Below are 144,179 nucleotides of genomic sequence, written 5' to 3'. Positions count from 1 at the left end.
CTGAGTGGGAAGTTGATGTTGAGGATTCTGATGGTGATGTGGTTTGTTTAAATCAAGCACCGGGGGAGACACTTGTTGTCCGTGGGATGAAGAAGCCCATTGTGATGCCTGGGCAAAATACCAAAAAAGCCACCTCTTCGGTGTGGAATTATTTCTCCACAAATCTGGACAACAGGTGTCAAGCCGTGTGTTGCCTCTGTCAATCTGTAATAAGTAGGGGTAAGGACGTTAACCACCTAGGAACATCCTCCCTTACATATTACCTGCTGCGCATTCATCAGAAGTCAGTGTCAAGCTGTGAAACTTTGGGTAAGGGCGTAAGCAGTCCACCGACACCTAAATCCCTTCTTCCTCTTGTACCCAAGCCCCTGCAAGCCACACCACCAACTCCCTCAATGTCAACTTCCTCCTCAGTCAGGAACGTCAGTAGTCCTGCAGGCCATGTCACTGGCAAGACTGAGGAGTTCTCTACTAACCAGGATTCCTCCGGAGGATCCCTGAGTGGTACGCCTACTGCTGCTGCTGTTGCTGCCGCTGTTGTTGTTGCTGCTGGGAGTCGATCGTCATCCCAGAGGGGAAGTCAGAAGACCACTTGTACTACTTCCAGTAAGCAATTGAGTGTCCAACAGTCCTTTGCGAAGAAGATGAAATATGACAGCAGTCATCCTGTTGCAAAGTGGATAATTGGGGCATTGACAGCTATGTTGGTGTTAGACGTGCGTCCGGTATTCACCATTAGTTCAGTGGGACTTAGAGAATTGATGGAGGTAGTGTCCCCCCGGTACCAAATACCATCTAGGTTCCACTTCACTAGGCAGGCAATACCGAGAATGTACAGAGAAAAAAATGCAGTTGTACCCACTGTCCACTTAACCACGGACATGTGGACAAGTGGAACAGGGCATCCTAAGGACTATATGACTGTGACAGCCCACTGGGTAGATGTATTGCTTCCCACAGCAACAACAGCAGCGGCACCAGTAGCAGCATCTTGCAAACGCCAACTCATTCCTAGGCAGGCTACGCTATGTATCATGACTTTCCGTAAGAGCACTGACATCATCTTACGGAAACTGAGGGACATCATCGCACAATGGCTTACCCCAATTAGACTCTCCTGGGGTTTTGTGATATTGGACAATGCCACCAATATTGTGCATGCCTTACATCTGGGTAAATTCCAGCATGTCCCATGTTTTGCACACATAATTAATTTTGTGGTGCAGAATTTTTTTTTAAATGACAGGGGTGTGCAGGAGATGCTGTCGGTGGTCCGAAAAATTGCAGCCCACTTTCGACATTCAGTCACCGCGTGCTGAAGACTGAAGCGCCAAGTGGAATTCAACACTCTATATGCTTCAGAGGATGGAGGAGCAGCAAAAGGCCATTCAAGTCTATACATCCACCTATGATATAGGCAAAGGAGGGGGAATGCACCTGACTCAAGCACAGTGGAGAATAATTTCCATCTTGTGCAAGGTTCTCCAACCCTTCGAACTTGCCATACGTGAAGTCAGTTCAGACACTGCCAGCTTGAGTCAGGTCATTCCCCTCATCAGGCTTTTGCAGAAGCAGCTGGAGAAATTGAAGGAGGAGCTAAGATGGAGCAATTCCACAAAGTATGTGGGACTTGTGGATGGAGCCTGTAAATGCCAAATTGCTTTCTAGCAAATATTTAAAATGCCCACTCTAATATATATTGTAAACGCCTGCACCTCTAATTACCATGTGCCATGAACGTGCGCTATACATAGCAAAACACTGCATCCCATAAGAGATAACAATACACCCACACATTATCTGAGTTCCAAAGCTCATTGATGTATATATTTGTTATTAAAAGGATATGTATTCAATATATCACAATGTACAGTATACACATAATTACATGATTACAATTTATACAGTAAGCAGTTAATACATACAGTTACAGTTACAGGCCAGCATACAATACCATTATCTTTCTCATATAAATTCGTCTCTCCATATCACTCTCTCTCTCTCTCTCTCTCTCTCTCTCTGTAAAATCATGCAGGAACTGGTCTAGAAGCAACTCCATCATCGTCTGGTACAAAACAACAGCAACTACCTCCTGTGTGATCAGCAATGTGTTATCTAGTTTTCGGGGGAGGGGACTTTCCCATTCATGATGAGTCACTGGTTTGTTCATGTGCTGAACAGGTTCAGCCTTGGGGACGTCTGAGGGGGCTGGCCTGAGTTTCCTGTCCATTGTACTAATAAGAGTGATTTTAGCTTTCATACATTTAATCATAACTATTTGTTGCAATGTCCTACAAATTAATAACAAGTATCAAATGAATCTACACATTAATCTGGTTGCTTAAATACCAAATATGACAAGTGTATCTTGCTTCGTTCAAATAATACACATACATGACATTACTTCATTATATCATTTTAAATCATCATGATGTCTGGCGCTTGATATTATTATAATTAAGTACTGTATGAAATAAGTGTCGAATCCATCTTTGTGGCATGTCCGTGTAAATGCGTGTGTTACCATATATTGCTGTGCTTGCTGCGCGTATTTGCAAGTATAGCGACTTATAATGTGTGTAGTTTGTATGTTCTTTTTATGTAATATTTTTGACTTTGACAAGCCCTTCATTCACTTTGCCAGGATTCAAGGGTGGTCAACCTGTTGAAATCAGAGCACTACATTTTGGCCACCGTGCTCGATCCTAGGTTTAAAGCCTACGTTGTATCTCTCTTTCCGGCAGACACAAGTCTGCAGAGGTTCAAAGACCTGCTGGTGTGAAAATTGTCAACTCAAGCGGAACATGACCCATCAACAGCTCCTCCTTCATTTTCTCCCGCAACTGGGGCTGCAATAAAAAGGATAAGATTTCCAAACCCACCCGCTGGCGGTGATGCAGGGCAGTCAGGAACAAGTGCTGACATATGGTCCATACTGAAGGACCTGCCAACGATTACTGATATGTCTGCTGTCACTGCATATGATTCTGTCACCATTGAAAGAATGGTGGAGGATTATATGAGTGACAGCATCCAAGCAGGCATGTCAGACAGTCCATATGTATACTGGGAGGAAAAAGAGGCAATATGGATACCCTTGCACAAACTGGTTTTATTTTACCTAAGTTGCAACCCCTCCAGTGTGTACTCCGAAAGACTATTTAGTGCAGCCGGTAACTTTGTCAGCAATCGGTGTAGAAGGTTACTTCCACAAAATGTGGAGAAGATGATGTTCATGAAAATGAATTATAACTTCCTCCGGGGAGACCTTTACCAGCAATTGCCTCCAGAAAGTACACAGGGACCTGTGATGGTGGATTCCAGTGGGGACAAATTAATACTCTGTGAGGAAGAGGATGTACACACTGAAAGGGGTGAGGAATCAGAGGATGAGGTCGACATCTTGCCTCTGTAGAGCCAGTTTGTGCAAGGAGAGAATGATTGCTTCTTTTTTGAGGGGGCCCAAACAAACCAGTAATTTCAGCCACAGTTGTGTGGCAGACCCTGTCGCTGAAATTATTGGTTTGTTAAAGTGTGCATGTTCTGTTTATACAACATAAGGGTAGGTGGGAGGGCCCAAGGACAATTCCATCTTGCACCTCTTTTTCTTCTTTGCATCATGTGCTGTTTGGGGAATAGTTTTTTAAAGTGCCATCCTGTCTGACAATGTCGTACAACTCCAGGGGTACTGTCGTATAAGTCCAGGGGTTCTGCCGTATAAGTCCTGTCCAGTGGTGCTGTCTTGTGCTGCATCAGTCCAGTGGTGGTGTCTTGTGCTGCCATAAGTCCAATGGTGGTGTCCTGTGCTGTATATTATTTACTCCAAATAAAAGGGTTATATACATTACTTATATTATTATCCAAATAATTTTTACAGGGTTTGCCCTGTATGGTGTAGGGGTACATTCGCCTGTGCTGCATATTATTATAATAGCTCCAAATAAAAGGGTTGTTTGTGCCCCACACTTGTGTCACTTAGCTTAGTCATACAGCTACCTCATTGCACCTCTTTTACTTCTTTGCATGATGTGCTGTTTGGGGCCCTAATTTTTTTAAGTGCCATCTTGTCTGCAACTACAGTGCCACTCCTAGATAGGCCAGGTGTTGGTGCCGCACACTTGTGTCACTTAGCTTAGCCATCCAGCTACCTAATTGCACCTCTTTTTCTTCTTTGCATCATGTGCTGTTTGGAGCCTATTTTTTAAATCTGCCCTCCTGTCTGCCACTGCAGTGCCACTCCTATATGGCCCAGGAGATTGTGCCACACACTTGTGTTGCTTAGGTTAGTCATCCAGCCACCTCGGTGCAACCTTTTGGCCTAAAAACAATATTGTGAGGTGTGAAGTGTTCAGAATGCACTGGAAATGAGTGGAAATGAATGTTATTGAGGTTAATAATACCGTAGAATCAAAATTAGCCCCAAATTATGTGATTTTAGCTGTTTTAATGTTTTTTTCAACACGAAAGGGTGGTTTTGGCAAAACCAATCCAGATCCAAAACACGAGCATGGAACCAGAACCAAAACCAAAATACAAATATATATATTTTATTGATTTATTTTATTGACAAACAGCAAAATCATCCTACCTGGTCAAAAGCTTCTAGAAAAGAGGCTGACCTAACGGTCAACTCCCTAACACAAATCAGGGACAACCCCTACCCTCTGCACCCATAGGTCACTAAAACATTGGTGTTTTCCCAGGTCCGCACTCAGCCTGAGGGGTTCAACCCTCTCGTGTCCTATTCTGTTCTTTCGCTCTATGAACTCTGCCCCTGTAACCCTTCCGCTGTCAGAATTCTGCATTCAGGGGGGCTAGGCTGCCCATCAGATAGCGCCCCATTCAGCAATTTAAGAGGGTAGACTCCCCGTCAGTCAGCGCCCCTGTGCAGCCGTTTAGGGGGCTAGTTCCCCACTGGGCAGCCATTATCACAATTAGAAGGTAAAAAAGTAGTCAGAGTGTGGTGCTTAGCTAGTAAGTATATTCTGGGGTAGTTGCCCCTATTCACCAGAGCTAGTCAGCGGTATCACGTCTGGAACAGGTTACCTGATGTTCTCCTCCCTTGTTAGTATTCCTGTAAGCCCCCACTGTGGGATGCTAAATGTGTTATTGCAAATGTTTTGAGTTCTATGCTAAAAATGAGTGTCATGTTGACAAGTGTTTGGGAAGGAGGTGCTAGTGTAATGTATGTTACCCAATGTTAATGGGGTGGAACTTAAGTGAACCTCAGTTATGGAGGCTTATCTGTGCTATGCAATGGTAATGTGGTAATGCTGAATTGAATTGTTTAATGTTGATTAGGTCTAGTGCAAAAAGGTATGTCTGACGCTAGTAATATTAGCCAATGTAATTACAAGGCTGACAGGTTTACGCAGTAGTTCACTTAGGTGCAGACTGTAACTACCACTCTGCTAATTGCTGGTTCATTATTGACTGTAAATGCAAGTTACAGCCAGCCATGTACCTGCTTGAGTTAATGCAACTGTTTGCTTTTCTGCTACTGCTGGTTCTTTATTAACTGTTTATGCAACTTTCAGTAAGCCGTGTACCTGCTTGAATTAATTCACTTGTCTGCTACTTTGCAACTGCTGGTTCACATTGTATGAGTTTACCAGGCTATGAGCCAGCCGTGAAGCTGTTCTGGAAATATCACCTGTCGGCTATCATTCTACTGCAGGCTGGTACCAACCCCTCATTAAAGCCATCAATCAGCTGATACTTGCTTTGGAGATTACACTTGTTTCTACCGCTGGCTAGGAGTGACTAAGACTGCAAAACAGAAGGAAACCAGTCAATGTACTGTCATTGGTTGATTGTCTAGGTACTACATATCCTCTGCCGCTAACTAGTAGAAAAGGCAATTGCAGGTTCAGCCTGTTCACATACCGGATGCACCTAATCAATTGAATACTGTGTTTAGAAGTTATTATCCTGAATACTGCAAACAACTGTTCTATCTTAAATGATACCTGTATACACCCAATTGTTGGTATTTTGTTTGGTGGACCTGTGTGCTGGTAGCTTTTATAGCTTTTGCTATCAAACAAATCCCTGTCCTTAATAAAAATTGAGTTGTACCGTTATAAAGCATGGTTCTGTGTCTGTGTAACAAGGGGAATCAAAACACTTTCCTCTCTGTCACGGTGTGTGTAAAGTAGTGGTGCCTTAAATAGAACATCGGCAGCTATAGGACTAGAAGCACATCATGTACCTGGGCATTACATTAGCATGGCTCCTGGGACAGAGCTGATTAACTCTTTAGCAGTGGCAGCAGCAGTGGTCACTCTTTGATCCCGCTGTGAACCACACAGGTGCTGCTGTACATGCAGGTGTCCCTCCAGGGCTTGGAGCCCAGAGGCAGGCATCTCCTTTGCCTCTGGCAGTTCCACCCCTATTTTAAATATATTTTAGAAAATCCAAAAGGCCTTGAGCAGTACCGTAACAGGGTATTACGGCACCCGGTGCTAACCACGCCCGCAACTGGCAAAATGTCATGCTGAGGGGGCAGAGCAACTAGCGCAGGGAAGACAGCACCACCTTGGGAGCATCCTTAGGATACTCTGGGTGCTGTATAGGCTTCTAATAGGTTGTATGGATATAATTGGTCCTGTCTTTGCAAAAATTGTTCATTGCTCTTTGCAGACAGGCATATTTCCTGGACCCCTAAAGGAAGCAATTGTTAGACTTCTTCTTAAAAACCCTAATTTAGATCCCGACTGCAACCAACTATAGACCGGTATCAAACCTTCCTTTTCTAGGAAAGGTTATTGAGAAAGGGGTTGCAAATCAACTGGAAACCCGCCTGATAACCCATGATATCTATGATCCATTCCAATCAGGATTCAGGAGAAGACATAGCACTGAAACAGGCCTGGTGTGCGTGTTAAATGATCTTCTGATGGCAAGAGACAGAGGTGACTGTTCAGTACTAATCCTTCTGGATCTCTCTGCAGCATTTGATACCGTGGACCATGGGCTTCTGATTGAGCGACTGATACATTTTTGTGGACTGGGTGGCACAGTCCTAAGCTGGTTCAAATCATTTCTCACAGGCAGGTCAAAGAAAGTATTGTCTGGATTATAATCATCACCACTACTGCCATTGCCATGTGGTGTCACAAGGTTATATACTATCCCCCATGCTTTTTGCAGTATACATGCTCCCGCCGGGTGAAATAATCAGGCGCCATGGGCAGAGGCGAATCTAGGGTAGGGCGAGTGGGGCACGTGCCCTGGGCGCCTTGGCAGGCCCAGGAGAGGGGGGCGCCGCCGGCGCCAGGGCATCATGCCCCACTCGACCCCGTCAGCCTGAAATGTGAGGGGAGGAGAGCGCACCGTCTCTCCCTCCCCTCACCGCCGCTGAAAGCCCTAGCAGCGCTGCCAGCAGCGCTGCTGTGTCCGGTCTCCGGCGTTAGCCAATCAGAGCTTGCGGACCAGCTCCTGATTGGCTGCCGGTCCGCGAGCTCTGATTGGCTAGCGAACCGGCGTTAGACAGCCGCCAGAGACCTGGAGCGGTGAGGGGAAGGAGAGGCGCTGCGCTCTCCTCCCCTCACATATCATCAAAAAGCGGTGAGTGACCGGGGGGGGGGGGGGGCGGCACAGTGGGGCATGTATCTGGCACTAAATGGGGCATGTAACTGGCACTGAGTGGGGCATGTAACTGGCACTGAGTGGGGCATGTAACTGGCACTGAGTGGGGCATGTATCTGGCACTAAATGGGGCATGTAACTGGCACTGAGTGGGGCATGTAACTGGCACTGAGTGGGGCATGTAACTGGCACTGAGTGGGGCATGTATCTGGCACTAAATGGGGCATGTAACTGGCACTGAGTGGGGCATGTAACTGGCACTGAGTAGGGCATGTATCTGGCACAGTGGGGCATGTATCTGGCACTGAGTGGGGGCATGTATCTGGCACTGTGGGGCATGTACCTGGCACTGTGGGGCATGTAACTGGCACTGTGGGGTAATGTAACTGGCACTGTGGGGCATGTATCTGGCACTGTGGGGCAATGTAACTGGCACTGTGGGGCATGTATCTGGCACTGTGGGGAATGTAACTGGCACTGTGGGGCAATGTAACTGGCACTGTGGGGCATGTATCTGGCACTGTGGGGCAATGTGACTGGCACTGTGAAGCAATGTATCTGGCACTGTGGGGCAATGTATCTGGCACTGTGGGGCATGTATCCGGCACTGTGGGGCATTGTATCTGGCACTGTGGGGCAATGTATCTGGCACTGTGGGGCAATGTAACTGGCACTGTGGGGCATGTATCTGGCACTGTGGGGCATGTAACTGGCACTCTGGGGCAATGTAACTGGCACTGTGGGCCAATTTTAGTTGCCACACCCCTTCTGGAGCGTGGCCACACCCCTTCTAGTGTGTGGCCATGCCCATTTTTGGCACTGAGTGGGGCATGTAACTGGCACTGAGTGGGGCATGTATCTGGCACTGTGGGGTAATGTAACTGGCACTGTGGGGCATGTATCTGGCACTGTGGGGCGTGTAACTGGCACTGTGGGGCAATGTAACTGGCACTGTGGGGCATGTATCTGGCACTGTGGGGCAATGTAACTGGCACTGTGGGGCAATGTAACTGGCACTGTGGGGCAATATATCTGGCACTGTGGGGCAATGTATCTGGCACTGTGGGGCAATGTACCTGGCACTAGGTGGGGCATGTATCTGGCACTGTGGGGCATGTAACTGGCACTGTGGGGCAATGTATCTGGCACTGTGGGGCAATGTATCTGGCACTGAGTGGGGCATGTATCTGGCACTGTGGGGCATTGTATCTGGCACTGTGGAGCAATGTATCTGGCACTGAGTGGGGCATGTATCTGGCACTGTGGGGCATGTATCTGGCACTGTGGGGCATTGTATTCTGGAGTGTGGCCACACCCCTTCTGTTGTGTGGCCATGCCCATTTTTTCGGCGCGCGCGCACATGCTTTTTTTTTTTTTTTTTGGGGGGGGGCGACATTTTCTATCTTGCCCTGGGCTCCGAAAACCCTAGCTACGCCTCTGGCCATGGGCTAGTCTACCACTGCTATGCAGATGATACAATACTGTACTTGTCCTTTGCTCCGGGCACTGATAACCCAATAGCAACCCTAAATGGCTGTCTAGCTGAACTCCAGGAGTGGATGATTGCCAGTTGGCTGCGACTGAACCCAGATAAAACAGAGGTCCTTATGATAGGACCGCAACATCAAAGTACAAGACTGCAGCATAGCCAACCAACTGGACTTACACTCGGGGATTCAGAATTACAAACCAGTGATCATGTGCGGAATCTTGGCGTTTTCCTGGATGGTGGCTTGACACTTAAACATCAGATATCAGCCACAATCAAATCCTCATTCTTTCACCTGAGGATCATAGCCAGAATCAAGCACTTAATTCCCTCAGATGATCTGCCAAAAGTCATACATGCATTTGTATCATCTCGATTAGACTACTGTAATGCCCTCTACCTTGGTCTCCCAGCAAAAGAATTGCACCGCTAACAGCAGGTGCAAAACACAGCTGCCAGGCTGTTAACCGACCAGCCCCGTTCTAGCCACATAACACCCATACTCTACTCCCTTCACTGGCTGCCTGTAAGATGGCGAATCATCTTCAAGATTGGCTTACTGAGTTTCAAAGCACTACATGACCAGGGCACAAGGTACCTGAAGCAGCTACTGACCCCATACTGCCCCACTCGATTACTGCGATCTGTAGATGAAGGACTTTTAGCAGTACCTCGAATCTCCCGTAATTCATCTGGGGGTCGAGCTTTTAGTCATGCGGCTTCGACTCTATGGAACTAACTTCCCCGCACAGTGTGAGAGGCCCCAGCTATAGAATCCTTCAGAAGTAGACTCAAGACTTTCCTTTTTACTCAAGCATTCCCATAAATGTCCCTTTAGTATCTCCATGCTTCAGTATTTTATGAAAAGCTGTTCTGTACTTCATTATTTTCTGTACTATTATGCTATGTATCTGTTAAGCGCCTTGAGTCCTATTGGAGAAAGAGCGCTATATAAATAAAATTATTATTATTTTTAATTATTATTACTATTATGTCAGGAGCGTCTGGAGAAAACTCATATGGCGCTGCAGTAGTGACATTGGCTGCAGGGTACCATTCCAGGCACCCTGCTAGCCAGATGCAGGGACCATTGGGCAGTGACTTTTCAGCTCACAAGGCCCTGTGCTGTGTGCGGCGGCACCACTCGCACACCTCTAGTTACAGCCCTGGCCCTAAGCATTTATTTAAATGTGAAGTCTTGATCATTTTCACAGCTTCCTCTTTTAAAGTTGAGGCGTTATTCCTTTAGACAGTTTTCTTTTAGTTAGGTGTTTCAGCCTTAACTTTAAAAAAATCCATGGTATTAAATCATACCGTTCATTGAAAATTGTTTTGAAATATTTTACGTGGTAGAAAGATTAATTAGATGGTTTAGAACTATGACAAGTTCTTTGGATAATGCGGAGAAAGCATGACCCAGGTACAAAATGAATTTGCTATGTGTGTGTGTTTTATTTCCATTGGGACCATACAGAAATGGAATTCTAGACTTTGTTATCTTGGTTTTTAGCATTTTCGCTAGTGCAGGACTCGCTCTATATCCAAATGCATACTTTCATTTAAGCTTACTGAGAGCATATTCTTATTTATAGAGGTTTAAATGCCATAGTAAAAGTTTCAACTTTGAGACCTCTTTCATTGCATGAGCAGTTAGATTTAGTTTATTTTAGATTTCTAATTTTCATGTGGCTTTGTTTTGTTCTCATGAATGTTTTAGAAGTACACAGCAAAGAGCTTTGATTCCTCAGCTAAATGACTGCCTTAGAATACCTACTGTATCTAACAGCTTTTTAACCTATGTCTAAACTGGAAAGAACTGATTGAGTAATAATTTAGAATAAAAGAAAATGCTGGTGCACACTCTAAGCTCTAAGAATACTGATAATCAAAACAATTATGATAAATGCACCAATTTTCATGGATTATAAATATTGTTCTTAGTATATGATTGGCCAAAAATTATTGCCCTCCTACCACATCAATGTGAACCAAATCAGATGGGTCCCTTATTATACTGACACATTATACCAATTTATCCAGGGCTTACCTATAATAAAGCCAAGTCTAATATGTAGACAGCAATGCAAGGACATATGTACATAGCAATGCAAGGACCTGTACTAATTAAAAATACCTAAGGGCAAATGGGAGGGGTGCTAGTACTAGGCAGAAGTAGTAGCGGAAGGGGGGATGGGTGGGTGGGACTACACACTCTAATTTTAAACATAATAAGATGTGCTTACATGATGAGACTTGTAGTGCCATTCATAGGAAAAGAAACTGCAGGCAGGTAGATAATTCTAAGCACTAAGGATACTCATAAAAAATGTATGTGTATGTAAAGTATTCCTGAAGGGCTAGCACTCCTCCCACCTGTCCTTTGGGGATTTTATGCTGTCTACATATTAGAATGGGCACTATTATAAGCAAATCCTGGACAAATTTCTATACTGTGTTAGTATTAGGGATGTTAGGGACCCATCTAATGAAGGTAACCTTGATGTGATGAATGGGCATGCATTTTTGGCAAAACATGTACTAAGAACCTCATTTAATTTTATACGCCATGAAAATTGTAGTTTATCATAACTTGTTTACATTTTTAATTATAATATTCTTAGTGCCTAGAGTGTACACTTGCCTTTTCTTTATTTCTGCATGGCACTACAAGTCTCAGCATGGTAGAACCTTTTATTGTGTTACCTACCGCAGCCGCAAACCTCCATCTGCCACCAACCGCCTGCCGCTTGCTGAGTGACATCATCAGCAACAGCCTATTACGACATACACCATCAGAGCATGTGCAGCAGGAGCTGAGCCAATAGACAAACACGTGTTTTTTCTGTCAGGCCCGTTATGGACTTTGTGTATGCAGGGGAGGGGCCCTGGGGTGCACACCGGTAATGAGAGGTGCGACCCTGTGGAAACCTTTCAATACTGCATACAAAGACAAGGTTGCAGGTGCACAATTCAAACACTACCAATTTATTAATAATAATCATTGCAATAAAAATTTGCATTTTGAGCGAGGTTCTTTGCATAGTTATGGCCTTGTCTTTGTATGCCATTATGGACTTTGCCCAGAACCTTGCTTGGTTCAGCCCAGGATTGAAATAAAGGAGTAGAAGAAAGAGCATAATCAGGACTCACAAGGTAGGGTCAGATAGGGATATTCATTTCCACCGCATCAAATATTTTCACAGATGAGCTATGGGCCTAATTCAGACCTGATCGCAACAGCAAATTTGTTCTCTAATGGGTAAAACCATGTGCATTGCGGGGGGGGGGGGGGGGGGGGGGGAAGCTGTAATATGTGCAGAAAGAGTTAGATTTGGGTAGGGTATTTTGTTTCTGTGCAGAGTAAATACCGTCTGCTTTATTTGTACACTGCAATTTAGATTTCAGTTTGAACACACCCCACCCAAATCTAACTCTCTCTGCACATGTTATGTCTGCTCCCCCCCCCCCCCTGCAGTGCACATGGTTTTGCCCATTAACCACTTAACTGACGATTTATTTAGCAAATTGTTGGGGGTTTTTATGAGTGAATTAGGTGAAGAACATGAATTTAACCGTATCCCAAATGATTTTAGTTAAAAAAAAGGAAAAAAAATGTTTTGCATTTTTTTACATTTTTCCCCAAACATCAAAACATTGATCGGGAACATCGCGACCATTGGAACATCGGGAACATCGCGACCATCGCGGCTTTCATTTTGAAAGCCGAGACAGCCTCGAGGTATGCAGGGGGGGTCTGGGGGCAGCTAGGGAGGGTTTATTTACACTCCCCAGCGGCTGCCATTGTCTGCAGCCGCTGGAGGGGACAGATCCTGCCGTGCTGACCGATCAGTAGTGATCGGCAGCACGGCAGACACAGGGGGAGAGTGCAGGGAGGCAGAGGGACCTTCCGGTCCCTCTGACAGCACCAGCAGCAGAGGGAAGTTTATCTTCCCTGTCGCTGCTAACACTCTCTATCTGACTGGTCGCATCCCGTGCGTCCAGGTCAGATAGAGCACTTGCAGGCATGGTCGCATCTGATGCGACCATGCCAGGAAAGTGGTTAAACAACAATTTTTTGGCTGCGATCAGGTCTGAATTAGGCCCTATGAGCATTAATAATTATTAACGCTGTTAATATTTTATTATTTCTTTTATCTACAGGTTCCACCAACTTTACATTAGTTTAATGCTCATATACACCTTTATTATGACCATTTTTAATTGAGCTGCTGTTACAATTATCATGTTTAAAATTAGGATGTGCAGTCCAGCCCCCCACTCCCCTGACCCCCACCCCTTTCCAAAGTAATTCAGTTGTCCACAGAAATGGGATTTAGTACAAGTAAACTCATTCATTTAAAGGGAGTGACCTTTTATTAATCCAATGCTAGAGATTATGATTCTTTTGTAAAAATCCATTCATTTATAAGTGATAATTCTGTTCTTGATTATGATTAGTATGTTGTTAGCAATAATCACATTCACCAAGATGCTAAACTCGGTCCTCAAAGCAGCCTACAGCTAGCCACACATCTAAAGATTATCATTACAACCAGCCAACTACAGTAGTTGGTTGAAACGAAAATCTGTTAATGTATTGGGGAAAGAACAATCATCCGTTAACTCCCAAATGCCAGAAAAAGGATGAAAATTGTTGTTCAGACAAGTTGGTTAAATCAAACAGATTTGACCATCTTTTCTGAATGACTGTTTTCAGTAATTTTCTGGCATTGGGAATAAATAGCCAATTTTAATTTGCTCACATACTTTACCAGATTTTCGTTCAGCCAGCCAACTGGTTGGTTGGTTGGTTGGTTGGTTGGTTGGTTGGTTGGTTGGTTGGTTGGTTGGTTGGTTGGTTGGAATGATAACACTGATAAACACTAATTTTATTGTCAATGATATTACAGTGATTTTGGGGTAACTTTGTGGTGCTGATTCTAAATATGGCATCATTTTTGTTAGATGGGATCTACATGTTTTAGATACATGGAAGAGAAACAAGAAAACAGCTGCCAGCTGTCAACTGACTGCTGGTTTGGTAGCCGATCACTTTATATTTTAGAATTACTGCAACTTGGAACCTAGAATAGTTGTGTGTCTCAACATCTAGAATGTTCCGGTCGACTTCCATATGTATGTGTCATGGCTAAGTTTACTATTTATTAAGGTATCCATTATCTCAAGAACTAGAGCTAATTGAAAAAAAAAAACTACTTTAATTGTGGATTCACTACCCTAAAATAACCTAAACTCATTCAAATATCCTTGCCACCTGAACAAAAAAAAACATTATTGTTGGGCTGTGTAATCTTTAGATGTGTGGCCAGCTTAGGTGCTCTGAGGCACTGAGTTTGGGAAAATAGGATTTTAATTACCTACCGGTAAATCCTTTTCTCGTAGTCCGTAGAGGATGCTGGGGTCCCTTTTAGTACCATGGGGTATAGATGGTTCCGCAGGAGCCTTCGGCACTTTAAGACTTTTCAACAGTGTGAACTGGCTCCTCCCTCTATGCCCCTCCTCCAGACCTCAGTATAGGAACTGTGCCCGAGGAGACGGACATCTTCGAGAGAAGAATTTACATTAAACTAGTGGCGAGATTCATACCAGCTCACACCACACAAAACATGCCACCTAACATGGCCTTTAACATAACCCATGCTAACGTGCATGCATAACGCCACAGCAACTGCTGTGAACAACTTAAAACAGGAGAACCTGTGTAAAAAGACAAAACGTAATTTGCAGGAAAAATGAGCACTGAGCGGGCACCCAGCATCCTCTATGGGCTACGAGAAAAGAATTTACCAGTAGGTAATTAAAATCCTATTTTCTGTTATGTCCTAGAGGATGCTGGGGACCCTTTTAGTACCATGGGGATGTACCAAAGCTCCCAGTACAGGCGGGAAAGTGCTAATGTTCCTGCAGAACTGACTGGCCAAACTGAAGGTCGTCAGCAGCCAAGGTGTCAAACCTGTAAAACTTAGCAAACGTGTTTGCCCCTGACCAAGTAGCTGCTCTGAAAATTTGCAACGCCGAGACACCCCGGGCAGCCGTCCAGGAAGAACCCACTGGTACCTCTGATCCAGAGCGCAATAGTCTGCTTAGAACCAGGACCCCCAATCTTGTTGGGGGTCATAGAGGACAAACAAAGATTCTGCTTTTATGAGGAGATCGTCCAAGTATGGGATTACTTTGATTCCTTTCTTGCGAAGAAGAATCATCATCTCCGCGATCACCTTGGTGAATATTCTCAGAGCCGTGGAGAGCCCGAAAGGCAATTTTTGGACCTGGTAGTGTTAGTCCTGCACTGCAAACCTCAGGCATGCCTGATGCGGCGGGTAGATGGGAACATGTAAATAAGCATCTTTGATGTCCATCGATACCAGAAATTCTTTTTTCTCCAAGCTGGAGATCACCGCTCTCAGGGATTCCATCTTGAATTTGAACCTTATCAAATAAAGGTTCAGAGTCTTTAGGTTTAAAATCGTTCTGACCAAGCCATCCGGTTTCGGCACTACAAACAGGCTTGAATAAAACCCTTTTTTTTGTTGTGACACAGGAACTAAGGAAATTACGTTGTCTTGACATAATTTCTGTATTGCGTTCAGCACTGTTGCTCTGTCCTGAACAGAAGCTGGTAAGGCTGATTTGAAAAATCAGCATGGGGGAAGGTCCTGAAATTCCAATTTGTACCCTTGGGATACTATCTGCAATACCCAAGGATCCAGATCTGAGTGAACCCAGACCTGGCTGAAAGACAGTAGACGTGCCCCCACCAGATCGTACTCCCACATGGGAGCCCCAGCGTCATGCTGAGGTTTTAGCAGAAGTAGCTGTTGACTTCTGCTCCTGCGAGCCTGATGGTGTTGTAGATTATTTATTTATTTTTATTATTATTTTTACCTCTTCCTCGCCCTCTTCCTGCGAAGAAGGGGAAACCCTTTGCCTTTTTGGACTTGTTGGGCTGAAAGGATTGCATCGTATGAGAATGAAATCCTTTCCTAGGTAGAGCAGCTGCGGAAGGCAGAAATGCTGACTTGCCTGATGTAGTTGTTGAAATCATGGCATCCAGCTTTTTTCCAAAGAGGGCTTCTCCATTGTAAGGGAGCGCCTCAATATTCTTTTTAGAGATGAGCGGGTTCGGTTTCTCTGAATCCGAACCCGCCAGAACTTCATGTTTTTTTTCACGGGTCCGAGCGACTCGGATCTTCCCGCCTTGCTCGGTTAACCCGAGCGCGCCCGAACGTCATCATGACGCTGTCGGATTCTCGCGAGGCTCGGATTCTATCGCGAGACTCGGATTCTATATAAGGAGCCGCGCGTCGCCGCCATTTTCACACGTGCATTGAGATTGATAGGGAGAGGACGTGGCTGGCGTCCTCTCCATTTAGATTATAAGAGACTGAGAGAGATTTACTGGAGCTGACTAGGAGGAGTACTGTTACTGTAGAAGTGTAGAGACTGAGTGGAGAGAGTTTACTAGTGAGGACAGTGCAGTTTACTTTATAATCCGTTCTCTGCCTGAAAAAAGCGATACACAGCACACAGTGACTCAGTCACATACCATATCTGTGTGCACTGCTCAGGCTCAGGCCAGTGTGCTGCATCATCTATTATCTATATATAATATTATATATATCTGTCTGACTGCTCAGCTCACACAGCTTATAATTGTGGGGGAGACTGGGGAGCACTACTGCAGTGCCAGTTATAGGTTATAGCAGGAGCCAGGAGTACATAATATATTATATAGTGAGTGACCACCAGACACACAGTGCAGTTTATTTAATATATCCGTTCTCTGCCTGAAAAAAGCGATACACACAGTGACTCAGTCAGTCACATACCATATCTGTGTGCACTGCTCAGGCTCAGGCCAGTGTGCTGCATCATCTATATATATTATATATCTGTCTGACTGCTCAGCTCACACAGCTTATAATTGTGGGGGAGACTGGGGAGCACTACTGCAGTGCCAGTTATAGGTTATAGCAGGAGCCAGGAGTACATAATATTATATTAAAATTAAACAGTGCACACTTTTGCTGCAGGAGTGCCACTGCCAGTGTGACTAGTGACCAGTGACCTGACCACCAGTATATATAATATTAGTAGTATACTATCTCTTTATCAACAACCAGTCTATATTAGCAGCAGACACAGTACAGTGCGGTAGTTCACGGCTGTGGCTACCTCTGTGTCGGCACTCGGCAGCCCGTCCATAATTGTATATACCACCTAACCGTGGTTTTTTTTTCTTTCTTTATACATACATACTAGTTACGAGTATACTATCTCTTTATCAACCAGTCTATATATTAGCAGCAGACACAGTACAGTGCGGTAGTTCACGGCTGTGGCTACCTCTGTGTCGGCACTCGGCAGCCCGTCCATAATTGTATACTAGTATCCAATCCATCCATCTCCATTGTTTACCTGAGGTGCCTTTTAGTTGTGCCTATTAAAATATGGAGAACAAAAATGTTGAGGTTCCAAAATTAGGGAAAGATCAAGATCCACTTCCACCTCGTGCTGAAGCTGCTGCCACTAGTCATGGCCGAGACGATGAAATGCCAGCAACGTCGTCTGCCAAGGCCGATGCCCAATGTCATAGTACAGAGCATGTCAAATCCAAAACACCAAATATCAGTAAAAAAAGGACTCCAAAACCTAAAATAAAATTGTCGGAGGAGAAGCGTAAACTTGCCAATATGCCATTTACCACACGGAGTGGCAAGGAACGGCTGAGGCCCTGGCCTATGTTCATGGCTAGTGGTTCAGCTTCACATGAGGATGGAAGCACTCAGCCTCTCGCTAGAAAAATGAAAAGACTCAAGCTGGCAAAAGCAGCACAGCAAAGAACTGTGCATTCTTCGAAATCCCAAATCCACAAGGAGAGTCCAATTGTGTCGGTTGCGATGCCTGACCTTCCCAACACTGGACGTGAAGAGCATGCGCCTTCCACCATTTGCACGCCCCCTGCAAGTGCTGGAAGGAGCACCCGCAGTCCAGTTCCTGATAGTCAGATTGAAGATGTCAGTGTTGAAGTACACCAGGATGAGGAGGATATGGGTGTTGCTGGCGCTGGGGAGGAAATTGACCAGGAGGATTCTGATGGTGAGGTGGTTTGTTTAAGTCAGGCACCCGGGGAGACACCTGTTGTCCGTGGGAGGAATATGGCCGTTGACATGCCAGGTGAAAATACCAAAAAAATCAGCTCTTCGGTGTGGAGGTATTTCACCAGAAATGCGGACAACAGGTGTCAAGCCGTGTGTTCCCTTTGTCAAGCTGTAATAAGTAGGGGTAAGGACGTTAACCACCTCGGAACATCCTCCCTTATACGTCACCTGCAGCGCATTCATAATAAGTCAGTGACAAGTTCAAAAACTTTGGGTGACAGCGGAAGCAGTCCACTGACCAGTAAATCCCTTCCTCTTGTAACCAAGCTCACGCAAACCACCCCACCAACTCCCTCAGTGTCAATTTCCTCCTTCCCCAGGAATGCCAATAGTCCTGCAGGCCATGTCACTGGCAATTCTGACGAGTCCTCTCCTGCCTGGGATTCCTCCGATGCATCCTTGCGTGTAACGCCTACTGCTGCTGGCGCTGCTGTTGTTGCCGCTGGGAGTCGATGGTCATCCCAGAGGGGAAGTCGTAAGCCCACTTGTACTACTTCCAGTAAGCAATTGACTGTTCAACAGTCCTTTGCGAGGAAGATGAAATATCACAGCAGTCATCCTACTGCAAAGCGGATAACTGAGTCCTTGACAACTATGTTGGTGTTAGACGTGCGTCCGGTATCCGCCGTTAGTTCACAGGGAACTAGACAATTTATTGAGGCAGTGTGCCCCCGTTACCAAATACCATCTAGGTTCCACTTCTCTAGGCAGGCGATACCGAGAATGTACACGGACGTCAGAAAAAGACTCACCAGTCTCCTAAAAAATGCAGTTGTACCCAATGTCCACTTAACCACGGACATGTGGAGAAGTGGAGCAGGGCAGGGTCAGGACTATATGACTGTGACAGCCCACTGGGTAGATGTATGGACTCCCGCCGCAAGAACAGCAGCGGCGGCACCAGTAGCAGCATCTCGCAAACGCCAACTCTTTCCTAGGCAGGCTACGCTTTGTATCACCGCTTTCCAGAATACGCACACAGCTGAAAACCTCTTACGGCAACTGAGGAAGATCATCGCGGAATGGCTTACCCCAATTGGACTCTCCTGTGGATTTGTGGCATCGGACAACGCCAGCAATATTGTGTGTGCATTAAATATGGGCAAATTCCAGCACGTCCCATGTTTTGCACATACCTTGAATTTGGTGGTGCAGAATTTTTTAAAAAACGACAGGGGCGTGCAAGAGATGCTGTCGGTGGCCAGAAAAATTGCGGGACACTTTCGGCGTACAGGCACCACGTACAGAAGACTGGAGCACCACCAAAAACTACTGAACCTGCCCTGCCATCATCTGAAGCAAGAAGTGGTAACGAGGTGGAATTCAACCCTCTATATGCTTCAGAGGTTGGAGGAGCAGCAAAAGGCCATTCAAGCCTATACAATTGAGCACGATATAGGAGGTGGAATGCACCTGTCTCAAGTGCAGTGGAGAATGATTTCAACGTTGTGCAAGGTTCTGATGCCCTTTGAACTTGCCACACGTGAAGTCAGTTCAGACACTGCCAGCCTGAGTCAGGTCATTCCCCTCATCAGGCTTTTGCAGAAGAAGCTGGAGGCATTGAAGAAGGAGCTAAAAGGGAGCGATTCCGCTAGGCATGTGGGACTTGTGGATGCAGCCCTTAATTCGCTTAACAAGGATTCACGGGTGGTCAATCTGTTGAAATCAGAGCACTACATTTTGGCCACCGTGCTCGATCCTAGATTTAAAGCCTACCTTGGATCTCTCTTTCCGGCAGACACAGGTCTGCTGGGGTTGAAAGACCTGCTGGTGACAAAATTGTCAAGTCAAGCGGAACGCGACCTGTCAACATCTCCTCCTTCACATTCTCCCGCAACTGGGGGTGCGAGGAAAAGGCTCAGAATTCCGAGCCCACCCGCTGGCGGTGATGCAGGGCAGTCTGGAGCGACTGCTGATGCTGACATCTGGTCCGGACTGAAGGACCTGACAACGATTACGGACATGTCGTCTACTGTCACTGCATATGATTCTCTAAACATTGATAGAATGGTGGAGGATTATATGAGTGACCGCATCCAAGTAGGCACGTCACACAGTCCGTACTTATACTGGCAGGAAAAAGAGGCAATTTGGAGGCCCTTGCACAAACTGGCTTTATTCTACCTAAGTTGCCCTCCCACAAGTGTGTACTCCGAAAGAGTGTTTAGTGCCGCCGCTCACCTTGTCAGCAATCGGCGTACGAGGTTACATCCAGAAAATGTGGAGAAGATGATGTTCATTAAAATGAATTATAATCAATTCCTCCGCGGAGACATTGACCAGCAGCAATTGCCTCCACAAAGTACACAGGGAGCTGAGATGGTGGATTCCAGTGGGGACGAATTGATAATCTGTGAGGAGGGGGATGTACACGGTGATATATCGGAGGGTGAAGATGAGGTGGACATCTTGCCTCTGTAGAGCCAGTTTGTGCAAGGAGAGATTAATTGCTTCTTTTTTGGGGGGGGTCCAAACCAACCCGTCATATCAGTCACAGTCGTGTGGCAGACCCTGTCACTGAAATGATGGGTTGGTTAAAGTGTGCATGTCCTGTTTTGTTTATACAACATAAGGGTGGGTGGGAGGGCCCAAGGACAATTCCATCTTGCACCTCTTTTTTCTTTTCTTTTTCTTTGCATCATGTGCTGATTGGGGAGGGTTTTTTGGAAGGGACATCCTGCGTGACACTGCAGTGCCACTCCTAGATGGGCCCGGTGTTTGTGTCGGCCACTAGGGTCGCTAATCTTACTCACACAGCTACCTCATTGCGCCTCTTTTTTTCTTTGCGTCATGTGCTGTTTGGGGAGGGTTTTTTGGAAGGGACATCCTGCGTGACACTGCAGTGCCACTCCTAGATGGGCCCGGTGTTTGTGTCGGCCACTAGGGTCGCTAATCTTACTCACACAGCTACCTCATTGCGCCTCTTTTTTTCTTTGCGTCATGTGCTGTTTGGGGAGGGTTTTTTGGAAGGGCCATCCTGCGTGACACTGCAGTGCCACTCCTAGATGGGCCCGGTGTTTGTGTCGGCCACTAGGGTCGCTAATCTTACTCACACAGCTACCTCATTGCGCCTCTTTTTTTCTTTGCGTCATGTGCTGTTTGGGGAGGGTTTTTTGGAAGGGACATCCTGCGTGACACTGCAGTGCCACTCCTAGATGGGCCCGGTGTTTGTGTCGGCCACTAGGGTCGCTTATCTTACTCACACAGCGACCTCGGTGCAAATTTTAGGACTAAAAATAATATTGTGAGGTGTGAGGTATTCAGAATAGACTGAAAATGAGTGTAAATTATGGTTTTTGAGGTTAATAATACTTTGGGATCAAAATGACCCCCAAATTCTATGATTTAAGCTGTTTTTTAGTGTTTTTTGAAAAAAACACCCGAATCCAAAACACACCCGAATCCGACAAAAAAAATTCGGTGAGGTTTTGCCAAAACGCGTTCGAACCCAAAACACGGCCGCGGAACCGAACCCAAAACCAAAACACAAAACCCGAAAAATTTCAGGCGCTCATCTCTAATTCTTTTATGATTCTGCATCAGCATTCCATTGGCGGATCCACAGCGCCCTGCGGGCTGAAATCGCCATAGCGGAGGATCTTGAACTCAGCAACCCAATATCCTCCATAGCTTCCACTAAGTAACCTGCAGCATCTTTGATATGGCCGAGAGTTAGGACTATTTCATCCCTGTCAACTGTGTCTATGTTAACAAGCAAATTGTCAGACCATTTTTTCCACAGCATTACCTACCCACGCACAAGCAATGGTGGGCCTGAGCACCGTTCCGTTGGCCGTATATATGGATTTTAGGGTTGTTTCTAATTTACGGTCAGCTGGATCTTTTAGAGAGGCTGAACCAGGGGCAGGCAAAACTATTTTCTTAGACAGCAGAGAAACTGAGGGGTCTATCATTGGGGGTGTCTCCCATTTGTGCCTGTCTTCCTCAGGGAAAGTGTACGCTACACGTATCCTTCTGGGAAGGGTAAATTATTTCTCAGGGTTAGCCCAGGATTCTTCAAAGAACGCATTCAAATCCTTTGAAGGAGGAAAAATCACAACCTGTTTTTTACTTAATTTAAAATAATCCTTTTCCTCTGGGACCAGTGTTGTTTCAGGAAACTCCAACACTTCCTTTATAGCAACTATCATACATTGTATGCTTTTGGCTAATTTGGGGTCTACCCTCTCAAATCCCCAGTGTCGACGTCAGAGTCGGAATTTGTGTCTGTGTCCCCTTGCTTTCCAGCAAAGCTCTGCAGAGCTCCACTAGTGTGCATCCAGTCTCCTGGGCACATTTTCTAAACTGAGGTTTGGAGGAGGGGCATAGAGGGAGGAGCCAGTTCACACTGTTGAAAAGTCTTAAAGTGCTGAAGGCTTCAGCGAAACCGTCTGTACCCCATGGTACTAAAAGGGACCCCAGCATCCTCTAGGACGTAAGAGAAACATTATATAAATTAAAATAAAAGGCATTAAAGGGGTCTATTCGTGAAGCAGTGCAAAGTGTGGAGAAGTGAGCCTGTGGAGAAGTTGCCCATGGCAACCAATCAGCATTAAAGTAACATTTATAATTTGCATACTATAAAATTATACAGAGCAGCTGATTGGTTGCCGTGGGCAACTTCTCTACTGGCTCACTTCTCCACTCTTTTCACTGCTTCATGAATAGACCCCTAACATTCCGAGAACTTATTACAGTAAAAGTGTAGTAAGAATTCTATTAAAAAGTTGATGTAGGTCCTTTTCATTGTATTCTCAAGTTGAGAAATTACTACATTTTGCGCTGGTGGGTCCTTACTGTCCTGTGATTTATTTATGGACAGTTATTGATATAGTGTAGCTTATTACAGAGAATAGTTATTTGTTTACATCAGGCAATGCCCAAACGGAGCTATCAATTTAAATTATTTTCTACAATTACGCACACGCACACCACCGCGCGCGCGCGCACACACACACACACACACAATGTTATCAGCCAAATAACATATCAAAATGTCTTTGCAGTATTGGAGGAAACAGAGCATCAATAGGAAATCCGTACAAACACGAGGAGAACATTGAGGCTAAGGGGTCTATTCATCATCACTAATGGAGACATGAGTACATGGTAGTTTCCGCATGTTTTATGTAATGGGCACATTCAGTATTAGGAGCTGTCAAAGTCGAAAAATATTGCAGAACACACAGCACGTATAAAATATATAAAATACACACACATGCCCACTGCGCGTGCACTTGTTCCGCCGTGCGTGCACATATCCGCAATTTGCGTATGGTCGCTCCCGCGGTCCTGCGCGTGGTATGGGTATTTATGGTGGAGTTTGTGAATGCATGAAGGGCTATCAAAACATTACATATTTAATCCAAATAGTGCACAATGTACACATAGCCTCCCTGCACCACATCAGAAAATTATAGCTGTTTAAATGGTAACAGAACAAAGGGATTCACCTTTACAGGATAGGAGGGGACAGAACAAGGTTACAAGGTGGTGTTTGGTATCCCGCTGTAGGGTATTTTAAGGGAAACATTCCGGTGTTGGTTTGAGGAAGATCGCATGTTCCTGTAGATAGTTATGTGCAGGAGAGAATATAGATTTAAACTGTATTTACTGTACATTATGTATGCGGCGGGAATACAGAGGAGACCACCCACAAGAGTAGTGAAAATAGACATCGCCCACCTATTCAAACAGACCTATGACCTCTCCTGTACTGTAAATGACCATCCCTGTGTCCAATGGACAAAGAGATTACAGTATCCATTGTGTTATGTTTTGGATGGAGTGAATAAAGAGAGCCTGCAGCAGGCTTAGTCAGACAGAAGGCTCGCAACGCTATCTATCAGATGGCGGAGGACCGGACCGGGTAGCGCAAGCGAATCCACTCACGTATGTACATTGACTGTAGCCATTATTCTGTTATATTGCCTTGTATTGTAGTGTATAATTTGTATTGTAAACCCCCTTTCAGAAATAATCCACTGTGGTGTCGGAACCCAGCGGTAAAATCACAATTGGTGTCGTGTCCTCATTGCCCTGCTAAGGTTTAAAGTGTAATAGCATCACACTGCATTGCGGCATAAGGTTTAAAGTGTAATAGCATCACACTGCATTGCTGCATAAGGTTTAAAGTGTAATATCATTGCATTGCATTACTGTAAAGGTTTAAAGTGTATTTAAGGTGTATTTAAGGTATAGCTTTCATTCCTGTAAAGATAATCAGCTTTATCAATTGGGGGCTCGTCCGGGTTATCACGTCCTTAATGATGCACTGTACATTACAAACGCGGCTGTAATTGACCAGCTCCAATGGACGCATTGAGAAGCTGATGAAAATAACATCCACGTTAATGTAATTTTGTGATATCAGTAAGCCGCTGGTATGAAATTCAAGGGACAATGCGTTTCTCATAATATTTAAGATGCTAAAATGTATTTTTATTGTTGCAAAACAAGGTTCAAATAAGTCATATTGTGTTTGATTCAGATTGGATTGTTTATCTGTTTAAGTAGGTTTAAAAGTATATTTAAAAGTTGTTGCATAACCTTGATATAGTGTTTTTTTTTAACTCAGGCCTAAAATAACTTCAGGTGCTTGTATGATGTGTGATTTCTTTGTGACAAAGGAAGCCGCATGGTCTGTCCTCCATTTTGGACTAACCACATGGCCTGTCCACCATTTTGTGTAACCCTCATGGATGTGGAAGGGGGAGGAGCAGCGGCCATTTTGGGAAGGTCATTTTTTCTAAATGGCTGATTTTCAGTCTGCTCAAGAATAATCAGCTCTCCCTGGTCACATCAATCATCATTTATGAGTTACCAATGCATTTATTTAACCCATGACATAGTCAATTACAAATAGTTTCAGCTGGGCCTAGTGAAAGTTAATAGTAAGATGAATACTTGATGTAAGAACGACACACAGATATAAACAAAGTTTTTTTTTTCCTTTACCTCTAGGATTTAGTTAGAATCTGCTTGCTATAAGATAGCTATTGAAATGCAAATTAACCTGTGTAACTGCTTTTTCTTAGCAGTGGAAAAAAAAAAACACTTTTACAGACAGCCAAAAGCACATAGCATTCATATGCAAATTAGAAGCACTGAATGGTTAAAAGAGTCTCAGGAGACCAGTGAATGGTATATATATATATATATATATATATATATATATATAATTATTATAATTATGTGTATATTTATATCAGTGTATGTTCTGCAAGATAGCTATCCAATCTGAATCATATCATTTAAATTATTGATTATTGCTAGAGTCATTATAGATCTGGGTGAAATAGGATACATTTCTTGCTATACAGTATAGGTAAATATATAGGTAAATTTGAAATAACAGTATTTTAAGGAAGTAAATGTAAAACACAAACACAGTCTGGCCTAGTTAAAAAGGTTTATACAGAAAGAAACTGTGTTGTGTTAAGTGAGCGATTATAGGTAATATCGCTTACATTTATAGAAGTGTGGGATTTGTACTATTGCGGACGTACGGTTTTTGAACACGTGTCTCAGGCAAAGTACGGGACTGCGTACGCAACGTAAAGACATACGCACGGTCGCGTGTTTACGCAACGTGCATAAGGGTACGACCGCTAAGTACAAATTACACAATAGCATTGTTTAGTTTAGGGGCGGGACAGTAGCCATGCTACATTAGCACAAATTGCTCAGTTTCCAAGATTTAGTTTAAATAAAACCTTTTTTACTGTATTACCTCTGGTACTAAGGCTGTTTATCTGAATGAAAGATAATTTTCTGTACAGAAAAACCAAAGTGTATTTGAGTGAACAAACGTGAGTGAGCAAACATAATAAAGGTTTTGTGGACCCAGGGAATTCGGGATCCCGTCGAGTGGTACACCAAGTGAGTGGAGTCTTGGTGGCATGAGATAGCTGACTCACGTTAATATAGATTGAAGTGCAAAGGAGCAAGGTAGCAGAGTACCGGGGCCCAGGAGGTCAGCGAGGTTTAGAGTACCGCAGCCCAGGGGGTTAGTGAAGGTTTACCCATTTAGTTTTTTTTTATACGCTCCGGCTGAGGTTTCGCAGCCTAAAAACCGATTCCAGTGGTCGTACGGCGGATAAGTAACAAGTACCTATACGCTGTGCGATTGGACCATGCATTCATGGGGGCAATATTTAGCGCAACGTGATACCCTTTTTACGAGCTTTGTGTAAAATCGCAGTATCATTAGCGCTATATGTAGCATACGCAAGCGTGATTTGTGTATAATAAAGGTTTAGGGAGTTGTCGCTGGTCTCTCTCAGGAAATCTCCAACAACTTATATTTGCTGGAAAGGCTAAGTTATTTCCAGATACTTCCAGTAAATAGAGGTTACATAGGGCCCTAAGTTGGGTACATTGCCTTTGCTATCGACAGTGTATGGTAGTACTGGCCAACGTGGGCGGTGAGTGGGTGAAGAGCGCTCATAGAACTTTCACTGTTGCCTTATATTGAGTATTTTGGTTTTTTGTGGGATTAGCCGAAAGGACAATACCTGCAAAATATGGGGGCCAGTTGCTCAAGTAAGGGACGTTCAACCAGGGTTCAGGTTGACATGCCACGGCCCAGGGGGTCAGCGAGGTACACAGAAGTTTTGTGCAATGAATGGGAACGTATGACTGCGGGAGCTAGGGAACCATTCCCTAAGGTAGCCAGTTTTGAACCAGAGGTATTGCAGAATTTAAGGAGTAGAATATGTCTAATAAAATCCAGAAAACAAAGGATTAGACATGCAGATTGTTTAAACTTATGGCAGCAAGAAGGAGATATGCAAGGGAAATTAACATATGCAGCAGGTTCCAAACCTAGCGGGGATGAGAACACAAACACACCATTGTCGACACAGGTCGAAGGGGAACAGAAGGCTACAGTCAATGATACATCCGTAAATGATAGTAATATGAAAGAGCAATGTATTAACCCTAACTTTTGCAAAATGTATCCTGTTTTGAAGTCTCTCCAAGGTTTTAGGTCACAGGGAGATGAAGGATTCAGCCAAATCGCAGCTCTTCTCCAAGCAGTCATTTTGCAGGAAATTCAGGTGGGACCTATCCAACCAGGTAGAGCAGTAACAGTATTTCCCAATGAAAGAACTGGTGAGGTCACAGCTACCGGTAAGTATGAGACAGTTCATTGCACAGAAACAACAACACCACACAGTAAACACATTAGGAGCGGAACGGTAGGATTACACTCTGCCTTGGAAATAGTAACTCCCAATGGGGGAACCGATAGTCAGGAAGTAGTCCTCACCAGGAATAATGCAATGTATTGCCCATGGCCCAGAGATGAGCTGCGGTCAATCATTTCAGAATTCCCCAACCCTCGGAAGCTTTTAGCCAGATGTCAGAAATTTATCAGAGATCTGGGTAATGCGTATGAACCGACAAACCAACATTGGCGGACATTTTTGAAAGCGTGCCTACCCCCTAATATTGACACCCAAAAATTAATCACTGATTGTAGATTAGAGTCGGATAGTCTTATGACTGACAAACACAATCAGGAAAATATAGAATGAATTAATAGGCAACTAGAGTTGTGTTTCCCCACTGAGTGGAGAAGAATTTTCTCCATAAAACAGGAGGAAAATGAAATGACATCTGAATATTTCCATCGGGCCCTGCAAATAATGGATAGATACATGGGGGTATCAGATACAGGGAACGATACGAATTACAGGAAGGTAGCTGTGTCAGTGCTAATGGACGGACTCAATAAGACAGTAAGGGACAGGGTACAAACATCTTTGCCTAATTGGAGAGGGGTCACAGTAGCTTGCCTTAGAGAGTGCGCAATTAAACACCATAGAAATATTGCTAGGCGTAGGAAACTGCAAGAGGAGAGGCTGAGGATAGAAATTATGCAGGCTCTTACACCAAAGTCTCATCAACCCAAGCCCCAAAACCCTAGTAGTAAAAAAAGACTGAGAATATGTTACATTTGTAAAAATAAAGGACATTTTGCTAGAGATTGTAAGAGTAGTACAGCACATAGCCAATATAGACCCCTAGACAGAATAAACAAGCCACATTATTAAACACATAGACGGGATCAAGGGACATATAGTAAGGAATCACGATATATATAGAAAAACACAGATTTGGTTAATGGGAAGAACAGAATAAATGCAACTTTACCCTTTTGACAGATTTTACTGGGATTAGGAGGAGGCCTCTAAACTTCTGCTTCTCTCTCTAGCATAAGTGACCTCTAAGTAACTTACCAGGAGTTTTGTTAGAGATGGTATACATATAGAGTGCTCCCACCCAGGAAGCACAAAATATGTTAGATACCCACGAAGACTAATGTTGCATTTCACTGTTTTAGATGCATGTCCATCACAGGTAGAGGAAATTATCTCAAGGATACCGGGTTCCCTATGAACTTAGAATGGACATGACACTGGATTGATGGCTGGGATAGTCCCAGTAGAGATATAACACACATAAAAAAAATTTTTAAGGGGAACAGACTGATTAGGGAATCATTCCCCGTAGTGCCCAATCCAGATGTCAAACTTTGTAAAATCTTCTTTGCCTTTACAAACTTACCTGTTACTAAACCCTGTGATTTGTCTTCAAAGTTTCCTCTTCATTTCTTACGTACTCTGACAGGATTATAGTTCAAACGCCACATGCCTACTCGGTCTTTTCAGAGTTCTGCCCAAACCCAGTATATCTCACCAGCATAGGGACACCAGTATCAGTGTGCCTGGTCATGCACTAAGGGTGGAGAATGGGAATACTGGTGAAGGTAGACTGTGCATAGATACCGATATACATGATGGTGTGACAGCCTGATGGTGAACACAAATCTGACAAATTTTCTTTTTATTATTTCCCCTCTCTTTTCACTTTCCAAAGATGGTTTTACTTCACACAACTGATAATACACAACAGTTAAACAGATTTATGTTCCCTACAGAAAGGTCGCTGACCCGGAGAGAACATCGTATCACTGGAGTGTTTGTTCCGGGAAGGTTGAGAGGCAGTACTGTTGAGACGGCACCTGAGCGCAGAGAACAACAAGACCAGAGGCGGTTGTCGCACCAGTTTTTCTTTTTTTAATTATTTTCTCCATCTCCCACTACCCTCCTTCTCTCCTTCCCTTTCTCCCCCTTCTTGTTTCCTTTCTCTTCCCTTACCAAGATGGACTTACCCCAAGAGACTGCGTTCCGGGTTTTCCTGTTAATCTGTTGTTGACCAGAACAGTCTGTTTCGGTGAGGGTCCCAGAGAGGTCGAGAAAGGATCTGGAATGGGTTCTGATGGCGAGGATGGATTTGTAGAATTCCAAGAGCAACATATCACTCGAGCAAAGGCGAGTATCAGAAAACTATCTGGTAGTCAGGGAGCTCGGAGGCACTGTGAAGGGTTATTGGCTGAGGAAAATTGCATTTGTAGGAATTGTGAGAACATAGTTGAGGATGGGTGCATCCAGAGATGTCAGTCCAGCCTTAATATCAACATGGACCGTCATCCATTGAGTGATTACCACTCACTAGTGGGTAAGGTCTTAAACCAGACAGAATGCTGGGTGTGTTCACAAGTACCTCAAGGTCAGAGCAAGTCAGGATTAGTACCGTACCCTTTAGCAATAGATGAGGTACTCGAATTATGGGGTGGGAGACCGGTGGACAAGAAATTCAATATTTCTAGGCCCCCTAGATTGAAGCTCCACCAGTATCATGTAGATAGATCCTTATTATGCTTCAATATTTCCAATTTCCGAAAACCAGGAAATTGGGAGGTGACATGGAATAACCAGACCATGGCCTTTTCGCACAGAGCTGATAGGATACCCATAGACTCTGAACTTGTACGCCAAATAGCCAACAGTGGAAGGTATTTCCGGGATAGGTATACTCGAGGAAGCAAGACCATGTGGGTTGGAGAAGTATCACCAGGGTACTGTGCTCATATCATCCAGCCTGATACTTGTACTGAGCAGATGGGAGAACTAGGGATTGGGTTTTTCACTTGGAAAGTTTGTAATATGGTAATGTCATATTCTGTCCCATATGTTCTCCCCGATGATGCCTATTTCATATGTGGGAGGAAGGCGTATAAGTGGCTTGCCCCGAACTAAGAGGGATTGTGTTATGTTGGAAGAGTGTTGCCAGAGGTCATGACCATAACCCATGATAAGATGAAAGACGTTCACCGCAGTGCTCAGGCTCCTTATACTCATACTCACTATGAACACATCGTCAAGAGACACCTCATAGATAGGACAGAGCATGTAGCCTCCGATTTGATCCACGAATCCACCGGGATTCAATTCCTTCTCGCATTAGACATCACCCGTACTGCCAGAGGAATTATAAATTATAGGTATATCCATGCGCTAGCGAACTTGATAGATAATATCACTGAGATGTATGACGACACCTTCAGGTATACGGGTAGGGAGTTGCAAGCTTACAAGACAGAACTGATCCAGCATAGGATGGTCCTCAATTATATCACAGCCGTGACGGGTGGGTACTGTGTCACTTTGGCAACTCAATATGGTGTGAAGTGCTGCACGTATATTACAAACAGCACTGACGACCCCACAGAGATTATCGATCAAAAGATGTATGATATATTGCAGTTGAAGTGGGAGTTCCGGAAGAGGCACAATCTTACCCTGACCGCTGTGGGTAATGAGCTGACTGGCTGGGTCTCATGGTTGAACCCACGAAATTGGTTCTCAGGATTAGGAGAGTGGGCTCAAAATGTTATTATGAGTGTGGGAAAGTTTCTCCTTTGTATCCTGGGAGTCGTCATAATTATTGGCTTGATATTTAGGTGTGTTCGAATTCTAACGCGGCGCAAGCACGGCACAAATTTGATGAGTTTAAGGAGCGGGAGCATTGTTACAGCAGCAGATTTAATTTACGACCCATCCATAGAGACAGTTTTATGATAAGGATTGCAAATGAATTCCATGGCCTGTTTCTTTCACCTGTTTTTCCTTTGTCTCCCCCTCTGCCCAGATACACCGATCCGGAAAAGACATCAACCATACCCAAGAATGATTACGAAAATGTTATGTGAATGTATTTTAGATAAGTGTCTTATCTTCATCTCTACAACCTTCAGTTAGTGACACACATAGTCGACAGGTGACATCCACATATACTAGCACTCACATATGTTCCCCCTCCAGGTATCATCAACTAAATGTGCACCCCATTTGTTGGAACAGGAAGCCGAAAAGAGCTCGGTAGTGTTTGTTGGCCCACTTACAGACCCTTAATACGGGATAAGAAGGATTTAATGTATACTTCGCAATACCTCGAAGCTTATCTAGAACATATACGGCACGATGATACATGCCCCTCAGACATGGATTCATACATACATGCTTTTTACTATCCCACTAGATCATACATTTCCCGCCTACAACTCTCCTCCTACCTGTAGATATTGTATTGATATTTTTCTGTTTAGTGATTAGATAGTGGCAGTTATTGGTGACTGCCAAAGGGTGGACTGTCAAAGTCGAAAAATATTGCAAAACACACAGCACATATAAAATACACACACATGCCCACTGCGCATGCACTTGTTCCGCCTGTTACGATTCACCTGCCTCTAATGTTTGGCAGGTGAATTACAAGGAGAGAATTACTACTGGAGGTGCAGGCATATGCAGTGTGACATAGAAATGGTTAACCAGACTTGACTGGGGAATACTGTAATAACTTGAGCACGTTGTAGCAGAATTAAAGATTAGCAGACTATGGACTCTCCCTTTAATACTGGAATGTGCAGCACCACACTTTACACTGATTATGGACAGCAGGTGAGTAATATAACAGCTAAGAGCCAGGACTTGAATACAGGACTAGAATGTATCACAATCACTGTTGCAGGTAATGAATGTCCACAGAAGTGCAGGAATACTAAGTACTTTATTATAGCAATGGTATAATGAGGTATGGCAGAGGAATCACAGTAACAATCCAGGGTACAATATGAGCAAAGAGTAAATGGTTTTTCAGACTGAGAATTGCAGCAGAGTAATGAGACAGTTGAATAAGGAACCAGAGTAATATAATCCACGGAACTCAGATTGCAGGATTTGTATAATAAAGCATAACAGCATGCAGGCATAGAGGAAGTCCATAGTAACATGTAACACAAGTAATGAATACTAGAGAATCCACAGAGCACAGTGAAAGTCCATAATACTTAACTAAATAGTCCTGGCATGAACATGAACTGGCTAGAATGGTTGTGGCAGGATAACATGAACTGGCAAACCAGGCTTCTCGGCATGAACAGGAGCTAGGACGAAGACACCAGGCAATGCAGGTAGTTCAGGCAGGAAAGTAGTATAATATCACCGGCGTCGGAGAACTCAGCTAGCTGGCCTTTAACAGCCACACTAACCAATGAACAAGGCCAGGCTGGGAGTGTTAACTCTAATTACAAACCCTGTGCACCTGCTGAGCTGCATGTACACAGAGCCAAAGGAACAGAACACATATGGATCAGCTGACGCCAGATACATACTGAACAGAATCCTAACATAACCCCCCCCCTTCAGGGTGGACTCCGGACACCCGAACAGGACTAAGGGAAACAAAAAGTCTTAGAGATAAATCATAAATTCAAGATCTCCGACGATGCTTCTTCTTACGGGACCGTTTTGGTTTTACCACTGGAAGCATAAAGACATTGTCATAGCTTACAGGTGAATCCAGTAACAGAGTTTCTTCAGCTACTGAGTCATATTCCGAATTGGAGTCAACGTCACAAGGCAAAACCACAGCTTTCTTAGCAGGAGATAAAAACTTGACAGACTGAGCAGATGAGTTCAAATGACAGGAATTTTCAGAAGACCTATTGTATGGGGAGGAGAATGACATACAGCCAGAAATGATGTACTTGGTTTGTTGTTTTGGAGAAGATTTTGGAAGCCTGCAGTCTTTGTGAGATGAAGAGTCATTCGTGTGCTGGTTCCTCAAAGGTGATCCGACTTCAGAAATAGAAGGTTCTTTCGTGGACAAGGCAGGACTCCCAGAACATTCAGAAAAATCTATTTCAGGACCACTAAATCTTTTAGTAACAGCATTACAGAAGGCTTTCAAGTCTTGAAGAACAGGATCGTTGGAAGAGATGAGTGGTTTAAGCCATTCCAGAGCCTCCCCCTTGAAGGCCATGCCCAAGAATAGAATTACCTCAGCATCAGAGGAAAGGCATGGACCCAATTCCCGAACTTGAAGTAACAGATCTCGAAATTGCTCCAACCTCCCATTAAAGATAATAGAGTCTGGGTCTTGGTCAGGATCAAAAGAATGAGAGTCTTTAGCAGGACCAACAGACTGGACTTTCATTTCAGGCTTGACAGAAGGAAGAACTTTCTCAGGACCAACAGAACATGAAGCCCCTACTTGAGACTTACGAAACTTAAGGTTCTTCCCGGGAACCGGTAGAGCAGGAAATTTCTCTTTAGGATCAGCAAGACATGGAGACTCATTAGCAGAAGCAGTTAACATAACTTTACTGACCGGAACAGGTAGACTTTGACTGGAAATAGATACGACAGAATCTGAATCTATGGACAACTTTGAACAGTCTGATTTTGGGGTGAATCTTTGTTGTACCGCTTTAATGAAGGCAGGAAGATCAGTGAGCAATGGATTTTTGGACTTGATGAAGGGTTTGGCCCAGTCCAAAGCTTCCCCTCTGAAGGATCTGAGGAAATAATTAACTGCATTGGCAGGAGTGATGCTGATTGACGAGTCTGATTCGATGTATACGAGATACTGACGAGCCAGGGCACGGAATTGGGCAAGATCTCCTTCAAAGACAATATTCCCTGGAGTATTACAATGGAGATCTCTCTTGGAACTAAAGCTAACAGATGCGACATGATAGTGTTTGGAGGCATTTTGGATACAGTCTGAGAAAGCTGTGTTCACACTGGAAATCAACTCTGAGGCACAATGTTTAACACTAGAACTTGAATCAGATGCCCTTTCTAGGGCTTCAGAACTGGACACAAAAACTGGAACCCATCCTGGGACTTCAGGGTTTGATGACCCTTTTGGTGAGAGGCCATCAACTACCCTTTCTGGAATCTGGACAGGCAGAGCCCCCTCCTGGGGCTGGACAGGCAGAACCCCCTCCTGGGGCTTGACAGGCAGAACCCCCTCCTGGGGCTGGACAGGCAGAACCCCCTCCTGGGGCTGGACAGGCCTTGGCATGACCTCTGGCAAGGTGGGCACCTCTCGGGCCTCTGGCAAGGCGGACACCTCTCGGACCTCTGGCAAGGCGGACACCTCTCGGACCTCTGGCAAGGCGGACACCTCTCGGACCTCTGGCAAGGCGGACACCTCTCGGACCTCTGGCAAGGCGGACACCTCTCGGAGCTCTGGCAAGGCGGACACCTCTCGGACCTCTGGCAAGGCGGACACCTCTCGGACCTCTGGAAAGGCAGGCACCTCACGGACCTCTGGAAAGGTAGGCACCTCACGGACCTCTGGAAAGGCAGGCACCTCACGGACCTCTGGAAAGGCAGGCACTTCACGGACCTCTGGAAAGGCAGACTTGGATGACTGAGTGACCCTGAAAGACAAGACAACATTTGGACTGACCGTTAACACGGCAGTCCTCGCTTGCCCGATGGAAGGGAAAACAGCGTCCTCATGCCGTGAGGCAAGGGCAGACGGGTCCTCATGCCGTGAGGCAAGGGCAGACGGGTCCTCATACCGTGAGGCAAGGGCAGACGGGTCCTCATGCCGTGAGGCAAGGGCAGACGGGTCCTCATGCCGTGAGGCAAGGGCAGACGGGTCCTCATGCCGTGAGGCAAGGGCAGATGGGTCTTCATGCCATGAGGCAAGGGCAGACGGGTCCTCATGCCGTGAGGCAAGGGCAGTGGGGACCCCACCTGGGGCTTTGGCACATGAGTCCCCTCCTGGGGATTTGGCACACGAGTCCCCTCCTGGGGCACAGCCACTCGAGACCCCTCCTGGGGCACAGGCGGTGAACACCTCACTGCTGATAAGAGACTTAATCGTCTCCTGCTGGTTCACAAATTTAAGTTCTGAGCCCCTCGTCACAGGACTCCAATTGTAAATAAGAGTTTTCTTTTGGGCAACCTTTTTGGGAGTAATAGGGTCTGGAAGAACATTGAGTGATTTTTCAGCTTGAACCCTGGAAGGCTGAAGTTTATCACTATTTCTGAACCTGCATAATGAACAATCTTTAATCAGGTGTTCAGCACTCCCACAATAGAGACAGAGAACATTCTCCATACGCCGCTGGCGTTCAGCTTCAGAAAGCCTGGGTCGCAGGTAACTCCGAAATCTCCCTTCACTCCAACCTGACGAGGAAATTTCAGTAGTGGGGGAGCAAGAGTCTGTAGTCACATTGGTCTCAGAAACCTGAGAGTAAGCTTTGAAAATGTCCAGAAAACTCCCAAAAATTTCTGGTATCAATTGAGTTATACCAGCAAAAAACGTTTGTAACTGCTCAATTTTCACGAACAAAATACTCAGTCGCTCAGGATTCACTCCACCATGGGACTGAGAGGACCTGGAACAGTTGCAAGAAAATGTACCAACAAAATTGTCCTCACCAGGCTGATTATGGCAAGGATTAACTGCCTCCAGGACACTTTGAGAGGTTGGAATACTCTGCTGCTGCAGCAGATCCACACGAGAAGACATTCCTAAAAAAGGCTTGTAACAGCACTGTCTGTATACTCTCAAAGTTCTGCAGCTTGCTCAGAAGACCCGGAACTGGATCTGCAACATGAGTCTGGACTGGACTTGAAACGACTGGGTCCATTCTGAGCATACTACTCCAGTAGTGTGTTTTGTGGCCGGTGATAATGTTACGATTCACCTGCCTCTAATGTTTGGCAGGTGAATTACAAGGAGAGAATTACTACTGGAGGTGCAGGCATATGCAGTGTGACATAGAAATGGTTAACCAGACTTGACTGGGGAATACTGTAATAACTTGAGCACGTTGTAGCAGAATTAAAGATTAGCAGACTATGGACTCTCCCTTTAATACTGGAATGTGCAGCACCACACTTCACACTGATTATGGACAGCAGGTGAGTAATATAACAGCTAAGAGCCAGGACTTGAATACAGGACTAGAATGTATCACAATCACTGTTGCAGGTAATGAATGTCCACAGAAGTGCAGGAATACTAAGTACTTTATTATAGCAGTGGTATAATGAGGTATGGCAGAGGAATCACAGTAACAATCCAGGGTATAATATGAGCAAAGAGTAAATGGTTTTTCAGACTGAGAATTGCAGCAGAGTAATGAGACAGTTGAATAAGGAACCAGAGTAATATAATCCACGGAACTCAGATTGCAGGATTTGTATAATAAAGCATAACAGCATGCAGGCATAGAGGAAGTCCATAGTAACATGTAACACAAGTAATGAATACTAGAGAATCCACAGAGCACAGTGAAAGTCCATAATACTTAACTAAATAGTCCTGGCATGAACATGAACTGGCAAGAATGGTTGTGGCAGGATAACATGAACTGGCAAACCAGGCTTCTCGGCATGAACAGGAGCTAGGACGAAGACACCAGGCAATGCAGGTAGTTCAGGCAGGAAAGTAGTATAATATCACCGGCGACGGAGAACTCAGCTAGCTGGCCTTTAACAGCCACACTAACCAATGAACAAGGCCAGGCTAGGAGTGTTAACTCTAATTACAAACCCTGTGCACCTGCTGAGCTGCATGTACACAGAGCCAAAGGAACAGAACACATATGGATCAGCTGACACCAGATACATACTGAACAGAATCCTAACACCGCCGTGCGTGCACATATCCGCAATTTGCGTATGGTCACTCCCGCGGTCCTGCGCGTGGTATGGGTATTTACGGCGGAGTTTGTGAACGCATGAAGTCCTATCAAAACATTACATATTTAATCCAAATAGTGCACAATGTACACATAGCCTCCCTGCACCACATCAGAAAATTATAGCTGTTTAAATGGTAACAGAACAAAGGGATTCACCTTTACAGGATAGGAGGGGACAGAACAAGGTTACAAGGTGGTGTTTGGTATCCCGCTGTAGGGTATTTTAAGGGAAACATTCCAGTGTTGGTTTGAGGAAGATTGCATGTTCCTGTGGATAGTTATGTGCAGGAGCAGAATATAGATATAAACTGTATTTACTGTACATTATGTATGCGGTGGGAATCCAGAGGATACCACCCACAAGAGTAGTGAAAATAGACATCGCCCACCTATTCAAACAGACCTATGACCTCTCCTGTACTGTAAATGACCATCCCTGTGTCCAATGGACAAAGAGATTACAGTATCCATTGTGTTATGTTTTGGATGAAGTGAATAAAGAGAGCCTGCAGCAGGCTTAGTCAGACAGAAGGCTCACAACGCTATCTATCAGATGGCGGAGGACCGGACCGGGTAGCGCAAGCGAATCCACTCACGTATGTACATTGACTGTAGCCATTATTCTGTTATATTGATTTGTATTGTAGTGTATAATTTGTATTGTAAACCCCCTTTCAGAAATAATCCACTGTGGTGTCGGAACCCAGCGGTAAAATCACAATTGGTGTCGTGTCCTCATTGCCCTGCTAAGGTTTAAAGTGTAATAGCATCACACTGCATTGCTGCATAAGGTTTAAAGTGTAATATCATTGCATTGCATTACTGTAAAGGTTTAAAGTGTATTTAAGGTGTGTTTAAGGTATAGCTTTCATTCCTGTAAAGATAATCAGCTTTATCAGAGCCCTATAAAACAGACTAGTATTCAGCAAAATTCGAAAACTAAAAATTTTCAGAGCCTACTTGCGAGAATCAATGCCTTCAGATGCTAAGGAGGACTTGGATTGCGAAGAGGGATCTGAGCGAATCCCTTGGCTGCCTCCAGACTGTGTGACCTTTGACTGTTTGCGTGCATGATCTGAGGTCATGCTTGTGCAGTCTGCCTGGACGTCTCAAGCAAGTGTCACCCTTACTTCAGTAGCAGTGTTAGAGGATTGCAGGGGCAACACCTTGAAATTTAAAGGCCACTGTCCTCAAACCGCAGCAATACTGAATTGCTTCTGGAATTAAGTACCACCCCCCAAATAACAAGTCCTTTGCAAGCAATAAACTAAAGGGCCCTACTCACTGGCCGACCCGCCGCCGAGCTGCCCGACGGCGGATACGGCCGACGAGCGACCCGGCGGCGGGGGGGGGGCAGTGACGGGGGGAGTGAAGTTTCTTCACTCCCCCCGTCACGCGGCTGCATTGAAGTGCAGGCAAATATGGACGAGATCGTCCATATTGGCCTGCATGCACAGCCGACGGGAGACCAGCGATGAACGAGCGCGGGGCCGCGCATCGTTCATCGCAGGAGTCTCCACACTGAAAGATATGAACGAGTTCTCGTTCATTTATGAACGAGATCGTTCATATCTTTCAAAAAATCGGCCAGTGTGTAGGGCCCTTTAGAGTTAAAATCAATGAAAATGGAGATAGTAGGAAGGGCATTAGATAGAGGGCATAGGAACTTGAACTTTAGTTCTTGAGCAACCCAAGATTTTTGCTGCAGTATAACACATCTTTTTTAAGTAACCACATGCAGAACAATGGACTTGTTGTTGTTTTGATTTTTTTTTTATTAAAGTTGATATTCACTTAGAACTTAAATGCATGAGTGTGGTATGCAATAAGGATGATGTGACATCTGCAAAACATTGTGCACAGGTGGATGTCCTGTTATCAAGTTGCTTTGAACAAGAATATTTCCTTCAAATGGAAATAAAATGATGACTGGTATATTACATATGTTTATTGATCGTAATAAGTGTTTGGAGACCTCTTGTAGAATAAGGCAACTTGTTATACATGCTGTATGAATTTGAAATAAAAGTCTGCCCCTGTTTTTCCCTGTTGGCAGTTCCTCTGTTCAGTATGTGTGCAATAACCTGCAAAGTGTGAATCATTTTCAGCAAGGAGTTACAATGAGTGAGAAAGCTTTTAGCACATTATCCACTAGCAACTGAACTATAATCTAATTGTCAACTTTCAGGTCCTAATAGAGCCTTTCTCCTTCTCTTCACTGAACGTGATTCTAAATCAAGCTCTAATAGGCTTAAGTGTCTATGCATTTGGGTCCTCTCGGTGTAGGTGACATTGAGGCGCTCTGCTAAGGAATTTGATGCAGATGGCAAATTTAATACAAGCTGGACAGGTTTCAACAGTAACTTGGTGGGTCACTGCATTAATCTGCTCATCTCAAAAAACTATTGGATAGGTATTAACCCTTTCTGACACCGAGCTGGCACCCATAACGCAATAATGCTGAGTTGGATACATATGCATTAAAAAAAAAAAAAAACACTCAAATGAGAGGCACTGATTATAGTGTATCTACACCCATGGGGTGATTATCCACACAAACAACATATTCGACAGCTTTACATGAGGTGTAATTGCACTGAACCAGGTGCAAAAGAAAAACATTTGTTTGATAGTGTAAACCATAAATACTGTACTGTTAGGATTGCTATAATTTAAATACCCTCTGAAATACAGAATGGACCAGCTTTTTTTGTGAATACAGTGGCAAAATAGAAATTATTTCTAAAGTTGCTCTACAAAATCATATAACAAAGGCATCTGAAGTCTTTCCGCAGTCAGAAGCAGACAGCTAATGCTGGCAGCATACACTTTTATTAGTAATATATGCAGTACAGACTGCATATTTTACCTAACTTGCTTAGGTAAATAAGGTAACTTACCTGGGCGTATACCTAACTCAGCATGAAGCCCATAGAATAGGTATATATATATATATATAGAGAGAGAGAGAGAGAGTCTCATGTGCCGCTGATCACATGACATTGGTGTGCCTAAAAACCACCAACTCTGATGTGCATTTGGGGAAATAAAGAGGTGGTCATTAAGCATAATACCTCTAACTGCAATACAGTAAAAACAGAAGGAAGCAAGATTCCCTCGCTTTTGTTGTCTAATGCAGTGGTTCTCAAACTCGGTCCTCAGGACCCCACACAGTGCATGTTTTGCAGGTAACCTCACAGAATCGCAAGTGAGATAATTAGTTCCACCTGCGGATCTTTTAAAATGTGTCAGTGAGTAATTAATTCACATGTGCACCTGCTGGGTTACCTGCAAAACATGTACTGTGTGGGGTCCCGAGGACCGAGTTTGAGAACCTATGGTCTAATGCAGGCATGTCCAAACTGCGGCCCTCCAGCTGTTGTGAAACTACATATCCCAGCATGCCCTGACACAGTTTTGCTGTCAGAGAATGCTAAAGCTGTATCAGGGCATGCTGGGATATGTAGTTTCTCAACAACTGGAGGGCCACAGTTTGGACATGCCTGGTCTAATGTCTTTCAAACAGGACAAGCCTCAATGGACAATGTCTTTGTGTCAGTGATCCCCAAACATGTGTATGTGTAGTGACAGACCTGCACACACACGGATACTGCATTTTTGTGTCATACTAATGTTAGAATATCATAACTAAAATCATTATTTCTTAGAAAATAATTAGAATGGTTTTATAATTATTAGACATCACAAATAATTTCATCAATTATTATTTCCATTTACAGATAAAATATAGTTCCCAAATGATCGGCTTAATTTTGAAAGACTCCCCAGTTGTAGCATTTAGTTTGACATGTCTTTAAAACTAAATAAAAGTGAATTGTAAAATACTCAAAAGTGAGAAATTAAACACTGTGATCTGCGAACATGAACTTGATAACTGATTTTAACACAATGAACAATGTATATTTTGTTTCACATCATTAGATATGATCTAGTCAGTACTCTCAGGTATACTTCCTAGCTCATGGGCATTCTTGACAGTGTTTCCAAATTAAACAATCACCCCCTACTTACAGTGTCAGTGGGTAGAGCAGTCCCCTAGCAAGCTAGAGCATTTCAGTATATTCAAAGGTCACAGTTCAACCTGTAGCTCAAGCGGATGTATGACTGTACCGTGTGGAACGCTGCACTATCCTGCCTGGCTATGTGTTGCCCTCGCCAAGGCCAAAACTAGGATTTTTGTCACCCGGGACAAGGCAGTCATCTGAATAGGGGTGCTCTCTTTTGTGTCTCTGTAGAGGCCTGTGCCCCATCCCACCCTGGTGTCTCTACAGCAGTCTGTGTGTCCCCCCCCCCCCTCTCCTTCCTGTATCACTGAGCATGTGTCAATCCCCCCTATATCACTGCAGCAGCATGTGTCACTACCCCCTATATCTCTGTAACAGCATGTGTCACTCCCCCTTACATCTCTGCAGCAGTAGTCTATATTTGTGCTACCCCTTCTCCCACCACCACTTACCTGGATCTTCTCCTTGCTACTCCTTAAGGCAGTGGGGGCAGCAGGCTCCATACACACTGTTCTTCAGTGCACGTGACAGGGGGAAAAAACACTTTATTGTGCTACTCCTTAAGGCAGTGGGGGCAGTAGGCTCCATACACACTGTTCTTCAGTGCACGTGACAGGGGGAAAAAACACTTTATTGTGCTACTCCTTAAGGCAGTGGGGGGCAGCAGGCTCCAAACACTGTTCTTCAGTGCACGTGACAGGGGGAAAAAACACTTTATTGTGCTACTCCTTAAGGCAGTGGGGGGCAGCAGGCTCCAAACACTGTTCTTCAGTGCATGTGACAGGGGGAAAAAACACTTTATTGTGCTACTCCTTAAGGCAGTGGGGGCAGCAGGCTCCAAACACTGTTCTTCAGTGCACGTGACAGGGGGAAAAAACACTTTATTGTGCTACTCCTTAAGGCAGTGGGGGGCAGCAGGCTCCAAACACTGTTCTTCAGTGCACGTGACAGGGGGAAAAAACACTTTATTGTGCTACTCCTTAAGGCAGTGGGGGCAGCAGGCTCCATACACACTGTTCTTCAGTGCACGTGACAGGGGGAAAAAACACTTTATTGTGCTACTCCTTAAGGCAGTGGGGGCAGCAGGCTCCAAACACTGTTCTTCAGTGCACGTGACAGGGGGAAAAAACACTTTATTGTGCTACTCCTTAAGGCAGTGGGGGCAGCAGGCTCCATACACACTGTTCTTCAGTGCACGTGACAGGGGGAAAAAACACTTTATTGTGCTACTCCTTAAGGCAGTGGGGGGCAGCAGGCTCCAAACACTGTTCTTCAGTGCATGTGACGGGGGGGGGGGGGGGGACACTTTATTGTGCTAGGTCATCCCAGTCCCTCTATGGCTGCACCCTGCTGATTAATCCAGAGGTGCATGCACAGAGCCTGGTCACAAGCCTACCCCAACCATGGCATTCTTCCGACTCATCATGGGTTTCCCGCTTGTTTTCTCCAACTGCCCCTCAAATCCCCCCCCCCCCCCCTTCCCCATCACAATTGTCATAAGTATCCAGTCTTCAGAGCTTAATTACAGCCAAGTGAGGGAGAGGAGAATTATCCCATCACCCTGTGGCCACCTGTCAGCACATGAGACATACAGTACTGATATCTGGAGCCTACAGAATTTCAAGCCAAAATCATTGGCAGAGAACAAAATATTGTGCCAAATAGGTTTTCTTTCTAATGCACATCCAAGTTACATGTTGCATACCTTTAGAAAGGTGCTCAATATAACAGGTGTAGACATCCACATAACCAGGTAAATAGCTAATAATACAACAAATAAAGGGCCATGGAAATTGATGAATTTACTGGTTTTTAGCTGAATATAATTTTCTAACTTGTCATTTGCCCAATCCATGTTGATAGATATTTTTCAGATATATTAAGGGTTGAATTAATCCTCAAAACAACTAGCAGCTATTCAACTAATTATACATGTTGGACCATTTAAAGAGATTTAGTGCAAATTTCATATCAGTTCCAGGTATGTAAAATAGCTTTTAATAACTATTGTGTCTAGTCCTTTCCGAATGATCACAGTGCTTGCACCCACTCAGGTATAATGAGTGAGGCCATTTATAAAGGGAATAGGGACAAAAAGTAAATGACAGGGGATAGTAACAGAGATTATAAAGGCTGGTTACTAGTACCATAAACAATAAACATTGCGTCCAATAAGAAATGCTATGTAGCAAGAGATCGGCGTAATGTCCCAGGGATTTCCTTGCAGGGTGGACCTGGCCACTCATACAAAACATTACTAATAGATCCATGCTGCAAAGTGATATAATAATAATTATGATCAAGATCAATCTGTGTTAGACCAATTAGTGCTGAAAATAACTTATTGTATACCCAAGTGACTCCTCAATGGCTAACCTGGCTGGGGAAAAATAGTAGAATAAATAACATAATAATAGATAGATAGATAGATAGATAGATAGATAGATAGATAGATAGATAGATAGATAGATAGATAGATAGATAGATAGATAGATAGATAGATAGATAGATAAATTGCTCCTTGTTTTATAAACACTTTAAATCCTGCAAACAGTTCACTGTTATCCTCATAAATCATGAGGGCTAGGGGTATAATGTCTGGGTACGATCTAGGATTGCAATGATAGTTTACCTTACACATACTGTAGTTTGAAAATTGCAAATATATGTTATTTACATAGTACTGACATATTATTTAGCACCATTTTTCAGATAATTAAAACAATAAACATATTACCATGCAAATTCAAACGGGTACTGTCATCATAAGTAAGCAACTTTTCTCACGTGAATCATTTCTTACAGGAACATATGATACCAACGCTATACTTAAAACATTGTACTGTGCGTGAAAATAAACTTCAGCCAACAAGTGAAAACAGTGGACGGCGAGATAATAAACAATCGTCCCCTGGACAGACGTAAACTTGCGCTTTCTCAGTCATTCATTTCAGAATCCTGCGCCTGTGAGCCTTTGTCGTGGTCTCGGTTATGGGAGAAAAGAAGTCGCCAGTTTGTAATAAAATAAATATAGAGATTGGTTTACATGGAGGATACAGAGAGGCTACAATGGATTCTCATAGCACAATGAGGGAAATGTGATTAGGAAAGGGAGCAGGTGCACTAAAACACTGATTCATTTGCCCACTCACAGAAAGGTTAGGTGAAAGCTGAGCAACTTGTCTCTATAATATGTGTGAAAGAAAATCAGAAGGTGGCAGCATTTTCTTCTACTATTATTATTATTATTATTATTATTATTATTATTATTATTATTTAGAATTTTCCTTGACAAGTAAATTAGTATTTCCATACAAAAATGTTCTTTTTGACTTTAGCTTTGGAATTTTTAACACATATGTAGAATTGCAACATATTTATAAATAAATATCCTTTTAATATGCAGCATTAGTTTTGATTGATTTCAGATCTCTTATTAGATTGAGGTCAATAATGCAATCAAAATCTGATATCTGATACTTCCATCGCAAAGGGAGTTTCCATGACATCGCTTGGAAAAAAAAGTGATATATTTAATTCTAGCTGAGACAAAATGCTACTTCTTTTGGCAAAACATTTCTAGAAAATGAATTATCAAATGCTGTCAAATTCCACACAGTTGTCAAACAGTGAGACCGTAAAGTGTCTAATAAAACAGGTTTTATTACACTCAATGAAAATAGTTACAGGATAAACCATGTTTGGCAGATTCTTCCAGAGTGTCCAACTTAATTGCACCTGGGGTATCTCTACAAGTAATTAGACACCATCATATCTGTGCATACTCTTTCTAATTAGATGCTGATATCCGTTGCCCTCATATACTGTAGTCGTTCTCACAAAACTCAGAGCCTGCATACAGTATATCTATACAGCACAATAACAGTGACGACGGTACACTTTCCAGGCTGTCCCCATTTCTGAGAAAAAGGAAATCTGAATACATCAAAAGCACTTTTGAGTCACTGGGATGTCGGTCTGGGTGCCAACGTGAGAAATTGGTTGCTTGAGTTGAAATAAATGAATTATACCCACAAGAGAGGGAACTGTATGTGAGAGGGCTGTGTGCGTCTAGACAGGAGTCATTTCGTTATCAAGGTCTGGGGTATAATAGAAACACTCTCCTGCGGGGATACAACTCAACCCAACATGATTTCACTAGGAAAATACAGACACCAAAGAGCTTTACGATTTTTGGGGATTATTCGAAGACATTGAACATTGTCTAGGAATTGTTTGGAATGTCGCAAAATAAATACAGAAATGAAAAGTTATTATGTTATTGCTATGATTCAAAAAAGATGTTAATATATGAATAAACTCTGCTAAATAATATGACGACATCGTTTATAATAAGTGACCTCTGATGTCATCCCATATAATAATAATTATTATATTATTATTATTATTATTATTATTATTATTATTATTATATCAGAACTTTTCCCTGCTTTATGTTATCCTTATAATTATTAGTAGAATTTGCACAATGCATTGTGCCATATATAATATTTTGTAGTTTAGAACATTAAGCCTATGAAATGCTTACAATAAATTCACACATAACATATGTTAATATGCTAATGTTTTCTTTTCCGTTATGTGGGTCAAGTTATTTGAAATCCATACAAAGGAAAAATTGCCCATAAAAATATACATCTTAGAATACCTACTATTTACTATTACGTCAACACTTTATACACGCACACACGTATATATGACATGCTAGTTTGCAGATTATTAACAAAATATTAAATCAGACTATTACATACTATTTCTGATACGTTTCAAGCGTCACGTAATTGAGCTCGTATTTCAATGAGCTGTTAGTCTTTACTTTTGAAATTGCAAAGTGCATTTTTGATTCCTATTTAATCGAAGTTTGTCTTTGTAGTAACTGTTACATACATACAGTTAATATTTAAATGTAACATTTGCAGTTAAAAGTATTGTCTAGGGTCCTATCAAGTATTTATTTTGGTATGCAACATATAAAGTTTTATTAAATCAGCTTATTTTAGCTGTTACTACTAATTAAATAAACTACCAAAATTAACCTTTTTTATTGCTTTTTTTTGTTTGTTTATTTTTATTTTTTTACTGCATACTAATAAGGTGGCTGTGGTGTTGTGCCTGCCCAATCTCCCAGCAGCGGTATCAGCAGCACAGATGTGGAGTGACTGCAGTAAAGAGGTGTAGATATGTTGTGTTGATTTAAGGAAAAGGCCAAGACATTAATAAACACGTACCAGAGATATGTCATTGTAAGAAAACACGTTTATCAATGTACCTGCAGTAAAGGGTTTTCTACTAACTGTTTTCCCATAGTCTGGTGAAGGAGTCCTGTACAGATTAGGGGGAAAATGGTGTGCTGTGAAGTGGATCAACCGATGGAGAGAGGGGTCTGGGGGTCTGGGGGAGATAGCTGGAGGATGCAGACTATACAAATGTTGCCACGGAGTCTCGGCAAACAGCCTGAGTACAAGTGACACCTTGATCTCTAGTGCGATCTAGGCACAAACCACTCCGGAACATCGCTCGCAATCTGCCCCAGTAGGCGCAACATCCTACAGGAAGCAACAGGCAACATTGGAAAATATACACGCATAATATGTATATGTACTGTGCATATATATATATATATATATATATATATATACACTATATATATATATATATATATATATATATATATATATATATATAGTGAAAGCATATTTTACTAGATGTATAACACAGTTATAGTTATAAACACTTCAGCAATCCTTTCAGGATATCTGATGTCCTATGACGCATGATGTAACGAATATGTGCGAATGTTGATCTCAACAGTGTAATACCATGTAAAGTATATGTTTGTGTAGCGTGTTTTACATTGTTTACCGATCATTAAATATATACAAATAAACAATTGTTTTCATAGGAGAAATGATTGCTACAATGTGAGCAGATACCTCCCTTCCCCGTGGACAACATTTCTCTTTATATTGGTACCAAAGTGAGATGAACGAGTGTTTGCGTCCCGCCCTGGTGATTATTTTGATTTTCTGTGCCAAATAATTTGTCTTGGCGCATAACATTGTGGACAAGCCATTAATTGCTAGTTATCACAACAGGGTTTAGCCTGCAGGATCCCTTGCTGGAGCGTAGGTAATTGGAGGCCGCCCTATGGCTCACTAATACACCATAGACGTCTGTGATTAATTGGCAGTGCACGCCTCTGTCATTTACAGACAATGATGCCAATATTTCCTATCATCATCCACTTGCCAGAGGAGGGTGTAACCTACATGTCTGTGATCTGAGAAGTACCCTAACATATATGTGATGTGCCCTTATATGAAGTGACAATCATGGCTAGGATGAACAGGTTTAGGGTTATAAGAATATTGGTTCCATTTACAACCCGCCAAACATTTAGAAAATATAGTTAGAATATATTCCAAAAAATATCACAAAGGTAGAGTCTGAATGATATATGATACGTACGCCTGGATTTACATATACAGTAGCTACGTAATAGGCAGGCAAGCCATGTTCGCTTAAACCTGTGTCTATCTCTGATAAGAGAACTGTGCCCATCTGAACATCTTGAAACAAGAGTAATATATCAATAATATACAGTACTGTATCAATTTCTGCTACATCCTTATGGCTTTCTTTCTACTCCACTTTCTGATTAAGACCATGTTTAATGTTCTGTTTTAGCTAATGACAGCGTTTTTTTGTTTTGGTTTTTAAAGAAAAAAGGAACAGTGTCATAAATAGGTAGCTGTACGCATCGCACACCCCAATCCCTGTGCGGTTCCCCAGCCCTTGTCTGTCCTGTGCTCCTTCCACCCACCACCTCCCAGGCATTATCAGTATTATCAGGCAGATGTGACGCTGGAAGGCTGCAATTGGCCAGGAGGAAGATATCATTTGTGTGGCCATCAAATTAAGGAAGGGGTGTCTGAGCCTCAACACTGTGTGCAACATCCACTCCCTACAGAGGCAGCCAGTCTGCTCCATCCCATCTACTGGACCCTCCCTGGCTCCTCCTGACCTGATGTCCAGACTCTGCTGCACTCAGCACCAGGAATCCCAAGGAGAACAGCAGCCCCAGGGGGACATATAGAGAATCCTCCTTGTCGTCCTAACACTTCCCTGCAGGCTGCAGGCATTGCCCGGGACTGCTCTCCTGACTCTCTCAGCTACTTGTTGCTGCCTCCGGGAGACTCAGCATGGAGTACACTGCTTCTCCCAAACCCCAGCTCTCCTCCAGGGCCAACGCTTTCTCCATCGCCGCTCTGATGTCCAGCGGGACCGGCAAAGACAAGGAAACCCCAGAGAGCACCATAAAACCATTGGGTAAGTGGTCTGGAGATACACACCGAAGATACAGCCTGGGCCCAGAGCGCTCTCTAATGCAAGCGCTATATGCACAACAAGGGAAAAAGTTAAACAGACTGAGTATGTGTGTATGTTATATTACACACAGTATGTGTGTTTGTTGTGTGTGTGTGTGTGTGTGTGTGTGTGTGTGTGTGTGTGTGTGTGTGTGTGTGTATATATATGTATATATATATATATATATATACATACATACACACACATACATACACGTCACGCACACACAAAACGAAGCTATAGAATATATAGCGCAGTTTTCAATGGAAGATTATCGCCCTTAATATTTTTGCTATTACGCTAATATACGTTCAATGTTATTAAGCAGTGGCAACGGACCTTACATATATTGCTAAGCACTTGACGTCTTATTTACGTGTTATTTGACCTTGTTCATTCGTTTTCTCTGTTACATTTTATAGCTACACCTGTACTGGTTTGGCGCAAATACGCAGAATTATAGATACAGTGCAGGATAGAACGTGGAGTTTACAAGTACAAGCAGCCCCAAACGATTTAACTGAGAATGTATTCCGCGCATTAATAACAGTCAAGGAGACCTCTAGTTTCTTTATAATAGGAACACAAACAATTACACGGTATTCAAATTCGTATGTGTTCTAAAAAATTATATATATATATATATATATATATATATATATATATATATATATATATAGCGCTTCACATACTCTAAATAATACGTTTGAACCTAGAATAAAATATTCGCAACCATAAAAGTCAGACTACATATACTGTACTGCAGCTACATGCTACTGTGTGTATTACGGAAAATTTCAGTTGACAATACATTCCAAGAAGTTTTGATGTACTTAAATGATGTTTTAATAAGTGTAAAATGAATACAACACCATTGAAATACATCAACTAAACGTAAATGTTTTAATTTACTCTTTTGATGATCATTTTATATTTCTTATTACCTAGTTTATTATTAGTATTACATTGTTTTTTACAAACATATAATATGGCAATAAGTGAAAGGTTACATTTTAAAATCTATAAATGTCGCAAATAAAATAAATCTAAAATAGTCGTCACCGTTGAAATACTATACTATATTTCGTTTATTTGCATCTCAGTAAATCGTGTGAAAAACATATTAGCCAGTATGATTTTTTCACGTCTCTGGATTGAACACATTTGATTGCCAGACGCTAATGCATATCTGACAAGGGTAAATTATGTCGTTTTTAAAAGGTTACCCCTACATATAGGAATCATACCATCCTCGGCCAAACTGTCAGGTATTTGCTATTACATTATTATGCGATGACTTCATATTTTTATGAAACCTGTAAGCAGGCACACGGGTGCTGTAAAGTACTCATGTACTATTACATATAACCGTAAGGTGCTCATTTAACATATTATACATAGGATTATCAGTCAGGTAATATTACATTTAGTATAATAGGTGATCATGTAATATTACACATAAGTATAACAATCAATATTACATATTAGTGTAACAGTCGATATATTACGCATAAGTATAGCAGTCATGAAACATTACATACAAGTATACTAGTAAGGTGGTGGTCATGTAATAGTACACATACGTATAATACGCAATATTACACGTAAGTATACCAGTTATGTAATATTACATATAAGTATAATAGTAAGATGGCCATGCAGTATTACACAAATGTAAAACAGTAAAACGGGATGCATTCAATATTACACATACAGTAGGTATTTTAGTCAGTGGACCACACATGACAGCTGACAGCAGCTACCTGCATACACGTAAAACCATTTCCAGCTGGTTGTTCAGTGGCGTTAAGCTGCAGCACAATAAAAAAAAAAAAAAAAAAAACGATAAGGCTTTACTGTTTTACATTAATGTTACAGGTTGGTTAATTTGGTAAGGACCCGTCACATTCAGACGTCCTGCTCCCAAAAGTTAAAATTTGGTAACCTAATGTTTCATTGAAAACGGTTTAATTAAAAACACGGATCTGCTAAAATGAACGATCCTAGCTTTTCTCAGAAAACTGCTAATCGTCTACTACACTATACTGCATACTAATATATATTTGTCAGTAGATAATAAATTAATCTACTGATAATTTAACAAAAGGAAAACATTAAAATATATCTACTTTATATATTGTATCCACTTACATATTTGAACATGTGACCTGTTTGTTATGTGTTGCATGTTTGCTCTTTTATTGTAATATATTGTAATTACCTTGATATATTTATTTTTACACGTTTAGAGAAATTTGTGTCTATAGTGAAATACAAATACTGTATTACTCAAATTCTTTGATGTTAAATATTTCACGAAAACACTATAACATATTTGTTGCTATTTATATTTCATATTTATGTTACCATATTATTTTTATTTCTCTGTTGATTTAGACCATTACATGTTGGTACTTTTTAGCAATGAATACTTTATCGAGATATATGTATATATGTATGTATATATATATATATATATATATATATATCTTACTTCATGCAATTTTATCCTTCTAATTTCCAATTATTGCTTATTTGTTAGGTGGCTATGACCATGTGTTTTTATTATACCATACTGTACCCTGATTTGGGATTGATTCACCATCTCAATAATTGGTGTTCAATGATACTTAAATAAATAAAATATCCTGTGTTAGAGTAACATACATAGTGAAGATCAATTGCTAAGTTCTGGATATTCCCCATCTTGGCAGACCTGTATTTAATTTCATCACCAAATGACATTGGTATTTTTCTGAAGCTTTGTGGGCTTAAAAGCGAACAGATTTATGTCAGGTTGGAGTTTATGACTTTTTTTAAAATCATCTCTTGTGTTTTTGTGGTGGGTCCCCCGGAAATGATGCTGTGTTGCAGTGATGCTTAATTGCTATTAATACTTATATTCTGTACAGTGAATGTGCTGCTATACATAATTTCAAAGACAAGCAGATGATATCTGAGAGATTAAATGGGGTATCTGTGAAATCTTGGAGAGAAATAAAATTGTGAGAGATAAAGTACCAACCAATCAGCTCCTGACATTTTTCACATATAACCTATAAAATGTAAAGCAGAAGCTTATTGGCTAGTACTTTATCATAATTTTATCTCTTTCCAAGTTTTAATAAATACCTCTTCCCCTCCCATTATGGATTTGACATGTGTCGTGATCAGATCCTACTCTATGAGACTGTTTACTATAGTGTTGGAGACATATATAGCATTTAAGAAAATGGGGAAAAAATATGAATAACCAGCAAATGATAAAATATCCTTTATGTATGAATAGCAAGAATGAGGAATACCTTGCCATCTACTTTTATACTTGTCTCTCATTGACTTGACTAACATGGACACTAATGCACAGTTTTTATCTTTCTCATCACCAGCCTAGCACATTCAATAGCTTTGAAATGAGAGAGACTTTCCAGGCCTGCTCTTTGGTGTTGTGGCTAATTCGGTCATTTATATATTTTCTCTTCCTCTGTGTTAGAACAATTTGTTGAGAAGTCATCATGTGGGCAGACTCTGAGTGACATCTCCAGTGTTGATGCTCATGGGGAGTTTAGCAGCAGCCCTACTTCTCTGTGCACGGAGCCCCTAATCCCCACAACTCCCATCATCCCCAGCGAAGAGATGGCCAAGATTTCATGCAGCCTGGAGACCAAGGAGCTCTGGGATAAATTCCATGATCTAGGGACAGAAATGATCATTACCAAGTCTGGCAGGTAAGCTTTACCAACGTTTACACTCATCACATTCAAACAGCTGGCAATCTATGCATTGGGTTCTTATGAGTATAGCTTGTGCATCCAATTGTGGCTGGGCATAGCTAGCTCTTTGCTCTCCATACTGACATATACATTTGCATTTGTTGATTTGACTTCATGACGCACATTATCACATATTGTAATATGTACTGAAATACAGTGGAATGCATTTAATGGTTTTCCACAACATGTGTGTACTTTCTTTGGGGCCCACAGCATGCATGAGGAAAATATAGCAATAAAAATGACAATGTATACATTACACGTAATTTGTTCTGCTGAAATGAGGTTCAGAGAGCACATAATAACCCCAATGCAAAACTGCAATCACATTTTCCTGGAAGCACTGCCCAATCTATTTTACAAAGCATACTGCCTAATCCTTACCTCCAACAGAGCTGAAATCATCAAGCACATTTACAGCAGTTCACCTCCTAAAATGAAGGGAACTTGAAAAATGAGTACAAATTCTTGTCTTAATATGACTATGGAGCATAACACTGCCAATGGCACTAAAATGTCCTGGCATCTCTGTAATCAGGATATACATTTAGGACAGTCTATGGATGGTTGCATTCAAAATCTGAAAGCTTTTTAGGTTGCAGTTTTCTGCAGTTTGTTTAAATGTCCATTGCTAACTAACAAACATCTTGAAAATGAATTGTCTTATATTATTTAAATAATCTGTACATACTAAGATGATGCATATTTGTCCCCAAATCCCATATACAGTGACAGGTTTTCAATATTTGATACAAATAATGTCTATTGTTCTTTTATATTGAGTAATGGCTGAATATGATTTCCCTTCTTCTGTGTATTAAGCTCACATTTTATAATAATAAACCAGTCATTCTCAACTTCGGACCTCAAGGCACACTAATAGTCCAGGTTTTAGTGATATTCATGCTTAAGCACAAGTGATTTATTTAGTTCCTCAGTTATTTTGATTTAACCATCTGAGCTGAAGCCTGGATATCACTAAAACCTGCATTGTTAGTGTGTGAGTGTGTGAGGACAGAGATTAGGAATGCCTTGAATAGACATTTACAATTGTATTATGATCATGTCATTATGTTATATCTAGTGCGATTTAACTACATGGAGTGATTTACATTCTTTTGCATCACTGCAAAGCATGCCAGACTGTTTTCCAATGTGATCAATTACTAATTGCTAGTTGTTATCTATGTATTGAAAGGTTATGCTCCAACCATAGTAAAAAATTGTATACCAGAACTCTATCATCTGACACTTATATTATTGTGTGTAGATTTTAGCTTTGTGTACACAAGCATCATTTCAGGTCTAGAATTGTCATTAAGGACCACTTACGGAGCAGACTTGCAGATAATTCCCCACTTTGTCATTTCTGTTGTCACCCTGCACCGAGTTAAAACTTTGGTGAATTCCCAGCTGATTGCTGCTCCAGGAACTTTCATGTTCTTAAACAAAAGTTTTGGAACTCATCATTTTCATGTCCATCCAAAAGCCTCCATAGAGATTAAGCAAGTATTTAAAAATGTTGAGGAAATTCACCCAAGTCTTTTGCAGTTTTAAAGATTTTGTAAAGATGAGAATTAGAAAGAGTTAATGTTTCTTTGCCCCGTTATAAAAACCTAATCATTTTATGTCTGCTGTAAAAGGTGTGTAAAAGCATTTCTCTAGAATAGTGGTTCTCAACACCAACCTTAAGTATCTCTAAAAGATCATATTTTGAGGATTTCTCCCTGGGGAAGTAGTCAGGATAATTACTGATCCAGCAATATTGATAATTTTATCTGTACGTGATTAAAGAAATCCAGAAAACATGACAAACTGGTGGTACTTGAGCACTTGAGCTGAGAACCACTGCTCTAGAACATCAGATTACGTTTATGGTGATCTTGTAATGAAGTAAAGATTTGCCAGCTTTGTTGCAGAATGTGAAGAACTAACAGAATCTGCAGTCAGACATGTATAACCAAAATCATGTGAAGTAGAAAAATTGCTGCTTGCTGAGCTTTTATTATCTCAGAGAAGAACCATTTGTATGTCTCCAAAGCTGGCAATAATGCATTTATGTGCTTTAGACACATTCATGTATCTCCAGAATAAAATGATACAGTTAGATGTCTTGTTTACCTTTGATGGGGCAGATATACTACATTTATCAAACTGTTTCATTTATTTCCTAGTGACATTACTTGCTGAGTATACTGCCTTCAGCAAAAGAACTGACATCACTATCTCTTTGATGTTGCGTTGATCTGATGATGTCAGCGGGATCGGCTAATAGGCTGTTAGATTACAGGCTCTGGCATGGATGGAGAGTAAAACACTGCCCCAATGAGTTTTATCTTGGAAACGCAATTCTGAAGATTTCCAAAACAGCTGGGAGACAGCACATTTTATACTCTGTTCTCCTTGCTAACTGCATGCAGTAATGCAGCTATGTGACATATCCTGATAAGAATGTTACGTTTTATGAAAGCTCATTTACTTGGGAGCATAGTCTGTTCACATATGAGGCCATATGTGAACCTACATTATACTATCTCTGCATATTCTTCTAGCTATTCTCCCATTTAGGTAACACTATCTTGTATTGTCTCATCATTGTCTAATTCATTTAGATTGTAAACTAGGATTGTCTATACCCTCTGCCTCATGTCTGCACATCCAATGTCAACCTCATACAGTATGTACTTATTCTGCTTCAAAGTATGATTTGCACTTTGTATGATACATACGATGATTCTGACTGGTGCTGCAGAGTTTTGTGGCACCTTACAAACAAACATTGATATAATGATACATTTCTTTTGAATCTAAAATGAGATTTAGGGTGTATTTTATGGCCTGATCAAACTCACAATCACTTGGGTACACGGAATATTTACTTTAACATAAGAGATCCATAAATATAACTTTTACATAAACAGCGTCTGAAAGTAGTGTGTGATAATGCCCTGCTACTATTAGTTAATAAATGTTAATGTTGCACAGATTACCCTCCGTTCTGGTTATTGGAAGATATCTGTGAATATCCAGAAAATTAGATAACCAATTATTTAATTAATTATTATGTAAGCAAGATGAATATTTTAATTGTAACTCAAAAGATGATCTTTGCTTTTCTTAACATCATGTAATATATAATGCATGTACAGTATAAATGTATACCTTTTTATTATTTCATATTTGTATCTGCTTTGTCATCATAATACTGTTCTTTCTAGGAGAATGTTTCCTACAATCAGGGTCTCATTTTCTGGAGTTGATCCGGATGCCAAGTACATTGTATTAATGGACATAGTGCCAGTCGACAATAAGAGATACAGATATGCTTACCATAGGTCGTCTTGGCTGGTAGCTGGAAAAGCTGACCCCCCTCTGCCTGCTCGGTAAGTTGTATAACTAATAGTAATCTTATAACTACTGAATGAGTCCCTTTGTTTTCTGATTTTAGCTTTATTCATGCCTTGTTGGGAAATAGGAAATACTTAGAGATGAGCGGGTTTAGTTCCCTGAGAACCGAACCCTACCGGACTTCACTACCTGAGCCCGGATCCGAGCCCGGCTTGGGTTTGCCTGCCTGACTCGGAAACCAGAACAAGGCAAAACGTGATCATCCCGCTGTCAGATTCTCGCGGGGTTTAGATTCCATATAAGGAGCTGCATGTCGCCGCAATTTTTACTCCGGCATTGGAGAGTGTAGCGAGAGGACGTGTCTCCGTCCTCAGTGTCTGTGGAGGGAAAGTGGGGTGGCGATTCCAGTGCTGTCTTGTGCTGCTCAGTCCAGTGTAGTGTCTTATGCTGCATCCGTCCAGTCACAGTGGTGGTGTCCTCTGCTGCCATATGTCCAGTGTAGCTGTATAAGTCCAGTGCAGTGGTGCTGTGTTGTCCTGCATCAGTACAGTGGTGGTGTCTTGTGCTGCATCAGTCCAGTCACAGTGGTGGTGTCCTCTGCTGCCATATGTCCAGTGCTGCTGTAAAAATCCAGTGCACTGGTGCTGTGTTTTGCTGCATCAGTCCAATGGTGGTGTCCCTGTGCTGATGTATAAGTCCAGTGGTACTGCCGTATAAGTCCAGTGATACAGTCGTATATGTCCAGTGATACTGGCGTATATGTCCAGCAGTACTGCCGTATAAATCCAGTGGTACTGCCCTATATGTCCAGTGGTACTGCCATATAATTCCAGTGATACTGCTGTATATGTCCAGTGGTACTGCCGTATAAATCCAGTAGAACTGCCGTATAAATCCAGTCCAGTGGTACTGCTGTATAAATCCAGTGATACTGCCGTATATGTCCAGTGGTACTGCCGTACAAATCCAGTCCAGTGATACTGCTGTATATGTCCAGTGGTACTGCCATATAATTCCAGTGATACTGCCGTATATGTCCAGTGGCACTGGCATATAAATCCAGTCCAGTGATACTGCCGTATAAGTCCAGTGATACAGCCGTATAAATCCAGTGGTACTGCCGTATATGTCCAGTGGTACTGCCGTATAAATCCAGTGGTACTACCGTATAAGTCCAGTGGTACTGCCATATAATTCCAGTTGTACTGCCATATAATTCCAGTGGTACTGGCGTATAAATCCAGTGATACTGCCGAATAAATCCAGTACAGTGGTACTGCCATATAAGTCCTGTGGTACTTCCGTATAAGTCCAGTGATACAGCCATATATGTCCAGTGATACTGCCGTATATGTCCAGCGGTACTGCCGTATAAGTCCAGTGGTACTGCCGTATATGTCCAGAGGTACTGTCATATAATTCCAGTGATACTGCCGTTTATGTACAGTGGTACTGCCGTATAAATCCAGTCCAGTGGTACTGCCATATAAATCCAGTGGTACTGCCATATAAATCCAGTCCAGTGATACTGCCATATAATTCCAGTGGTACTGCCATATAATTCCAGTGGTACTGGCGTATAAATCCAGTCCAGTGGTACTGCAATATATAAATCCAGTGGTACTGTCAGCATCCGGGGTCTTACTGGAACGCTGGGGCCGCGGGGTGGGCTTCACGGGTGGCTGGGCAGCGGCGGTGGAGGGCTGCGGCGCTGGGTTCAAGGGTACAGGCAGCGGTAATGGTGCTGAGGGGGTCCGCTCGTGGCGGCGGGACGCCGCTGCAGCGGCTCGCTCTCGCTAGACCGTTGCCTAGGAGACATGGGGCAGTGAGCAGCATGTTGTCAGAAAAGGTCTGCATTACTGGACGCCGCCATGTTGGAGACCAAGTTTCTGACATAATTCCTGTTCCTAGTTTTCCAGCCAATCCAGGGAGACTTCTTCCTATAAAAGGGGGCTGGTGTAGGACAGGGACGCCAGTGCTTCAAGTTACAACCCTGTTGTAGGTGCTTTAGCCTGTGCTCCCAGGATTCCTGCTGTATTCTGGTACTTCTTACCCTGCTTTGCCAGTTCTCAGTTGCTGCTGCAGTTTTCCCGTTCCTAACCTGCTGCTGCCCGTGGAGACGCTCTTGGAAAACCCGGTTCAGTAAGACCCTTTGGGCACGGACGACCCCGGGTCTCTTGCCTCGTTCTCCAAGCCACAGTCCGCAGATTCTTGCTTCCAGCCAAGTCCTCGAACCACCATTCACAGTCCTCAGCTCGTTATCTCCAGCTTCATCTTTCAAGCCACAGTCTACAGTTCTCAGTCTCCAGTCATGACCCAAACTACCGTCCACAGTTCTCAGCTCCTCTACCGCAGTCTCATCTTATAAGTCACAGTCCACGGTTCTTGTCTTCAGCCTCGTTTTTACTCTCACTCACAGTTCCACAGTTCTTTGTCTACGACCACGTTCTCAAGTCACCGTGCATCAACCTCAGTTTTCTACCTCAGCTCTGTACATAATAAATACTTTCCATTGACTCTTAAACTCCGCCTACATCCTTGATTGCTCTGTGTCCCATGCAAAGGAACTATATCCAACCACCTCATTTTGTTCTTCCCCAGCCTGCCACCTCCTTGGGCAAGTCTCAGCTGCCGGATCCCCAAACTTTGCTAGACGTGACAGGTACTGCTGTATAAGTCCAATGGTACTGCCATATAATTCCAGTGGTACTGCCATATAATTCCAGTGGTACTGGCGTATAAATCCAGTGATACTGTCGTATAAATCCAGTCCAGTGGTTCTGCCATATAAGTCCTGTGGTACTTCCGTATAAGTCCAGTGATACAGCCGTATATGTCCAGTGATATTGCCGTATATGTCCAGTGGTATTGCCGTATAAGTCCAGTGGTACTGCCATATAATTCCAGTGATACTGCCGTATATGTCCAGTGGTACAGCCGTATAAATCCAGTTTAGTGGTACTGCCGTATAAATCCAGTGTTACTGCCATATATGTCCAGTGGTACTGCCGTATAAATCCAGTCCAGTGATACTGCCGTATATGTCCAGTGGTACTGCTGTATATGTCCAGTGATACTGCCATATATGTCCAGTGGTACTGCCGTACAAATCCAGTCCAGTGATACTGCTGAATATGTCCAGTGGTACTGCCATATAATTCCAGTGAAACTGCCGTATATGTCCAGTGGTACTACCGTACAAATCCAGTCCAGTGATACGGCTGTATATGTCCAGTGGTACTGCCATATAATTCCAGTGATACTGCCGTATATGTCCAGTGGTATTGGTATATAAATCCAGTCCAGTGATACTGCCGTATAAATCCAGTGATACTGCTGTATAAGTCCAGTGGTACTGCCATATATGTCCTATGGTACTGCCGTATAAATCCAGTGGTACTGTTGTATAAATCCAGTCGAGTGGTACTGCAATATATAAATTCAGTGGTACTGCCGTATAAATCCAGTGGTACTGCTATATAATTCCAGTGGCACTGCCATATAATTCCAGTGGTACTGGCGTATAAATCCAGTGATACTGCCATATAAATCCAGTCCAGTGGTACTGCCATATAAGTTCAGTGGTACTTCCGTATAAGTACAGTGATACTGTCATATAATTCCAGTAGTACTGCCGTATATGTCCAGTGGTACTGCCATATAATTCCAGTGATACTGCCGTATATGTCCAGTGGTACTGTTGTATATATCCAGTAATACTGCCGTATATGTTCAGTGGTACTGGCATATAAATCCAGTCCAGTGATCCTGCCGTGTATGTCCAGTGGTACTGCCATATAATTCCAGTGATACTGCCGTATATATATGTCCAGTGGTACTGCCGTATAAATAAAGTGGTGCTGGTGTGTAAATCCAGTCCAGTGATACTGCCATATAAATCCAGTGATACTGCAGTATATGTCCAGTGATACTGCCGTATAAGTCCAGTCCAGTGGTGCTGCCATATAAGTTCAGTGGTGCTGTCCTGTGCTGTATATTATTTACTCCAAATAATGGGGTTATTAATATTTAATCCAAATAATTTTTACAGGGTTTTCCCTGTGTTGTGTAGATATATGCTTTTCTTTGCTGTATTTTGTTATATAACTCCAGAAAAATAATAGGATTTTAATACCTACCGGTAAATCCTTTTCTCTTAGTCCGTAGAGGATGCTGGGGTCACTTGAAGAACCATGGGGTATAGAGGGGATCTGCAGGAGACATGGGCACTTTAAGACTATCAAAGGATGTGACCTGGCTCCTCCCTCTATGCCCCTCCTCTAGACTCCAGTTTAAGGAAACTGTGCCCAGGGAGACGGACATTTCGAGGAAAAGGATTTATTGTTAAACCACGGTGAGCATCTTACCAGCTCACACCTCAAGCATGCCGCAGAACGTGGCATTCAATAGAACACAAGCCAACGTCATGAATAATTTTCAGCACTATGATGACAAAACCGTAACACAACCTGTGTGAAACCACAACCAATAACTGCAGATACAGTACGCACTGGGACAGGCGCCCAGCATCCTCTACGGACTAAGAGAAAAGGATTTACCAGTAAGTATTAAAATCCTATTTTCTCATACGTCCTAGAGGATGCTGGGGTCACTTCCAGAACCATGGGGTTTATACCAAAGCTCTAGGACGGGCGGGAGAGTGCGGATGACTCTGCAGCACCGACTGACCAAACTTAAGGTCTTCATTGGCCAAGGTGTCAAACTTGTAGAACTTTGCAAATGTGTTTGACCCCGACCAAGTAGCAGCTCAGCAAAGTTGCAACCCCCGGACAGCCGCCCAGGATGAGCCCACCTTTCTAGTAGAATGGGCTTTCACCGATACTGGTAACGGCAATCCAGCCGTGGAATGAGCGTGCTGAATGGTGTTCCAGATCCAGCATGTAATGATCTGCTTGGAAGCAGGATACCCAAACTTGTTGGGAGCATACAGGACAAACAGAGCCTCTGTTTTCCTAATCTGATCCGTTCTGGCGACATAAATCTTCAAAGCTCTGACTACATCCAGAGATTGTGACTGAGCGAAGGCGTCAGTAGCCACAGGCACCACAATAGGTTGGTTGATGTGGAAAGAGGAAACCACCTTCGGTAGAAATTGCTGACGTGTCCTCAATTCAGCTCTATCTTCCTGGAAGATCAAATAAGGGGTCTTGTGAGACAATTCCGCTAACTCAGATACCCGCCTTGCAGATGCCAAGGCCAATAGGATGACCACTTTGCAAGAGAGGAATTTCAACTCCACCTTCCGGAAAGGTTCAAACCAATGTGATTGAAGGAACTGCAACACCACATTACAATCCCAAGGTGCCCCAGGAGGCACAAATGGAGGTTGGACGCGCAACACGTCTTTCACGCAATACTGAACTTCCGGAAGGGAAGCTAATGGTTTCAGAAAGAAAATTGTCAATGCTGAAAACTGGACCATAATGGAGTCCAACTGCAGTCTGCAATTCCCCCAGCATGTACGAAATGGAGAAAACGCCCTAACTGAAACACTTCCGTTGAAACTTTCTTGGATTCACACCAAGACACATATTTTCTCCAAAACGGTGGTAATGTTTAGACGTTACTCCTTTCCTGGCCTGAATAAGAGTGGGGATGACTTCCTTGGGAATACCCTTTCGGGGTAGGATTCGGCGCTCAACAGTCATGCCATCAAATGTAGCCGCGGCAAGTCTAGGTACACGCACGATACCTACCGTAGTAGGTCCTCGCGAAGAGGAAAAGGCCCAGGATCTTTTAATGAGCAACTCCTGAAGATCTGGGCACCAAGCCCTCCTTGGCCAGTCTGGGGCAGTGAAAATTGCCCGAACCCTTGTTCTTCTTATTATCCCGAGAACTTTTGGGATCAGTGGAAGTGGAAGGAATACACTGACCGGAATAGCCACTGGGTCATAGCATCTACTGCTATTGCTGAGGGTCTCTCGACCTGGAACTATTTTTCCGAAGCTTCTCATTGAGACGAGAAGTCATCCTGACTACTGAAGGAACTCCCCAAAGACTTGTCACCTCTGCGAAGACTTCTTGGTGGAGGTCCCACTCTCCCGGACGGAGATCGTCTCTGCTGAGGAAGCATGATTCCCAGTTGTCCACCGGAATGAAAATTGCCGACAGAGCCCTTACAAATTTTTCTGCCCAGAGGAGGATCTTCGTCACCTCTGCCATTTCCGCTCTGCTTTTTTGTTCCGCCTTGCTGTTACCTTATCCAACTGGATCTGCACGGGGTGATCTTGAAGAAGATGTACCGCCTGTTGAAGGCCGTTGTAAATGGCTCTCAATTCCAGCATATTCATGTGAAGGCAGGCTTCCCGACTTTAGCATTTTTCTTGGAAGCTATTCCCTTGAGTGACAGCTCCTCAGCCTCGGAGACTTGCATCCGTGGTTACCAGGACCCAGTCCTGAATTCCGAACCTGCGTCCCTCTAGTAAGTGCGAGGTGTGGAACCACCACAGGAGCGAAATCCTGGCTTTTGACAACAGGATTATCTTCCAGTGCATGTGTAGGTGGGAACTTGACCCCTCGTCCAACAGGACCCACTAGAACACCTTGGCAAGGAACCTGCCAACTGAATGGCCTTGTAGGCCGCAATCATCTTTTCTAATGTATTGATGGATTGACACTCCAGCCTTTTCCACTGGAAGAAAAAACTCTCTGTAGTATCTATTTTTATTCCCAAAACCGAAAACCGCGTCGATGGGCCATCAGTGATTCTGGCAAGTTCAGGAGCCAACCCTGTTCTTGAAAAACTGTCAGGGAGAGTGCAATGTTTTGTACCAACTGGTTTCTTGATCTCGCCGTTATCAGGAGACCGTCCCAGTACGGGATAAATGTGACTCCGTACAAGAGAAGGAGACCCATCATTACTGCCATCACCCTGGTGAAATTGGTAATGACCATCCTGAATAGCAAACCTCAGGTAAATCTAATACGGAGGAAAATGTAATTAGACCTCCTTTATTCTTTTTTCAGATTGGATCTCACTGCCCTGAGAGATTCCATCTGGGATTTGAATTTCTTTAAATAGAAATTAAGGGATGTCAGATTTAGGATTGGTCTGACCTAGCCGTCTGGCTTCGGGAGCACGAAGAGGCTTGAATAACAGCCTCCTCCCTATTGTGACCGGGTACACCAGGACCATGACCTGATTCTGTCACAACTCTTGTGTTGCGTCGCATACTACCTCCTCGTCCGGAGGAGAATCGGTAATAATGAAGAATTGGTGAGGGAAAACGCCTGGAAACTCCAGTATGCACCCCTGGGACACTATTCGTAAAACCCACGAGTCCAAGTCCGTTCCAGGACTCGTGGGTTTTAGACGTGGCCCCACCGGTGTGGGCTCCCGCAAGAGTGTCCCAGCGTCATGCGGTGGATCTGGCAGAAACAGAGGATTTCTGCTCCTGTGACCTTGAAGAGGCTGCTGACCTCTTCCCTTTTTTCCTTTCTCTACCTGCAAAGAAAAAAGGGGAATCCGTATCTATTGGGCCGACATGACTTCATCCGACAATTATGCGTCATCATCCGTTGTGAGGGAACATAGGCCAAGAAGGTAGACTTACCAGCGGCATCTGCCGAGATCAAATTAACTAGGCCGTCACGACACCAGGCTTCACCTTCATCGGGAAGAGACTCCATATCTTCTCGGAGTCAGCCTCAGCATTCCATTGGTGAATCCACAACGCCCTCCTAGCCGAGATCGCCATGGAATCGGCTCGCAAACTCAAGAGTCCTCTATCCCTTGCAGTCACATGAAAGCATGCAGCAGCGTCCTTAATATGACCCAACGTAAGGAGTATCCCATCTCTCCTCAGGGTATCTATAACGGATGACCAGGCAGCCGACCATTTTTGAATACTACTACTCCCCCATGCGCATGTAATGGCAGGTCTAACTGACGTACGCGTGGACACATAACTAGAACATAACGTAGTTTCCTACATATGATCCACTGGCTTTGTGACAGGGCCCCGTGCAGAACAGGGGGTGACACCCACTTTATCTGCGGCGGGAAAAGGATAAACAATCAGAATCCTCTTGAGGATTTGAAATCATCTTGTCAGGGCTGACCCAGACCTTCTCAAACAGAGCATTCAGCACATGAGAATAAAGAATGTTACTTGAGCAGTATTATAAATTTATATATATATATATATATATATATATAAATACATATACATATATATACATATATATACACACACGTATAGACCCCTTTGTTCGGAACAGCAGGGACCACAGTGACGTTAATACGTCCTTATTATGCACTAATCATGTACTAATTTCTCCTTTTTTTTCGGATCTCATCAGGAAACATTATGGTCGACACAGGAATTAGCATCTGTGTCAGTATAAGGGAGTAGTAACTGGGCAAAATAACCTGTTTGTGACTCCGAGGGGTCTGAGGGAAATATAGCTATGAACAAGACATCCATAGATATTTCTGTGTCTATTACACCGATTTATTCAACCTTGCTATATATATATATATATATATATATATATATATATACTGTATATATATATATATATATTTATATATATACAGTATGTATATATATATATATATATATATATACATAGCCCTTTCTGATATGCATCACATTAACATGCAATTTTTTACCCAGAACATATATTGGTGGTGCCGACAGGGCCATCCACCCGCGTCTGTGTCCCTAATATTGTTTTAACTTGGGAAAAACCTTCATCCACCTACATGTTGACACACATGTACCAAGTACCATCAAGAGTCGGCGGTGCCTACAGGGTCACTCCCACAGCCGTTTGCGGGAAGCACTCCGCCTCAGACATGTCGGCACACATTTACCAAACATGTCAGCGAGACACAGATAGAGTTTGCCAGCTCATAACCCAGCACTTAATCAACAGTTCTGAACATTATAGAATGCCCCCAAACCTGCAGCGCTTTTATATTAAATATATATTGCAGCAATTTTACTGTGCCCCCCCCCCCTCCCGTTTTGCACCCTGATACTTTCAGCAGTGTGAGGAAGGACCAGTGTCTCTGCAAGAGAAAATGGCGCTGGCTGTGTGAGCTGTGAGGGCTAAGCCCCGCCCCCGTAATGGCGCACTTCAGTCCCTCTATTTTTGTTAACATTTTTATACTGGCGGGGGTTAGGACAGTGCCCCAGCACCTATGTCCCCTGTTGCCAGTCTTATACTGAGGTATATATAGAAACATAGAAACATAGAATTTGATGGCAGATAAGAACCACTTGGCCCATCTAGTCTGCCCCTTTCTTATCCTTTAGGTAATCTCAACCCTTTTTGAACCTTAATTCTTTGTAAGGATATTTATATGCCTATCCCAAACATGTTTAAATTGCTCTACAGTCTTAGCCTCTACCACCTCTGATGGGATGCTGCCCAGGGCGCCCCCTTCCCCCGCGCCCTGCACCCTGTAGTGCCTCTGTGTGTGGTAGCATGGCACGCAGCGTGCGATCGCTGTGCGGTACCTCAGAAGCCGTCACTGAAGTCTTCTTTGCTTCTTCTACTCACCTGTCTTCTGACTTCTGGCTCTGTAAGGGGGGTGACGGTCGGCTCTGGGAATGAGCCCCTAGGCATACCTAGTGATCAAACCGTCAGGAGCTAATGGTGTCCTGTAGCCAAAGAAGCAGAGCCTTGAAACTCACAGAAGTAGGTCTGACTTCTCTCCCCTAAGTCCCACGAAGCAGGGAGACTGTTGCCAGCAGTTCTCCCTGAAAATAAAAAACCTAACATAAGTCTTTTCAGAGAAACTTAGTAGAGCTCCTCAGTGTGCATCCAGTCTGCCTGGGCACAGATTCTAACCTGGAGTCTGGAGGTGGGGCATAGAGGGAGGGGCCACGTCACACCCTTTGAAAGTCTTAAAGTGCCCATGTCTCCTGCGGATCCCGTCTATACCCCATGGTTCTTGAAGTGACCCCAGCATCCTCTAGGACGTATGAGAAAATGGAGAACAAAAATTTGGAGGATAAAATAGGGAAAGATCAAGAACCACTTCCTCCTACTGCTGCTGCTGCTGTTGTTGCTGCTGGGAGTCGATCGTCATCCCAGAGGTGAAGTCGGAAGACCACTTGTAAGACTTCAACTAATCAAATGACTGTCCAACAGTCCTTTGCAGGGAAGATGAAATATGACAGCAGTCATCCTGTTGCAAAGCGGATAACTGAGTCCTTGACAGCTATGTTGGTGTTAGACGTGCATCTGGTATCCGCCATTAGTGCAGTGGGACTGTAGTGCCAACCCTTTATGGCCCCGGTGTTTGTGCCGCACACTTGTGTCGCTTAGCTTAGCCATACAGCTACCTCATTGCACCTCTTTTACTTCTTTGCATGATGTGCTGTTTGGGGACTATTTATTTTAAAGTGCCATACTGTCTGCCATTGCAGTGCCACTCCTAGATGGGCCCGGTGTTTGTGCTGTACACTTGTGTCGCTTAGCTTAGTCATACAGCTACCTCTTTGCACCTCTTTTACTTCTTTGCATGATGCGCTGTTTGGGGACTATTTATTTTTAAGTGCCATCCTCTCTGCCATTGCAGTGCCACTCCTAGATGGGCCCAGTGTTTGTGCTGTACACTTGTGTCGCTTAGCTTAATCATACAGCTACCTCATTGCACCTCTTTTACTTCTTTGCATGATGCGTTGTTTGGGGACTATTTATTTTTAAGTGCCATCCTCTCTGCCATCGCAATGCCACTCCTAGATGGGCCCGGTGTTTGTGCTGTACACTTGTGTCGCTTAGCTTAGTCATACAGCTACCTCATTGCACCTCTTATACTTCTTTGCATGATGCGCTGTTTGGGGACTAGTTTTTTTTAAGTGCCATCCTGTCTGCCACAGCAGTGCCACTCCTAGATGGGCCTGGTGTTTGTGCCGCACACTTGTGTTGCTTAGCTTAGTCATACAGCTACCTCATTGCACCTCTTTTACTTCTTTGCATGATGTGCTGTTTGGGTGCTAGTTTTTTTAAGTGCCATCCTGTCTTCCACTGCAGTGCCACTCCTAGATGGGCCAGGTGTTTGTGCAGCACACTTGTGTTGCTTATCTTAGCCATCCAGCTACCTCATTGCACCTCTTTTTCTTCTTTGCATTATGTGCTGCTTGGGGCCTATTTTTTAAATCTGCCATCCTGTTTGCCACTGCAGTGCCACTCTTAGATAGGCCAGGTATTTGTGCCGCTCACTTGTGTCGCTTAGCTTAGTCATACAGCCAACTCGGTGCAAGCTTTTGGCCTAAAAACAATATTGTGAGGTGTGAGGTGTTCAGAATAGACTGGAAGTGAGTGGAAATGAATGTTATTGAGGTTAATTATACCGTAGGATCAAAATTACCCCCAAATTCTGTGATTTTAGCTGTTTTTACGTCTGTGTTTTTTAAATCATTCAGATCCAAAAACCAAAATACAAAAGCGTGGCTTTGGCAAAACCAATCCAGATCCAAAACGCGAGCATGGAACCAGAACCAAAACCAAAACACAAAACACGAAAAGTGCCCGCAGTACATCTCTAGAAATAGTGTACCCCACAGACTTAGCACAAGATTCTTGTAGTGTACTTTCATGTTAACACGTACACCAATTAAACCTCTCAAAACCTGATGACACTGATTACAATCACATCGGAACATCATTGCCAGTGCAATAGTTAATGATGTCATGATCTGAATATCTTCTCTGTAGATGGGCATTTGGTATACCAGATAAATACCAGAACAGCACATTTGATATTATTCGTGGAATGTTCACTGCAGAAAGATTATTGTTAAGAAGGACTATTTAGTATTCCCATTGCTAATTCCATGTTTCAGTTATGGTTTACGTGGCTGTTCTAATGTTTTCAGAGAGGCTATAAAAGCAGAATTAGGACATTATAATGGCCCTACATTAATGTAGTAAATTTGTAATCGAAACCAATCCAGGTACTACAAAAGATATATTGCAGAGATAAAGGCCATAAGGATTGGAATAATGTTATCAAAATAGCAAAATTGTGCAGTAAATCCTGGAGAGATCTGCATTAACATAAACAGATGCTAGTTTAATGGTAATGATTCTTTAAAAGCATTTATGATCCATTCATAATATTCTGTACTACGCTTATTCAGGAAAACTTTGTTCCATAAAATATAAAGGGATCAGGCTGCCACACTGTTTCTAGATAAATACATTCAATATAAACAGAACATGTGCTGTAACATTTCTGCATCACACATAGATTAATAAATGCATCAAATGTTAAACTGTGTCACAAATACTACTGCTTAATGCCATATGACCTGCTGTTGTGCCCTTCTACAGTGTTTGCACAGTTTTTTTATTTCATCTTCTCTGATTTAATATCGTGCCCTATGCTGTGACTGGGCACTGCTGTGTCACAGGGCATGATATGAATTACCCCCATAAACTTATGGAGGTAATTCATAGTTCCATCCAAAAAATGTCCGCTTATGTCTGCAATCTTATGTTCCTATCTGCAGTTGAGACACAGGTTTCTTGAGATATATACAACCTTAAATCTAGTGTATATAGTCATCTAAAACAAACTTATGACAGTTGTCATCATCATCTTATAAGCAGCACCCATCTTATTATTTTATGATCAGTAAGGAACGTGTTTCAAACATAAATATAACCCAAAATAAGAGGCATCTCCATGGGGCAAACAAAATTAGCCTCTACATACCCACAATACGTTCTGGACATGCACATGAATGCCCCTGAGTCACCTCTACAAATACAAGTGTCCACAGATGTAACACAGTGTTACACAGATCTAAGATATATGCAGCTTAAAATACAGTGTTTGATTTATAAATCAACCCTGATATAAGCTTTAAATGGCACTATTTTTTCTAAAATGTTTAAGTATAACCATCCAGTGAGTATTTTTGCTTTATTCAGCAGTAAAAGCAATAACAAATAGGGAAGGGCTGTGGGAGGGGAGTATAGGATTAAGAACTAAGGGGAGGGTTAGGGGTTTGGATTAGCTATACACTCACCACCAGAAGTGCTGCTGGATCCATCAGAAAACATCATCACCTGACTGCTGGACCCCAAAGACACCGCTGGAGCCTCCAGATCCTGCCGGACCAGGTAAGTCACCTCTAGACCACCAGGGACGTTTTGTTAACATTCTAATCATGTTGACATTTTATCAGCGTAGTCATGGAGAATGTCAAAGTGGTCAATGTCAACATGTAAAGCATTATAAATTCTGAATGTTGACATGACAAATGTTGACAAAATCTACCCCACACATAGAGCATAATAAACCTAGCTGTTACAAGGGGTTGGGTATGGAATCTCGACAGTCAGAAAACCGAAAAGCAGAGTCCCAACACATCTCGTTAAGTATTTTTACCCTACCCCAATCCTAACACGCACCTCCCACATTCTAACTCTAGCCTACCCCTTCCAGAGCCTAACCCTAACCCCCCCCCCCCCCCATCCTCACACAGCCTAACCCTTACTTCCCTAACCCCCACAGCTACCCCTAACCCTCCCTCTAATGCCTAACCCTATCCCTAACTCCAGTGCTTACCAATAGGATATGCCAGGATTCTGTCCTTCAGAATCCTGCTGTCAGTCTTCTGATTCTGACTGCATCCCATCACAAGGTGCAGTGCTTGTATATGCAGTACTGTATGTTTAATTGCCTGCATGTGTTTTGTCTACCGTTATAATTTTCCCTCTGAGTCTGGTGTTATATATTTCCTTTGGACTTTCTAGGCTATATGTACATCCAGATTCCCCGTTCACTGGAGAACAACTGCTGAAACAAATGGTTTCTTTTGAGAAAGTCAAGCTGACAAACAATGAACTGGACCAGCATGGACATGTAAGTGTGTAGATTTCTAAGCACGACGCCTGGAAGGTCACATACAGTGCAGGCACCAAAATAACACCAGCACCATCCCAGAAGATTGCATTACTCACCGAGCCACAAGTGCTGGGACAGATAAAATATTGGAGAGGATAGTGGTATTCACATGTGTGATATGATTAGAGGAAGAAGCATGGACAGCTTTTCAAGCAACTGAGATAGTGTCATGTCATTGTTAATGGTCAAACATTCAGCACATACGTCTTTAGAATTTGGAGCTGAAACATTTGTAAGTACGTATATCGCTTTGCTTGTAAATATAAATATCTGAATGCCTGATCTGATTTCCGTATTTATTGGAATTAAGGCTGTAGGGTGCAAATTTCATCTCTTCCCGTTTCCTAACATTACACACCTCTTTTTCTGCTTTTGTGCCTATTTGATTTGGGTGGATCTGAGAAATTGCAGCCAAATTCAAAAAAGGGATTTTGTGATACAGGATGAGGTATTTAAATCAGTTTTCAGAGTGGAGATTGCACATTAAGGGGAATAATTGGAGTACGTATAACGGATACCCAGAGAGCAGTGGTTCCCAATTTTTTTTGAATCACAGCGTCCTAGAGTATCAAAAATTCTTTCATAGCACCCCTAGGCCAAAAGTTTCTTATTGAGAAATGTAGATTTATTTTTAAAAATAATTAAATTCTGTTTATATGTCACCCTTAGGGTAAATGATGTGGTAAGGAACAAGATTTGTTTCTGTTTGTCCACATATTTTATGATTGGCAGCCACAAGTACTAGTTTTGCCTATTACCTTGACATTAAATAGTTTGAATTGGTCCTGGACCCCGAACCTGAAGCACCCCTGCCAGTGTTCCGTGGCACCCTGAGTTTGAGAACCAATGCCATAGAGCCTTTTCAGTCCTCCAAAGGGGTTCACTATGGTATGCCGACGGTCGGGCTCCCGGCGACCAGCATACCAGCGCCGGGAGCCCGACCGCCGGCTTACCGACAGTGTGGCGAGCGCAAATGAGCTCCTTGCGGGCTCGCTGCGCTCGCCACGCTACGGGCACGGTGGCGCGCTACGCGCGCCACACTATTTTATTCTCCCTCCAGGGGGATCGTGGACCCCCACGAGGGAGAATAAGTGTCGGTATGCTGGCTGTCGGGATCCCGGCGCCGGTATACTGTGCGCCGGGATCCCGTCAGTCGGCATACTGAAGCCCACCCCTCCAAAGCTGCGTCATTTTTACACATCTTCAAAGGTGTCAAAGATCATCTTTTAGCTGATACTGTTTTGGATCATACAGGTAGACGTTATATAGCAAGGGCCTGTAACACATGAAATAAAGACAGACTGCACATTCATGACTAATATAAGTCAGGCTCCAAATGGGTATTTTGTAATCAGGGTTGGACTGGCCCACAGGGGCAAGCCCTGGTGGTCCCCACTACCTGGGAACCCACCCCCTGCTCTAGAGAATCAGGTTCCTGACTGTGCATTTGAATTATACATTATATATGTGTTCCTTACACTGCACAGGACTATAGTGTATTCTCTACAGTGCATTGCTGTTATTAATCTGGTACATTATCATGAGTGCACTAGCAGTGTTTACTGTATATATTTATTAAGGGACCCAGACCATGCACGCTCTAATGGTTAGCCTAGCCTCTGTGGTGACTGGCCACACCCCCTCTGGAGGTTGGCCACACCCTTAAACATGAGCCCCTACTACTACTACTACTACTACGACATTCCCATTGACACTTTTGGCCTCCTATGCTGGGAGATGCATGAGGGGGTACAGTAAAGGCGTGTATACGCAGATGTGGGTAAATGCAGACTGGGACACAAACACATAGATGCCTCAAAAAGCCATATTATTTTGAGTGGTCAGGGGCAGGTGCCAACACTGGATGATGAGGCAAGCACACTCATACCGCCTATTGTTTGCAATGTACTGCTGATGCCTATAGATGCTTTCTATGTTGCTTGGGCATGTATTATGCTTGTTATTTGAAAATTCTTTTGTCATACACAAGACCGATACTTGTTTGAGGTGTATTAGAGCAAAACAAATATTTTAAAAATGGCCATACATGTATGTGTATTGACATCTTCCTGGTATAAACTGGGCCCATATGTTACTGGTCTGTCCCGCACACATCTTATTCCCGGGCTCTGTCTGGATCTGGGTACAGCTCGGCACATTGTACTAGGCGGTTGTGCCGCTTTCACAGTATTTAGAAAGATATAAAATGAACAAAAGCAGTTTTGAATGCATTCAAAATATTACCAACAATAGTATTTGCTTTGTCATTCATTATCTGCATTTTCTACAGCCGTGCAGAATTGCTTTATTGGCAGTAAGTATGCAATATAAAACATTATGTGTTGTTTCAATTTAGATAATCCTGAATTCCATGCACAAGTATCAGCCAAGGGTGCATATTATCAAGAAGAAGGACCACACGGCGTCTCTACTCAATCTCAAATCTGAAGAATTCAGGACATTTATCTTTCAGGAAACAGTTTTTACCGCTGTCACAGCCTATCAGAACCAACTGGTAAGCTGCCCCCCCCCCCCCCACACACACACACACACACACACCCACACACCCATCCCCTCGCCACACACACACACACACACACACACACACACACACACACACACACACACACACACACACACACACACACACATACACCAAAAGGGCACTACTTAACACACACAAGGGAGGCTTGACTACATATAAACAGATACAAAATAATTATGCTTTGTTTGCAGATCAAAGAGATTTTAGGGATATAACTAAAGAGTTGCAAATTGTAAGAACCGGCCCAATAAATTAGATTTGTCTTATTGCTCCTCTCTCTGTAATGAAGTCATGTCAAGGCATATTATAAATGTACAACATGTAATTTATGAGTGTTGGTAGATAAGCACACAAATTCCCCTAGATAAAATACACCATTATTCATAAATCATTAGAATAAGTACATTTTCTGCCCTTTTCACTGTTGTTGCCAAGGATTTGATTCAATTTATATATTCTGAATTATATAAAGGATAAACACATTAGACTTTCAACAAACTATCTCATAATTTAGGATTTAAAGGTCAGGTCTCAATCTGAGTAGTGAAACCACTGTGACAGAGTTGAAGTGCAGGTCAAATGACATACTGAAAGATGTTTTTGATATATATTGTTGTCCGCTGGTATTGATATACTGAAGGAAACTGTCAACTAGAGCAGTGCTTCTCAAATCCAGACCTCGGGACACGCTAACAGTACATGTTTTCCAGGGCTCCTCACAGGGGTGTAGTATGGTATGCCGGCGGCCGGGCTCCCGGCGACCAGCATAACGGCGCCGGAATCCCAACCGCCGGCATACCGACAGTGTGGCGAGCGCAAATGAGCCCCGCTGCGGGCACGGTGGCACGCTACATGCGCCACGCTATTTATTCTCCCTCCAGGGGGGTCGTGGACCCCCAAGAGGGAGAAAAAGTGTTGGTATGCCGGCTGTTGGGATTCCGGCGCCGGTATACTGTGCGCCGGGATCCCGACAGCAGGCAAACTGAAGACCACCCCCTCACAGAATCACAAGTGGAATAATTATAACTTCATGTGTCTCTTTTTAAATATTTCTATCAGTAATGAAAATGCCTGTGCTCCTGCAAGAAGATATAGAAAATATGCACTGTTAGTGTGTCCCAACGACTGGATTTGAGAAGTTCTGAACTAGAGATAAGCAAAACTTTCAGAACTGCTATTCACCTCATTCCAAAAAATGTATCACGTTTCACCAGCTAAATTTTAGGGGGAGATTTATATAATGTTGGAGAGAGATAAAGTGGAGAGAGATAAATTACCAGTCAGTTTATAACTATAATTTTACAGGGTGTGCTAGAAATAAAACTATTAGAAGCTGATTGGTTGGTAGTTTATCGCTCTCCAAGATTTGATAAATCTCCTACTTAGCGTTTATAGTCCTTCCCCATGCATACCCCTCATCATAATAAAGTAACAATCGCTGCTTCAGCTTTATAATACAGTGCAGAATGGTGAACTAGACTTTGTGATCCCCAAAACATCTGCAAAATGGCCTGTTCTAGCATTTAAACAAATTACAAGTTTAATATTATCAGAAACATACATGATGCTGTAATCCAAAGTTGTTGTTTTTTTTAACCATTAGTCGTCTACATTTAATTTGAAGTCAGAGATAGTTTGTATGTATTTGATGTCTTTGGAAATAAACTATTTTTATTTATTATAATATAGTCACTCATTACGCAAATGTTTATAATGACAGTTTGCCCACCATTAGCATTAAAACATTGAAAATTCACTTTGGAGTCAATGTACTAATCCTTGGAGAGAGATAAAGTGGACAGAGATAAAGTACCAGCCAACCAGCTCCTAACTGCCATGTTACAGGCTGTGTTTGAAAACTGACAACTAGTAGTTGGTTGGTCTGTACTTTATCTCTCTCCAAGGCTTAGTAAGTAGACCCCTTTATCTCTGACAATTTTGAAAGCTGGAGTGATAATTAAAATGTATTATACAGAGAGATAACAAAATAAAGACTGACACAGACAATGGTGGGAGTTTGTGACATTTTGAGGGTTAATGGTTTGTAAGATGGTAGGGAGTGATGCCAGTGTGCCAAACCTGAAGCCATTGTATGACCTTGTCGTTACAGATAACCAAGCTGAAAATTGACAGCAACCCCTTTGCCAAAGGATTCCGGGACTCATCCAGACTCACTGATATTGAGAGGTAATGGGAATTTGTGTTTACGCATATGATAAGATAAAGAATTACAGTCTGTGGGATCACTTCATTGCTTTAAGTGTAATCCGCAAGTGGTATTCACCACATTTTGCATTGTGGATAAACTCTAAAGGCTAGAGACATACTGTAGTACCTTACCAATAAATAGTAATTAACTACATAATATGAAGATCATATAGAGTTACTTACCTTGCTGTGACAATCCAGGAACTATGCAAACTTTCCTTTACTGAACATGCTGACCTTTTCTTTTTGCATACAAACATATTTCCACATCATCCTTCCACATATTATAGTTGTTCTCACTGACTTAATACTTGTTCAGACAGCCTGGTAATGGTTCAATCGATCTATAGTCAGAAGGTCTACCATCATTAGGTCGACACTATATGGTCAACAGTGAAAAGGTCAACATGAACAAAAGGTCAACATGGACATTAGGTCGACCTATGAAAAGTTGACACTGGAAAAGTTTGACAGTTACAAAAGGTCATTACATGAAAAGATTGACATGAACAATAGTCGACACCGAAAAAGGTCGACACACCATTTTTTTATTTATTTGTGTCCTTTTCGCTGTCTCAGCATGTGGACCTCCAATTGAAAAATGTAAAATTTAAAAATAAAATAAAAAAACTCATGTCAACCATATGTGTGTCAACCATTGTCATGTCGGACATTTGAACCTGTCGACCTTTTGTAACTGTCGACCATAAGCATTGTCGACCTTTCATAGGTCGACCTAATGACCATGTCAACCTTTTGTCCAAGTCAATTTAATGCATGTGGACCACATGGTGTCAACCTATTGACTGTCTAACTCGACACTGTAGATCTATTAACCACATACTAGTGACCCAACATGGGGAAGAATCCAACAGACAATAAATGGCAGGCTATGTATGAGCAGGCATACAGTTCTACTACTGACAGTCTTGTTCAAAGGTGCATGCAGAATTAATTCAAGCAGCTTGTAAAAATGGATGGAGGTAAAACGCAGGGTAGATTATTAAGGACACGTCAATGCTATGAATTTGCAAGATACAGTAGATTGACTTTGATAGCATGAATGGGACAACTATTTTGTACCAAATACATGCTGGATTACAAAATACAAAATTAATCATTTGTCATCAAAGGTCAAGATTTTTATTCTATTAAAAAAGGTCAGTAACTAAAATGTTCAAATAATTGAGATTAAATAAAGGTCATAGCAAGATACCATGCCAAACAAACAGAAACATCCTGCACATTTAGATAAATATGCTACTTCATTTGTGCCTGGACACAACACAATCAGGTTTGTCTGCCAAGCACAGGGAACATACATTTATTTCCAGCTACCATGATTTACCTCAGATAAAATCATTGAGCATGCTTATCAGTTTACACTTATAATATCACTGGGCGGCTGCAATCATATACAAAAACATAAAATGCAATGGTATAGCGACCATCCATGTGGCAGGTTAGACAAGTGCAAAAATGCAACTCTTAAACAAGTACACCATCTAAATACAGAGATGGGGGTGGGTACAAGGAGGCATATCCACATCCCCAATATGTAGCCAGGTTACCTCAGGCAGCATAGCTCCTCTGTTGGTGCACTATATCCAAGTCAGGGCCATGCCCCAGATTGCTCACTCCTGCCCCCAAAAATGTACTGGGTCCAACTCTGTGTTAATTAATACATTTTCCAAAAACATGTCTGCATCCTGCTAGAGATGTATTGCTGCTCTGGGTATTATTTTGAACATTTGGTGGTCGGGATGCCAGCAGTCACATGACCAACACCGGCATCCTGACAATTAGAGTGTCCCCAACTTTAACCTTAACTTACCTAGGGTGGCGGCTAGGGCTAATATAGTGGGGGGGGGTGGAAAGGGCTAAGTCACCGGGGGTGGCGGCTAGGGCTAAAACTGGGGGAGGGGGGGGGGGTATAGCTAGTGTCCCCTCTAGTGCCTAAACCTAAACCCCAGGTCCTAACCCTAACAGTGGGCCAGATACCTTCGGGATGTCAGCATTCGGTGTTCCGGAGCTGAATTTCTGAGTGGTTTCGGGATTCCGGAGTCGGTCACATGACCACCAGCATCCCAACTGCCGGGATGCGGTGGGGGTGTCAGTAGGTTTCCTTTGTTTGGAAAATATCATAAAACACCTTGTAGCGCATTAAATCATTTTATAGGATTACGTTATATTTACAGGTTTAATTTAGCAAATTATTATACAGATTGACAGATACAGCAGAATTCCACATCTCTAATAACTCATTGTAACTCATATGCAAAATCACAGAAGCAGTTTATTATTTGGTAAATCATTCACCAAAATCCATAGGCTGGATTTGCGATACAGTAGCCCATATGGAGGCTGCTTTGAAGTATCACTTCATTCGCTCCAAGTTAAATGCTGGGGATCCTTAATATTTGCAGGTACCCCATCAAAACAGCTGTGTTGGGTGATATTGAAGTGAAATTTTTATGCAGTGTGACATAAATAGTTTAATGTAAAACTCAAATTAGAAAGCCAGTTCATTTGTAATTTGTGTATCATATCATTAAAGGGAAGATGGGTGTAACTCAGATAAGCTGATGTGATTGCTACAGCTACACAATGTATTAGATCTTTATATAGAATAGTGTGACTGAGGCGGAAATCTAGATATTTGCCCCTCAAGAGTAATTTTACTTGATTCAGTATTTTGGTTGGCTACAGTAAAAAAGAAAATGAAACCATCTGAGATTGGCATGAATAAGTTTACACATGAGCAGTAGTAATCTTTCATGTAGACCCTCATTATCCATCAGTGACATGCGGTGAGGTGAGGCAGGTGAGGCAGAACCTTTCCTGTCATACTAACGTATATGCAAAAGGTTTGATTATATAAATTAGATGAAAAATACAAAGACTATATTAGAAATATCTTCTTTGCATTATCATACCTCCCAACATCAGGAGGAGGGACCTTTGCGCGGTGAAGCCACACACATTTCCATCACTGAGGGGGCATGCCCAGCGCTCTGTGAGCTGCTGGTCATGCCCCCTGTCCCCATGCCTCCAGTGAATATGTAAAAGGTAGGTACATGGAGTGTTGAGGCAGGTGCAGGTGTAGATGTCGGTCAACGCACCTGGATCCCTTGCCCGGAATCACCTCTGGAACCGGATCTCACTACTGGAACCCTCGGCAGAGGAACGAGGAATTCCAATCCCATAGGACCCAACACAATAGTCACCACACATTAGGACGGTGACATAAGGATTTATTATACGGGAACAAACTGGTCACCACTGTGGAATGAATCAGTTAAGATGCAAATACAATTTACGGTATGAGGAAAACAACGCATACACTAAAAACACAATAATATTGCAAGCAACAATGTGGAATTACTCTGAGATGATGGAATCATGTAGCATACAGTTTACATTGGCCTTTTACCACCTTTCACCACCTTTCAACTAATGGAACTCAAACGTCTAGCAAATGGTAGCCTAACTCCACTGAGACTTGTACTAAGCAGGAGGTCTAACCTCAGTCGCAAGGCGTATACATTTATATTTCAATAGCACAGATATATTACTAGTTGCAGTCTTAGAGTAGCAAGTAAAGCTGAGTACTATCGGTCAGTACGGATGCACCATCCAAAGAATGCAGTTCAGACACAAAGGGGAGAATGGCATGCACTATTTGATTTGCAACAAGCAGCTGGATGCGGTAAAAGCAAGAGGGACAGAGTTAGTAATTAATATGTATATCACAAGGCAAAACACTGTCCTCCTATAGCTATGCCCACATACAATTAGGGTGTCTAGCAAAGTAACTCAGTTCCTTTTAGAACAGCGGTTAGTGAGCATAGGTGGCAGAGTTAAATCGGTGGCTCCAACAAGAATATGTCCACTGAAGCAGTACAAGCAGCGGTGAATTAGCAGGACACAGTTCCCCTTTATAAACACGCCTCCTGTGCTACAGCGAGTCATTGAAATGGATCTCTGTGCTAAGTGTCTCTCTCTCTCTCTCTCTCTCTCTCAAGTATTGCTTTATGATAGACTCCTTAACCCCTGTTAGATTAGGTATCCTGCTCTATCTTCAGAATAGAGTCACATTGAGGAGCAGCGGGAATTAGTGACAATTAAAGTCTCTCTCTCTCTCTCTCTCTCTCTCTCTGCTGTCCCCGAATAGCTATGGGACTTGCCACTAACTGAGGGCTCTGGTGTCAGTGTGGCTGTGAGATGTACCTGTTGGCAGCAGCCAGCTGGAGCATGGATGCACTCCCCTCAGCGTGCAGCATCAGCAGCTCCATCTCTCCTAAGCGCGTCCCCTCAGCATGGCGCAGACTGGCGGCGGTATTACAGTCCCGGCTCCTCTCACTATGGTGCGGGCTGGTGGCGGTGCTCAGCGGTGACTGGCGGCTCTCCTCAGCGGCGGCTGGTGGCTCTCCACAGCGGCGGCTGGTGGCTCTCCACAGCGTGTCTCCTCAGCATCACCTCAGCGCAGCATCACTCTCCATGCTGTTACCTGAGAGCACCACTCCTCACAGCATCTCTCTCCCTGTCACCTCAGGAGACTCCTCAGCAATCACCTCAGGAGGTCACCCCACCTCCTACTCTTCCCGCTCTGCACCGCCCAATCAGCAGCTTTGATTCCTCCTGCTCTGCAGGTTTGCACCTGGGTCCTAGCGCTTCACATGTTGCTGTCCTTTGGTTGCTGGTGTTGCCTAGCAACCTAAGCAAGGGGAAGCTGTTAACCATTTCAGCTGCACTGGGCCGGCTAGTGAGAAGTGAGGGTTCCTTTTAGGGAAAATGTAGGTGTCTCACCCAGGTTGTCTCCAGTATATGGGTGATGGTACCTATATAGCCACATATATCCCCATAAATCCAAGTTAATAGGATATCCATGTCAGAGTGTCACATATTCTCCGACTAAAAACATGTGTGTGCTCACGCAAGATTTTCAAAGGCAAGAATTCTGAGAAACCGTTCGTCAAATACACACTCAAGTCTTGAATGTGGCAGAGCAATATTGAGCATAAACAATATACTCAAGGTAAGTACATACTTATTACATTATATACATATATACAGAACAACGGTTGAGGAAACATACTGTATCAAAACTTTCAATCGCGGTACCCTAGAGGTAATGTACCTCTTGTACTGCTTTCTGGCCTCTTAGGAACTGGGGAAAGCACCCCTTCGGCCTGATCGGATATATTACAAAGCGTATCATCACATTTAGTGGGTACCTCTACCCTGGGTCTTGGGGGCTATTGATTTTATGGAGCTCGGAGTTGCGCTACCCATAAATAATAAGAACTCTATGGGGTCATGAAATGGAATACCCCCTGGGGTCACCCGCCCCTCTGCCAGAGGTGAGTCTTTCTCTACTGCCGGTATTTCAACGGTGCAGAGCTTCACTTGGTCATGAGGAACAGTACTCAAATGTCCATCGGGTCTTTGGATTTGGTAGGTATATTGGGGGTCATTCTGACCCGATTGCACGCTACACTTCTTCGCAGCTGTGCGATCGGGTTGTAACTGCGCATGCGCGGCGGCCACATTGCGTAGGTGCGTCGTTGCCCGGTGATGCCTGTTGCCGGGCAGTGATGCCACAAATGAAGAAAGTGGTCGCAGCGGCGACCGCAGGTAGATTGACAGGAGGAAGGCATTCCGGGGCGTCAACTGACCGTTTTCCAGGAGGGGTTCGGTGAATGCAGGTGTGTCCAGGCGTTTGGAGGGCGGATGTCTGACATCAATTCCGGGACCTGCATCGCTGGATCGATCGCACAGGGTTAGTAACTCATACCCTGGTCTTCTTTTACAGGAAACTTTTTTTGCATAACAGGGCTGCACAAGCGTTCGCAGCCTTGCTATGCAAAATTCCACTCCCCATAGGTGGCGTCTAGTTGAGCTGCTCCCCATAGGTGGCGTCTAGATGGGCAGCAAAACGTTGCTACGTGCGATCAACTCGGAATGACCCCCATAGTCAATCAGATGGAACTCGGACAATCATGTAAGGAATATCTTCCCACATAGCATCTAATTTACTGGACTGGTGATTTTTCCTTTTCCAAACATTATCTCCGATCTTGAGAGGCATTGGCCGGGCATCAGAGTTATAGTTTTTTTCCTGATGGTGATGCACCATTTCCATCCATTGTTCAATCAGTTGCTGAGCAGTTTCTATCCGGTACTGATGTTCTTGCACCCAGTCAGTCCGCCCGGTGTCAGGCTCATCCACCACTGGTGCCAGCTCTAAGTCTTTTGGGAGTTTGCCCTGTCTCCCGAAGATTAGGTAGAATAGAGTGAATCCCGTGGAGCAGTGCTCCATATTGTTATAGAGGTAAGTAAGTTCCGGAAGAAGGTTAGGCCACTGGTTACGTTTCTCTGCTGACAGAATTCGGAGCATTCCAATTACAGTCTGGTTGGATCTCTCACATAGGCCAGTCCGCAACTTTTTACAACCATAGAGGGAACAGAGTTCTTGAAATAACTGGGACTCAAATGCGGGGCCTTGGTTAGTGAGAACTTTGTCAGGGTAACCGTAGGGGTGGACGAAATGCTTGAGGAACAGTTCAGCCATTGTTTTTGCTGTCAAGTCACGTGCTGGTACCACCACTAAGAATTTGCAGTATGATCGGGGATAGTCAGGGCATACTGGAACCCAATGTAGCTATGCTCAAGTTCCACATGATCTAAAGCAACAAGTTCAAGTGGGCGAGAGCTCGATATCAGATGTAGAGGATCTTTCTGGAAACCGTCAGCTGGTCTTTTCAAATTACATATCCTGCAATCACGACCCCACTTGTCGATATCAGATCTCAGTCCGACCCAAAAGAATCTCTGTTGGAATACTGCCTCCATTTTCTGGGTCCTGAAGTTCCCCGACTGGCTGTGATAGGTGTTAAGCAACATGTCAGCTTGCTGTCTTGGATCTTGGTTGGTGCGGATGACAAGGCCCTGTCGTAGGCTGATTCGGTCTCGGTGGCATAACAGTTTGATCAGTTTCGGGTTGGCAACGGCTCTCTGGGACTTAGTTAGACAACTTTTGCTGTGGATGAGGCCCATTAGGTCTTGTAACACAGGACTCGCTTCCTGTACTTGTTGCCAGTCGAACACAAGACTATTTGGTGTAGCATTTTTGGAGGCGAGGTCGGTAGTAGCGGTCACAGTATCGGAGTTCACTATCAGCTTTCTTTTCCTGGGAGGTTTGAACACAGGGGTCGCAATATCTTCAGACCAATCCCTTTCCTCTTCTGTGACATCGGTGGTTAGGAGGCGAGACAAGACATCGTCAATTCCATTGGACTTGCCACTCCAGTACTACACTGTATATCTGAACTTGGCAAGTCGTGCCATCCATTGCTGCTCCATCACTCCAAGACGAGCAGAGGACAAGTGCGCCAGTGGATTATTGTCTGTGACGATCACAGAGGTTGTGGCTCTTAAGTCATTTTTGAATTTTTTGGTGATGGCCCAGATGAGGGCAAGGAGCTCCAGCTTAAAGGTGCTGTAGTTTTCACTGTTTCTTTCGGTCTTCCTTAGACCTCAGCTGGCATACGCTATGGCTCACTCATGTCCGTCTTGTATTTGAGAGGGGACAGCTACCAGTCCCCGGTGGCTGCCATCCGTATAGAACTGGAAAGGTTTCTCATAGTCCAGATATGCAAGAAGTGGGGCCTCCGTTAGTGCCAACTTCAACCATTCAAAAGCATTCTGCTGCTCCTCTACCCATGCGACCAGGGCTGTACTCCGCCTCTCTTGACCTGACTTGCCTCATAGTAACTCATGAAGAGGTGCTGTCACATTGGCGAAATGTTGGATAAAGCATCGATAATATCCCATGAAGCCAAGAAAGCTGCGGACGTCTTTCACTGTCCTGGGTACAGGCCAGTCCCACATCACCCGTATCTTTTCGGGATCAGACTTCACCCCGTCAGAGCTAGCTATGTGGCCCAGATATTGTACACTTGGTTTCAGAAGATAGCACTTGGACGTCTTTAACTTTAGACCACATTTGGTCAACTGGATGAAGACTTCCTCTAGATGTTTCAAGTGCTCGTTGTAGGACTTTGAGAATATGATGATGTTGTCAAGATACAACAGGACCATCTCGAAGTTCCTGTGCCCCAATGTTCCATAACTTGGAAGGTGGCAGGAGCATTGCAGAGCCCGAATGGCATGCGGTCAAACTCAAACGGACCCATGGGGGTCGTGAACGCGATCTTTTCCTTGTCTTCTGGGTCCATTGGAATCTGCCAGTATCCGCTTGACAGGTCAAGAGTTGAGAAGTACTGAGCTGTCTTTAGTGCTGTTAAAGATTCCTCTATCCGGGGCATTGTGCATCTTTGTGCGTCACCGCATTCAGTTTTCGGTAGTCGACGCAGAATCTGAGGCCACCATCTTTTTTCCGCACAATCACTAAAGGTGCTGCCCATGGACTATGGCTCTCATGTATCACACCAGCTTTTTTCTTCTCATGTATCGTATTTCTCACCGGCTGGTACATGGCCGGTGGTAGAGGCTCTTTAACTGGATGATTAGTTCCAGTAGGGATGTGGTGTTAGACTCCCTCAGCCTTCCCGAAGTCTGATGGGTGCTGACTAAAGGCTTCAGCATTCCTGCGCACAACCTAAAGTACGCCCTCATGCTGACTCTCTGATATATCTGAGCCGCCGATCTGTACTTCACTCCACCATGGAGCCTCACCAGTGGTCATACCGTTCCCTTGGGAAACTTGGGTAGAGCCTCACCAAGGATGTCTTGAAAGTCTACCAGAATTACTCTAGCCACTGGACAGTGTCGAAACAATTAGACCGGATAGCTATGTGGGTTTAATATCCGGACAGGTACTTTCACACGTGTCACTTTAGCCAGCGATCGTGCCACCGCGAACGGTTGCTGTCCATCAAAGTCACAGGGCTCCAGGATTGCCTCATAATCTTGCCCCCCCCCCCCCCCCCCCGAGTTTTGCACCACACTACGTCTGAAGAGTCTTCCGCTCCATCAGGGCCGCAGACCACATTTCCTGTTTAAGAGCCTCCACCAATGCATCTGGACAGTTCATTAACACGTTCATCCCTAAGATGACTGGAGGTAAATATTCGTTGTATGTAGTGGTGACCAGACACCCTTGCCGCTCCATGTTAGCCTTGCTAATAATAAGGTCAGCCTCAGTGATGTGCGGTGAGGTCAATGGCTAGGGAGGCACTGGCTTGCATCAGGGACAAATTTAAGAATCACTATTCTCCCTGCATACCTGCAGCTGCATCCCTGACTCTCTGCACCTGTACTGCCTGGCTGCTTACATGCCAGGTCTCACTTCAAGAGGCTGGAGAGCAATGAACCCCTGGCCAAGTGCCCTCAGTGAGTCTCTCTGAAAAGCGGGCTGCTGACCACCCTGGCTCCCCACTCAGCACTTCTCCCCAGCATCTACATGCTGGCTGCTGCCCGCTCCCCTCTTCTCCCAGGTGCAAACACAGGAATTATAAAGGGGGTTTCCCATTAAAAAAAGAAATAAAATTTTATATATATATATATATATATATATATATAAAAAAATAAAACCATTTGAGTGACCTGTATAACGTACCTTTATTATGTGAGGGCACCCAGCTTAAGTAATGTTTTTAAGTGGTAGTTAAAGACCTATTGCAGGTGTGATAACTATGACTACACCAATAACTGTTACACAATTTCTGCTTTCTGATAATACAGCCCATACCAGTTGTTAGTTTGTATTATTAAATACAAGATATACAGATAGATAGAAGATAGATAGATAGATAGATAGATAGATAGATAGATAGATAGATAGATAGATAGATAGATAGATAGTAGAAAGACAGTGGCACTCGATGCAGACTTGATGAAGTTTTAAATTACAACTTTATTAGTCCCATCGTGAACGCCTGTCTCTGATGACGGGGGTATCCCCGAAACTCCATTGGACTAATAAAGTTGTCATTTAAAACTTCACCAAGTCTGCATCGAGTGCCGCTGTCTTTCTACATGTCTATTTTGGCCCACGCAGTTGGCACTATGGAGGGCACCGCAGCAACAAGCAATTATATCCATTACTGAGTGCCGGGCTATTGTTCGATAGATAGATAGATAGATAGATAGATAGATAGATAGATAGATAGATAGATAGATAGATAAACTCATTAGAGAGAGAGAGAGAAAGAAAGATACTCATCCTTCTTAGTGGGATCTCTGGAATTTTCCTGAGTCAGGTCCTGCCTTTGAGCTGCATGCCATCCCTGTGCTCAGCGACTGTGATCAGCAGTCCCAGGGTTGACTGTGGCACAAATGGAGATGGGGGCACCCGTAAGTACTGCACTCAGCAGTTACACTGACGGCAGGTGGCCATACATATCATTGAGGGGGCGTGCCTTGAGCCCATGTCAAGGCACGCATGTCAGAGCTGCCTCCACTGGCACTTTTTTCAACGCAGTGAAATTGCATGAGGTGTGGCCACGCCCCAGCTCCAAGCAGATTCTGGTGCCGGAGGGAGGTGGAGATTTCACTGCCTCTCCTCTGTCTCTCTCTATGGGGGTAATTCCAAGTTGATCGCAGCAGGAAATTTTTTAGCAGTTGGGCAAAACCATGTGCACTGCAGGGGGGACAGATATACCATATGCAGAGAGAGTTAGATTTGGTTGGGTTATTTTGTTTCTTTGCAGAGTAAATACTGGCTGCTTTATTTTTACACTGCAATTTAGACTGCAGATTGAACTCACCACACCTAAATCTAACTCTCTCTGCACATGTTATATCTGCCTCCCCTGCAGTGCACATGGTTTTACCCAACTGCTAAAAAATTTCCTGCTGCGATCAACTTGGAATTACCCCCTATGTGCGGGGGAGTGCTACTAATTCATACCCCAATGAAAATAGCAGATATTTCCACTGATCTGTGTTATATCACAGATAAGTGGAAAAACAGCTATTTTCATTGGAGAATGACAGCGGAGGCTCTGCCTCCCCTGACTGCACGTCCCTGGTCAGCCTCCCAATAGCCGCGAAACTTGATTTTCTGTCCATTACTGGCCAATAGGTGTAACCAAGTATTCGGTGTGCTTACTATCTCGGATTCATCCCAGTGTCTCTGAATCTCTGCAAGTTGGATCATCGTCACCTGTGAGCCTGTGTCCAGAAGAGCAGCTACCTTTACTCTGTTAACTTGAATATTGAGGTGGGGACACTCTCTGACATATCGAGGCCACCACCCCGGCTTTGATGGACCTACTGATGCATCTCCCTTGCTTAGGGGTCGGGTCATTTAAAGCATCGTTGGAACACTGTCTCTCAATGTGCCCACTCTGCTTACACCATCTGCATATGGGTCTTCCTTGGGCATCAAATTGGTCCATGGGGCGTCGCCTTGATTCACGTGGCATATTGTCATCCTTTTCCGCCTTGATCGTGGCACCATCCCTTGCGTTTAGCTTCAGCCTGTTCCAGCCATATTTCTTTTAGCTCTTTCATAAACTCGTGTACAACACTGGTGAGTACCCCCACTTGGTCTTGACCAACTTGTAACTGTTGCACAGCAGTTCCTCTTGAGACAAAAGGTTCGGCCATCAGACTTAGTTGTGAGTCTCTGTGCATTCCACTCTCGAGTGGCCCCGACACAGTACCATACTCGACATCTGTATTTTGATTAAGGCCTAAGATGTCCATCATCGCCTCCTTGAACTCTGAAAAAGTGCAGACAGGGTTCTGACGCCTCCACATCCGCAACTGAGCTCTTGTTGCTTCCCCCTAGCTCCTTCTATAAGCAAGTTTATCATGGTCTCATCCACTTACTCAGTCTCTTTTGGATCTCTGGCCTGTATCGCCCGCATGGCTTCTTGTAGCCCCAGTGCGAACTCTGGTAAGGACTCATGTGGTTGTTGCTTCCAGGCATACAGATGACCTTTAACTCTGCAATTGTCTGTAAGTTGAAGATACCGGCCAACTTATTCAAGATGCTGTCAGCTGACTTTCGCTCTTCATCAGACCAGGATCTTACTTCCCGTAATGCTGCACCTTTTAGTTGCCCAATGACGACCTCCGCTTTTTGTTCCTCGTTAAGGGGGTACAGCCTGAACATAGATCTTAATTTTTCTTTAAATTCTTTAAAAGAACTTGAGCCAGCCAATTTAGTATCTCCCGAGTATATGGGAAGCCATGGGGCCCCAAAATAGTAAGGTATCGTGATTGGTGCAGGCTGTGATGTTGCAGCTGGTGATGACTGGCCGGGTGAAGCGGGTAGCCTCCTTCTGCCTATGGTCGATGCGGGCGTCTGAGGTTCCTCTCATTCCAACATCCTGAATCCTGTTCGTGGACGCCAAGTTGTAACAGGTAGGTACGATGGAGTGTTGATGCAGGTGCAGGTGTAGTTGTCGGTCAACATACCTGGATCCCCTGCCCGGAATCACCTCTGGAACCGGATCTCACTACTGGAACCATCGGCAGAGGAATGAGGAATCCCAACCCCAGAGCAATAAAGTGAAATTGGCCTTAGTGTCCTATAATATTCCTAGCATGCCAGCTAGCATGTATACATAAAGAATGTGACTTTGTTTACAATATACTTTATCACTTTAAAAATCCCTGAATGTTATCTTCCAGGAGGTGGTGGAGAGGTTTTTTGCAGGTTATGGGGCACTAGGCTGAAGCTTTGCCTAGGGCAATGGTTCCCAAACTGTGTGCCTAGGCACCCTAGGGTGCCTTGGAACACTTGCAGGCGTGCCTTGGATTGGTGGTCCAGGACCAATTCAAATTATTTATGATTAATGTAATAGGAGGCAAAACCAGTGCTGGTGGCTGTCAGTCATAGAATATGTGGACAAACAAACAAATCCTGTCCCTCACCACACTAAGGATGACATATAAACACAATTTACTCAATTTAATATTTCTTTCTATAGTTATCAATAAGAAACTTTTGGCTTAGGGGTGCCGCAAAAAAAATTCTGATACTCTAGGGTACCGTGATTCAAAGTTTGGGAACCACTACACCCTAGTACAGAGACCTTGCACCGCCCTACACACACACACACACACACACACACACACACACACATGCGCGCACACGCACACACACACACACACACACACACTCACTAGGGTACATTTTTGCCATAATCCAAGTAACCCACCACATTGAGTGTGGAAAGAAACCGGGGCAGCAGGTGGAAACACAGGCTAACACATGGACAACATAAAAGCTCCCATATTAAAATTTCTGAAAATGTGGTGCTTGTAGAACATTTTAAACCTGAATTTAATTCAGGTTGAAATTGTAAAATAACTTAGTATGAGAGCAGAATATTGTGCCATGAGAAATGGGTTATAGTAGGAGGTACATAGAGAACGTTTCATAAGTACTTTGAAGAATGCCATTAGTTTACTGTATGTATAAGGTATCACAGCATAGTATAATTTGTTAGTTGCAAATTACAAATTATGTATATACTGCATGGTTTTCTTAATACTGTTTCATTTTCAAATGTTTAACACAGCACTTCCCCTAAAAAGCCTTTAGGGAAAAATCCAAATCAGATCAATTGATCTTTAGAGACACAAATTCAATTAGTCTGGAGTCAGTTAGTGCACTAACCCACTGAGTAATTGGATTGCTTCTTGTAACTGATTAGAATCAGTTCTTATCTGAAAACAGCACATACGCATCTCTTCTGCAGGATATCTGATGCAAAAAATGAGCCTTTTTATGACATGATGACAGAAATTGCAGCATTCTGCTCTAATTGAATATTACTTTATGAATATATGTTTTATCTGACACTTCAGGAAGAAAATTTATGAGGACTTTTCACACAATTAAATTTTGCAAACTGTACACAATATAAGTCCAATTCTATCATTGTTTTAATTAAACATAAACTATTTATACAGTATGAAGCAGCTTTCCCAGAACCTTTTTCTATCCAAAACCATGTAGCTGAAATTAACCTTTTTAATGTATTCACTGATCTATACTGCTCAGTGTATTGCATTATGCGATCTTTGTCAATCTTCGCCGTGCCTGGGAGTCCCGATTCCCAGTATTCCGATGTTGGGAGGTATGCTACAGGAGGCATTACTACTAGGGGAATTGCATAGGGGGTACTGCATAAGAGGCATCACTCCTGGAGGCATAAAGGGCACTGCATAAGGGGTACTACCACTGTGGGCGTTGCAAAAAGGGCACTACCACTGCAGTGGGCATTTCATAAGGGACACTACGGCTGTGGGCATTGTATAAAGGGCACTACTGCTGGGGGCATTATGTGTATTAGTGGCACTACTACTGTGGGCATAGTGTATAAGGGACACTAATGTGGGCATTGTGTAAAAGGGGCACTACTGTGTGTCATAACCTGACTATGGGACACTACTATGTGGTGTAATGTGAATAAGGATTGTGCTACTGTACGGCGTAATTTGAATTGGGGATACTATTGTATGACCACGCCCCTTTCTTTTTGATACATCACTTTTAGATTACACTCCTTTTGCGACGCACACCTGCGGTGTGTGCAGTCCCTTTGCTTAACCACTTGCCTGGCATGGTCGCATCAGATGCAACCATGCCTGCAAGTGCTTTATCTGACCAGGTCACACAGGATGCGACCAGTCAGATAAACTGTGTTAGCAGCAGCAGGGAAGGGAAACTTCCCTCCGTTGCTGCTGTCAGAGGGACTAGAAGGTCCCTCTGTCTTCCAGCCCCCAGCCCCCGGTGTTTCCGTGCTGCCAATCATTATCACGGCAGGATCACCCTCTCCCAGCGGCAGAGAATAGCAGCCGCTGGTAAGTGTAAATCATCGTCCCCAAGCCACCCCCCCCCCCCCCCACACACAGACCCCCCTGTGTACCTGACAGCTGTCCGGTTCCCGATTGATGTTTTGATGTTTGAAAACAAATATTTAAAATAAATAAATAAATCTTTTTTTTTTTTTATTAACTAAAATCATTTTGGATAGAGTTAAATTCATGTTATTCACTTAAATAACTCCTAAAAAAAAAAGTTAATAGGCGCCAAGGAGAGGGAAGGGGGGGGGGGTGTGGGGGGTGAGTTCTACCATCTCTCTAAGACCAATTTAAGCACTGATTGCCACCTGCTGAAATCTAATCCTACAGGAAGGAATATGATGGGTGTCTTTTGCCAGGCCAACAGCCTTTAATGGGCACATTTTACCCGCCCATTAGCCTATACTTGGGGCCTTCTGCTAGCCCTTCATCACAACAGCTACAAAGGTATCCCAACTCTAATTGTCACAAATCACACGTCTATCTGGAGAGAGGGTGCAGCTGTCTGGAAAGTAGGAATTCAACCTAACCCATGGTTTGGAGGGGAGAGTACCTCAATATCTACTACAGCAATGTGGCAATTGACTGCTGATTAAACTCAGGCTTAAACCAGAGGTTCTCAAACGTGGTACTCAAGGCACCACAACAGCCCAGGTTTTAGGTATATCCCTGCTTGGCCACAGGTGACTTAATTAGTACCTCAGTCAATTTGATTTAACCATCTGTGCTGGGCCTTGGATATACTTAAATCCTGGACCATTGGGGTACCTTGAAGACTGCGTTTGAGAACCTCTGGCTTAAACAAATTACCCCTCAACAAAAACACAAAAAAAAACCCTTTCCATCAGAATCACTCCAATAAGCTCTTACAGATGGGCAGCATAAACCAAATTAACATACAATAACAGACCATTCCAACCCATTTATCACCAGTAATAAACCCGTGGCTGCCTTGTCATTCACAAGGCAAGAGCAGGCCAACCCATCATAAAGTGTAACTAGTAAGTTCATTAGCTAGATGAATGAATTAAGGACCTTATTCAGAGGTGGACACAGATCGATGCATACAGTATACAGTCAGATCTGCGTCCATCATCTCACATGATGGGGGCTGCCCAGCACAGGCCTACGGCCAGTGCGCGTGCGCAGACCACCCGAATGCACCTGTGGCTGCGTTTGGGTCTGAATGACCTCCCAAGTCTTTGTAATTAATGTATCTATTAATTATTATTTGAGTCAGGATTTAAGTCTATTAATTATTTAATTTCAATATTAAAGTATGATGTTTTTAATTAATTTACAATTATGTCCTCATACACCTATATGGGTGATTCCCATACTGTGCTGTGTACTTTTTCCTCAGGTTTGTTATATTTTCCTCAAATTTACATGTCAGTACACATTAGCTTCGAAAAAAATTGTCCTCAAAAACGTGTTTTTCGCGATTTTTTTATATTGCCGTTGATTTTTTTTAATCCTTATCCAGTTATACCCCATTTTCTCTGTACAAAAGATTTCCCTGTTTTGCGAAAAAACACATAGGATCCGCAAAAAGTTATGGACCTATGTATTTTTTGCGTACCGCGATCGGGGTAATGCATACTTATCAGGGATTTGGTCGATAAGTGCCAGCATAGGGGCTAATTGGATAGCCCCTGCTGTGGTAATTAGCAGTGGTACATTAAAGCGGCTAATAAGAAACCGCCCAAAGTGTACTAGCTACTTAGGATAAGATTTTTTGTTGCAAATTAATTGGTATAAAGTCACAGATAAAGCATAACGATGCTCGGTGTAGGTCACTCATACCACACCTGTCTTTTGCCTTTTTACACAGACTGCATAATTTTTCCTGAATTTTGCATCTTACTTTGCTTATAGTGTACTAGGTATTTAGGATTAGTATTTTTGAAGCAAAAGAATTGGTATAAAATCACAGATTAACCATAAGGATGCATGGCGCAAGCCACTCATATTTGACCTGTCTTTTGCCTTTTTACCCTAGATTGTGTACTTTTGATTCAATTTTGCATCTTTGTGCACCTATAGTGTACTGGGGGTAGATGTATTATAGCAGCACATACTGTGCCGCTATAGTGCTTTCTGCTTTGCCTCTTTACTGAGGCAAAGCAGTAATGTACACTGACAAGATGTATTACCATCTCATGTGCTGGAGTGGGGTAGAGTGCACAGTGCATCAGCTTAGTGCTGATGCGCTATGTCTCTCCTCCCAGCCGGCTCCAGTGGGCATGTGCAAAATCTCGCTAGCATTGCGAGATCTCCTGTGCAGCCTGGAGCCGGCAGCAGCTGCAGCCTGGGACAGAGCTGTTACTGCTGAACGGACAATGACCAGGGGTGGATTTAGGGGTGAAGGTGCCCGTAGGCACAACAGTAATGGCCGCCCCTCGCCTGCCTAATTTTATTATTTTTATTAATTGGTTATAAGCTCTCATTTGAATACAGTAGAAATATTTTGCTGTGTACTGGTACTTTTTGGGCTGACAGTACCAACACAAGCATCCAAGTGCCGCCCCCAAACTAGTGCTGCCCCTAAGCACGTGCCTCATATACCAAATGGGAAATTTGCCATTGGCAACGACAACTGCAGTTGTCGAAATCGATAGCTGCAGTTGATGGAAAGGTCAGTGTCACAATCTTGTATTTTGCTATCTTGTAGATAGCAACAATGATAAAGACAGGGGCACATAGTGCCCGACCCAACCCAGCCCGGGTCAGTAGCTTTCACACTACTGCTAGACCCGGGTCATTTAAGCTGTGCAAGGAAATTACCTGGATTTTGAAGCATGCCTGTTAAGTGTCGTCTTACCGCAAAAGGGTCCTATCGAGGATAATGAATGAGGTCCTCAGGTGGAGTCTTTTGGGAGGTGATATAGAGATGTGGCCACTGGTGGTCTGTGTTAGGGCTCACCATGGTGCATTGATCTGGTCTGATGTGTTTCTCCTTTATTCTGGCTCCTTGCTGGTTGCTGGTATGTGGGTACATTCTATAGCAATGGTGGCTGCAGTCATCTGGTTCCAGGGAGGCTTCCATGTTCCTTGTGGTGAGCTGCCAATTTGCTCTATGTGGTCAGTGGGCAGCTAGTCCCTGGATGGCTGCCGGGTGCTCCATTTTGTACTTCTGCTGTATCTGCCCAGAGTTCCAACCGACACCCAGGTTGCTTCTGGGTACTCGGCTCTCACGATACTGGTGGGTGTTTCTCACATGACACTGGCTGCAAAAGCTGGAGAGGGATTGCAAATGTTTATAGGAGTGATAGTAGGGGTAATGCAGAGTAATCCCAGTGGGATCCAGCTTTATAATGCCTTCCCCTGGGAGTATCACCCCAGCCTCAGGATCAACCAACGATCATCTGCTCCCCAGGAAACCTCAGGAACATCAAAGACAGCTGAAATTCACACACCAGCACCATCAAGTCACTATGGGGTATAGTGGTACAAAAAATATATACTTTCTTTGAGTAGGAAACTAGATTAAAGAGGTTTTGGTCACCAAGTCCATTATATTTATTCGTTTTGATGTTGCTGGGACAAGGAAGTATCAGTAATAACTTACCTGGTTGCAGTGGACCGTCTATTAAGAGACAGGCAGTATCCTATACCTGTCCATCTAACGCTACCAAACTAAACTATGCAGATGTACAGTATAAGCTAGTTAAACAGTGGTCATTTAATCCAGATAATGTTTAGCTGGGCTTACTTTCTTCTTCAGTACAAGGACATCCTCTTCAATTACAGAAGTTTATAGGATAATGAGTCAAGAGTAAGGAATCCTAAAATCCCCAGAGATTAAATTGTGTTTTACAATACATTCCATAGCTAAACTGAGCCTGTGCTGCTACTGAACATTCCACATGACAGAATGGCTAAAAAAACGTATGTAAGCAAACGGACTGGCAAACAATGTAGAAGTAAGAATTCATTTGATGCTTTACATGTGTTCTCAGTTTTGTTTTATTAACAAGATCTTTGGATCTTAAGCGCCTGAAGTAAAAGATACAATGATGGAATAATTCAAATAAGACAAACTATACAGTTTTAATAATGTATCACCTTTCTGAATGCATAGAACTTAAAGTCACTAATAGTGTATTTTTTTGTGCTGCACTACAAAATGTTAACATGAACTTAAATATATACAACTTTGGGGTCTATGTACTAAGCCTTGGAGAGAGGTAAAGTGGATGGATATAAATCACCAGCCAATCAGCTCCTAACGGCCATGTTATACTCTGTGTTTAAAAAATGACAGGAGCTGGTTGGTTGATACTTTACCTCTCTCCAAGACTTAGTAAATAGGTCCCTTAAACACTGATAACAGTGCTGGCGCTTAAAAATGCTGTCAAGGTTTATTGACAAATTATAAATTTATATTTGAAATGGTGGTGGCACTAACAAAATGGGCAGGATACATGATGGGGTCCTCGCAGCTTGCTGCCAGCCAGGTAGAGCTTGCTTATTTTTTGTCATTAGAGATATATTCTTTTTCATGCGTATATATCCTTATCCTTATATTGCTAAAACTGAAGGAAACTGTACAGTATTTTACTTTAACTCTATATACAGTATGTGGATATGAAACTATACAATTGAATGAGACCACATTTGTTGACATTGTAATTGACAATCCTTTATTGATTTATATTTGGTTGCTATGTTATTGTTTGTTTTTTCTATTAAAACAAAAAAATTAATAAAAACGATTGAATTAAAAAAAAATGGACAGGACAACCAAACACGCACACACAGAACCAGAAGTTTGAGTTCAACTCTTCAGTTTCAACAACCCAGCCATTCAGATGGTACAACCATTTCCCCTTCAGGAAAACTGGTTCACAACATACGCCCATGCAAGGAGGGCACACCCACTAAGCCTAAAATTTAACTTAAACAACCAAAATAGTGGGGGTGTTGTATGAAAAACGTCCTAACGGACGTTATGTGTCTGGGGGCGTATCACCACATTATCGCGGTGATACGCCCGCACCCGCCGCCACAATGTATTATTTAGTCCCCCGCCGATGTGGGAGGGCGTTATCTTACCTGTCCCGCGATAGTGCACCTTACACATCGGCTGGCCTGGTATCGCTGTTGCTGTGTTTTTGCGCATGCACCCTTTTGCCGTTCACTCTGCTCGCGGCGCTGGTGGCAGGAGGCGCATGCGCAATTAGGCTGTGTTGACATGTTTGTCCACAATTAATAAAGTTTTAGCCTCAAAATTGCAATAATAACTTTAAAAAAAACCCATCCCTGAATGCTGCTGCCACACATCGCCTGGTCGGGGGAGGCGAACCGGCGTCCTTAGGAGGCAAAAAGTGACAGCAGAGGCAATCATACATTGCCTCTGCCCTTCGTCTCCCATTCTCTACTGCGGGGAAGCGGTAAGCGGCGGGGGCACGCGGCTGTCAGTGCACACGGCGTTAACATGCCGTTCATACATTGAATTGAAGCGCTAAATGTGGGTTTTAAGTGCGCTGTGGTCAGCAGAAACCACAGCACACTTTCATACATCTCCCCCAGTATTCTTTACTGCCACTTGCACAACTAACACACACACACACACACACACACACACACACACAAACACACACAACAAAGGGAGGGAGAGTGGCAATGAAGAAAAGAGGCAGCTACTATACAGTACCTCACAACCACTATCAACTCCAAACACCTCCACACTATTGGCTACTCAAAAACTAAGATAGACTACCTTAAAGGAGAAACTATACTGACACATTTTAAAAGACTCAAAAACCCCACATGGTTTAATGTTCCTAAGGCTTACAATATTAGCCGTCAGTGGAACAAACTCCTGCACTTCAGATTTATATTACCTTAACTCCAGTTATTCTATTTTCAAAGTACTCCCTCTAGTGGTAAAATAATATATCTACATTAAATGTATTGTACAGTACATTGTGGGCCTAATTCAGGTTGGATCGCTATATGCGATCCAACCGTAAAAATTGCTAAGAGATGCGATACGGGCGCATACCCAGGGCCCGTCTTGATTTATTTAAGGAATTTACAATTTTAAACAAAGAGTGTTAAGTTTGTATTGTTTTATTGTTGGAATTACAGCTTATTCTCACTGTACATTTGTTAACTTTCACAATATTGCAAACAATTGGCACAGTTACTATTATTTAATCGAAAGTGCTGTCTGTAGCCTGAGACAATTATTGTGTGAAATCAGCAAATAATATTCTGTAAACCATGGACATATATTTTCTAGCTCTGACCTACCCCCGCTTTGCTACACTTGGATATCGGAGATGCAGCAGAACTTATACAGTTATTATAGTAATCCTAGAAATAGTTGTTATCCCTAATGGAAATGTATTCATATCCATTATTCTTTTATTATTCATTTCCATGTCTGGTGCGCCTTCATATGATAATACTTTTATTTCCTGTATTTCTGCAATTATACAATATTCTAGGAGAGCACCCCCAACAGTAGGATAACTAACACATATCGGAATGATAGAACATTTTCCTACGCAGAATATTCTTATTATTACTATATAATTGGCAGGGCTTTTCCAGATAATGGGCATATTTGGGCAGAATGTGTGGATTGGGAGTGTTGGGTTTGTGTGACTAAGGGGTGTGAGGTACTTGCCCAGGGATGATGTCGGGATCCTGACGGTCAGAATCCCAAAGGATCCCTAGGGTAAGTACAGGTGTTAGGGTTAGGCACTAGGAGGAGGGTTAGGGTTAGGCTGCGGGTCCAATAGGTTAAGAATTTAATTAGTATGAAAATTCCTCTTTATTTTCATTGGTAATAATAATACGTATGACAAGAATATTGTGATCACAATGGGTATTACATGTTCAATATTAAAATATATTAAATTTAAACCTCCATTTTGTTCATTTTTATTATATAGGGAAAGCGTGGAAAGCCTTATTCAGAAACATTCATATGCAAGATCTCCAATACGGACATATGGAGATGAAGATGTACTGGGAGAAGATGGTCAGCTAATACAGAGCAGAGGTAAAGATTAAATGAAAATGGAAGAAATAATAATTTTGTTATGTTTACTGTTTTGTTAACCCTACTAGCTTTTATTATGTGCATATTTAAACCGTTTGTCTATCACTTTTAACTCCACCTAAAACTATTTGTTTTAGATCTGGGAATTATCATCCGATTGGTTTGAATGCTTTATTGTGCTATTAATATATTATTTTGGTTTGTCTGTTTTCTTATTAGGATCAGCTTTTACAACATCTGACAACTTGTCCCTCACCTCCTGGGTATCCTCCACTTCAGGTTTCCCTGGTTTTCAACACCCACAAACATTGACAGCACTGGGCACAAGCACTGCTTCTCTTGCTACTCCAATCCCCCACCCAATCCAAGGGTCACTTCCTCCCTACAGTCGGCTAAGCATGCCACTTACACCTTCAGCCCTCGCCAGCACCATGCAAGGCAGTGGTCCTACGTTCCCCTCTTTCCATATGCCCAGGTATCATCACTACTTTCAGCAGGGGCCTTATGCAGCCATCCAAGGACTGCGACACTCCTCTGCTGTGATGACCCCGTTTGTATGACTGGCATGATGTGACAATATATATATATATATATATATATATTTATATAGGGAGCAGTTTGAAGTAACAAGGTCACGCACTATTGTATGGAACCAGGTGATGGACGAGAAAAGCACTAAACTTCTCCATTCAACTAAACTCCAGACAAAAAACAGCAACGCATGTACTGTATATATACTGGGAAAATACTTTCCTAAGAAAAGGCTTCTAAAACTCAAATGAACAAATGAAAACACTTCCCTCCAGCTATGTCATTACTCCATCCCCATGCGAGAAATTAGAAATTCTATCTCTAAAGTGTAAAGTTTAAAAAAATGTTTTGTCTGTTAGTTATTTATGCTTTCACACCTGTCCAGATAAATGTCTATTGCAGCTGTAATATTTCAACTGGAGTCGCATATTCAAGGAAATGGGCTTTAAATACAGTACAGTGCAGATAAGTCTTTTTCCCCTAGATTGCAATAATTCTCAGAGTGAAACGCGTCTGCTACTTTTTGACCTATTTTGTTACAAGCCAAATGCAAATTATTTATTAACAGATTTTACTGCATGCCTAACCATCCTGTGGATATAAAATGCCAGCACAACGTGGCTCCATGTTACTTAGGCATAGATCTTCTCAGTTTCTCCGTCGTGTGGCATTCATGAACTTTTGTGACATTTGAAGAGAAGAGGAGATAGAGAAATAGGACAGATTCTTCTTTTCCTCCAAAAAAAACTACAATGCCATTGGATTTTTTTCACAACCTAAACACATGAACCAGGAAATCTGTAAGACCACCGCCTGCACTTGGGTGCCAATGTTCAGCAATAACGAAAAACTTGTGTACAATGGTTTCAAATAACTATTTTCAAAAGAAAACTGTTCATTCATATTGATTTTATGGGCACAACTATCACTTTGTGGTGGATAAAATGATGCTGTGTATGTGATGTAAAAACTGCATCACTGTGAGATTTCTGCGGTAGCACTGTAGTGTGTTTTTAAGCCTTCAAGATACCGGAATTATGGAAACCCTTATCAACAGAAATTTCAAGTTGACACATATTCATATTGATCCTCCAGAATTGTATGTTTTTAAACTTTCTGAAATGTGATGTGTTGTTAAGCAGATTGTTAACATTATGTTTGATTTATATATTTCATAACTGTTAAAAAGTATATTTTATTATTTATTATCCATCTATTCATTGAAAATTTCCACACCTCATGGAATAACTAGTGTTTTCCAGACTCCATAGAAGATTCGTTTAAGAGATCAGAACTTATCACTTAAGATAATTCTTATAACAAAACAAGATACATTTTAAAAATGTTAAATATGATATGTGTACCGGTTCATTTTGGTAAACCTGAATGGAAATATCTAAGCTGTTCATATATTTATTTTTTCATAAGCCGCTGTTAGCTGGACCTGTAACCAGACTTTATTCCTTCTGATTGAACTACCTACATATCATGCTACCCATTTGTTCCAGAAAATATGGGTATTTCAGTGCATTTTCATTTTTGTGCCTGCTCTTTACTGGTAGAAGTTCCCTAGTGCTAGTGACCTATGCAATGATTTGCAAAGGGGGCTCTATAGTGTTGACAGACATGTTCAGCACATTTAGAAAAAAATACTTTGAAATTTAGATTATAATTTCTTTTATTATTCTTTATGACCAACAGAGTTAATATACAAAGAGAGAGAAAAGAGAGATATTCATCAAGCTTGCTGTACTATAACAATAGTCCTAAGAAGAGCTTGGCAAAGGTCATATTTTAAAACACTTTGAACTTGAAGCTTTACAAACAGCACTGTAGTTAATGGGGGACGGGGGAGGGGTAGAGGGGGCGGGTTTCTAATCTTTTTACTTTTTTCATCTCATTTATGATCTTTGAAAACATAACAAGATCTGAAATAAACATAGCAATTCAACATTCCTCATAAGTATTTAATGAGTGCAACCCTAATTTTAAAACAAGAACCCAAACTACTTGTTTATTCATTTTATTGAATCTTTTAATTAGAGATGTGCGATTCGGTTCAGTAGAAAGCCGAACCCACCGGAATTTTGCGGATTCGACAAAGTCATGCTTCTGATCTCACTGTTCATAAGTTGGATTTTAAATCAGAATTTTAGGTTTTGAATTTAAAAATACATGATTTTAGCTATTTTTATCCATTTTCAAGAACTCCGAAACCCAAGATTTAGATTTTAAATCCAAATTCTGAACCAAAACACTTGAAGGTTGTTTTACAAAACCCAAACATGACAATGAAATGAGAACCAAAACCAACAAACGAGACTCCGTGCACACCTCTACTTTTATTGCACTCAGTTTTGTATTAGGTATGATTTGGCATATCTTTAAAAAAAAAAGTTTTAAGTTTAACAAAATTTCACCATTACCAAAGAAAATAGTGCTAACTTCATTAAAAATATAAAAATTACTGAGCCTGTATCTACCGAAATGTAATTTTATTCCTTTTTATATACAGGTTAGTTGCTTGGTTGACAAGTTCATGAACTGAAAGGCTTTGTGTCTTTCCTATTTATCATTCATTTTGTGTTCTTTGATACAGATCAATTAACGCCTTTAAAACTGTAAAATGGAAACATATTCCAGACTTTCTTAAGAGTAAGGTAACCTAAATGCTATGCTCAGACACCAGTAACTGCATAGCTATATATTCACAAGTTTACTAGAGTTCAAATTCAGATACCTAACATTAAGTTGCTGTCAGTTGTGGAGGTGAGAATGACTGCTTAAGCCCTGCTAGAAAACTGATGTTCATTTTGAAGTGGCTATATAGAAAGTAAACTATGGCAATAAACTGATTGATTAATGTAATGGTGTTCATGGATGTACACATTTTACAGTCACCAAAAGAAATAAAAATAAAACGTAGGTCAGTCCATCTGTGTCAGAAAGGTGATTTTTTTTTCTAGCTACTCTAGGGGGATATTCAATTAGCCACGTGGCTTATTGTAAAAGGATAGCTTGAGCTATAACATCAGACACTATTCAATTTTAAGCCCATTTCTGTCCATGGTAAACCAATGGTAAATGAACGTTAACCCATAGGTTCTGGGTTAGGTGCCTAGAGCTATGGGTTAACGTGCTTGCAGGAGGTTGCAAGCAGAAACCTGCAATAAGTGCAGCCGGTGTGCTTACTGCGGCCAGCAATTAAATAGCTCCGGGCACTGCAACATGCCTATAGTAAGTCCCGCAGTTAGGTGAGTATGCCATTTAATGGTTTAGAAAGGAGACTACATCAAAACAAAGCACATACTCTACCATTTTAATCTATTAACAACAGAAATATCCGTGCCAGACATATTTATAGAACTCAATCTCATCCTATCGTTATCTAAACTTTTGAAACTGGATTTCACCTTTTTTTCTATGTTATTACTGATCTTTTTGGAATTTTGGTGTCATTTTGTTACCTCTTTGTTAAACATAATCTCTGGAACTAAATGTAATTAATACAAATGTATTTTATGTGAAAAAAAATACAGTTGTAATTGTCAAAACTTTATGCTGTGGCACCTGATGGAAATTTCTTTTTAAGTGCAATATATTTATTTCTGCTAAAAATGTTATATCAACATTATGTAATATTTGGAGCATTTAAAGTCGAATGCTACGCAAAAAAATGTGCTTAAATTCTATATATATAAAAATATATATAACATGAGAACATTGTATATTATTGCTGATGTGAGTGATTAATCATTAAAATATTTGTGTGTGTTTTAATACATTTTCCAGTATTATCTGTTTTCTGTGAAATAATGTCAAACCTATTAAGGGTACTTAGCTAAGGGTTCCAGTCTATAGAAAGACAGTTAAAAGATAGACAGTCATTAGGTAGACACCATATGGTCGACAGTCAAAAGATAGACAGGGTCAAAAGTCAGACAGTCAAAAGTCGACAGGGTCATAAGTCAGACACAAAAGAAAAAGTTTATTTTGTTTTTCTGTGGGGTTTTTTTACAACTTTTGCCTCATTTACTATCAATGTCACAAACTATTAGAAAATTAGACCAGATGAGGTGTGTTGATCAGATAACAGTAAGCAAATGATACTTCCCTCACAATTCCTCTGTCGTAGGGTTTAACATAAACTTCAGACAAACGGAATCCATATGTGGGAGTAAAAAGATTCCAAAAATGGTGTAGTACGTTCAAAATAAAACAATTTTTAATACAATCAAATGAAATTTGCCAATTTAATAATTAAACAGATAATGTAAAAATGGTAATAGATGGAGGTTTACCAGAAATTGGTATAATAAAAGCCTTAAATAATGCCTTTAAGATGTATCTCGCTGGTGTGTATATTGCAGAACAAACATCCCAATGCGTAAAAGTAAAGGTGGAGGTTTACCAGATTCTCAAGAGGTATGTGTTTATAAGATGTCAACATTGGGAGATACCGGCTCCGGAACCTGTCTCCAAAGTCCACATAACTCCGTCCGTCTGGTGAGTCTCCCTTTAGCAGTAGTTTTCCTGTCATACAGTGCACTGGTAAACCCCCATCTATTACCATTTTTACATTATCTGTTTAATGGTTTAATCGACAAATTTCATTTGATTGTATTAAAAATTGTTTTATTTTGAACGTACTACACCATTTTTGGAATCTTTTTCCTCCCACATATGGATTCCGTTTGTCTGAAGTTTATGTTAAACCCTACAACAGAGGAATTGTGAGGGAAGTATCATTTGCTTACTGTTATCTGATCAGCGCACCTCATCTGGTCTAATTTTCTAATTTCACGCTATTATCTTGGTATCGGGGTTACCTTCTGACCAGCTTGTTTGCAGCTCATCAGTTCTTGGCACCTTAGCACTTTTCCGTCACTATTAGCATTGTCACAAACTATTACGTTTTAGTAAAGTTGTGGCGAGCGAAGCAAGACACCGAGCCCGAAGCGTGGCGAGCGGCCAAATTTCACCAAATTTGGGTTAAAATGTTTAAAAACACAAAGGAAATTTTTTTTTGTGTCTGACTTATGACCTTGTCTGACTTTTGACTGTCTGACTTTTGACCCTGTCTGACTTTTGACTGTCTGATTTTTGACACTGTCTATCTTTTGACTGTCGACCATATGGTGCAATACCACACCCCTTACCTAATTATTAAGGTTACTTATGCCTTACAATCCTGACTTAGGTAATGCTTACTGGTTGTTCTTGTCTTATATAGAGGCCTTTCCAGGGTAAAAGGCTATTTAACACATTCTCAGAATGGCAATAACAGATGAAAATCATTACAAAAGTACTTTATTTTTGAATACATCATTTTTGTTATAGCTAAAAGGTTTTGAAATTCTTTAACATTTTTGTTATATAAAACAATTTAATGCACTTGGTTTGAGTGCTCAGCTAAGCTGTTTATGGGTTGGACAGTGGAACAGAGCTCTTGAATCAGGACAATTGGGAGGTATTTGTGGGTAAACGGAAGGGTAGAAGGTATTGAAATTGAAGGACTCAAAGATATACACAATTTTTCCTACACCGCTAAGGGTTTACTGTTTTGCACAGAGCTACAACACTGGAAACATGATCAGATGAAGTGCGAAGTGTATCAAATACAGTCAAACCTCCAAAAACTGCAATTTTTGGTGGTTTAGTGCAATACATATGGTTCTGATATGTAATAAAATGGGCAGCAGCAGATAGCTGAGATATCAGACTGCCGGTACAGTAGTCCCCATAGATTTCTATAGTGCTGCTATGTGCCAGAAAAGCAACACCATCTATAAATGGCATTGCCTATAGAAGCCACAATGAGTTCTCAGAGAGGAATCCAAGGGATCCCTCTCCTTGCTCCTGCGGCTTGCATATGCATGCATACCAGCATTAATAAATGTCAGCATGCATGCAATAAGGGGTGGGATGCATCACATAGTATATGTGATACATGATACTTCCTGCCTGAAATCTCCAGCTCACAAGGAAACCTGTAATATTTGCTTGAATCTCAACCAGAAAGCAGCAAGTGATGATGATGATGATGATGATGATAGCAGCAATAATTTGCAAAAACTTTCTGATCAATTGAGAGATATGAAAGCTGTTCATGTTATATCATAAGATGTTCTATTGATGTGTATAGAAAGTGTGCATTGTGTGATACATCAGGGAAAAACCTGAAAGGAAAATCATAATTCTTCTCAATGAAGATAAGTCCTCTTGCCCTTATTCCTGTGAACGTACAGCTATTCAAGAGAGATCTTTTGATGTAGAACATCATGATGGTGTAACTGTAGATGGTATAGGCCAGTGTTTCCCAACCTCAGTCCTCAAGTCCCACTAACAGCATATTTAATTATTATAAATATAAGTGGCCAGAAAAGGTTAAACTTCCCATAATAAACAAACAAACAACCAAACATAATAGAACCAGCAGGTGACAGAACCGTACTTTCTTAGCACACATTCTCCCACCTCATGGTACGGCGCCTGTCTCTTCTCCCTGACAGCTACTTTCTGGTCCAGTGAAATAATTAATATAAAAATATATACTAGGCGCTGACTGTTCAGGGGACCTCTTTTATATATATATCTCCTATATATTTGCCTTAGTCTGTGACTCTGTGCCCGTAACGCTGGGCGGAGTCACAGGCACAGATCTGGGTGGCTGGATGCAGGGCAGGAACAGTCCCCTCCCTCTGGGACTGCTGCCCATCTCCCCCCAGCCGCCCCCGCACTATGCCCGCCCCGCTCCTCCTGCTCCGCACCGTGCTGCTCCGGGCTCTGGGCAGTAGAGCGGCCGCGTCCGGCGCTCGGCAGCTCAGGAAGGGAGCTCGCTGGGCCGGGTCCCGCCTCTCCATCCTGCTTCAGCGGCTCTGGGACTGGCTGACATCCGAGGCGTTCCGGCAATCTGTGCTGAGCTGCGTGCTGTGCGTGATGCGCCTGGCCCGAAAGGTGGGTGCTCTGATCCAGGACACTGCTGGGGATTTGGCAGACAGTCATATGTGATACACAGGGACTGGGAGACAGTCATGTGAGACAGGGACTGGGAGACTGTAAGGGACCGGGAGACATCTGTGAGATAGTCATATGTGATACACAGGGACTGGGAGACAGTCATGTGAGACAGGGACTGGGAGACTGTAAGAGACCGGGAGACATCTGTGAGATAGTCATATGTGATACACAGGGACTGGGAGACAGTAAGGGACCGGGAGACAGTTATATGTGATACACAGGGACTGGGAGCCAGTTATGTGAGACAGGGACTGGGAGACTGTAAGAGACCGGGAGACATCTGTGAGATAGTCATCTCCTATATATTAGCCTTAGTCTGTGACTCTGTGCTGGCCGTAACGCTGGGCGGAGTCACAGGCACAGATCTGGGCGGCTGGATGCAGGGCAGGAACAGTCCCTTCCCTCTGTCCACCCATCCCCGCCCAGTCCCCTCCCCATCTCCGCCCCTTCCCCTCTCTCCCCCTTCCCCGTACACTCCCTGCTGCACCTGGTGGTGACACTGCAGCCGAGAACTGTAAGCGGCGCTCTCACCGCTGCCTGCCGCACAGTGTGGAGGAGAACCAACGCTGACAGCCGCACCCGCGGCACACACACCACCCAACACCTCCACCCGCCGCACACGGCCCGCGCCAACCACAGAATCCACCCCACCCAACCACGGCACACGGCCCGCGGCATCCCGCACCCTCCCACCCGCGGCATTCGACCAACCCGCGGCACTCCCTCCCCCACCCGCGGCACCCCTGCCCACCCACGGCACACACCCCTCCCCCACCCGTGGCATGCACCCCTCCCCAACCCGTGGCACGCACCCCTCCCCCACCCGCGGCACCCCTCCCCCACCCGCGGAACGCACCCCTCCCCCACCCGTGACACGCACCCCTCCCCCACCCGCGGCACCCCTCCCCCACCCGCGGCACGCACCCCTCCCGCGACACGCACCACTCCCCCACCCGCGTCACGCACCCCTCCCCCACCCGCGGCACCCCTCCCCCACCCGCGGCACGCACCCATCCCCAACACGCACCCCTCCCCCACCCGCGTCACGCACCCCTCCCCCACCCGCGGCACCCCTCCCCCACCTGCGCCATTCCCGCCCCCACCCCCCGCACACACCCCTCCCCCACCCGCGGCACTCCCACCCCCACCCGCGGCATTCCCGCCCCCTCCCCCACCCGCAGCACCCCTCCCCCACCCGCAGCACACACCCCTCCCCCACCCGCTGCACTCCCGCCCCCTCCCCCACCCGTAACACCCACACCCCGCAACACCCCATGCCCCTCCCCCACCCGCACCCCCCTCCACCCCTATACCAACCTCTCCCCCCGCTACACCCTCCACGCCACCCACCCCTCCCCCACCGGCAGCACCCCCCCACCTCCCCCACCCCACACCTACCTCTACCTACACCCCCCCTGCACCCTCCACCCCACCCACAGCATCCACCACATCCGCACCCCCCGCCCCTCTCCCACCCACAGCACCCACCTAATTCGCCCCCCACCCGCGTCACACACCCCTCCCCCACCCACGGCACTCCCGCCGCCTCCCGTAACACCCACAACCAGCAAAAGCCACCGGCCCAACCCCAAAAACCCCGCATTACCCCCATACCCACCTCTCCCCCCTGCAACCCACCACCCTTCCCGCGGCATCCACCACATACGCCCCCCACCCGTGCCACACGCCCCTCCCCCACCTAAACACCCACGGCACCCACAGCATCCTTCACATTCGCCCCCCTCCCGCGGCACACGTCCCTCCCCCAACCCCGGCACTCCTGCCCCTTCCCCCACCCATAGCACCCACACCCTCACCTCCACCACCCGCAGCACTCCCTCCCCCAACCGCAACACCCCTTCCCCACCCGTGGCACCCACAGCACCCACCGGTATTTTGTTTTGTAACACCTTGCCTCTCTTTATCCTCTCCCTACCACCCTGCCTCTCCCTATCCTTTACCCATCGCACAGCGTTTCTGTACATTCCCTCCCCCCCCCTTCCCCCCTACGCCTCTCTCTTTTCTGTATGCTCTCTATATTGCCCTGCATTTCTGCATCTGTTCTCTACTGGCCTGCGTATGTACAAAGGAGTGCAGGGGTTAATGGGGCATAGCCACAAACGATGGTGTGAAGTGCGCCCGTAGGGCGCGATGTATCGCCTAGTATATATATATATATATATATATATATATATATAAATTATTTATTCTGGATATACTGCAGCCTCAAAAAAGGAGATCACTGATTCTCCAACCAATCAAATAGACAAACGACTGACAAATGCTGATTTATATACCGGAATGAAAGCTATACCTTAAACACACTTTACATACTTTTTACGCTGTTAGCGTACAGAGTCCCGTATCGTGTACGGACTTTGCGTACAAACGCCACGCTGACGGTACAAAGTACACACAGTGCGTACACACCCAATGAATACACTTTAAACCTTATGCAGCAATGCAGTGTGATGCTATTACACTTTAAACCTTATGCAGCAATGCAGTGTGATGCTATTACACTTTAAACCTTAGCAGGGAAAGAAATACACGACCCCAGTCTGTAGTTAAACCACTGGGTTCCGACACCACAGCGTATTATTGCTGAAAGGGGGTTACAATACAAACAATACAATACAATATAACAGAGTAAATGGCTACAGTCAATGTTACATACGTGAGTGGATTCGCTTGCGCAACCTGGTCCGGTCCTCGGTCATCTGATAGATAACGTTGTGAGCCTTGTGTCTGACCAGGCCTGCTGCAGGCTCTCTTTATTCACTTCATCCAAAACATAACACAATGGATACTGTAATCTCTTTGTCCATTGGACACAGGGATGGTCATTTACAGTACAGGAGAGGTCATAGGTCTGTTTGAATAGGTGGGCGATGTCTATTTTCACTGCTCTTGTGGATGGTCTCCTCTGGATTCCCGCCGCATACATAATGTACAGTAAATACAGTTTATATTTATATTCTGCTCCTGCACATAACTATCCTCAGGAACATGCGATCTTTCTCAAACCAACACCGGAATGTTACCCTTAAAATACCCTTCAGCTGGATACCAAACACCACCTTATGACCTTGTTCTGTCCCCTCCTATTCTGTAAAGGTGAATCCCTTTGTTCTGTTACCATTTAAACTGTTGTTACTTTCTGATGTGTTGCAGGGATACTATGTGTACATTATGCACTATTTGGATTAAATATGTAATGTGTTTTGATAGCCTTCCGTGCATTCACAAACTCTACCATAAATACTCATACCACGCGCTAATGCGCAGGACCGCGGGAGCGACCATACACAAATTGCGAATATGCGCACGCACAGCAGAGCAAGTATGCGCACGGAGGCCACCTGTGTGTAGTTTGTGCATGATGTGTGTACTGCAATATTTTTCGACTTTGACAGTCCACCCTTTGGCAGTCACCAATAACTGCCACTATCTAATCACTAAACAGAAAAATATCTACTCAATATCTACAGAAGCTTGGAGTTGTCAGAGGAGAATTTTAGGTGGGAAATGTATGACCTAGTGGGATAGTAAAAGTATGTATGTCTGAGGGACATGTATCATCGTGCCGTATATGTTCTACATAAGCTTCAAGATATTGCGAAGTATACATTAAATCCTTCTCATCCCGTATTAAGGGTCTGTAAATGGGCCAACAAACACTACCGAGCTCTTTTTGGCTTCTTGTTCCAACAAATGGGGTGCACATTTAGTTGATGATACATGGAGGGGGAAGTGTATGTGAGTGCTAGTATGTGTGAATATCACCTGTCGACTATGTGTGTCATTAACTGGAGGTTGCAGAGATGAAGATAAGACACATATATAAAATACAATCACATAAACATTTTGGGTAGGGCTGATGTCTTTTTCCGGATGGATGTAACTGGGCAGAGGGGGAGACAAAAGAAAAATGGGAGAACGAAACAGGCCATGAAATTCATTTGCAATCCTTATCATATCACAGTCTCTATGGATGGGTCGTAAACTAAATCTGCTGCTGTAACAGTACCCTTTCTCCTTAGACTCATCCATTTTGTGCCGTGCTTGCGCCGCGTCAGAATTCGAACACACCTAAATATCAAACCAATATTTATGACGCCTCCCAGGATACAAAGGAGAAACTTCCCTACACTCATGATGACATTTTGAGCCCACTCTCCTAAACCTGAGAACCAATTGCGTGGAATCAGTTCCTGCTTGTAAGCTTGTAACTCCCTTCCCGTATACCTGAAGGTGTCGTCATACATCTCAGTGATATTATCTATCAAGTTCGCTAGCGCATGGATATACCTATAATTTATAATTCCTCTGGCAGTACGGGTGATGTCTAATGCGAGAAGGAATTGAATCCTGGTGGATTCGTGGATCAAATCAGAGGCTGCGTGCTCTGTCCTATCTATGAGGTGTCTCTTGATGATGTGTTCATAGTGAGTATGAGTATAAGGAGCCTGAGCACTGCGGTGAACGTCTTTCATCTTATCATGGGTTATGGTCATGACCTCTGGCAGTACTCTCCCAATATAACACAATCCCTCTGAGCTCAGGGGGAAGCCACTTGCACGCTTTCCTCCCACATATGAAATAGGCATCATCTGGAAGGACATAGGGGACAAAATATAACATCACCATATTGCAAATTTTCCCATTAAAGAAACCAATCCCTAGTTCTCCCATCTGCTCAGTACAAGTGTCGGGCTGGATAATATGAGCACAATACCCTGGCGATACTTTTCCAACCCACATGGTCTTGCTTCCACGAGTATACCTATACCGTAAATACCTCCCACTGTTGGCTATTTGGCGTACAAATTCAGAGTCTATGGGTATCCTATCAGCTCTGTGTGAAAAGGTCATTGTCTGGTTATTCCACGTCACTTCCCAATTTCCCGGTTTTCGGTAGTTGGAAATATTAAAACACAATAAGGACCTGTCTACATGATACTGGTGGAGATTCAAACTAGGGGGCCTAGAGATATTGAATTTCTTGTCCACCGGTCTCCCACCCCATAATTCGAGTACCTCATCTATTGCTAAAGGGTACGGTACTAATCCTGACTTGCTCTAAGCTTGAGGTACCTGTGAGCACACCCAGCATTCTGTCTGGTTTAAGACCACCCACTAGTGAGTGGTAATCACTCAACGGATGATGGTCCATGTCGATATTAAGGTTGGACTGACATCTCTGGATGCACCCATCCTCAACTGTATTCTCACAATTCCTACAAACACAACATTCATCAGAAAATAACCCCTCACAGTGCCTCCGAGTTCCCTGACTACCAGAGCGCTTACTGATGCTAGCCTTTACTTGAGCGATGTGCCGCTCCTCAGATTCTACAAATTCATACTTTTCATCAGAACCCATTCCAGATCCCTGCTCGACCCCTCTGGGACCCTCACCAAAACAAACTGTCTTGATCAAAACCAGAATTACTAATAGAACCCTAAACGCAGTCTCTTGTGATCGATCCATTTCATTTAGGGAAAGGTGGAAAATAAGAAGGTGAAAAGACAGGGGGAGGTGATAACAAAGAATGAAACTACAACCGTTCTAGATCTGTGCTCTGATGCCCTTCAACAGTCCTGCCTCTCAACCTTCCCGGAACAGACACTCCAGTGATACGAGGTTCTCTACACTCTGCTCTTTGTCACGAGTTCTCTCCGGGTCAGCGACCTTTCTGTAGGGAACTTAAATCTTGCATTTCAATGTGTTTAACTGTTGTGTATTATCAGTTGTGTGACGTAAACCATCTGTGGAGAGTGAAAAGAGAAAGGTAATAATAAAAATTATTTTTTTCAGATTTGCGTTCACAATCAGGCTGTCACGCCATCATGCATATCGGTGTCTATATACAGTCTCCCTTCACCCGTATTCCCATTCTCCACCCTTTGTGCATGACCAGGCACACTGATACTGGTGTCCCTATGCTGGTGAGATATATTGGATTTGGGCAGAACTCTGAAAAGACCAAGTAGGCCTGTGGCGTCTGAACTGTAACCCTGTCGGTGAACGTAAGGGATGAAGAGGAAGCTTTGAAGACAAATCACATAGAGTTTAGTAACAGATAAGTTGGTAGAGGCAAAGACGATTTTACAAAGTTTGACATCTGGATTGGGCACTAAGGGGAATGATTCTCTACTCGGTCTGCTCCCCCCCAAAAAAAAAATCTATGTGTGTTATATCTCTACTGGGACTATCCCAGCCATCAATCCAGTGTCCTGTCCATTCTAAATTCATAGGGAACCCGGTATCTTTGAGATAATTTCCTCTACCTGTGATGGACATGTATCTTGAACAGCGAAATGCAACCTTAGTCTTCATGGGTATCCAACATAATTCGTACTTCCTGGGCGGGAGCACGCTATATGTATACCATCTCTAACAAAACTTCTGTTAAATTAATTAGAGGTCACTTCTGCTAAAGAAAGAAGCAGAAGTTTAGGGACCTCCTCCTAACCCCAGTAAGTTCTGTCAAAAGGGTAAAGTTGCATTTATTCCATTCTTCCCATTAACCGAATCTGTGTTTTCTATATGGCTCATGACTCCTTACTATATGTCCCTTGATCCCGTCTATGTGTTTAATAACGTGGCTTGTTTTCTTTGTCTAGGGGTCTATATTGGCTATGTGCTCTACTACTCTTGCAATCTCTAGCAAAATGTACTTTATTTTTTTTACAAATGTAACAATTTCTCGGTCTTTTCTTACCACCAGGGTTTTTGGTGTTTAGGCTGATGAGACTCTGGTGTAAGAGCCTGCATACTTTCAATCCCCAGCCTCTCCTCCTGCAGTTCTCTACGCCTAGCAATATTCTAATGGTGTTCAATCGCGCACTCTCTACGACAAGCTACTGTGGCCCCTCTCCAATCAGGCAAAAAATGTTTGTACCCTGTCCCTTACTGTCTGATTGAGTCCGTCCATTAATACAGAAACAGCTACCTTACTGTAATTCGCATCGTTCCCTGTATCTGATACCCCCATGTATCTATCTATTATTTGCAGGCCCTGATGGAAGTATTCAGATGTCATTTAATTTTTTCTCTGTTTTAAGGAGAATTTTTTTTTCTCCACTTAACAGTTGTGGGGAAATACAACTCTAGTTGCATGTTAATTTGCTCTAAGTTCTCCTGATTGTGTTTTGTCAGTCATAAGACTATCCGACTCTAATCTAGAGATGAGCGCCTGAAATTTTTCGGGTTTTGTGTTTTGGTTTTGGGTTCGGTTCCGCGGCCGTGTTTTGGGTTCGAACGCGTTTTGGCAAAACCTCACCGAATTATTTTTGTCGGATTCGGGTGTGTTTTGGATTCGGGTGTTTTTTTCCAAAAACACTAAAAAACAGCTTAAATCATAGAATTTGGGGGTCATTTTGATCCCAAAGTATTATTAACCTCAAAAACCATAATTTACACTCATTTTCAGTCTATTCTGAATACCTCACACCTCACAATATTATTTTTAGTCCTAAAATTTGCACCGAGGTCGCTGTGTGAGTAAGATAAGCGACCCTAGTGGCCGACACAAACACCGGGCCCATCTAGGAGTGGCACTGCAGTGTCACGCAGGATGTCCCTTCCAAAAAACCCTCCCCAAACAGCACATGACGCAAAGAAAAAAAGAGGCGCAATGAGGTAGCTGTGTGAGTAAGATTAGCGACCCTAGTGGCCGACACAAACACCGGGCCCATCTAGGAGTGGCACTGCAGTGTCACGCAGGATGGCCCTTCCAAAAAACCCTCCCCAAACAGCACATGACGCAAAGAAAAAAAGAGGCGCAATGAGCTAGCTGACTGTGTGAGTAAGATTAGCGACCCTAGTGGCCGACACAAACACCGGGCACATCTAGGAGTGGCACTGCAGTGTCACGCAGGATGTCCCTTCCAAAAAACCCTCCCCAAACAGCACATGACGCAAAGAAAAAAAGAGGCGCAATGAGGTAGCTGTGTGAGTAAGATTAGCGACCCTAGTGGCCGACACAAACACCGGGCACATCTAGGAGTGGCACTGCAGTGTCACGCAGGATGTCCCTTCCAAAAAACCCTCCCCAAACAGCACATGACGCAAAGAAAAAAAGAGGCGCAATGAGGTAGCTGTGTGAGTAAGATTAGCGACCCTAGTGGCCGACACAAACACCGGGCCCATCTAGGAGTGGCACTGCAGTGTCACGCAGGATGTCCCTTCCAAAAAACCCTCCCCAATCAGCACATGATGCAAAGAAAAAGAAAAGAAAAAAGAGGTGCAAGATGGAATTATCCTTGGGCCCTCCCACCCACCCTTATGTTGTATAAACAAAACAGGACATGCACACTTTAACCAACCCATCATTTCAGTGACAGGGTCTGCCACACGACTGTGACTGATATGACGGGTTGGTTTGGACCCCCCCCAAAAAAGAAGCAATTAATCTCTCCTTGCACAAACTGGCTCTACAGAGGCAAGATGTCCACCTCATCTTCACCCTCCGATATATCACCGTGTACATCCCCCTCCTCACAGATTATCAATTCGTCCCCACTGGAATCCACCATCTCAGCTCCCTGTGTACTTTGTGGAGGCAATTGCTGCTGGTCAATGTCTCCGCGGAGGAATTGATTATAATTCATTTTAATGAACATCATCTTCTCCACATTTTCTGGATGTAACCTCGTACGCCGATTGCTGACAAGGTGAGCGGCGGCACTAAACACTCTTTCGGAGTACACACTTGTGGGAGGGCAACTTAGGTAGAATAAAGCCAGTTTGTGCAAGGGCCTCCAAATTGCCTCTTTTTCCTGCCAGTATAAGTACGGACTGTGTGACGTGCCTACTTGGATGCGGTCACTCATATAATCCTCCACCATTCTATCAATGTTGAGAGAATCATATGCAGTGACAGTAGACGACATGTCCATAATCGTTGTCAGGTCCTTCAGTCCGGACCAGATGTCAGCATCAGCAGTCGCTCCAGACTGCCCTGCATCACCGCCAGCGGGTGGGCTCGGAATTCTGAGCCTTTTCCTCGCACCCCCAGTTGCGGGAGAATGTGAAGGAGGAGATGTTGACAGGTCGCGTTCCGCTTGACTTGACAATTTTGTCACCAGCAGGTCTTTCAACCCCAGCAGACCTGTGTCTGCCGGAAAGAGAGATCCAAGGTAGGCTTTAAATCTAGGATCGAGCACGGTGGCCAAAATGTAGTGCTCTGATTTCAACAGATTGACCACCCGTGAATCCTTGTTAAGCGAATTAAGGGCTGCATCCACAAGTCCCACATGCCTAGCGGAATCGCTCCGTGTCAGCTCCTTCTTCAATGCCTCCAGCTTCTTCTGCAAAAGCCTGATGAGGGGAATGACCTGACTCAGGCTGGCAGTGTCTGAACTGACTTCACGTGTGGCAAGTTCAAAGGGCATCAGAACCTTGCACAACGTTGAAATCATTCTCCACTGCACTTGAGACAGGTGCATTCCATCTCCTATATCGTGCTCAATTGTATAGGCTTGAATGGCCTTTTGCTGCTCCTCCAACCTCTGAAGCATATAGAGGGTTGAATTCCACCTCGTTACCACTTCTTGCTTCAGATGATGGCAGGGCAGGTTCAGTAGTTTTTGGTGGTGCTCCAGTCTTCTGTACGTGGTGCCTGTACGCCGAAAGTGTCCCGCAATTTTTCTGGCCACCGACAGCATCTCTTGCACGCCCCTGTCGTTTTTTTAAAAATTCTGCACCACCAAATTCAAGGTATGTGCAATACATGGGACGTGCTGGAATTTGCCCATATTTAATGCACACACAATATTGCTGGCGTTGTCCGATGCCACAAATCCACAGGAGAGTCCAATTGGGGTAAGCCATTCCGCGATGATCTTCCTCAGTTGCCGTAAGAGGTTTTCAGCTGTGTGCGTATTCTGGAAAGCGGTGATACAAAGCGTAGCCTGCCTAGGAAAGAGTTGGCGTTTGCGAGATGCTGCTACTGGTGCCGCCGCTGCTGTTCTTGCGGCGGGAGTCCATACATCTACCCAGTGGGCTGTCACAGTCATATAGTCCTGACCCTGCCCTGCTCCACTTGTCCACATGTCCGTGGTTAAGTGGACATTGGGTACAACTGCATTTTTTAGGACACTGGTGAGTCTTTTTCTGACGTCCGTGTACATTCTCGGTATCGCCTGCCTAGAGAAGTGGAACCTAGATGGTATTTGGTAACGGGGGCACACTGCCTCAATAAATTGTCTAGTTCCCTGTGAACTAACGGCGGATACCGGACGCACGTCTAACACCAACATAGTTGTCAAGGACTCAGTTATCCGCTTTGCAGTAGGATGACTGCTGTGATATTTCATCTTCCTCGCAAAGGACTGTTGAACAGTCAATTGCTTACTGGAAGTAGTACAAGTGGGCTTACGACTTCCCCTCTGGGATGACCATCGACTCCCAGCGGCAACAACAGCAGCGCCAGCAGCAGTAGGCGTTACACGCAAGGATGCATCGGAGGAATCCCAGGCAGGAGAGGACTCGTCAGACTTGCCAGTGACATGGCCTGCAGGACTATTGGCATTCCTGGGGAAGGAGGAAATTGACACTGAGGGAGTTGGTGGGGTGGTTTGCGTGAGCTTGGTTACAAGAGGAAGGGATTTACTGGTCAGTGGACTGCTTCCGCTGTCACCCAAAGTTTTTGAACTTGTCACTGACTTATTATGAATGCGCTGCAGGTGACGTATAAGGGAGGATGTTCCGAGGTGGTTAACGTCCTTACCCCTACTTATTACAGCTTGACAAAGGGAACACACGGCTTGACACCTGTTGTCCGCATTTCTGGTGAAATACCTCCACACCGAAGAGCTGATTTTTTTGGTATTTTCACCTGGCATGTCAACGGCCATATTCCTCCCACGGACAACAGGTGTCTCCCCGGGTGCCTGACTTAAACAAACCACCTCACCATCAGAATCCTCCTGGTCAATTTCCTCCCCAGCGCCAGCAACACCCATATCCTCCTCATCCTGGTGTACTTCAACACTGACATCTTCAATCTGACTATCAGGAACTGGACTGCGGGTGCTCCTTCCAGCACTTGCAGGGGGCGTGCAAATGGTGGAAGGCGCATGCTCTTCACGTCCAGTGTTGGGAAGGTCAGGCATCGCAACCGACACAATTGGACTCTCCTTGTGGATTTGGGATTTCAAAGAACGCACAGTTCTTTGCGGTGCTTTTGCCAGCTTGAGTCTTTTCAGTTTTCTAGCGAGAGGCTGAGTGCTTCCATCCTCATGTGAAGCTGAACCACTAGCCATGAACATAGGCCAGGGCCTCAGCCGTTCCTTGCCACTCCGTGTGGTAAATGGCATATTGGCAAGTTTACGCTTCTCCTCCGACAATTTTATTTTAGGTTTTGGAGTCCTTTTTTTTTCTGATATTTGGTGTTTTGGATTTGACATGCTCTGTACTATGACATTGGGCATCGGCCTTGGCAGACGACGTTGCTGGCATTTCATCGTCTCGGCCATGACTAGTGGCAGCAGCTTCAGCACGAGGTGGAAGTGGATCTTGATCTTTCCCTAATTTTGGAACCTCAACTTTTTTGTTCTCCATATTTTATAGGCAGAACTAAAAGGCACCTCAGGTAAACAATGGAGATGGATGGATTGGATACTAGTATACAATTATGGACGGACTGCCACGGTTAGGTGGTATAAAAAAACCACGGTTAGGTGGTATATAATACAATTATGGATGGACGGACTGCCTGCCGAGTGCCGACACAGAGGTAGCCACAGCCGTGAACGACCGCACTGTACACTGGTTGATAAAGAGATAGTAGTATACTCGTAACAACTAGTATGACGACGGTATAAAGAATGAAAAAAAAACCACGGTTAGGTGGTATATATTATAATACAATTATGGTTGGACGGACTGCCTGCCGAGTGCCGACACAGAGGTAGCCACAGCCGTGAACTACCGCACTGTACACTGGTTGATAAAGAGATAGTAGTATACTCGTAACAACTAGTATGACGACGGTATAAAGAATGAAAAAAAAACCACGGTTAGGTGGTATATATTATAATACAATTATGGTTGGACGGACTGCCTGCCGAGTGCCGACACAGAGGTAGCCACAGCCGTGAACTACCGCACTGTACACTGGTTGATAAAGAGATAGTAGTATACTCGTAACAACTAGTATGACGACGGTATAAAGAATGAAAAAAAAACCACGGTTAGGTGGTATATATTATAATACAATTATGGATGGACGGACTGCCTGCCGAGTGCCGACACAGAGGTAGCCACAGCCGTGAACTACCGCACTGTACACTGGTTGATAAAGAGATAGTAGTATACTCGTAACAACTAGTATGACGACGGTATAAAGAATGAAAAAAAAACCACGGTTAGGTGGTATATATTATAATACAATTATGGTTGGACGGACTGCCTGCCGAGTGCCGACACAGAGGTAGCCACAGCCGTGAACTACCGCACTGTACACTGGTTGATAAAGAGATAGTAGTATACTCGTAACAACTAGTATGACGACGGTATAAAGAATGAAAAAAAAACCACGGTTAGGTGGTATATATTATAATACAATTATGGTTGGACGGACTGCCTGCCGAGTGCCGACACAGAGGTAGCCACAGCCGTGAACTACCGCACTGTACACTGGTTGATAAAGAGATAGTAGTATACTCGTAACAACTAGTATGACGACGGTATAAAGAATGAAAAAAAAACCACGGTTAGGTGGTATATATTATAATACAATTATGGATGGACGGACTGCCTGCCGAGTGCCGACACAGAGGTAGCCACAGCCGTGAACTACCGCACTGTACTGTGTCTGCTGCTAATATAGACTGGTTGATAAAGAGATAGTATACAATACTACTAATATACTGGTGGTCAGGCACTGGTCACCACTAGTCACACTGGCAGTGGCACTCCTGCAGCAAAAGTGTGCACTGTTTAATTTTAATATAATATTATTTATCATGTACTCCTGGCTCCTGCTATAACAACCTGCAGTGCTCCCCAGTCTCCCCCACAATTATAAGCTTTATATACAATACATTGATGTGCAGCACACTGGGCTGAGCAGTGCACACAGACTGAGTCACTGTGTGACTGTGTATCGTTTTTTTCAGGCAGAGAACGGATATATTAAATAAAACAAACAACTGCACTGTCTCTGGTGGTCACTGGTCACTGTGGTCGTCAGTCACTAAACTCTGTCTGCACTCTCTTCTAATCTACAGTATCACAGCAATCTCTCTCTCTCTCTCTCTTCTAAATCTAATCTAAATGGAGAGGACGCCAGCCACGTCCTCTCCCTATCAATCTCAATGCACGTGTGAAAATGGCGGCGACGCGCGGCTCCTTATATAGAATCCGAGTCTCGCGAGAATCCGACAGCGTCATGATGACGTTCGGGCGCGCTCGGGTTAACCGAGCAAGGCGGGAAGATCCGAGTCGCTCGGACCCGTGAAAAAAAAAGTGAAGTTCGTGCGGGTTCGGATTCAAAGAAACCGAACCCGCTCATCTCTACTCTAATCTACATTTTTGGGTGTCAATATTAGGAGGTAGGCACGCTTTCAAAAATATCCGCCAGTGTTTGTTTGTCGGTTCATACGCTTTACCCAGATCTCTGAAAAATTTCTGACATCTGGCTAAATGCTTCCGAGGGTCGGGTAATTCTTAAATGATTGATCGCAGCTCATCTCTGGGCCACAGGCAATACATTGCATTATTCCTGGTGAGGATTATTCCCTGACTATTGGTTCCCCCACTGGGGGTTACTATTTCCAAGACAGGGTGTAATCCTACCATTCCGTTCCTAATCTGTTTACTGTGAGGTGTTGTTGTCTCTGTGCAATGATCTGTCTCACACTTACCGGTAGCTGTGACCTCACCAGTTCTTTCATTGGGGAATATTGTTACTGCTCTACCTGGTCGGACAGGCCCCACCTGAGTTTCCTGCAGCAAGGTGACTGCTTGGAGGAGAGCTGCGATTTGGCTGGATATATTTGTTATTAAAAAAAGATATAGATTCAATATATATATTACAAAGTACAGTATACCTATAGTTACAACTCATACAGTAAGCAGTTAAAACATACAGTTACATACAATTACAGTTACAGGCCAGCGATACAATTACCATTCCCTCCAATGCATCTTATGTCTCTCTCTCTCTGTAAATAAATACAGGAACTGATCTGCCAGCAAGTCCATCATCCTCTTGTGACCTATAACCTTGAAAAGACTTCAAAAACAGGATACATCTTGCAAAAAATAATTAGGGTTAATACATTGTTTTTACATACTACTATATGTTATGGATATACCATTGACTGTAGCCATCTTCTACCCCGCAATATACGGTAGTGGTGGTGGTGCGTTCGCCATTATTTTCCCGCTAAGTTTGGAACCTGCTGCACGAGCTAATTCCCTTTGCACGTCTCCCTCCTGTTGCCATAAATTTAAACAATCTGTATGTCTAATCCTTTGTTTCTTGGATTTTATCAGACATATCCTTATCCTTAAGTTCTGTAATACCTCTGGTTCAAAGCTGCCCACTCTAGGGAATGGTACCCTATCATTGTTAGTCATACATACCCACTCATTGCATAAAACTTCTGTTTGTGAACCATATTTTTCACACGTGATAAACCTTGCTGAGCCTTTTGGCCACAATTCTGCCTGAACCCTGTCTAAACGTCTCTCACTTGAGCAACTGGCTCCCATATTTGTGGGTCTCTTCTAATAATTAAAAAAAAAATTCCCACAAACACCAAAATACTCAATATAAGTAGACGGTGGAAGTATACCCGAGCGCCTTCCACTCGCTCTCGCCCACGCTGGCCAGTACAACGATACACTGTTGGTAGCGGATCGCAATGTACCCAACTTAGGGCTCCTATCAGACCTTACACCGTAATTTCTTTCGGTGGAACTTCTGTTTGGAATATTTTCCTGAGAGAGGCAGTGAAAATTTCCTTTTCGGTATCTTTCAACTGGAATTGTTTGTAGGGTGAAAAACAGAGAAATTAGATAACTATCTTTCACCCTTTCCAGTGAAGCCCACCAGGGAGATTTCCCGAAGTTATCAAAGAAAAACACCTTTGTCTATACAATCACGTCTGCGTATGCTCTTCCACAGCGCATATGACACAATAATATCACGTTGCGCTGTGCAGAACAAATGTACATGTGATGCAATAGCACAGCCTATAGATACTAGTTATCTATATGTCCTACGATTGCTGTAGACCACCTAGCCTAGATCACTTCAGACCACTAAGAGTTGTATGGGATACCACTCAGTCCACTAAGACCACCTAGTTAATAACGCAGGGTTGCGAAACCTACGCCACTGGGCCTCTACTAACCCAGTGTGTCCACCTAGACCACCTAGCTTAGACCACCTAGACCACTTCAGTTCTTGGGTTCAGTATCCACTCACACCTGCATTCGCTCACTCAAATACACTTTATTTTTCTGTACAGAAAATTAGGATTCATTCAAGTTGGCAGCTTTACCCCCAGAGGCAATTTAAAAAATTTTATTTATACTAAATTTTGTTTTTATACAAAATTTCTTTAGAAACCGGGTGGTTTGGTGCTATTGTAGCGTGGCTACTGTCCCACCTTTAAACTAAACGAACCTATCGTGTGGTTTTATTATGCGCGCACAACCCTACGCAAGCTTGCGTAATTACGCAACCGTGAGTACCTTTATGCCACGTGTGCGGCCTTGGGCTACATGCACGTTTTTGTACGCTGTCCTCACATTCCGTACCACGTATACCAATGTGCGTACGCAATAAAACAGATCACACAACTTCTATAAATGTGAGCAATAAAACTACTATTGCCCACTAAACACAACACACACTTGTTCCGTATAAACCTTTACAACTAGGCCAGACTGTGTTTGTGCTTTACGCTTACTTCCTTAAAATACTGTTATTTCAGATTTACCTATAAATTTACCTATATAGCAACAAATGTATCCTATTTCACACAGATCTATAATGACTCTAGCAATAATCAATAATTTAAATGATATGATTCAGATTGGATAGCCATCTTGCAGAACATACATTGATATAAACACACATAATTATAATATTATATATATGTACTATTCACTGGTCTCCTATGGGACTCATTTACCCATTCAGTGCTTCTAATTTGAATATCAATGCTATGTGCTTTTGGCTGCCTGTAAAGGTGGTTTTTCACTGCTAGGAAAAAGCAGTTACACAGGTTAATTTGCATTTCAATGGCTATCTTATAGCAAGCAGAGTTAACTAAATCCTAGAGGAAAAAACAAAACAAAACTTTGTTTATATCTGTGTGTAATTCTTACATCAAGTATTCATCTCACTATTAACTTTCACTAGGCCCTATTGAAACTATTTGTAATTGACTATGGCATGGGTTAAATAAATGCATTGGTAACTCATAAATCGTGTTTCATGTGACCAAGGAAAGCTGATTATTCTGAGCAGACTGAAAATCAGCTATTTAGAAAAATGACCTTCCCAAAATGGCCGCTGCTCCTCCCCCGTCCACATCCATGAGGGTTACACAAAATGGTGGATAGGCCATGTGGTTAGTCCAAAATGGAGGACAGACCATGCGGCTTCCTTTGTCACAAAGAAATCACACATCATACAAGCACCAGAAGTTATTTTAGGCCTGAGTTAAAAATAAAAACTATATCAAGGCTATGCAGCAACTTTTAAATGTACTTTTAAACCTACTTAACAGATAAACAATCCAATTTGAATCAAACACAATATGACTTATTTGAACCTTGTTTTGCAACAATAAAAATACATTTTAGCATCTTAAATATTATGAGAAACGCATTGTCCCTTGAATTTCATACCAGCGGCTTACTGATACCACAAAATTACATTAACGTGGATGTTATTTTCATCAGCTTCTCAATGCGTCCATTGGAGCCGGTCAATTACAGCTTCGTTTGTAATGTACAGTGCATCATTAAGAACGTGATATCCCGTGAGAGCCCCCAATTGACAAATGCTGATTTATATACAGGAATGAAAGCTATACCATAAACACACTTTACGTACTTTTTACGCTGTTAGCGTACAGAGTCCCGTATCGTGTACGGACTTGACGGTACAAAGTACACACAGCGCGTACACACCCAATGAATACACTTTAAACCTTATGCAGCAATGCAGTGTGATGCTATTACACTTTAAACCTTAAGCAGCAATGCAGTGTGATGCTATTACACTTTAAACCTTATGCAGCAATGCAGTGTGATGCTATTACACTTTAAACCTTAGCAGGGAAAGAAATACACGACACCAGTCTTTAGTTAAACCACTGGGTTCTGACACCACAGCGTATTATTGCGGAAAGGAGGTTACAATACAAACAATACAATACAATACAATATAACAGAGTAAATGGCTACAGTCAATGTTACATACGTGAGTGGATTTGCTTGCGCAACCGGGTCCGGTCCTCGGTCATCTGATAGATAACGTTGTGAGCCTTGTGTCTGACCAGGCCTGCTGCAGGCTCTCTTTATTCATAACACAATGGATACTGTAATCTCTTTGTCCATTGGACACAGGAATGGTCATTTACAGTACAGGAGAGGTCATAGGTCTGTTTGAATAGGTGGGCAATGTCTATTTTCACTGCAGTTGTGGGTGGTCTCCTCTGGATTCCCGCCGCATACATAATGTACAGTAAATACAGTTTATATCTATATTCTGCTCCTGCACATAACTATCCGCAGGAACATGCGATCTTTCTCAAACCAACACCGGAATGTTACCCTTCAACTGGATACCAAACACCACCTTATGACCTTGTTCTGTCCCCTCCTATTCTGTAAAGGTGAATCCCTTTGTTCTGTTACCATTTAAACTGTTGTTACTTTCTGATGTGGTGTAGGGATACTATGTGTACATTGTGCACTATTTGGATTAAATATGTAATGTGTTTTGGTAGCCTTCCGTGCGTTCACAAACTCTACTGTAAATTCTCATACCACGCGCTAATGCACAGGACCGCGGGAGCGACCATACGCAAATTGCGAATATGCGCACGCACAGCAGAGCAAGTACGCGCACGGAGGCCACCTGTGTGTAGTTTGTACATGATGTGTGTACTGCAATATTTTTCGACTTTGACACAACAAACTATTGAAGCACTGTATTAACAGAATCAGTTATATTCATTTTTATTATTTTTTCCCATAATAAAATAAACATACAAAAACATACAGACACATGGCCAATGTTCAATTAAAATACAATATATAACAATTAAAAACACCATAAAGCAATTAATAACCATAAATTGTTATAAATAGCACCAAGCATTTTCATCACAATCAATATTAGAGCAGGTGATAGTTGGTTAGTAAGTAGTATATACAGATGGTTAATGTGAAGTCTGTTAGTTGCCCCTTATTGCTTAATTAACCTCTAATCATCACTTTTCCAAAAAGTGCAGTCACACTGTGAATAATCCAGCATAGGTTGGTCAGCTGAGGGGGGTACACACGGAGAGATCAGTGTTTAATTCGAAGCAATCTAACCGCGTGTATCCCCTACAGCGATAGCGATGTGCGGTCCCGTGCGTCGCTATCGCCCGTGCTAGATTTGCCTGCATGCAAGCACAATCTAGCAGGTCGCTCATTTCACCGCTGGGTGAAGTGAGCGCCTGCCCTGCCTGCCTTCCCCCTCGCTCAGCACACATCGCACTGTGCTGAGCGGGGGGAGAGATGTGTGCTGAGTGGTCACTGATAGATCGCTCAGCACACATCTCTGGGAAAATCTCCCATCAGTACTGGCCTTTAGTACGCAATCACTTGAAATAGCCTTTTATCCTTATTGTAGGCTGTAATCTTAACTTGTTAGTACTTAGTATAAGCGCGGTCACATGCAACGAACAAAGGATGGATGTTTAGTCCGACGTTATTGTCATCAGCATATATCCCTGTTTAGTATAATGTAAATATATTTAGGAGTGGACACAGTCAATTGAATCCTCTTATGCTGTAATTACTGGAAATGCAAACACAGTGATAGATATGTACAGCCAATTAAATCCTCTTGAGCTGTATTCACTGAAAATGCAGGCACAGTCTAAAATAAACCCCTCTGATGCAAGGTATACACACACACAGCAACTCTGTCTTGGACACTGGTCCTTATTGGTCGGCTTCCTGTATTGGAATCTCTCAATGGAACTGGGCATCACACCATAGATTGCTCCTCCTGGAGTCCCTCTCGCCGCACCACAAGTTCCTTTTCAGAAATGTCACACAGAGCGCATGTGTTGGATCCCATATCCGTGTACGATAGCTCAACACGTTTTCCCCACCTTTAGAATCAGCGGCCTTCCTCAGGAGTAATGTTTAAACTGCTCAGTCGGTCCTATTTAAATGGCGCTTCCCCGGTCCATTACCGGGTGCTACTACAGTGTGCACGCGTACTACGTGCGTTCCACCTGCTCTCCATTGAGCGCATGTGCACTACGTGCGTTCGACCTGCTATCCATTAGGCTGGTTACATCATTTCCTGGAGATGCATCGGCGCTGTCTTGTGCATCTTATCTTATATTTACTGATGGGTGGCCGTGCTGATGCACATGCTTATCAGCCTTGCGTGCCACATGCATTCCACCCCATTCAATACAATACTTACAGGACCCGGACAGCAAACTTATTACTTAAAAAAATAATTCATAAACATAAATGTGGTAAAACAAGATGCTCATTCATCTGCTCCTTCTAAACATTAATATAATAACATTAATATACACATACATACATACATATATAAATATATATATAATTATAGAGAGAGGATCCCCCTCCACTATAGTACATGAGGTCTATCTAGATTATGCATACACATATTGTTCTTGTTATTATTATTATTTACATAGTATATTCACTTTTTAATTATTCTGTTAATAATAACATGATACTACTTAATAATAAAATATTCTCTTGTTCAAAGAGAGACAAAAATAAGGCAAAAGATACAGAGTAGGATTATAAAAAAGCCCCAAAAAAACCAAGAGAAACCGACAAATAGAGATCTAATAGATCCTTCGAGAATGGGTAATTAATTAATATTAAGTTCCACTGTGTCATTAAGACTGTGTGGTATTAAGGTCCCCAAACGAAAGATCCAATAGGCCTCTCTTATACAGAGGAGACCAAACCAGTCTCCTCCTCTGCTTGTTTTGTTAACCTGTTCAATTCCAAACATCTAAATATTATTAACACTCCCCATTTCACAATCATTGATATGTGCATATAGACTATGCTTTCTTGTTTTATTAACTATATTCCTTTCCTGTTCCATTAGTCTGACATGGACTGTTCTAGTGGTCCGACCAATGTACTGTTTACCACATCCACAGATTAATATATATATTGTGAAGTAGGACTTACGATTAATAAAATCCTTTATTGAAAAGGTTTCTCCAGTACCCAATGATGCAAAAGTGGTAACTTTTCGACTGCTGAAGGGACAAGTCTGAATTTGGTGTTACCACACCTGTGAAATCCAACTGGTCTCTCAGGTAGCCAGCTGTACACAGGCTTTCCTGGTACTAGACTTTTCATATTATTTGGTGCCAATTTTAATTTTAAATAATTAGATCTCCTAAAAATAACTCTATCACTACATCCTGTGTCCATATTTAATATTTCATCCATCTTCAGTATGGAATGATTTCTTTTAATAATATTTCTAATCTCATAAGCATGCAAGTTATATTTAGTAATAAAGTTGGCTGATAGATCAGTAACAGAGTCGGTTTCAATTCTATCCTTAGCTGTAGTCCCTCGCAACAGATCAACCCTCTCAATACCACAGACTTCCCTATAAGCTCCATTCACTACACTAATAGGATACCCTTGTTCCAAAAAAGAAACCTTCAATTTCTCTGCCTGTATCCTAAATACCTCCATGGATGAACTATTCCATGTGAGTCTAATGAACTGGACTTTAGGGATATTGTCACACCATTTCTGCAAATGGCTGCTGGTATTCAAATAGCAGTTCTGATCCACTTCTTTTGTAAATGTACAGGTGTTCAAAGTGTCTTCCTTAGCCTCTAGAGTGATGTCCAAATAGGATATAGTGTTCAAACTATATGTGTTGGTGAACTCTAGACCAAAATTATTGGTGTTTAGACTTGCCAAAAAAGTAATCAGTGTATCCTCATCCCCACCCCAAATAAAGAAAAGGTCATCAATGAATCTACAATAGACAAATCTGCAATAGAGGATAAGATCCACATCGAGTCCGCCCCCCATATATGTTCCTCCTCAAAGAGGCCCATATATAGGTTCGCGAAACTCGGCACGAATCTCGTCTCAGCATTTCACACCTTATGAAGTAGCAAATGTTTAATTTATAGAATGTGTATATACAGCATGGCTGCAGTTTTTTTAGTAGTTGGGTAATACAAACAGTATATAGAAGAAACATCAGTTCTCTCCGGCACTGGGCAGTGAAGAGAACAGGGACATATTAGAAATGCTAAATAAATGCTAAAGTTAGGGCCAAAGCAAAGAAGTAGCCAGCACATAATATAGCTTATGACCTAGTAGGAAAAGGGAACAGACAAGAGGAGCAAGTGCGGAACAGAGTGCAGATTGGGATTTGTGAGGGTAATATACTTTAGCTGGGAAAAGAGTAGGCTCTAATAAAAATGTGGGTTTTCCAAATGTAAATAACAACCTTTTGTTTTGCGGAAAACTGGGGCAAGTGCAGGAGTCGGGGGGAGCTGTAAAGAACCTCAGTATATGGAATACAGTATTAGTAACTAACAGTAGATGGTGTAACTGTAGATGGTATAGGCCAATGTTTCCCAACCTCAGTCCTCAAGTCCCACTAACAGCATATTTAATTATTATAAACATAAGTGGTTAGGAAAAGGTTAAACTTTCCATAATAAACAAACATAATAGAACTAGCAGGAGACAGCAGCTCTGCTTTGCCCCTTAAACTGCATGTTGCTGCAGTAGCTGTAGTAATTGTATTATATACTATTGCTATCGTAGATGTGAAGATAGGAGGCATAGGGTAAAACTGTATTTATGGTCTTTCATTGTCACGCTCCAGGGGCCAGTGCTCTGGGGGTGTTGGGACTTACCCGTCCAGTCCTTATGGCGGGGTCCTTTCCGGGAGCAGGGCGGGCTGCTGGCGGCGGGTGCTGGGGGCTAGCAGGCTGTTAGGAACTCGCAGGAACATGCATCTGGCTGATTGCGGGAGTGGATTTTGGTCATGTGACTGAGCAGGCCAATAAGCTGCTCTGGAGGCTGTGTGTGGTCTCAGACCAATCAGCACTGATCAGCAGGTATTAAACTGGTCAGTTTTGGCTGTGCAGGTGTCGGTGCAACGTCTCTGCTCACACTGAAACAGTGTGGCAACTCTATACTCTTTAGCCTTGCTTTTGGTAACTGGCCAGTGCTTTCTCAGTCTCAGTTCCCGCCTCAGTCACAGTTGTCTGACCATTCCAGTGATACCAGCCTAGTCTCTCTGCAGCAAAAGCCAACCCAGTTAGTCTACCTCAGCGAATGCACCACAGTCTGCCTAAAACATTTATAATTGCTTGAGATCTCCACAGTTACCCTCCCGGAGTGATTCTTTCAACCGGATCACAGTAAGGAATTCCAGGAGGGGGAGGAGCTCATTCTCCTGGATAACCAAAGCAATTACCAGCTAATCCAGAACTGCAAACACAGTTATAAAGGCGCAGTGTGTACTGGCTGTTTATAGTTCCTCTTCCTTGTGTGAAACTGCCGCCCTGTGAACTGCTGTGCTAGGAATTTCTGCAAGAACCAGTCCTGTCAAGAACTCGGTCTGCCTCAGCATCAGGACTCCACACACTACCTTGAAAAAGATCTCAGCTCGAGACTGAAATGCATTGGTGCGGCAGGTGGACAGTCTGTTGGTGGCGTTAAGCAGGACTAGTTACAGGAGGAATGGTCGGAGTGTCCCGGACTCCAGCACACACTGCACCTTTAGAACTGTGTTTGCAGTTCTGGATTAGCTGGTAATTGCTTTGCTTAAACCTAAAGAAACCACCGCCTTTTTTATGTGTGGAACACAAATTGTTACAGAATTTCTTGTCAAGTCTGTGTTTTATGTTGTAATATATTAAATGGAATTTCACTATATGTGATAATTTCTTGTCCCCATTTATGCAAAACCTTCGGAGTACAACTCCATCATCCTGAAAAGGGTTTCTCTGCAGGGGAGACAAATGTGATCTGTCAAAGCGCCAGTTAAGTCCCACCTTAGTTTTTTGCTTGGTGTTTCACATTGGTGAAGGGTTTGGGAAACCTTCTCAAAGGGAAGGGATTTACAGGCTGCTTAGTGCGCCCGATTGGGATTCACTTATTTTACACAGTTAACTTTTCCCTAGGAGAACCTGCAGGGACAGCATGGGTTAATGCAGCTAAAAGTGTTTTGCTGCTGGACAGGCACCAATCTAACTTGCACCTGATTGGCTCCTCCAAGAGCGGGAACCCTGGATATGGAATGTTGGCCCAGACAGAGGGAGGTGATATATGACCCTGCTTTTATTTGCACAGAGAGAGAGGACCCACCTGCGCTGCTGACAGGTTCACAGAAGCCAGTGCTGGTGATGCATGTGGGGTCAGGACGGAGACAGAATCAGACGGAGTGTGAATTACAGCGCCTCAGGCAGAGTGTGATTACAGAGCACAGTCCCATGTCCTACGTGCACAAGTGTGACCCAGGAATAGCAGCCTCAGAAGTACGGAGCAGAGAACAGGGGAAACCCCTGTATCAGTGTGTTGCTAACATCTGCTGCAAAGTGGGAGGCCAGAGAGAGAGATATATCCTACAGCTTGATGCAGCAGCGTGTGAGAGACTAGAGCAAACTTTACAAGCGCTGAGACTGAGTGAGTTCCTGCCTACCCCATATAAGTCTGGGGCCCCTGGTCAAACCACTGACAGGGAGTGTTTGGGACAGTTATGGAACAATCAGTCTGTTATCAAATTAAAGGAAATTTACACCAATTTATGGAGAAGTACTTACCAGTTTGGGAGGAAAAGTGTATTATTACTGCCAGGGACCACGCCTGTCACTGTATTCATTCTAATAATTAACTTTATACTTTGGGGCTTTATATATATGCATATATATCCCTGCTTCAGCCACTTTGACAACTATTGGGAAACTGTTATTTTACCCTGAGCTCAGGTGTATTGGAATTCTGTCACAGGAACATTGATACAGAGAACTACTTAAGTGTTATGCTAAAAGACACTTATAAACTGCATGGTTTAGGTTGGGAAGCTACCCATGACCATAGAGTTGAATATTCGCATTGTGATATCTACTATTGTATGTAGTATCCTCAGAGTGATATTGACTACCAGAATTTCAAAGTTGTATATGTGCCATACTTATCAGTATTACAGAATTGCAGACATTATTGGTAGAATTGTTAAGAAGGATTATTGCTGCACTCAGATCTTCTGCATAAACGTGTTACATTTGTTTGTTGTGTACCCGCCATACGGGTAGTGTTTCCCTCACCTAACTTACCTCTTCCATATTCAAATAAACTGGCATCAGTGAGGCCAGAAGCAACATCGCACAGTTTTGTTCCGTGTCTTAATACCCCCATTACTATCTAGCGAACCTGAAGCAGGAGTCATCTTCCAGGTGACTCAGCAGAAGTGCTGGGAAGATTAAGAAAGGTCAGTGAGTAACCCCTATACCGTGAACCGTACTTACCAGTGTACTACATTAGGACTTAAACCAATTTCCCTATCATTGTTCCTTCTATTGGCTTCCCATTGTTCATCTCTGTGTTCTTACAAAAATCTCGGAGCCTGACCCAGCAGGTAGTCAGCAGGAGAAGGAAAGCTGGGGGAGGGAGGAGGGAGATACCTGAAATGGGATCCCACCAATCAGGAAACTGTGCAACTTCCCTAGGTGAGCGCAGAATCATGGGAATTTGGAATATTTTAAAAGAGTATGCTCAGATCAGCTCCTGATGTTAGTTGCTGGACTTTGGCTAAGGGGTGATTCTCTACCCAGGTACCTTGTGGAACGCATCCCCAGTGTTGTGTGGACTTATACAAATATTCTCCTGTGGACTAATCTGCTATTACTGATGGGTGGACTCAGTGATAGTTTGGCTGTGTGGAACTGTTTGTCTGTAACTTCTGTGTGGAATTGCTGTGGAACTAAATCCTCTACTGTCACTCACTCTATCTGGACTGCTACCTGTGTATTGTTTCTGTGCTACATTTACCCCTGGTTCTCTATTCCTGTGTGCGGTGAGAAATAAACAGTTACCTTGGTTTCATCTGCTCTGTGTCTGAGTGGGTGGTATTCAATATGCCGGCTGTTGAGATCCCGGCACCAGAATCCCGACATCCGGCATATTGACAACTATTCTCCCTCTTGGGGGTCCACGACCCCCCTGGAGGAAGAATAAATAGCGTGTCGCGCTACGCTCGCCCAGCTGCCAGCATGCTGGTGGTCAGGATCCCAGTTCCTGTATTTTGGGTGCCAGGATCCCGACCGCCGGCCACTCATACTACACCCCTCTGAGTGATTAGAAGACACAGTTCATTATGTTGATGGCTATAAAAGAGGAGTAGGGATGTGTCTGTGGATGTGCAGTCTTGCGGTGCATTTAGGACAGATAAAAATGGGAACAGATAGAAAGGGTAATGCCAGATTGGGAATAGCCAAGGCGAGAGGTATTGAGAACATGGATACTTTTGTTTCTTGGGTAAGTGTATTCTTCAAAGACGACCACAATTATTATTTTATATTAATAATGCTGATGTATTAGACCATGCTGTACATTCAGGAGAACATGGAACAAACAAATTACAAGCAATTGCATGAACTAAAAAGTAAAGAGGTGTCTTCTCCTCTGAGATTACAATATAAAAGGTGTTAGAAACACTGAATGCATAGAATAGTAAAATAACAATTGTTATTGGGGGTGGCTACTGCATTTATATGCAACTGCCAGTGGGGCGGTAAGACAGAAATGTAGAGACGGAAGAAGAAGACATGAAAATTAAGTTGGGATAACAGATAAACTATACTTCAGAGCACAGAAACAAAGAGGTATAGCGTAGGAAGTGTATACATTGGTGCACTTACATGGGCAGCACTGGGCTTGGGCATACAGTTAGGAAGCAGTCCATTGACTGTTTTTATATACAAAGCCACAACAGCAATGACACAGATTAAATATGAGTGGTAAACGACGATGGAGTCAAGGGTGGCATCAAAGCAGTAAACTTTGGAGCAGGGCAGCCGACAGCTCTGCCGGGCCCTTGTACCAGGGCCATAACTAGGTGTGTGCCAGCGGTGCCTTGCACACAGCGCATATGCACTGTAGGCACAGTACCGCTGGCAACACCCATAGTTCTGGTGTTAAAGTGCAGCAATGCCCGATCCCACCCCATCCACACTGCCGGAGTTTATAGTGCAGCCCAGACAGCAGACAACCCCTCCCCTGACTGGAGGTTAACCTGAGCCACGGACAATACTTCCTGATCCCCCCACACTCGCTTCCGCAGCAGGAGTATACATTGATCCACGGACAATACTGCCCGATCCCTCCCACCCTCGCTGCCTCCACTGGAGTATACAGTGCGCCGCGCGGACAATACTGCCTGATCCCCCCACCCCCACTGCTGCCGCCAGAGTATACAGTGCGCCGCACATACTATATCCTCCCCCTGCCGCCAGAGTTACAGTGAGTGAATGCAGTCCGACAACCCCCTTACCTTCAGTATACAGTGAGCTGTGGGCTCACTGTCCTGCAGAGAAGGGAGTTGTCAGCGCTTAATGTAACTCCGGCGGCCAGGGGTGATGGGGAGGGGGATCAGGCTTTGCAGCCTGCACGGCTCACTGTATACTCCGGCGGGGGTGGGAGGTTCGAGCAGTATTTTCCGTGGCTCACTGTATACTACAGCGGCAGCAGCAGGGGTGGGGGGATCGGGCAATATTGTCCGTGGCATAGTTTAACCTCTCGTCAGGGGGAGGGGGTGATCAGTGGTCAGGCTGCATTGTAAGCACCTGTTGTTGGGTGCTTGGGTGTCAGGCATGTTAACCCACAGCTCAGTATAACCTCTGTGGAATGGGTAGGGGTGTCTGGGCTTGACTATAAGCTCTGGCAGTGGGGCTGGGGTGGGATTGGGCATGCTGCCCGCAGCTGCACTGTAACACCGGAAGGGGACTCTGCCTGCCATACTGTGTAAAAGGGAACTACCTGTTGTACTGTGTAAAAGGGGACTCTGCCTGCCGTACTGTCTAAAAGGGGACTCTGCCTGCCGCACTGTGTAAAAGGGGACTCTGCCTTCTGTACTGTGTAAAAGGGGACTCTACCTGCTGTACTGTGTAAAAGGGGACTCTACCAGAAGTAATGTGTAAAATGGGGCTCTACCTGGCGAAATGTGTGACAGGAGCTCTACCTGGTGTATTGTGTAAAAGGGGCTCCCACCTGGTGTAATGTGTGTAAATGGCGCTACTGTGCAGCATAAATTGAATAATCGAGACTTCTGTACAGCGTAATATGAATTTTTATTATTTTGTGGCCACGCCCCTTACCCATGAAGCCACACCCCTATATTTTTGGCACACGCCCATGATGTGCACTAGCCCTGTTTTGTATATGATATGGGGGGGGGGGCACAGATGCTGTTTCTTGCAGACAATGCTAAAATGTCTAGGTATGGCACTGCCTTGTACTGTAAGGGGGTATTGCCAACTTGAGGATGTTGCTCAGGTCCCTTTCTTATAGTTTTTTTTTTTAAATACTGGAGAGCGCCAGTTGGAAGCCAGCCAGGGGCAGATCAGAAGGATGATGGGGGGGGGGTAGGAACGACGACTGAGAGAGGAACTTATGACCCAGAGAGAGAAAGGACTGACTCTGTCTCTGTCCCCAACCCAGCACACAGTAACAGTCTGGGGTCTATTTACTAAGCCTTGGAGATTGATGAAGTGGACAGAGATAAAGTACCAGCCAATCAACTCCTAACTGTCATGTTTCAGGCTGTGTTTGAAAAATGACAGGTACGAGCTGGTTGGTTGGTTCTTTATCTCAGACCACTTTATATCTGGCCCTCCTGCCTACTACAGGAGGAGGGAGGAAGGGAGGGAGGAGCGTCTACTGGGCCCCTCCAACAGGCCCATGCCCAAGTAAAGAGTACCCCACCCCCCCAGCGCCACTGCTTGGGAGATTGAGGGAATTATATTTTTGTTGTTTTTAAGGCAAGGTGCCAACTGATAGAGGATATAACATGATGAAGTCTGATTTTTTTGTTTTGTTTTTTAAACAATTTTATTTTTGAAACTTGAAAATGTAACAATAAAGTACGTAATTTATGTTTCAACATAGCAATATAGGATCACGTATATCAGAGTCCATACCAGGAAAGAACTGTGGTGAAAGTCCAATGAAGTGATGTTTAAATCAAGGATGTTGAAATTGGCAGAGAAGTCCTGGAAGGTGAATATGGAGAAGTGACTCTTAGGGACAGGCTTAATGCATGCTGTGCATTTTCTGGCCACTTATGGTAGCTAATTTTTGCTCACACATCCATAGGCTTTTAGCAGAAATCCGCTTCTATGAGTAAATGTGTAATTAAACTGCCTCTTAGACTTGTAGTAAGTAAATCTAATTTAACTTTTGGGTAATTCTCCAGAAAGTGAACATAAAGGCCCTCATTCCGAGTTGTTCGCTCGGTAATTTTCTTCGCATCGCAGCGATTTTCCGCTAATTGCGCATGCGCAATGTTCGCACTGCGACTGCGCCAAGTAAATTTGCGAAGAAGTTTGGTATTTTACTCACGGCATTACAAGGTTTTTTATTCGTTCTGGTGATCGTAGTGTGATTGACAGGAAGTGGGTGTTTCTGGGCGGAAACTGTCCGTTTTATGGGTGTGTGTGAAAAAACGCTGCCGTTTCTGGGAAAAATGCGGGAGTGGCTGGAGAAACGGGGGAGTGTCTGGGCGAACGCTGGGTGTGTTTGTGACGTCAAACCAGGAACGACAAGCACTGAACTGATCGCAGTGGCAGAGTAAGTATCGAGCTACTCAGAAACTGCTTAGAAATTTCTATTCGCAATTTTGAGAATCTTTCGTTCGCAATTTTGCTAAGCTAAGATTCACTCCCAGTAGGCAGCGGCTTAGCGTGTGCAATGCTGCTAAAAGCAGCTTGCGAGCGAACAACTCGGAACGAGGGCCAAAGTCCCGTGTATCACACGCTTTTATATTTTTTTTCCTTTTAAACTGGTCTGTTAAGAAATTGTTGTTATATTAAAACTTAATTGCTTAGTAGCAATGCCTTAGGGGCCCCTTACACTAATGCGACATGTCGGACCCTCATGTCACAGGCGATCATCCCGGCAGCCTCCCGGGGGGCAGGATCGCATAAGATACATTGTATGCGGTCCTTTTGCTTAAGATGTATCTTGTACGATCCCAGCCATGCCTGCGGGGTCCGACATATCACAAGTGCAGCACAGTCAATCTAGGGGATCCGATCCGATGCTCACGGGAACGCACATTGGATTGGATGTAAAACACATCCGAAATGCCCGAGTTCATCCGATATATCGTCCCGAATGGCCAAAATCGGAAGAAATCGGGCATTATCCTTCTACTGTATGGGGCCCTTTACCCTGTAACTTAAGCCACTAAAATCTTGTTATTTTGGAGAAGCATGTTGTTTGAATTTGTGAAGCTGTCCCGTGCATCACGGAGAATCACCCTTTTGTGAGGACAACTTCAGCGGAAAGTTACAAACTTTCCGATGAGGTTGCAAAATGGCAAGTTGTTAAATAGGGGTTGGATTAAAACTTGAACAAGTTTTTATAGAAACATAGAATTTGATGGCAGATAAGAACCACCTGGCCCATCTAGTCTGCTCCTTTTTTTTTATCCTTTAGGTAATCTCAACCCTTTTTGAACCTTAATTCTTTGTAAGGATATTCATATGCCTGTTTGTTGCCTTGGTATATGAGGACTTGCTCAATTTAGTACCCACTTTCAATTTAGTCTAATCTAAAAAATTAACAGAATGAACATCACTTCCAAAAGAGAATTTCACAGAACTAGAATAACTATTATGTTTATCAAGCAAGTTATTAAGATCTACTCCAGAACCTGACCATAATAGAATAATATTTTCTGTGTAGTACTTGTATATGCGGGATGTAGTTATGTGACTGGCGGTATTACCTCCCCCTATATCCCGTCCCCTCACAATCCCAACAGACTATTCCCACTCGTGGGTGTGCACGGTCGCCACCGAGCCTGCAGCATGGCGAGCGCAGCGAGCCCGCAAGGGGCTTGTTGCGTTCGCTCCCCCCTTCCCCGCCAGCATTCTGTGGACGGGATCCCAGCGTCGGGATACTGACCGCCGGGATCCCGGACGCCGGTAACCCTATACACACCCATATATACAGTATCTTAGAATTGATCTCCTCTTGGCTGAAAAATATACCCTGCTCAATGGAAAATATATGGGGCTAGATGTATAGCCATCCAAGTTCGGCCGACATGCAAAGTTTTTTAAAGGAGCAGTCATTTACAAGGCATGGTTATGCCTTGTAAATGACTGCCGCTTTAAAAAAAAACAACTGAGTTCAGCCGGCAACCCGCACGTGGCGCGAACACGGACGGCATTAGATCCAGCCCATTGTTGGCATAAAATGGGCCACATTGGACCACATTACACACCCTGCCTTTTAGAGATAATCTCTCCCGTCAAAATAAAAGTAATCTTTATATAATACCATTTCCAACAATTTTAGGAAAAAAGTTAGATTAGGTCCCCTATACTCATGGTTATCTTGAACTAATTGTCGAGTCGCTCTATGGCCCTCATTCCGAGTTGTTCGCTCGCTAGCTGCTTTTAGCAGCCGTGCAAACGCTAAACCGCCGCCCTCTGGGAGTGTATCTTAGCTTAGCAGAAGTGCGAATGAAAGGATCGCAGAGTGGCTACAAAATACACTGCTCAAAAAAAATAAAGGGAACATTTAAACAACACAATGTAACTCCAAGTCAATCACACTTCTGTGAAATCAAACTGTCCACTTAGGAAGCAACACTGATTCACAGTCAATTTCACATGCTGTTGTGCAAATGGAATAGACAACAGGTGGGAATTATAGGCAATTAGCAAGACACCCCCAATAAAGGAGTTGTTCTGCAGGTGGTGACCACAGACCACTTCTCAGCTCCTATGCTTTTTGGCTGATGTTTTGGTCCCTTTTGAAAGCTGGCGGTGCTTTCACTCTAGTGGCAGCATGAGACGGAGTCTACAACCCACACAAGTGGCTCAGGTAGTGCAGCTCATCCAGGATGGCACATCAATGCGAGCTGTGGCAAGAAGGTTTGCTGTGTCTGTCAGCGTAGTGGCCAGAGCATGGAGGCGCTACCAGGAGACAGGCCAGTACATCAGGAGACGTGGAGGAGGCCGTAGGAGGGCAACAACCCAGCAGCAGGACCGCTACCTCCGCCTTTGTGCAAGGAGGAACAGGAGGAGCACTGCCAGAGCCCTGAAAAATGAACTCTAGCAAGCCACAAATGTGCATGTGTCTACTCAAACGATCAGAAACAGACTCCATGAGGGTGGTATGAGGGCCCGACGTCCACAGGTGGGGGTTGTGCTTACAGCCCAACACCATGCAGGATGTTTGGCATTTTCCAGAGAACACCAAGATTGGCAAATTCGCCACTGGTGTCCTGTGCTTTTCACAGATGAAAGCAGGTTCTCACTGAGCACATGTGACAGACGTGACAGAGTCTGGAGACGCCAAGGAGAACGTTCTGCTGCCTGCAACATCTTCCAGCATGACCGGTTTGGCAGTGGATCAGTAATGGTGTGGGGTGGCATTTCTTTGGGGGGCCGCACAGCCCACCATGTGCTCGCCAGAGGTAGCCTGACTGCCATTAGGTACGCCCTAGGTTCCTCCTAATGCAAGACAATGCTAGACCTCATGTGGCTGGAGTGTGTCAGCAGTTCCTGCAAGACGAAGGCATTGATGCTATGGACTGGCCCGCCCGTTCCCCAGACCTGAATCCAACTGAGCACATCTGGGACATCATGTCTCGCTCCATCCACCAACACCACGTTGCACCACAGACTGTCCAGGAGTTGGCGGATGCTTTAGTCGAGGTCTGGGAGGAGATCCCTCAGGAAACCATCTGCCAACTCATCAGGAGCACGCCCAGGTGTTGTAGGGAGGTCATACAGGCACGTGGAGGCCACACACACTACTGAGCCTCATTTTGACTTGTTTTAAGGACATTACATCAAAGTTGGATCAGCCTGTAGTGTATTTTTCCACTTTAATTTTGAGTGTGACTCCAAATCCAGACCTCCATGGGTTAATAAATTTGATTTCCATTGATAATTTTTGTGTGATTTTGTTGTCAGCACATTCAACTATGTAAAGAATAAAGTATTTAATAAGAATATTTCATTCATTTAGATCTAGGATGTGTTATTTTAGTGTTCCCTTTATTTTTTGAGCAGTGTAATTTTGTGCAGCTTCATAGTAGCTCCAGACCTACCCCTAGCTTGCGATCACTGCAGACTATTTAGTTGACATCACGAACACGCCCTGCGTTCATCCAGCCACGCCTGCATTTCCCCAGGCACGCTAGCGTTTGTATGTGACACGCCTGCGTTTTTACACACACTCCCCGAAAATGGTCAGTTACCTCCCAGAAACACCCACTTCCTGTCAATCACTCTGCAGCCAGCAGTGCGATTGAAAAGCGTTGCTAGACCTTGTGTGAAACTGCATCGGCAGAATTGCAGATTTTTTGCCTGATCGTACAGCGACTGAAAACAGCTAGCGAACAACTCGGAATGACCACCTATGCCTTCTAATTGCGGGATAGACTATAATCGTCTCACTGCCTTTCTTTCCTCTCACTCACTGCTTGACCCATTCCAGTCTGGTTTCCGTTCTCTCCACTCCACTGAAACTGCCCTCACAAAAGTCTGCAATGACCTCCATGCAGCCAAATCTAAGGGCCGCTACTCTCTGCTTATTCTTCTTGTCCTCTCTGCTGCTTTTGACTATGTGGACCAACCTCTACTTCTGCAAATCCTTCACTCTCTTGGTCTGTGTGATACTGCCCTCTCCTGGCTGTCCTCCTATCTTTCTGATCATTCCTTCTCTGTCTCCTCTCATGATGTTGTCAAAGTCGGAAAAATATCATGCTACACGTTGCCATATATTCACCCCATGCGCTTGCCCGCTGCACATGCACATTTTCTCCCGTGCGTGCGCATATTCGCAGTTGCATGACGACGCCTCCATGGGTGTGCGCTCGGGCGCGTGGTATGTGCATTTACGGTAGAGTTTGTGTGCATCTGGCGGGCGACTCAATCGTTACATAGTAAATCCAAATAGTATGTTTTATAGATAATGTTCCCCTTGATGATAACTGTAAGTTTGTTTATTATAACTGGTCCCTGGACAGAGGAATTCCTCTTTGCATGATACGAAGGGTCAGACAGGGTTTGAGTAGTGGTGTTTGTTACCTAACTAAAGAACATTTTATTAGAAACAATCCGGTGCTGGTTAGGTAAAGATTAATCGCTCCTGCGTATAGTTATGTCTATTAGTAGTTTCTGGACATTTACTATATTTGCGGTTCATTATCCATGCGGCGGGAATCCTGAGATTCCCTCCCACCTGAGCAGTTCGATATAGTCACAGCCCACCTGTTCAAACTAACCTATGACCTTTTGTTATAATGCGGGGAGACATTCCTGTGTCCAATGAACAATGAGATTATAGGTCCCTTTGTAGTGTACTGTACGCAGTGTATATAAAAACAGCCAGCCTGGCCAGCTCAGTCTTCTCTCCACAACGGTTTTCATCATTGACTAACTAGAGAGCTGGTACCAGGACTGCGCAGCGATCGTTCCCCGGTGTGTAAGTTATTCTCTGTAACCAACTTATTCTCTGACTGTATTTTGCCACGTTCTCTTTCTCTCTCTCATTGTATGTTATTGTTTGCGATTGTGCCGCTATTGTATATTTATGTGTAGTTATTCTGCTTAGATATTGATGTTAGTCTGTAGTGTATGAACTGTTAACTGTTTTCCCCTTTTTACATAGCTAAATATTGTTAGTAAAGGTGTTGGAACCTTAGCAAGGTATTGTGTGTTTATTACATTACTGAGGGTATTTGGGGCGTCTCAATCGCTCAAACAGCTTTCACATTAACAAGGTCAAGCAGCGTTATTGTTAGGGTCTCCTGCCCTGTGCTGCCACGTCGTCATGGCAACCGGGAGACAAGTGCTAGTGGAGTAACCTGAGCGCAGCTGATACTCCGGTTCGGGTCTTTTGCTGTGCAGTGGTTATAGGCTCTGTGCACGGCAGGGGATCCGGTGCTGGTTTTTGTGCTCACAGTCTGTGAGGTCTAAGTGGGGCGTGGACAGCACCTGCTTTATAAGGCCTCTTTTCAGGGTAAGCAGATGCTGCTGAATCTCTGTTGGTTAGTCAGTTCATGAAAGTTAGCCAGTACTGTGTAGCTTTGTATTTGTTTGTTGCTTACTGCAAATAGGCCTGGGGATTTGGTATTACACTCTGCCAATCCAGACCTAGCAGTAAGACTGGAGTCAGTCGTTTAGCTTGCTGGGGTTCTGTTATTACTCTGTGAACTTAGCAAGTTTGCGGCTGTATTCTAACACTTGCCTGTCTAATCCTGTCTCACTGTGCTAGGTGTCAGGGGTCAGTTTAGTGGCAGTAAGCTTAAACCTGTGCACTGCAAGTGAGAATCAGGATTGTGGAGGCTCTCCTTGTGTCTATCATTCCATCTCTGACCAAGGAGTTTACTGCCACACCCGTTGGTAACCCTTTAGGGTTTTGCTGTTGCCCTTAGCAACAGCATTTCGGGTTCTCTACGTATTAAAACACAACATCTTGCTTTTTACATCTGAGCAGTTCTAATACAAGGGAGATACCCAGTTCCTTAGCCTCTGGGCTTCTCTGTTCACTGTGTGTGTATTTTGTTACCCTATCACCTTCTGTGTACATTATGTCATATTCCCCAGTTTGTCTGTGAGTCCATTTGTTTTGCATAACAGTTCAAACACCAGTACATTCCTGCAGACACTGGAGTGCATAACAGTTCTGACACTAGTACTTTCCTGCAGGCACTGGTGTGCATAACATATTCAGCAGCCTAATACTCCTGTTGAAATTTTGTGGGAATATGGAGCATACCCCTCAAAATACGTTGCAACAGGTGGTCGATCAGGTGCAGGTCCTGACTCGGCAATTTAATGATTTGTCCATTAAAATGCACACCTCCCAGGCTGCTGGCGGAGCTCCCGCAGCAGCAGCACCTGCAGGGGTTAAGGAGCCGAAAGTAAATCTCCCGGATCGTTTTTCTGGAGATCGCTCGCAGTTCTTTTGTTTCAAGGAGAGCTGCAAGCTATACTTCCGGCTTAGGCCTCAGTCTTCTGGGTCGGAGATTCAGCGGGTGGGCATAGTGATTTCCTTGCTACAAGGAGACCCACAGGTCTGGGCATATGGGTTGCAGCCTGACTGTCCGTCGCTTAAAAGTGTTGATGCTTTTTTTACGGCACTGGGCATGTTGTATGATGACCCTGACAAGACGGCCTCAGCCGAGGCTCAGATTTCGATCCTTAAGCAAGGGCGAAGGCCAGTTGAGGTTTACTGTACGGAGTTTCGGAGGTTGGCCCATGATACCCAGTGGAATGACCCAGCCCTGAGACACCAGTACCGAAGAGGTCTTTCTAACCAGATAAAGGACCAACTGGTACAATATCCCTTGCCTGATAGCTTGGATCAGCTCATGCAGTTATCCATCCGGGTGGATAGACGGCTGAGAGAGCGTAGGCTTGAAAGGGAGACTGAGATTTCCTTCCTTCCCAAGGGAACCTCAGACTCTGAGGAATTTTCTGAGGAGCCTATGCAGATTGGGGCTACCCGCCTCTCCTCGCGTGAGAAGACGCGGAGGAGACAGCAGGGGTTGTGTTTGTACTGTGGGAATAAAGGTCATGTGGTAGTATCATGCCCAGAAAAGCCGGAAAACTTCAGGGCCTGAGGGTGATGGGAAATATCCTGTCAGGCCAGAAGTCAGAATTTCCCAAGAAGACTTTTATCATTCCGGTGACCTTGAAGATCCTCGGTCAAACTGTCAAGACTGAGGCCTTTGTGGACAGTGGGGCCGACGGGGTTTTTATGGACCGCCAATTCGCCCTAAAACACTCTGTTCCCTTAGTACCCTTGGCATCGGAAATTGAGATTTGTGGGTTAAACGGGGAACCATTATCCCAAGGTAAAATTACCTCTTGCACTAGCCAGATTTCTTTGTTTATTGGAGCCACACACTCTGAAAAATTGTCCTTTTATGTGACTGTCTGTACTTTTGCCCCATTGGTGTTGGGGTTACCCTGGTTAAGGGCCCACAATCCTCAATTTGACTGGGTCTCTGGGGAGATTCTTAGTTGGGGTACTGATTGTTTCAGGAGTTGCTTGAGCCTTCCAGTCAGGCTCTCGCAGCTAAGTTTGCCAGGATTGCCAGGGTGTTATGCAGATTTTGCGGACGTGTTCTCCAAAAAAGTTGCAGAGGTACTACCTCCCCATCGCCCCTATGACTGTGCCATTGATTTGTTGCCAAATGCTAAGCTTCCCAAGAGCAGGTTGTACTCCCTGTCACGTCCTGAGACTCAGGCTATGGCAGAGTACATTCAGGAGAACTTGGCTAAGGGATTTATCAGACCTTCACAGTCTCCAGTTGGGTCGGGGTTCTTCTTCGTGGGTAAAAAGGACGGTTCGTTGCGACCCTGCATCGACTTCAGGGAATTGAACCGTATCACGATTAAAAACTCATACCCACTGCCTCTCATTTCGGTCTTGTTTGACCAGCTTCGTACTGCCACCATTTTTTCTAAGATTGACCTACGCGGTGCGTACAATCTAATCCGAATAAGAGAGGGGGATGAATGGAAGACTGCCTTTAATACCCACTCAGGGCATTATGAATATTTGGTGATGCCTTTTGGGCTCTGTAATGCCCCGGCAGTCTTCCAGGATTTCATGAATGATGTGCTCAGGGAATATTTGGATAGATTCTTAGTTGTATACTTAGATGACATCCTAATCTTCTCCCATTCCCTGGAGGAACATCGGAAGCATGTACGCTTAGTCCTCCAGAAACTCAGAGACCACCGGCTTGGGGCGAAGCTGGAGAAGTGCGAATTTGAAGTTCAGCAAATCGCATTTCTAGGATATATTATCTCCCCAGAAGGTTTCCAAATGGAGGGTTCCAAGGTACAGGCAGTCCTGGATTGGGTGCAGCCCACTAGTTTGAAGGCGCTTCAGCGTTTCCTGGGCTTTGCGAATTTTTATAGACGATTTATCGCTGGATTTTCGTCTATAGTGGCGCCCTTGGTGGCACTCACTAAGAAAGGGGCGGATGTTGCTCACTGGTCTTGTGAGGCTAAAGCGGCTTTTGCCCGTCTCAAAAGGGCATTTGTTTCGGCCAAGGTGCTGCGACACCCAGATCCAGAGCGTCCTTTTGTGGTGGAGGTGGATGCCTCTGAGATGGGTATGGGGGCAGTGCTTTCTCAGATGGGAGTGTCTGATAATCGCCTTCATCCCTGTGCTTACTTTTCCCGTAAATTTTCGCCTGCCGAGATGAATTATGACGTGGGTAACCGGGAATTGTTGGCTATTAAGGATGCACTCGAGGAGTGGAGACACTGGCTTGAGGGGGCTAAGTTTGTGGTCTCAATTCTCACTGACCATAAGAATCTGGCATATTTAGAGTCAGCGAAGCGTCTCAATGCCAGGCAGGCACGATGGGCTTTGTTTTTTGCTCGCTTTAATTTTTTGATAACATATCGCCCTGGGTCAAAAAACATCAAGGCTGATGCGCTCTCGCGGAGTTTTGCTCCAATCCAGGAGACCACCGAGGAGCCGTTGCCCATTGTTTCCCCATCATGTATTAAAGTGGGCATTACCCAGGACCTCTTATCATTAGTCCTTAGAGCACAGGAGCAGGCTCCTCCAGACCTTCCGGTAGGTCTTTTGTTTGTGCCTCCTAGGTTAAGACAGCGAGTGTTCCTGGAATTCCATGCCAAGAAGTTGGCAGGTCACCCGGGTATTGCCAGAACTCGGGAGTTGCTATCTAGGGCGGTGTGGTGGCCCTCGGTGGCTAAGGATGTGGATCAGTGGGTTCGGGCATGTGACATCTGTGCCCGAAATAAGACTCCTAGAGGGGTTCCTGTTGGCCCATTACATCCACTCTCTATCCCATCTAAGCCATGGACCCACATTTCAATGGATTTTGTGGTGGACTTGCCCAAATCCTCGGGGATGACAGCCATCTGGGTTGTCGTTGACAGGTTTTCGAAGATGGCGCACTTCATTCCACTGGTTGGGCTGCCATCAGCCAGACGCCTGTCTGAATTATTTATGCTGCATGTTGTGCGTCTCCACGGGTTGCCACTTGATGTGGTCTCTGACCGCGGATCCCAGTTTGTGGCCAAATTCTGGAGGGCATTTTGTTCCGATCTCCAGATTTCTGTCAGCTTGTCGTCAGGCTACCATCCGCAGTCTAATGGGCAGACTGAAAGGGTGAACCAGTCCTTGGAGCAGTTCCTCAGGTGTTATGTCTCCAAGTGTCAGACTGACTGGGTTGCTCATCTGTCCATGGCGGAGTTTGCCTATAACAACGCGGCTCACTCTGCTACAGGGATCTCTCCCTTCCTTTGTGTGTATGGGCATCATCCTAAGGCCAATTCTTTTGACCCCCTGGACTCCACGCCTGGTGGTTCCTCTGTGGTTTCGGTCCTTAGAGGTATTTGGCGGAAAGTGAAGAAAGCCCTTGTGTCTGTGTCATTAGTGACCAAAAGGGTTTTTGATAAGCGGAAAAGACCCTGCAGCTTCAAATTAGGAGACTTCGTCTGGTTGTCTACCAAGAATTTGAAGTTGAGACAGCCATCTCATAAGTTAGGGCCCCGGTTCATCGGCCCTTATAAGATCACCAGGGTTATCAATCCGGTGGCATTTCAGTTAGATCTGCCCCGTTCTTTGGGTATCAATAAAACATTTCATTGTTCCCTTTTAAAACGGGCGATTAGTAATCCTTCTTCCAGTGGAAGACCTTCCCCTCTTCTGATACGTGGCCAGAGGGAGTTTGTTGTTGAAAGGATTCTTGACTCCAAGGTGGTTCGGGGTCGGCTGTCATTTTTGGTGCACTGGAAGGGGTATGGCCCGGAGGAGCGGTCGTGGGTGCGCAGTTGTGATCTTCATGCCCCCAGACTGACACGCTCTTTCTTCTCGCAGTTCCCCGATAAACCCGGTGGTAGGGGTTCTTTGACCCCTCGTCAGAGGGGGGGTACTGTTAGGGTCTCCTGCCCTGTGCTGCCACGTCGTCATGGCAACCGGGAGACAAGTGCTAGTGGAGTAACCTGAGCGCAGCTGATACTCCGGTTCGGGTCTTTTGCTGTGCAGTGGTTATAGGCTCTGTGCACGGCAGGGGATCCGGTGCTGGTTTTTGTGCTCACAGTCTGTGAGGTCTAAGTGGGGCGTGGACAGCACCTGCTTTATAAGGCCTCTTTTCAGGGTAAGCAGATGCTGCTGAATCTCTGTTGGTTAGTCAGTTCATGAAAGTTAGCCAGTACTGTGTAGCTTTGTATTTGTTTGTTGCTTACTGCAAATAGGCCTGGGGATTTGGTATTACACTCTGCCAATCCAGACCTAGCAGTAAGACTGGAGTCAGTCGTTTAGCTTGCTGGGGTTCTGTTATTACTCTGTGAACTTAGCAAGTTTGCGGCTGTATTCTAACACTTGCCTGTCTAATCCTGTCTCACTGTGCTAGGTGTCAGGGGTCAGTTTAGTGGCAGTAAGCTTAAACCTGTGCACTGCAAGTGAGAATCAGGATTGTGGAGGCTCTCCTTGTGTCTATCATTCCATCTCTGACCAAGGAGTTTACTGCCACACCCGTTGGTAACCCTTTAGGGTTTTGCTGTTGCCCTTAGCAACAGCATTTCGGGTTCTCTACGTATTAAAACACAACATCTTGCTTTTTACATCTGAGCAGTTCTAATACAAGGGAGATACCCAGTTCCTTAGCCTCTGGGCTTCTCTGTTCACTGTGTGTGTATTTTGTTACCCTATCACCTTCTGTGTACATTATGTCATATTCCCCAGTTTGTCTGTGAGTCCATTTGTTTTGCATAACAGTTCAAACACCAGTACATTCCTGCAGACACTGGAGTGCATAACAGTTCTGACACTAGTACTTTCCTGCAGGCACTGGTGTGCATAACAGTTATATCGCTACAGTATTTCAGTAGTAAGGTTTACAGTACAAACTCAATCTTTCAGTGTGTTGCATACAAGGTTTACTGAGTGTCATCCCGTGAGCGTCTGCGCCGCTCGTGTTCCCCTCGTGGTCACGAGCGTCCGCTACGCTGGTAGCG

General features: G+C 43.8%; 1 protein-coding gene across 1 annotated transcript; it reads left to right on the top strand.

Moving 5' to 3' along the window:
* Positions 1–48,236: 48,236 nt before the first annotated feature.
* On the top strand, positions 48,237–97,738 carry TBX20 (T-box transcription factor 20). Its single transcript, XM_063924887.1, has 8 exons — positions 48,237–48,504; positions 52,037–52,271; positions 55,535–55,699; positions 69,408–69,516; positions 71,915–72,073; positions 74,214–74,290; positions 96,010–96,119; positions 96,339–97,738. Exons 1-8 carry the CDS (start codon positions 48,378–48,380, stop codon positions 96,677–96,679), a joined length of 1,323 nt encoding a protein of 440 aa, XP_063780957.1. The 5' UTR covers positions 48,237–48,377; the 3' UTR covers positions 96,680–97,738.
* Positions 97,739–144,179: the final 46,441 nt, after the last annotated feature.

Source organism: Pseudophryne corroboree, chromosome 5, assembly GCF_028390025.1.
Source record: "Pseudophryne corroboree isolate aPseCor3 chromosome 5, aPseCor3.hap2, whole genome shotgun sequence".
In the NCBI taxonomy this organism is placed as follows: domain Eukaryota; kingdom Metazoa; phylum Chordata; class Amphibia; order Anura; family Myobatrachidae; genus Pseudophryne; species Pseudophryne corroboree.
Note: the sequence above shows the minus strand (reverse complement) of the source record. Positions and strands in the feature narration are given on the sequence as shown.

Excerpts from the sequence above, each read along its gene's own strand:
- TBX20 (XM_063924887.1), top strand. The coding sequence starts at position 48,378 with ATGGAGTACACTGCTTCTCCCAAACCCCAGCTCTCCTCCAGGGCCAAC. Across the intron at positions 48,505-52,036 it reads GAGCACCATAAAACCATTGG|AACAATTTGTTGAGAAGTCA; the intron begins GTAAGTGGTCTG and ends CCTCTGTGTTAG. Across the intron at positions 74,291-96,009 it reads AGACTCACTGATATTGAGAG|GGAAAGCGTGGAAAGCCTTA; the intron begins GTAATGGGAATT and ends TTTATTATATAG.